The sequence below is a fragment of the Mus musculus genome, chromosome 10, assembly GCF_000001635.26.
Source record: "Mus musculus strain C57BL/6J chromosome 10, GRCm38.p6 C57BL/6J".
NCBI lineage: Eukaryota > Metazoa > Chordata > Mammalia > Rodentia > Muridae > Mus > Mus musculus.
This window is the reverse complement of record NC_000076.6, coordinates 11,146,222-11,275,029: the sequence shown is the minus strand read 5'-3', so window position 1 is coordinate 11,275,029 and position 128,808 is coordinate 11,146,222. Positions and strand designations below refer to the sequence as shown.

Genomic DNA, 128,808 nt, shown 5'->3' with positions numbered 1-128,808 from the left:
TGCAGTGTTCTTACATATAATAAATAAATCTTTTAAAAAAAAGATTTACATTTTTCCATGTTTCCTATAAAAGCCAATGAGTATATGTTTACAGATAAAATACCCTGATTTCCTCTAATGAGTATTCATTAACTCTTCATTAATATTAATTAAATGCTAAACACCTACTGATGAGGCAAAAGGCTAAGAATTTTACTGTAATTCAGAATCACTGGGGAGTGAAAATCCAGTGCAGTCAGGGTCAGCCACTGGAATACAAGCAGTTTGAGAATGTACTGTCACAAGGGTTGACACAGTTTTGTGTTGCCTGGAGAGGCCACACATTGCTCTGACCTCTCCCAACCTGTTTGCCTCTGGCTGTGTGACCCATGTTCTTGGCACAGCTTCCTTTGGCATGGCTACTGCTGGCCTCCTGCACTGGTCTGAGCTGTCCTGTTCCACTTCATTAGTTGTGACCCTCCGTCCAACAGCCCTGTTCTTATTCAGCCTCTGAGCCTTCCTGACTATTGTCACTGAAGAAGAGAGGCATGTTGAAAGACTGCATATGGTGGCTCATGCTTGTAATTCTAAAAATCCAAAGGCAGAAATGCTGTTGGGTCATTAAAGCTAGTCTGCAGTACAGAATGCAGTACAGTATGTTTCTAGCGCACCTCAAACTAATAAGTAAACATATTTGGAGAATTTAGAAAGTCAATTGGAACATAAACTTAAGTTCTCTAATGAAAAGATCTTACATACATATATACTAGTGTCCTCTTTGAATACAATTGTATTTTCAAAATTTTGAACCAAGAGTGCATGAAATAAAATTCATACATTAGAAGCCTCTTTGGGCCTCCATCGGCACCAGGCACATACCCTGTGCAAATACAAAAACTCAGACAAAATACACACAAAACAGTTAATGAAAAATTACTAGATATTATAATATCAAATATAAGGGGAAAGAAATGAAAGAGAAAATATATCAAAGTTTAAACCAACCTACATTTTTAAGGTTGGCATTGGACTTAGTGAACTTCAGTTAATAACAATTAATTTTCTCGGGATCCCATACTACTGGGCTAGAAGCAGCTTAGTGGTCATGTGTCTTGATGAATTCCCAACCAAGCTGCCCACAAATGGACTCAGCTCCTTATGTGCTATGAATATACATATTTGCCTTGTCTGTTTTGGCATAGATATTTTTCTTTGTATTTTTAATTTTTTTATAGAGTAAATGTTGCAGTAAATCTCCAACCCAAATAAGCCCAGGCAAAGAAAATACAGCTCAATCGATGTGAATGCAAGCTGCGTGCCTAGATTGGGCAGATGTACCACTACACTACCTTCTTCCCTATCTAAGAGACCCATTATAACTTGTGGTTTCTGCAGACAATGTGCTTCTGCTCCACTTTCCTTCCACCACCTCTGTCATTCTTCTTCCCTCTCCTTCTCTCCCAAACTTTCAGCTTCGCCTTCCCTTCTCCTGCCCAATCGTTGGCTCTAGCCTTTATTTTACAGATTAAGGTGGAGAGAAGGTCCACAAGAAGTCACCCAGTACTGACTCCTTCCTGTTCAAAATAGCTTCCAGGAGAGTGGAATTAGCATCAAAATACAATCAGCCCCAGGGCTACCTGCAACAGAAGTCCATTTTTAAAACATACAAGTATGTATGTGCTGCGTGGGCTTGCGTGCGTGCCTGCTTGCTTTTATGTTAGGCCAGGTATCAACTCTGCATTCTTCAAGCACTGACCATTGTCCTCTCCCCTCTTTTCTGAGACAAAGTCTCTCATTGGCCTGGAACTTGCCATGTGGTCTAGGCTGGCTGGTCCCTGAGCCACAGGGATCTGCATATCTCTGCCTCCCTAGCACTGTGATTACAAAGCCCTAAACCTGGCTCTTTATTTATTTTTTTAATTAATTTTTAAACCATGGAATCTGGAGATTAAATTCCAGTCTTCATTCTCCACATACATTGTTTAGAAACCAAATCCAGGCATGGTGCTATTTTCTCATGTATATATAAAAGTTGACTTTTGGTTTGTTTCTGTATCACAGTATTTTTTATAATAATGGATCATATAATGCATCAGATCAGTATTTATATATTCCAAATTTTCTATATAATATTCATTTTGAAAAATCAGAAACAAAATTAAACCCCTATGTTGTAAGAAGTTGATTTGTGCCCCATTTTTTTTAAAATGTGGAACTATAATTTTCAGAGCTCACCTACCATTAAACATCTAAGTTTCAAGCAAGACATATGTTCTTGCAATTGCCATCACAATCAAGACAATGTTTCTGTCACCCCTAAAACATTTCTTGCACCCCTTGTTTTTGGTCCTCTCAATCCTCAAGCTCTGGCAAGCACTAAACTCTTGTTACTGCTATAGTTTTGCTTTTTCCTGTCAAGCCAATAGAGCTGTGCCAGAGTTCCTTTGAGTCACAGGGATCTTGCTCTATGCATTAGCGATTCCTCCCTCCCTATTGCTGGGCAGTGCTTCACTGTATGGATGTGCTTTCACTTGCTCATCGAACTCCTGAAACTTTTGATGGCTTTATCGTTGGGAAGTTATGTGTAATTGCTTTTCGGAGGATCCATGTATAAGTTTTTATTAACTTAGGGAAATTAAGCATTTGATATATCTGTATTATATGGTAAGTATATGTTCAACATTAGCAGAAGTAACTAAAGTGTCATTCGACAGTGTAATATTTTGTGTTCTCATGGAAATATGAAAGTATCAGTAGTTTTCCACTGCCAGGATATTTTCATATTGTCAATATCAGCTATTGTCAGATATTTCCTCTTTTAATGGTAAACACTGTAATAGATAGGTAAAGCTATCTCAGTTTTATTTTAAGTTAAATTATTTTAGTAAGCAATGATGAGTTATTTCATTGATTATTTGATCTTCTTCCTTTTTTTTTTTTTTTTTTTTTTTGGTGGAGTCCCTTTGCTTGCCCATGTTTTGTGGGTCAGTTTTGAGAATTCATACATTCTGGATAAAGGTATTCATTATATGTTTTAAAATTTTACTTCTAGTCTATAATGTCTTTCATTCTCTTAATAATGACTTTTGAGAAGCAAGAGTCTTTAGTTTTGATGAAGTTAAATTTACTCTATAGGTTTTTTTTTTAATAATTACTTAAAATGTTTACTTAAGAAACAAAATTGCATAGCACACATTGCAATTGGTTGATGTGTCTCTCAAGTTTCTACAACACCCTAGATTCCACTTCTGTCTTCCTTCAAGAATCTTGTTTATTAGTTCCCTCTCCCTACTGTTGGGCATTTCATCTAAGGTCCCTCCCTTTGAGTCCTGGGAGTCTATCACCTCCCAGATCTCTGGTGCGTTTTGGGGGGTCCCCCCCAACCTCCTATTTTCCTGAAGTTGCCTGTTTCCATTCTTTCTGCTGGCCCTCAGGGCTTCAGTCCTTTTCCCTCACCCAATAGCAGGTCAGGTTCCCCTCTCCTCCCCCCACTTCTCCCCAACCCCATCCACTTTCCCTCCCAGGTCCCTCCTTCCCTCCCCACTTGTGATTGCTTTCTTCTCTCTCCCAAGTGGGACTGAGGCATCCTCACTTGGACACTTCAGCTTGTTGAGCTTTTTGAGTTCTGTGGACTATATCTTGTGTATTCTATATTATTATTTTATTTTATTGGCTAATATCCACTAATTAGTGAGTACATGCCATGCATGTCCTTTTGGGTCTGAGTTACCTCACTCAGGATGATATTTTTTAGTTCCATCCATTTGCCTGCAAAACTCAGGATGTCCTCTTTCTTAATAGCTGAGTAGTATTCCATTGTGTAAACAAACCACATTTTCTGTATCCATTCTTCTGTCATGGGACATCTAGGTTGTTTCCAGCTTCTGGCTATCACAAATAAGGCCCCTATGAACATAGTGGAACACATGCCCCTGTGGCATGGCATCTTTTGGGTATATTACCAAGAGTGGTATAGCTAGGTCTTCAGGTAGATCTATTTCCAATTTTCTGAGGAACCTCCAGATTGATTTCCAAAGTGGTTGTACCAGTTTGCAATCCCACCAGCAATGGAGGAGTGTTCCTCTTTCTCTACATCCTCTCCAACATGTGTTGTCAACTGAGGTTTTGATCTTGGCCATTCTGATTGGTGTAAGGTGGAATCTCAGGGTCGTTTTGATTTGCATTTCTCTGATCACTAAGGACTTTGAACATTTCTTTAGGTGCTTCTCAGCCATTTGAGAATCCTGAGTTGTGAATTCTTGGTTTGGTTCTATACCCCATTTTTTGATTGGGTTGTTTGGTGGTTTTTGGTTGATTAACTTCTTGAGTTCTTTATGATATTAGCCCTCTATCGGATCTGAGGTTAGTGAAGATTTTTTTTTCCCCAATCTGTAGGTTGCTGATTTGTCTTATTGACTATGCCCTTTGCCTTACAGAAGCTTTCTAGTTTCATGAGGTCTAATTTATCAATTGTTGATCTTAGAGCATGAACCATTGGAGTTCTGTTTAGGAAATTTCCCCCTCTGCCAATGAGTTCCAGGCTCTTTCCCACTTTCTCTTCTATTAGATTCAGTGTATCTGGTTTTTGTTGAGGTCTTTGACCCACTTAGCTTTGTACAAGGTGACAAATATGGGTCTATTTTCATTCTTTTACATACAGATATCCAGTTAGACCAGCACCATTAAGACAGGACATCAAATGAGGGATGGGGTTGCTATGCCACAGTCACACCTCTGACCCATGATTGTTCCTGTTTGAAAGAATTACAGGGATGGAAATGGAGAGGAGCCTGAAGAAAAGAAGGTCCAGGGACAGGCCCAAAGTGGGATCCAGCTCAAAGGGAGGTCCCAAGGCCTGACACTAATACTGAGGCTATGGAGTGCTCACAAAAAGGGATCTTGCCTTCCAAAAGACACAACAAACAACTAAAAGAGTCAGATGCAGATATTTGCATCCATCCAATGGACAGAAGCAGCTGACCCCTGTTGTTGAATTAGGGAAGGCTGAACGAAGGTAAGGAGAAGGGTAACCCTGTAGGAGGACCAGCAGTCTTAATTAATCTGGACCCATGAGATCTTTTGAACACTGGACCACCAAATAGCATACACCAGCTGATATGAGGCCTCCAACACACATACAGCAGAGGACTTCTGGGTCTGTGTTCATTCAGATATGATGTACCTAACCCTCAAGAGACTAGAGGCCCCAGGGAGTTTAGAGGTCAGGTGGGCAGGGGTGGGGGGTGGCATCCATCTAGAGATGGGGTGGGATAGGGGAGAGGTGTGGGACATGGAGCAGTTGGAGGGTAGATGGGAAGGGCACAGAATGGAATATGCAGTGTAAAAAATAAATTAAAAATAATATTAAAAGAATCTTCTTTATTAAAATAACTAGACAAGCTGGGGTGGTTGCCCACCGAGTAAAGATCTTGTTATGTAAGCATGAAGTTCCATACCCATCATCCATGTAAAACAATGATTTTGGAGACATACACTTTTAATCCCAGAACTGGGGAGAGAGAGAGAGGGAGATCCTTGGATTCAGTAGCCAGTCAGCTGAGCTTAATCATTGAGCCCCAAGTCTTATTGCTAGCCAAACAAACATCAGTACCTTAGACAAAGCCTAGAACCCATTTAAAGCAGATGCAAGAGTACATGTCTGTGATTCCAGTATTCATATGGAAATGAATGGAGCTGGGAGGTGAGCCAGGAAAATCCCTGGAAGCTCATGGACAGGCTAACTCAAGAAGCAAAGGGGAGAACAGGAGACAAGGTAGAAATAGAAGAATGATCCCCTCCCCCATGCCCAACTAGTATGCACACATATACAGATTACATGGAACCAGGTTGTTTGTATAACAGAGTCTCCAATAATGTAGATTCCTGGTCGACTATCATGCATGTATTTGCTGAAGATTGGGAATTAGTCCTAGAGTCTTAATGAAACTTATTAGCAAAAATATTCATTGATTATGTCAGTGAGAAGCCATGATAATTAGGGAATGATAATTAATTTGGAGAATTAGCCAGGATTAACTTGGGGAATATTTGCAGCCATTGAGGAAAATGGCTATTAAGGTTTAAATTAAGCAACAAATGCTATAATCAAATATTGTTCACTTTTGAAATTTTAATTTTTTTTTCATTTTTTTTCCATTTTTTATTAGGTATTTAGCTCATTTACATTTCCAATGCTATACCAAAAGTCCCCCATACCCACCCACCCCCACTCCCCTACCCATCCACTCCCCCTATTTGGCCCTGGCGTTCCCCTGTACTGGGGCATATAAAGTTTGCGTGTCCAATGGGCCTCTCTTTCCAGTGATGGCCGACTAGTCTTTTGATACATATACAGCTAGAGTCAAGAGCTCCGGGGTACTGGTTACTTCATAATGTTGTTCTACCTATAGGGTTGCAGATCCCTTTAGCTCCTTGGCTACTTTCTCTAGCTCCTCCATTGGGAGCCCTGTGATCCATCCATTAGCTGACTGTGAGCATCCACTTCTGTGTTTGTTAGACCCCGGCATAGTCTCACGAGAGACAGCTACATCTGGGTCCTTTCGATAAAATCTTGCTAGTGTATGCAATGGTGTCAGCGTTTGGATGCTGATTATGGGGTGGATCCCTGGATATGGCAGTCTCTACATGGTCCATCCTTTCATCTCAGCTCCAAACTTTGTCTCTGTAACTCCTTCCATGGGTGTTTTGTTCCCAATTCTAAGGAGGGGCATAGTGTCCACACTTCAGTCTTCATTCTTCTTGAGTTTCTTGTGTTTAGCGAATTGTATCTTATATCTTGGGTATCCTTAATTTATATTTTCAATTACATTCTAAACAACGTATTGGGCAGACTAGTCTTACCTCTATTTTTCTGTTTTTCTCATGAAGTCAGTAAAGTTCTGAGACAGGAGATGTCTTATTTAAAGTCATAAGCAGTCAAGAAGGGAAAGACTTGTATAATGTTTAATCTCTTCTCCTTTACATTAGGAAACGGTGCATCTCTACCAACTCTAGTCATAAATAGAATAATTTGAAAAAGTTATAATTGGTAAAAATGACATTGTTCTTAAATGTACACGTTTACAGCACAGAGCAATGGGCATGAAGGACATAGTAACATAAGCATGTAGGTATCACTACCTGTGATAAATGCTCTCTTTTATATATACTTTATAACATTTTATGAAGTACTCATATGTATTTAGCTTAGTTCTCTATCTTCCCATCACCATATCATGAGACTTAAAATGTCACAAAATTGAGTAAAATTTCCATACTTTGCAATACATTCCCTAGCACATATATAACCATTATTTAACATCGAGAAAAATGCAGAATATTAAATATATTTATTGCTAGAATGAGTCTGTATGTACCCATTCTTTATTTCAAAGAACAGAATTTAACCTTAAAACTTACCTAGTCAGAATATACCAACATCCCAGAAATCAGAGAAGAATGAAAATATATATATGATAAGTAGCTGAAATGTGGAACAGTTCTCAGAGCATATATACATATTTATTTCCACAGAGGGTACAATTCGAAGTACTTAAAACCTACATTCTCTTGCTTTACAAGTAGTACTTTTGAATGTAGCTACTAATATCTTAACCAACCACAGGTGAGCCTATAACATAACTGAAATAAAAGCATACACCAAAGGAATGGAGAAGAAACTGCCTAAGAGCCTGCTGGAAGAGAAACAAGTTGGATATTTCCAACAGAAATTCTGAAAACTACAACTGTTGGGTATCTGTATGATTTTGTCATTCCTCGTAGAAGTGCTATCTTGGATGTTTATAACACTGTATAGAAGAGAAGGTTTATATGACTAGTACAGTCTATTAAGTTATTTAAGAAGCACTCAAACTTAATGAAAATTTCATTCAAAACCAGTTAAATTGTTTAGTGTTTAAAATCATTGTCTTGTAAGCCCAATGACTTGAGTGACCCATCCAGCAGGTCCAGTTATTCGAGGATCTCAAGGGGACCTCCTCCTAATAATCAAATGGGGGGTAGAGAGAGACGAGGGTCTTGTACGAGTAACAACACGGAAACCGTTCTGAAGTTGTATCAAGACCCCAATGTATTGAGAAAGGTCCAAGGCTTAAATGCACAAGAAAAAGGGGAAGTACAGACACTTATCAGTGGGAGGGGTGGGGCAATACAAGCAAAAGGAGAAGTACTTATGGGAGGGGGGGCAATAGAAATTCTTTCTTTTGGCAGCTACACGGGGAAGCAGGAACTTGGTAGTATCAGGGTGTGGTCAGGACATCGGTGATGACCTAGGGCTGGAACATCCCATGGTTGTTCTCGGAATTCATGTGTCGGTGGCCCGCTTTTGACCCCTTTTTCTTCTGGGGGGTGGGGGGAGAGGCCCAATTTAGAGATCAAGAGTTGTCTTAATAGCTCCCAACACTTGAGTTAGACCCTGGAAACCACATAATGGTAGAAGGAGAGAATAAACTTCTAAAAGTTGTCTCTGACCGTGGCATGTATACAAATACATGTCATACATGCATAGTAATAAATAAAATGAAATACAATTTTGGGTGGGAGAGATAATTCAGTAGTTAAGAGCACTTGCTGCTCTTCCAGAGGACCTGAGTTTAATTCTCAGCACTAATGCCAGGCTGATTCTAACTTCATGTCATTCCAGCTTTAGGGAATCTGACACACTTTTCTGGTCTCCTTGGGCACCTAATACAAATGGTGCCTGTGCATCCAGCCCCATACACACATAAAAATAATCTTTTAAAAAATAAGGAGGAATAGAGACAATTCTCCCAATTAAAAGAACAAAACTGTTACATTTGTTAATTGATAGTTTACAATATTTAATTTTCAGAGATTTTTGTATAGCCAAATTTTCATTAGAAACTTACAATTGAATCAACAATAATTCTCAGAGTCCCAATTAATCCATTTCTATTGACATAGATCCCTATGAACTCTCAATTCAAAGTAGTAATTACCTTTACTGATTCATTATTTCTCCAACAAGGGTATAGAATATGGAGTATCTATTTACAGGCAGGGAACCCTTCACTCTCCTACTGAGTAGTCCATTCAGGAGATGTTGATTGAGTGACTACTACAATAATCCAGACAATGGCTTGATCCTTTTATAAGGAATAGGCTAGCATTAAATAAAACTAGCTTACTTCTGGATTATATCTTTATTCTCTCTCATACATCTCAATCACAAATAAGAAGGTAAAAACATTAGGAATATTTACATAACTGCTAATCTCTTCCTATCTTTGATTTAATAAGGATATACGGCCCAAGGCAAATTATCTCAATATAAATAATAGACTTCTCATGTGAATTGAGATAATTTAGTCACAAAACTACCAACAGACATAAAAATGTATTGGGAATAGTAAACTAATTTCCATTCCTAAGTGGAATCAATAAATTATTAGTAAGAAAATATAGTAGTTATACTATTTATATGCATGTTGTCTTGACGTAGCAATCAGTAAGGAAAGTATCTTTCCATAAAATAGCTTAAATTATTGACTTATGAATAAACTAATAGTAATATCCCTAGATTAATATAAATAATCCTCAAATTCAAGTTCATTTTGATGTACAATCAATACTATAGAGCTTTAGATTAATGAATGATTTATTTAAAAATAAAAACATAGGTCCTAGGCATTTCTTTTGGGATTTACTGGCCATTGGCCTACTGGACATAGGCTTCTCAAAAGTAAGCTATAATAAATTAAAATGAGCGCATGTTTATATGTGTCCACTAGGATATTTTCTTTGATAAGTATCTCTTCAAATCATCTGTATAACATGGACTGGATTGTTCTTGAGTTTCTGGTTTTTATGAGTTTTTTTGTCATTGAGTATGAGGCTTTCTATCTCCAGGGTTGTCTCCTTTGGTGATTTCTTTATTGTTTCTATTTCCATTTTTAGATCCTGGATGGTTTTGTTCAGTTCTTTCACCTGTTTAATTGTGTTTTCCTATAATTCTTTAAGGGATTTTTGTGTTTCCTCGTGAAGGGCTTCTACCTGTCTACCTGTGTTCTTCTGTATTTGTGTAAGGGAGCTATTTATGTCCTTCTTAAAGTCCTTTGTCATTGTCATGAGATGTGATTTTTAAATCCAGATCTTGCTTTTGCAGTGTGTTGGGGTATACAGGAGTAGGAGAATTGGGTTCTGATGATGCCAAGTAACCTTGGTTTCTGTTGCTTTTCTTGTGGTTGTCTCTCACCATCTGGCTATCTCTAGTGCTACCTGCCCTTGCTGTCTCTGACTGGAGCCTGTCCTTCCTGTGATCCTGGTTGTGTCAGAACTCCTCAGAGTCCAGCTGTCTCTGTAATCCTGTGATTCTAGGATCCTGTGATTCTAAGATCCTGGGTGTGTCAGGGCTCCTGGGAGTCTAAGCTGCCCCTGAGATCCTGAAATCCTAGTTGACCAAGCGCCTGAGATTCTGTTGTGTCAGAGCTCCTGGGTGCCAATCTTTCTCTGGGTGTTGGAGGAATGGGTCGGTGAGCCAGAGCCCTGGGTTTGCAACAGGCACAGGTAGGTGTAAGTTGTGTAGGGGTTTGTGTTTCCCTGGTTAAGGTGTGCTAATGAGGGCCGGACAGTCAATGACGAGCACCCAGATCTCGGAACCATACCAATCTAAGACAGAGGTACATGTCAAAAGGCTGTGGCTGTTGATAGCACACCACAGAGCCATGTTTTGTGTGAAATATTACAAAAACTAGCTGCATGTAACCTCCAAGATGGAATTGGATGGTTCAGGAAGATCTAAGATTTCCTAAGACAGACGCATCCGCCAGCCACCATAACTCCCAGGCAGGACTATAGAGCATAAATAAATTTTATGCCTCAGCCCAGTTTTTTTTTTTAATATTAATAACAGGGAGGAAATTGTAACCTCCCTCCAGCCTGAAGCAGGCTGAACCAGACCTTGACCTTGCTGCCACTAAGGAGATTACCTAGGGTGGAGCCTTCTTCCCTAGATCACTCTATTGTTTAGCCACCACAGCTGTTCCTCTTCAAGATACTGCTTCCTGCTGGGAGGCCTCTGAGCTATTCTGGAGACTATACCCTAAGTCACTTGCAGCTGGTTCCAGGCTCCAAGGATGAATTGGCGGGAATGGGCCTCCCCCACTTTATAAGCACATTTGCCATTAAACATTTGAACTTTGATCAGTAATCTTGACTTAGCTCCATTTTTCTCTCCACCGCCTAGTTTCCCCTGTCTTTTTAGTCCCAGCTTACCTCCCAGGTGTACCCCGTTTCTTGTGAGCCGCAGGCTGGCCTCCAACACCTGGTTCCTGTGAGGGTCCCAGTCACTCTGGGTATTGGGAAATATGTTGTGGCCTCAACTGTGATCTTGAGTGTGTCAGAGCTCGAGTGATCTTGGGTGTGTCTGATCTCCTGGAAGTGGAGCTTCCTCTGTGATCCTGTGTGTGTCAGAGCACCTAGGAGTCAGGCTCCCTCTGGGTGTTGGAGGAGTGGGTGCAGAGCCCCAGGTCTGATCTGGGTTCAGGTTCAAACTGGAAGAACAAGGCTTTCTTACTGAGACACATTCATCAAAGTCCACTCTGGGAAACCAATACATTGATTGGGCTTACAAACAAAGGACAGGTAAGGGGTTACCTGCAGGCATGAGTCTTCTCCCATGAAAGACCACACAGGAAAATTTTTACATAGCAGGGACCCTGGCTTTCTCATAGTTACATATATGGATACCACCACCCAACATTCCCTGGACTACATACTCTAACCTCTCCCTGAGGCCACATTCAATTAAGGAAGAATTACGTACAACAAGTAGTATGGAATGGCTGGATATTATTGTGAGGGTTCTATGATCCTTCCTGCCTCTCCTCCTATGAGGAAATGTCAGCAGTCAAAAAGTGCTGTTAGGATATTGGGCAAAATTGGACTCTTAAAGAATGCTGTTTGGCCTGGAGGGATGATCATGTGCAAAACCAGGAACAATGGATTTCTGGCAGTAACTTACTTAGATATGCATGAAACAATTTTATCATCATATTGTAGCAAACTAAATTTGTTACATTAATTATTAGTTCCTCTTGAAAGTGGTTAACTATTTCAAAATTCAGTGTATTATGTCACCTTGTTCACTGATACTGATATGTACATGAAAAATAGCTTCTTTTGATGGAGTTTGGGTGTTTGCTACATCTACTCCAGTAGTGGCTCAAGTGAATGGCCTAGAAACCTGGAGGCAGTCCTGAGGCGAAGAAGAGTTTCACAGAAACTTAGCCTCCTGAAACCTTGGCATTCTCATAGCACATATATTCCAAGCCTGTCCCCACGTTAGTCTGGTGTATGGATCTGTGTGCTCTCAGTATTGTTTTATTATAAGTGCCTTTAAGGATTGATTTTGACATATAGCTAAGTTAGATTAAGCCTCCACCAATGTTCCAATGTCCCAGGAAGTCCTTGAGCCGACCCTGAGCTTGGAATGCAGTAAGAATGTTACCTATTCAGTAACATTCAAATTTACCCTAGTAGAGACAGTGAAAATAATCAGGCATTACAAAGAACAGAGCTAGAAAAGCTCAGGGCTAGTCTACATAGTAATTACTTAGAACAATAGCCGAGTCACACCTATACACAATGGCCTAGGAAATAGGTGGGTTGTGGTTTCATGAAAAGGTTAGTAGAACAGAATTCCCCTGGTGCAGGTTTTTCACTAGGCCCACAGGAATAGCATAACCAGGTATTTACTAAAGGACCCCTGGTGGTGGGTTTAACAATAGACTAGCAATGCATCAGAGCATTCACCTGGCTGATCTTAATTAAGGGTTGTTCCTATTCTCAGTTGTAAACATGGCCTGGCTCCTGCTATCTTTTTATGTATGCATTTTCTTTGTTTTGTGTAAAGAACCAGTGTACCTTGGCAGATGTATTCGCCTAGCTTTCTTGTTTTTCTTCTGTATTATAAGACTGATGCTCGCTTTGAGAAAATACATCCAGATACATACTCTTTCTATGTCAGTGTCTGTCACCCATCAGTGCCAACTCCTTGCTTGCCTGTAACCGGAAAACCGGGTTTTCCTGTGGATCGAGGACCTGACTGAGGTCCATCTGCAGCAGGTGTTCCTGTGTATTTTGGGAAATATTTTTCTGTTGATACAGACATTCAGGTACATTGCCTTGTAATTTTTATATCAACTGAAATTATTGATAGTTTTTTAATATGGAAATATTGAGTGTTTTTTGGCCATTATATTTTAAGGATGGAAATTCTTTCACTCATTTCTACAAGGGAGTAGAGTAGTTTCCTGGAAGTGTATCACACTTTGCATTTCACATAGTATCCTATCCCTAGCACTTCTCTACAAGAATCATATAATTATTTCCTTAGTTGGCAAAGTAGCTAGTTGCTAACCAGTGAGTACATTCTTAACTTCTGTGTCATTTAAATATGCCATTAAGCTTGTCTGATGACTAGCTTTCTGCTGTCCTATGCATCATCCTGTGGAATTCACATCCCTGTGATGTGATATGAAATATATTCTATGGAGTATAGCAACTTCTATGAAATATGAAATATGTTACCCTTTTTCTTCTGATGCTAGTTTAAATAGAATTATTTGAGACTGGTTTGTTTTTATTTTTATGGCTACCATAAATTGTGTTAGCCAACAGATTACCCACATTTCAGTGTCACAGAGAAAAATTACAATACAAACTGTGATGTGATCTTGCAGTTTCCATTTAGCTCATTTCTACGTTTAGTTTTTACCATGTGTTTTGTTTCTCTGCTTTTTTACGAGGTAATCTGTAGTTAATGTCCGTTGGTGATTTTCTGGTAGCTTGTTGGTATGTTTTATAAATCCCTTTAATTATCTTAAATGTCTCTTTCAATCAGATGTTAATAAATACATACTTTAATTAGTCAATGTGGTGATTTAAATATGCTTGGCCCAGGGAATGGCACTATTAGGAGGTGTGGCCTTGTTGGAGTAGGTGTGGCTTTGTTGGAGGAAGAATGTCACTGTGGGGATAGGCTTTGAAACCCTCCTCCTACCTGACTAGAGATAGTCATCTCCTGTTTGCCATTGGAAAAAAAGATATAGAACTCTTAGCTTCTCTAGTGCTATGCCTTCCTGGACACTGCCATGCTTCCCACCAAGATGATAATGGACTGAATCTCAGAATCAGTAAGCCAGTTCCAATTGAATGTCCTTTATAAGAGTTGCCTTGGTCATGGTGTCTCTTTACAGCAATGGAAACACTAAGATAGTCAATTAGCAAAATGTTCAATTCACTGTGTATAGACTTTAACTGTTGTCATTTCTGCTTTGAAAAGACACTGAACCAAAACAGTATTATGGAGAATTAGTTACTGGTTGTTCTTTCAACCACTTCTTTCTTTATTCTGAAGAAGGAAATTTCTTTTTATGGAGCCTGTTCCTTTATCAATGTATTGTCTATCTCTGAAAAACATGAAGTACTGCAGGGATGAGGAACCAAATCAAGCTGTTCTGATCACTGCCCTGGAGGGATTGCTTGAGTTGTTCCTTGATGTGACAAGGGCCTAGTACAGGGCAGTCCTCCTATGATGGAACTGAGAACTGCCAGTGATAATATTTCTGCCACATGGAAAGAGCCTGGCCCAGGGAAAGAAAAATATGGCCCAGAGCAGAGACAGCAAAGAAGGAAGAAAAAAAAATGAGAAAGAGACCTGGCATTACACAAGTTCCTGAGGATAACTTTATGCAATACTTTGCCTGCCTGTGTTTTGACTCTGCTCAGTCACATGAAATAAGTTATGAAAATTTCTACTTATAGAATTATGTCACACTGGAAAGTTTCAAGTTTGGAGCATTTTGGTGTTGGAAGTTAGAGACATTCAGACCAAAGAAAGCCACACAGCATCCCTAGTTCTCTCAACCTTTTGCTTGTGGTTCAAAAAGTGAACTTTCACCTTCTGCTCCTGCTTCCATGCCTTCACTCTGTTGTCATGTGTAATGACAATTTTGGAATCTTGATTTCTTTAAAAAAGTATTATGGGCTGGTGAGATGGCTCAGTGGGTAGGAGCACCCGACTGCTCTTCCGAAGGTTCAGAGTTCAAATCCTAGCAACCACATGGTGGCTCACAACCATCCGTAACAAGATCTGACTCCCTCTTCTGGAGTATCTGAAGACAGCTACAGTGTACTTACATATAATAATAAATAAATCTTAAAAAAATAAAAAAGATTTAAAATAAAAAATAAATAAAATAAAAAAGTATTATAAGAATATATTTTCATTTTAAGTCCAGATGTGGGATATAGGACTGCTTCAGATTATCCACAAAAGCTGACTGTGATTTGACCAGTGCTCAGGTGGAGGGTACAATTTTGCCAGCTGCAGATAATTCCTGCAGTTGTATGATATTTGGAATTCTGGGGACTTTTCAAAGGGTATATAAATGTGAGGGCCCTGAGAGGTGGCAGTGGTGAGGTAGGTATTCAAATTTATGAGGCATATGAGGACATCTCATCTCATCACCACAATGTTTGTATCAAATAAACAGAAATCCCCTGAGTGTGTGGAGTGAAAAAAAAAAATAACCATAATTTCAGGCCTAGCAGCTTCAGATCTTCTTGGTATAACTAGACCAAGTTCCTCCATCTCTCCCATTGCTAGCATAGGTATCTTGTAAAATCAGTAGCATCCACTTCACAGTGCTTCTGTAGAAAGTATGTGTAAAGCCCTGAGGCAGGGGTCTGAGAGTCTCTAACTTCCAACGCCAAAATGCTCCACACTTAAAACTTTCCAGTGTGACATGATTCCATGAGTGGAAAATTTCACACCTTCATATGATTAAGCAGAGTCAAAACACAGGCAGGCTAAGAGTATTGCATTAAGTTATCCTCAGGCTGTACTTGATAACACACAATATAGTCCCAGCACTTGGGATACAAAGGCAGGAAAAATGTAAGAAATTAAAGGAACTTGGTTTATGTAGCAATTTCAACCCCCAATCAGGGCTACATAGCAAGATGGTCTCTGAAAAACAAAAAATCAAACAAATAGCCCAGGCCATTTATAGAGGGTATAGATGAAAGTCATCATGTTTAAATTTGGGGTTAATTCTCAAGATATCTTAATGCATATGTGTAAATATTCCAAGATGTGAAAAATAATAATAAATACAAACACTTGTGGGCTTAAATAAGGAGAACCCAACATATCCTAAGTAGGAGCCATTGTTACTATGTGGCTCCCTATAAAAGACCATTACAAAATCAGAAAATTGCTTTTAGCTTTTGTTCAGAATCCATATTTCCCCCCAAAATATACATAACATGAGCTGTATCTGTGTCTTTTGTATAGCCATTGATTATTTCATCACCCTTAAAACAATACCCTTACAATATGTTCTTTGTGATTTGTTCAAGAGGAAGAATAAAAAAGATATTTCTGGATTATTTAATTTTCAGCCTAATGTAATCTCATCTTGTTCCCCTGTGCTTCTCTTCCTCACTCCTATTTCTTTCCCTCTCCTTCCTTTCCTGCTTTCTTTATATTTAAATCTTTGATCATTAGTGGAAATACAATTAAACAACTATGCTAATTATCTACTCAGTGCCTACTTATTCTTTCAGTGTTTGTTATACATGTAGAATTTAGAAATCATTCCCAAATTATTTCTAAATATGCAGTAGGGTCTGAATAATAACCTAGAATTAAATGTCGACACCATTTCATAAATGCCAAATGTAGAATGTTTGATCCAGAAGCACAGGGTGCCATTTTCTTAGTCTGGTAGTTTTAAGACAATCTGCTGCAGTTTTGTGGAAACACCCTCCAGTGATTCTAAGTCAACTGCAAGCAAATGTTTGAGAAAAAAATTTAAAAAGGATGGGCTTATTTTGTCCCACAGTTTAGAGGGATATAGTCCACCATAGTAGCAGGAGTGGCTTTTGCTCTGTTGGTCAATACACCTTCTCTTTTCTGCTGCCCTGTTTTCACTTCTGGTTAGGCTTGTGAGAAGAACCAAGCCTTTCATATCCCACAGTTCATACTATGAATAACAAAGAATCACGATGGCATATTTCTTTAGTTTTATTCAAGGTATCTAATGCAGAACAAATGAGAGGCAGAGGAAGGCCATGTCCGTGGCTGGGTACATGGTACATATTTAGAGAACTTAGATCTCCGTCCTCTCTCTGAAGAAGGCTTGACTTTCCCCTTTGTTTACCCTGTATTTCTTGTTTACCCATCAATCTGAGCTAATATGCAATTCTGTAACAATATCACAGAAGGGGTAAAATTTGGTAAAAAGTGATGACCTCATCATAGTCTAGAGGCTGGAAAACTTGAGATCAAGGCATCAGCAAGATTGATGGCGAGGGCTGGTAAGAACTGCACTCTGCTGAAGGGGCCAGAGAAATGACCCAGGGAGCTGAAGGGGACTGAAGCCCCATGAGCTAACCAGTACCCTCAGAGCTCCCTGGGACTAAACCACCAATCAAAGAAAACACATGGTGGAACTTGTGACTCTAGCTATATATGTAGCAGAGGATGGCCTAGTTGGTCATCAATGGGAGGAGAGACCCTAGGTCCTGTGAAGGCTCTATGCCCCAGTCTAGGGAAATGCCAGCGAGTGGGTGGGTTAGGGAGCAGGGGGAAGGGATAGGGGAGAGGGGACTTTCGGAGGGGAAATTAGGCAAGGGGATAAGATTTGAAATAAAAATAAAGAAAATAGCTTTAAAAAAAGAAATGTAAATGAAAATATCTAGTAAAAAAATTAAAAAACAAACTGCTCTCTACTGCTGAGGCAATGCCTTGTTACAGTGCTGTCTAGAAGACTGTGTGTTTACATGATGGAACCGATTGAACAGGTACAAGAAACAAATTTCCTCAATTAAGTTCATTTATAAGGGAAACTAACTATGCCCATCAAATGAGGGAAGGCAGAGGCCTCATGACTCAGCCATCACCTACAGAACGCTTTAAAAATTAACAGATTAAGTTTCCACATAAGTTTGAGGGTAGAAAAACAGCACTATCTGCTTCGCCAGCTAGGACAGGAAGTCATTGATTTAGAAGCTCTGCCTTCCTCCTCTTAGACTCTGTAGTATATCCTACAAAGTGGTACATTGTAGCGTGAAAAAAACAATGCACTCTATAGCCCGCATGGCACTAGCGTGTTCTCATCTCGTGGAGACTCTGACCCTGAGCTCTGAAATCTCTCCATCCAGCTCACTAAGTTCCGACTGCCGGGTCGCTATCACGCCAGCCCCACACTTCCAAATTTCCACGGCTTTTGGGGTGTACGTCTTGCAAACCCACGCTTTGCCTCTACCTTTCTCCTTGGAACCCAGTTGAGTTGACACATGAAAGAAAACACCATACAAACTTAATTCAGAACCAGCAGGTAACTCGGTTGTTGGGCACAGCAACTAGCATCCCAATTTGTATGCTATACTAAACTCCTCTGGTGGGGAATCCTGGGGATCCGCCATCTAAACTGAGGGCCTCTTGTTAGCTATGTTAGCTACATACTGTCCTCCAAGTGCTCCTCGTCCAAAAGCCCCTCCTCTTCCCCTCTCTGACCTGGAAGTCCTGCCTACTCCTCGCCCAGTGATTGGTTCCTAGATACCTTGATTTATTAGGGGAAGGTTCACAGGAAGTCATCTGAGTATGTAATTCACTCCTCCTCCCGGGAAGCCCCTCTTGGGGAAGCAGAATTAGCATCAAAATACAAACAGCCCCGGAGCTATGCACAACACTTCCCCCTTTCTGTCCAATTAAAAGGCTCCTTTATCTCAGATATAAATTGAGCATAACTTTACCATTCTGTAATTTATAAAGTACAAAATACGCCTAGTCCATCATTTTTGTCAATTGAATAGAACATTCTGTTATCTATCCTAACATAAAAAAGGCTTATAAATTCATCTTATATCCTGGTTTAGCTTGTATACTATCTGAAAACTATCTTCTCAACTATATTTTCTCAATGTTAAATAACATATGTTGGCTAAGAGACTATAACTAGTCTTTCAACCCTGTCAGAAATCCAAGAACAACCAATATTGTCTGAAAATATAGGAAGCCTAACACAGCTTCCAGAACTGAGACAAATTATAGAGACAGCTGCCTACCTATACAGCTCCAGTATGTCAGGAAGTTGGAGCATCAGCCTTCAGTCTTCTCGGGATATTCTGAGAGACCCTGAAAACCAGAAATTATTAAGAACTAGCTTATTCTGTCTCAGCAGAACTAAGCTGTCCTAACCTGTAACTCGTGTCCTCTCACAGAAGATACAGGAGAGATAGGCAATTTCTACCCAATGGCCACCTAACCACAATGCACAGCCTCACCTGGAGGTAGAGATGCTCAGCTGCTTTTTTGAATCCACAAATGGGGAGCTGTTACGAGAAGATATGTCTCAACAACAAGTGAATAAATGCCACATACTGTGGATTTCTGACTGTTGTCCATTAACCACTTTCAGCTATTTCTAATTAAATTATCTTGAAAACGCCCTAACAACTGAAAGCCATTAATTTGTTATCTGGCCGTTAACTCACAAGCTTAATAATCCCAGATCAGTTTGTAATGGCATTTAGAGAAGGACTGGGTCCATTTGAAAGCATGGGGCTTGTGTGGCAGTGACCCTCTATGAGAACCACAAGATGGGCAGTCATTTGCATGGGGCTAGCCATGGAGGCTGCGAGACTGCCAGGGCTAGAGAGTAGCCGATGTTAGCGTGGGATGGTGCCCATTTAATATTTCATGCTACAGTACATAGTTTTCAGTATACTGAAGGAATAAAAAAAATAACTGGTCCTTAATTAGAGAACATTTTTCAGGATAGCAAGATGAAGCAAGTCATTAAGTAATTGTACCATGCCTTTTACTGATGTAAAGGTTAAGAAACAAAATGAGTAGACGTAATTATTTCCCCCAGGAATGAAGTATAAGTAGAAATAATTCATCACAATAGTATTTTGTTCTTAGTTCTAGAAACCAGAGTTATTTCTTTTGCAAAGAATGTTCAGTCTCAGTGCAAAGTATTGTAATTAAAAAGGTACATAATGTATATTTTTTTAGCATTGTAAATGTTCTGACACCTCAAAATGCCTTTGGAAGAGAAATCTGGGAAGGTATTCTGGGGCAGTATGTTTTAATTTGCCAAACAAAATATTGTGTTGAAAGACCCACAACGTGAGGACTCCCCCATGTTCTGACTCAGGAGAGGTGACACCCCAAAATCACCAACGAGAAACGGTCTTGCTGCAAACTGCAAGAGGATTTTTATTCAAGAGCGCTCTCCGGCCCACGGTCATACACCACGCAGGGGTAGAGGACGGGGCACCCCAAGTAGCTGAGTAAGGGGGTATTTAAAGGAAGAAACCACAACTCAAGGAGGTGGGGAGGGTGTTTGTGGGGAGCCGCACTCACATTTGCCATTACAAGATGGCGCTGACAGCTGTGTTCTAAGTAGTAAATAATCTGCACATGTGCAGGGGCAGTTTTCCCGCCATGTGCTCTGCCTTTCTCGTAATGACAACTGGGCCGATGGGCTGCAGCCAATCAGGGAGTGACACGTCCTAGGCGGAGGATAATTCTCCTTAAAAGGGACCGGGTTCTGGCACTCTCTCTCTTCGTCTCTGTCTCTTTCTCTTCGTCTTTTCCTCTGCTCTCTTCCTCTGCTCTCTGCCTCTCTCCCTCTCTGCCCCTCTCTCTGCCTCTCTCTCTGCGTCTCTCTCTCTTCCTCTCTGCCCCTCTCTCTGCCTCTCTCTCTGCGTCTCTCTCTCTTCCTCTCTGCCTCTCTCTCTGCGTCTCTCTCTCTCTTCCTCTCTGCCTCTCTCTGCCGCGCTCTTCCTCTCTTGCTCCTGAGTAAGCAATAAAGCTTTGCCGCAGAAGATTCTGGCTCGTTGCGTCTTTCCTGGCCGGTCGCGAACGTGCGTAAGAGGTGTTGTTGGAAAATACCAAAAATACCAGTTAAGAGTCACAAGGAAGTGTAAAGTCACAAATGTCACAAGGAATACTTGGTAATTGTGAGGGTTATTTCTCAAGACCGTTTCTAAGAGCCCCTAACGATAGCACATTTGCATTGCAGGTTCCAGCAATGGTCAGGGTGGGTCAGGGTGACTTTCTTTGAATGAACACTCTTTGAACCCAGGAAGCGGGTGGGTGGAGGAAGGAATGTCGCTATCTGTTTTATGACCAGCACCTGGAGCACTAAGCCACAAAGACCACACTCCTAAGCCTAGGCCTAAAAGCCTCGAATTTTGTTTTTACTTTGCTATACTTCTTCAGTGTTACCTTGTCAGACTGTGCTAGAACAAGAGTTCTTGTTGGGGTTAAGATGTGCCAGCTTCTAGAGAATCTCTTCATATGGTTGCTATCTGGTATCTCTCACACACTCACGCTACTGAGTGGTATACAGGAATGTTACTGGTCATTGGGCACCTTGTACAAAAATAGAAAGGTGATTATAGAGGTGACACATATTTATGAAAGTAGGATTTTTACAGAAGTTACATCTCAAATTGCAAAGACTACTTTCTGAAACAAACCACCTATTTTCTTAAGTTATAATCAGCAAGTTTGAGTTAGTTTGTGGAATCTTTGCCTACATTATATGTTTCCACATCACCATTTTATGTCTTACTAGAAAGGAAGGAGTGGGCATGAAGTGCTGTCCTTAACAGCATAGGTCAGGGAACATGAGGGAAATTAATTTACAGTAATTAATTACTTCCTGTAATTTTAGGATAGAGCCTTTCAGAGTTCAGGTAACACTTCTAAGGTGTTTTGTTTTGATTTACATCACAATTATATTTTTCTAACTTCAAGTATTTCCGGGTCTCTCAGTATTTTAATTGAGTTTCAAAGGTAGAAACGAAACAAGAATAAAGTAACATGCCGGGCGTGGTGGCACACGCCTTTAATTCCAGCTCTCGGGAGGCAGAGGCAGGCGGATTTCTGAGTTCAAGGCCAGCCTGGTCTACAGAGTGAGTTTCAGGACAGCCAGGGCTACATAGAGAAACCCTGTCTCAAAAAAACAAACAAACAAAAAAGAATAAAGTAACAAAGTAACATTATACTGTTAACATTGACTGTGATGATTAATTTTATGCTAAGCCATACCAACTTGGTAAAATGTCACTCTAGATGTTTCTGTGGAAGTATTGTTTTAGATGAGAGTAACAGTGAAATAGATCAACTTTGAGTAAAGTAGATTACCTTCCACAAGGGAGGTAAGTCTCATTCAGTCCACTGAAGGTCCCTAGTCTTCCACAGAGGGAAATGTGCTAGCAGATGCCCTTAAAACTCAGACTGCAATATGATGCTTCTTTGAGTCTGTAGCTGCCAGACTACTCAGTAGTTTTTAGACATCCCCATATCTCCAATCATATAATGTAGTTCCTTACTAAAAATCTGTGTCTATCTCTCCCAATACATATATCAAGCATATAGTTGGTTATATTCCTGTGTCGGAACATGGTAAATGGAGTCATGTGAGAATTCTGAATGCTTGCGAGAAAACTCAAAGAAAACAACACAATGTGAATTCATGTGACTTCAGTTTCTTCAAAACAAGAAACTGTTCTTGGGATACGTTTTCATGCTTTCTCCAGGTGTAGCAGTTAGGAGTGTGTTTACTTTGTATTACTCATTATTGCTTGTTGATGTTATTCAATTAAATGTTTATACTTTATATGCCTCTATGGAAAAACATGTTTTTGCCACTTGAAGCTTGTCCTTGTGATTGTATACAGCTTGAACTCATGAGAACTTTACTCATGTGACCGTTGTTTAACCTTAGAGTGTAAATAAATTGTCTGATGCTCTGAATAAAGTTGGCTATTGCATGATGCTTTAGTCTGCCTTATTTATTGATTCCATTCTCCCAGTTCCCATTGGCTGCTAAAGCAGTGACACTCTTAGACTCCTCCTGATTAATGCAATGGTTACTGGAATCTGAATAACATTAGGAGATGATATGCCAGGGAGATTTCAATTTTATTGATCTGCTTTAATGGTGTATACAATACACTAAATATCAAAAATGGAAAAGCTTGCATAAAGCCAGTATCTTAGGAAATTTTATACTAGAGTAGAATATCACTTACTAGATACACTATAATGAATAGATATTTATTTCTCACAGGTCTAGAGGCAAAGGTGTCTATGACTAAAATGCTGCAGATTTGTTGTATAGGTAGAGGTACTCAGTACTTCAAGATGCCACCCCTTGATATGTGCTCAACATGGAGGAATGGAAAGAAAAGGAGACAGACACTGTCATTACATGATATAAGCACTAAAAAAAGAAGAAAAGAAAAAAAGAAAACATTAAAGTGCTCCTTTCAGCCCCTTTTAGAGCAAGAGTCAGTTTCTAAGGATAGAGACCTTTTGGACTAATCAACTTCCCAGGGCTCAAACTCAACACTATCACATTGAGAGTTAAGTTTCAGCATGAATTTTAGAAGTAAAACATATTCCCAAACCATTGCATCTAGGAAATATTTTCATCTATTTCTAAAATAAATTTACCTACACCCCTGCACTGTAGTTACTGGTGTGCTCCAAGAAGAGCAGAAGTAGATGGAAAACTGGACCTGCATCATTGAAGTGATGTCAGGAAGCTACACATCTTAGATACCATGAAGTCATACAATCACTAAACTTCCCCTCCCACTAGGAAGAGATGTGATGAAACAGGCAGTAGAGTCAGCAAAGAGAGCTTCTGATTTTCTTTTACCTCTTCGTCAGCCGTGCCCGTTCATCACTATTTACATATACAAAATCCTGAGTTCCTTCCTAGATCCAGATCCTCTGGTTGGTAGAAACCATTGCTAAAAAGACAATGGATCATAAATTAATCAATTATTTAATAGTTTTCAGGCATTTGATGAGTTGCCATTCTGTTGATCCATTCTTTTGTGTATATGCAATAGTACCTGCAAAAATACAGGTTATTTGTAGAATGAGCAGATATTTTATCATCAGTATTATCAGTACAGTAAGTGAAAAGAGACACACAATAATTACACATATTGACCCTATATACAGATAGCTAGTCATTAGGCATGTCTTCCTCCTTGATGGGCCTAGTTTCCCATAAGTATGAGTAACAGGGCCCTGTGCTGTTTTTTGTTCTGTCTTTTGTTCAGAATAAAAACAATAATGTAATAATACCATGCCTACATATGCAGCATGCTCTAAGGAGGAAGTGGGATGTACAGGCCAGTCTGTAGTTCTCATCCAGGAGGCAGTCTTCAGTTAATTAAATTCAAGTAGAGGAAAGTAATACTTCAACAAAATTATGTCTATATCGGGGAGGGATCATGGGGAAACCCACCATGCAGGAGTTGGCTTCTCTCCAAGCATCTGTCCAACATCCAGCCCCAGGAAATTACTTTCTGTGAGGAGATAGCCTAGTGCAGAAATGAAGTCAAAGGGGGCACTATGGGATGTTTAAAAAAGAAAAAGAATTCCTTTAATTTCCTCAGAGAGCAATAGTATATTATCCTTCCAAAACTAAGGGGGCCAGTAGAGGAGAGGATTCTGGGAGATGCTGGGAGTCTTTGTCCTCAGTGGAGGAACAGGGGACTGGGGGTGGGGGTAGGATTGTTTAACTTGCAAGCTGCCTTTTAAACAATCTGCTTGGAAGGCATTTTGTTTATAACCTGTAACTGTGCCAGCTTCCATGAATTCTTTTTCTTTCTTTCTTTTTTAAAGGCCTGACGTGAAACACTGGCTGTTCCTCATCTCAATAGCCTCTGTTCACTCCTTCAACTTCTGTTTCTTCCTAGCTTAGACTCTCACAGTCAATTACAAGACAAACAGATCAAACATCTGTTTGTATAATGCTAATGAGATAAAATTTTTATCCTCTGTATTGGGTATAAGGACAAGTTTTTTTCAGCACTTTGTTAAAAATATCTGTTATGAAGAAAGTTCTGAAAGATTCGGGGAATTTTCAGCAATGAAACCCAGAGTTTGGGGCAGTACAATAATGATTTTTTAATTAAAAATTAGGAATCTACTTAATTTAATTAGTTCTTAATGTTAGTCTTTCTCTTGCTGATTATTATTGTCTCTGTGAGCAGTGTCAGTCAGCTAAGCTGGGCAGACGTTTTTGTTCCTTCAGCTAATATGTTAATCCATAGTCCTTGCTGTTTACAGCAAATACACTAAAAATGTATTTTAATACTTATAGTTTCAGGAAAAATCTTTTGTGAATTTAAAACAATGTTTTTTCTGTAGAAACAAGACAAATATGCCATTTCTTTCTAATAGCATCATAAAACATCCCACAAATGTGTGAAAATTTTTTAGTATTAATATTTTTTGAGAATTATTATGTAATTTTCCTGTATTTATGTCATTTCTATTCTTTCCAATTATCCCTATTGATGACCCCTTTTGCATAATTATTATTACCTATACACATACATTCATATGTATTCACACACACACACACACACACACACACACACACACACACAAAACCTACTGAGTTCACTTAGTGTTTGTATATACATGCTTTTAGAGCTAAATACTTTGGTTTGAAAAATTGATCTCTCTCCTTCTCCGTGTGTGTCTGTGAGCACGCACAGCAATGCTTGCTTGCTTGCTTGCTTTTATGCTCATGCTCACATCCGGGAATGCGCATGTAGCATGTGTCACATCCGGGAATGCGCACGTAGCATGTGTCACAGGTTAAGGATGGATGCTTTCCTTTATTGCTCTCTACCTTATTTTATCATCTTGTGTTTTAAATTTAAATTTACTTTTTGGTGCTTTAGTTGAAGTAGAATTACATTATTTCTTTCTTCCTTTGCCTTCCATCAAATCCCTCAATGTCTCAAGTTGACAGCCTCTTAAAAAATATTTAGACTATCAAAAAGGACTTTCTTTAGACAAACATGGTATGTACTCACTTATCTATCAGCCATAAAGTATAGGATAACCAGATCCAAAGAAACTAAGTAACAAGGAAGGCCCTAAGGAGGATTCGAGAATCCACTGAAAAAGGGAAATAAAAAATAGATATGGGGCAAAGGGAGGGAGGGAACTGGGTGGGAGAGTGAAGTAGAAACTTAAGGGTTCTTTGAAAAGTCGGTTGTGTTGGATGATGTTTTGCTGGGACAAACATGGGAAAGAACGTTCTAATGTATCCGACACAGGTAAAAGGCTAAGGCAGACTTGTGAAGGAATGTTTCATTTCACTGAAGTGGACATAGGTGAAAGAATGTTCTGCTAAAGCAAGCATGTGAAAGAACACATGGTGGAGGATTCTTCACTATGGATACACATGTATTGGTCTGCCTTATATTGTGTAGTTGAGCTCCATTCATCGGGACTTCGTAGAGAGAAACGTACCAAAAACCTTCTGGTGGTGTGTTGGGGCTTCTTGTCGCTTCCATAGACTCAGGCTGATTGACAGAGTGATATTAGCTGAGACAGACGTACATGCTGAGACAAGACCTATAATGAGACTAGACCAGTGGAGAAATATAAAAAGGACTCAATGAACAGTGATGGGAGCTTACTTGGCTTGCTTGTATAGCTAAACTCTTCTTGGTCTCAAGTCTTTGCTAATCTTTATTTTTCGGATAGAGGTACAGCTGAGAACTCTAGTGTTCTTGTTGGCTCTGGTCCCTCCTGTTGACTCATGCCAATTCAGCTGAGGCAGTTGTTGCTGCTAGGTCTGTTCCTGCCACTGTGGCTGCTACTTCAACACTACTGAACTGGGCTTTGGGTAGATACCTGTTTACAAATAGACCCAGCTGCCACTGATGACCTGCTGATTTCCGACAATGCAGATGTGAGTTGCTTCAAAGAACCATTTCTAAGCAGGTCCACTTCCCCCATATCTTTTCGTTTCCACTACCTCTAGTGGGTGATGGGCTAGAAGGGAAGTTTAAAAATTTAAGAACCATCATTAAAAATGGGTTAAGTTTTTTTTTTTAATTTAAGTTACAGGAGAGAGGAGGGGACGGAAGCAGGAGGGATAAAATGTGGGGAGGATTAAGGGAGGGAGGGAGGGAGGGCTGGAATTGGTGGTGGTGGTCATCTCTGGGAAAAGCTAGAAATTTAGGACAATGGAAACTCCCAGGAATCTATGAGGGTGATCCTAAGACTCCTAGCAATAAGGCCTATGGAACCTGAAATGGCCACCTCCTGTAACCAGCCAAGGCTTCTAATGGAGAGATAGGGACATAACCACAAAACTTTCAACCCACAATTTTTCCTGCCTACAAGATTTGCAGGGATAAAAAGGGAGCAGAAGTTGAAGGAATGGCCAATCAATGACTGGCCTAACTTGAGATCCATTCCATGAGAGAGAGCCCACTCCTGACACTATTAATGACAGTCTGTTATGTTTGAAGACAGGATCCTAGCATAACTGTCATCTGAGAGGCTTCACCCAGGACAGCTGATAGAAACAAATACAGAGACCCACAGCCAAACATTAGGTGGATCTTGGAGAATCTTGTGGAAAGAGGGAGAAAGAACTGAAGGAGCCAGAGAGGTCAAGCACAGCACAAGAAAACCTACAGAATCAACTAACCTGGGCCCTAATAGGGGCTCACTGAGACTGAACCACCAACCAGAGCACATGTATGAGCTGGACCAAGGTCCCCTACACATATGTAACAGATGTGTAGCTTGGTCTTTGTGTGAGAGCCCTAACAGCAGGAGCAGGGGCTGTCTCTGACTCTGTTGCCTGCCTTTGGATCCCTTTCCCCTAACTGGGCTGCTTAGTTTGGCCTCAATAGAAGATGCACCTAGTCCTACTGCAACTTGATATGCCAAGGCATATCCATGGGAGGCCTCTCCTTCTCTGAGGAGAAAGGGAGTGGTATGGAGGAAAGTGAGGGGAGAGGGGGGCACTGGGAAGATACCATGGAGGGGAAGCTAAGATCAGGATGCAAAGTAAATAAATACGGTCATGAAAAAGACTTTCCTTAATGTTTTATTTTCCTGAGATGTTATCTTTAATTGATTAGTTATTAATTCATTAAAACTCATGATTACTTGATTAGTTTTTTCTTCTGGAGGATCACATCACTTCCTTTTCACAGGTCAACCAAGTTCTGGATGGTGATGTTAGCCTCTGCTTTATGTTAACTTGACACAGTTTTACATCAACTTGACACAGACTAGAGTCATTTGAAAGGAGGGAGCCTAAAATACCTCCATAATATAGGGCTTTCAGCAAGCCTATAGCACATTTTCTTAATTAGTAATTAATGGGGGAGGGCCTAGCCTAGAGTGGATGGATCCATCCCTGGGCTGGTGGTCTTGGGTTCTATAAGAAAGCAGGCTGAGCAAGTGATGGAGAGCAAGGCAGTAAGCAGCATTGCTTCATGGCCTCTGTAGCAGCTTTTGACTCTAGGTTCCTGATCTGCTTAAGTTCTTTCCCTCACAGCTTTCAATAATGAACTGTTATATGCAAGTGCTTTTTGCCATGGTGTTTCTCCCTAAGGGAGAAAGTTACCTTTGAGGGAAATATTTTATACTAAATACTGCAGGGTGCCCTTTCCTTTTTCTAGCTAAAAGTTTGTGACGAAAGCATTTCTGTATACTCTGCCTTCTGCCTCAAACTTTCTACCCTGTACTCTCATCATCTTGAACTCAACATACCCAAATCTGTCATCTTTTAAAAACTATGACCTTGAGTTGAGAATGCTCAGAAATGTATTACATGACTGAGCACACTCAGGAATGTCTCCACCCGTGAAGTAGTTTCCTATATATGTGTAGGCTGGCAGAATCAGAACCCATGCTTTCTTTGCTTAATGAGAGCATTGTTTGGAAACATCTTCTGTGCTCTTCTAACCTGTCTGTGCTTGTTTAGGCTTTGCCGGCACCAAGATGCAAGCCTATTGTGTTTGGTTACCGTGGGTGTATATTTAAGTCAGGTGAATCAAGAGATGTCTTATTTTTCTACCAGAGTGATCAAAGATGGGCAGTAGTTTAAGCCAAGTTGTTGAATACCATTCATATCTTCTTGCTTTTACAGAAATCTGCAACTAGAAGACACTGGAGCCTAGACAAATATATCATGAAGAACAGGCAAAGGCCTGAACACAGAGACAAGAGCTTAATGACAGTGCATGTTGCCCTCCATCCGTTCCTAGCTGGCCCTCAACACACTAGGTGTTTAAGATGACATACTCTCTCATTTACATTGGCTTGCTCGAGGACATTTAAGATTTTGAGCTGCAAAACTTTGAGAAAGTTCTAAAATGCTTTTTCTTCTTATACTGAAATGCACTGCCACACAGTCTTATATTTTCCTAAAGTAGAACCTGATTCTATTTCCTTTTGCACAATACATTTGAACCACACTGTAGAGTTTTAGTCACTATAGAAAGTCAACATGGCTGAGTTCCAGGTTTGTTTTGTAGATTTTTTTCCTCCCTCGCTTTTTCAGTAGCACTTTCCCAACACAAAGGCAGTATCTTAGGGTTTCATTGCGATGAAGAGACACAATGGCCAAGGCAACTCTAGTAAAGGCAAACATTTCATTGGTGCTGGTTTACAGTTTCAGAGGTTTGGTCCATTATCATGGCAGGAAGCATGGCAGCAGACATGGTAGTGGAGAAACCAAAAGTTCAACATTTTGATCTGAAGGCAGCCAGGAGGAGACTGTGTTCAGCAGGCAGCAGGGAAAAGACTCTAATTCCACACTATGTCAAGCTTGAGCTAAATGACACACTTCCTCCAATAAGGCCAGACCTTCTCCAATAAGGCCACACTTCCTAATAGTGTCCTCACTATGGCCAAGCCTTGAAACACTTGAATCTATGAGGGCCAAACCTATTCAAACCACTACAGGCAACAAGAAACAAATTTAAAGACCTAAAATCATTGACTGTATCTGATAAAAAATCACATAGACTCCCACTGTCTTCGCACTGTCTTTCAGTGTCCAAGGAGCAGTTCCATCTATCTGTAACAAGGCTCCCTTGACAAAGGATCAAATTACAATGTGGATTTGTGTTTCCTAAAAGCTTCTTTAATTTGGAGTTAGCTTAGCACATGCCATATTGCATGGCCATTCTCTTCCATGTAGAGGATGGCTAAGTCGCCAACCCTACTCAACTGTTATGCACACTTTGCCCCTAACCTGGGCAAGCTTTGTGCAATTTATACTCCAGGGAAACTGTGGTTGGGCATTCTTCCTGTGGTAACTTACTCAGGAGTTTGTCATTATAACTTAAATACTCTGGATCTAATATCATTAAAAATAGAAGCAAAAATCCTAGGATCCTAATTCTGTCAAATGAGTCACTTCTTATTTTTGCCAACGACCCCTGGGGAACAAGGCTAAGGCTTATATCCTATAAGAGCCATGGATGAATTTCCTAATGGGTTATAGAGAAGGGTGTGGAAATCTGTGGCTTAGGAGCAGCTTGTGAGTTTTCTTGCTGTGGCTATTCCTTGCCAACCACCAAGGCATTTTAGTCCTAACAGGACAGACATAAGAGCACAGGCACAACACAGTTAAGAAATACTAGCAAATCCCTTTATCTTAAGCCTCTGTCTGCTTTTCACAAAAATGACACACTTCTACACATGTGTTTTATAACTTACTAAATCTGTTCTTTGATGGTGCCATACATTGTCTTAGATAGGGTTTCATTTCTGTGAAGGGACAACATGGCCAAGGCAACACTTATTTAATTGGGGCTGGCTTACAGATGTCGAGGTTCAATCCATTATCTTCATTTCAGAAAGCATGGCAACATACAGGCAGACATGATGGCTGGAGGAGCCAATAGTTCTACTTCTTGATTCACAGGCAGCAGAGGGGACTGTCTTCCCCAGGCAGCCAGAAAGAGGCTATCTTTACCACTGGGTGGAGCCTGAGCATAGGAGACCTCAAAGCCTACCTACACATTGACACCTCTCCTCCAATAAAGCCATATCTCTTAATTGTGCCACTCCTCATAGGCCAAACATACAAACACACGAATGAGTGTATAGAGGCCAAACCTATTCAAGCCAACACATATATGTATGTAATCCATTGTGATTACTCTCACCTCCCCAACATCTTTCATCTCCCTTACACCTCCATCACTTTCTCCTCCTACCTAACAAATCCATTTCCTATACATATCTTCTTTGTTTGGTTCTTGTCACCCACTGTTGGGAACTAAAAAGGGGGCCCTGGGGAAGAGGGGGAAGGCCCATGGTCCCGCCAGAGTTCCACCTATGCTCTGGTCAGGCAGGCGTGGGAGGGCTGCCATACACTTTCCATGTAGCCCCCCCGAGGGGGGTATCCAAGCCTCTGACCCACTCTTTGGGGTGGGGGTGGGGGTTGGTGGCCAGGGGCAGCCCAACCTGGAGCCCCTGGGCTACTTTCCTAAAGCCCTGGGGTTATGGGAGAGAGGGATGAGGGATGAGAGGTTCCCACACCAGCGAGAGTGAGCACAGTGGATCTGGACTGGAGCACAGGAAGGCCTTCCATCAGGAGACTAGAAATGGCTCATTAGGAGAAAGTCTATCCCATCCTCCAAGCGCAGTGGGCCTTGATGAGCAGAGACATTCTATGGTTTTAGAGCTTTAGTATAGAAAGGCAGGGAGAAAGAGAGACGGTAGGAGAGAGAGAGACAGACAGACAGAGAGAGAGAGACAGAGACAGAGAGACAGAGAGAAGGCTAGAGAGAAAGAGGGAGAGAGGGAGGGGAGGGGGAGAGGGAAAGGAAGAGGGAGAGGGAGAACAAAGGAATGAGAGATGTGAGAGAGCGAGAGGCCAAACAGCCCCTTTTAAAGTATGCTGTCTTATCTTACTGTTGCTAGGTAACTGGGGAGGAGTTTAGCCTGAAGGTCAGAAGCTTGGGCCATTGCCCATGTGACTTCTAGCCATGCTTCTCTGGTGGGAGCTGTGGGGGGCGGTAACTTAGGCAGGAGTCAGAGTTCCAGGACCATGAGGGAATACCTACCATGTCATGTAGGTGAATTATCACCATTCCAGGGTTCAGACCTCAGCTCGACTAGAGATCAGCCTGTCTGTGCATAGCCCAATGCCCTACAACCCACTAAGTTTAACTAGAACCATCTAGTAACTACCCATTGGAGCCTGGTAAGCTCATACAACTGAAAACAACTGCCCTACCCCCAGAATCTACCAGTAACCATTAGTTCAGGTGAGCGTTAGGTACCCTTCATTTATGGTTGACTGCTTTCAGAGCATCTTGTGCAGGCCCAATGCAGACAACCACAGCTGCTGTGAGACCATGACTGTGTCATACCCAGAAAATGCTATTTTATAGCTCCCTTGTCTATCTTTCCACCCCTCCCCCTCAGTGTTATGTGAACCTTAGAAGTTATTGATATGAATGTTCTGTTTAGGACGGAGTACTTAGCTGTATTTGTTGTCATCACCTTAAGCAGCTGCAAATGTCTACCTTTACCACAGTTCATTGTAAGGAAGGAGCTTCCCTAGTTAAGGCTGAGATTATCAGCTCTCTATGGGCATGTATATCTGTCTTGGGTTGAGTTACTATACCATGACCAAGAGCAAGCTGGGGAGGGACGGATTTACTTGGCTTTGGCTTCCATATCACTGTTCATCATCGAAGGAAGTCAGGACAGGAACTTAAAACAGGACAGAAACTGGAGGCAGAAGCTGATGCAGAGGCCATGGAGGGGTGTTGCTTACTGCCTTGCTCATCATGACTTGCTCAGCCTTCATTCTTATAGAACCCAGAACCACAGCCCAGGGATGGCACCACCCAGAGTGGTCTGGGCCCTTCTCCATCAATCATTACTTTTAAAAATGCTCACAGGTTTGCCTACAGTCTGATCTTATGGAGGTGGTTTCTCAGTTGAGTCTCCTTTCTGAAGACAAAAGCTTGTGTCAAATTGACATAAAAACGAGCCAGTTTAGTATCTGTAAAGGTAAAATGGAGATTAATGTGCAACTAAATGTGGTACTTCCGGCCTTACAGCCATTCTCATATGCTATGTTTCCTTACTGTTCTTATTGCTTCCTCTCACTAGTGTGGCTTCACAGAGCCCATTTGATCTGCCATTATAAAAAAGATGATGTAACACTTGTTAGATTGGGTAATTTTAGGCAGCAAATTGGAGTACAATGGAAAACTTACATTGGTTGTCTCAGAAGTTAACATTCTATGTTATCAAAATTTTATATCTTCACATCTTTCATGTGTTATGACTTGAACACAGATTTATCTTCAGAATTAGGAAAATACACGAACAGATGCCATCAATCATAAAAATAACATGTTTTCCAAATTAAATAGAGAGCACTAGATTATATGATCCCAGAATTTAAGACTTTCTATCTTATGTGTTTAAAGTAATGGTTCCAAAAATAAAAGTTCTGATAAGTCAAATATCTTAAACGTATTTGGACAATATGTATAAAAGCATAATATATAAAATTAAGAATATTCTTACTAAAACCTGTTGTAACCCTCAAGCCTTCAGTGACTCTTCAGTGGAATCTCTGCAGCTGGGATGTTAAGGGTGAAGTTAAAGATTAAGAAGGCACATCACCCTGCTTTTGTTCAGCTCCTTTCTTCCATGGACCATAACACACGTCCACAATACAAGTTCTGTGCCTTGTTCTTGCGGTTTCTCTTTATGTGGCCACTCTACACCTCTGAAGGATCCACCACTATCCCCAACTCTAGGTACACAAGGGAAGTAGCTCTGTCAGTTCAGGAGAGATCTGTACACACCCTAAAGCCTTTCCTCTCACAATAAGGTAGACAAAGTGAAGTCCAGAGGGGCAAAGAACTCCTCTGAGGTAGCACAAGTGCATTTAGCACACAAGTCCTGGTGCCTTTCTTCAGCCTGTCATTTTTGCCTTTGGTCTCTTGTCACTTGATCTGGGTCACTTGTAATGCCTTGTGCTTTCCTCCTCAGTCTCCGAGTTACTTTTGCCTAGCTCCTCATCAACAAGGCTTACAACTGGAAAGTACGTTCCTATAACTTTTCAGTGAAGAGAAAGATAACCATGATTGATAATTGTTCTTAGAACAAAAAGTTTACTTTTGAGGCAGAGGCAGGCAAATTTCTGAGTTCGAGGCCCGCCTGGACTACAGAGTGAGTTCCAGGACAGCTAGGGCTACACAGAGAAACCCTGTCTCGAAAAACAAAACAAAACAAAACAAAACAAAACAAAAAACAAAAGTTTACTTTTTAAAATTATTGAATATTTTTATTAATGATTAACATTTTAATTCATTGATAACTTTTTAAAGTTATTCTTTAATTTTTTTATTTACAGTCCAGTCTTTATCGCCCTCCCAGTCTGCCCTTTGACTGCTCCTCATCCTATACTTCCTCCCCTGCTGGGTCTCCAAGAGCATGTCCCCGCCCCACCAGGCCTCCCCACTCCCTGAGGCCTCCCGTCTCTTGAGGGTTAGGTGCATCTTCTCTGACTGAGGGCAGGCCAGGCAGTCCTCTGCTTGTATGCATGTCAGCTGGTGCATGCTGCCTGGCTGGTGGCTCAGTGTCTGAGAGACCCTAGGGATCCAGGTTAGGTGAGACTGCTGGTCTTCCTAGAGGGTCACCCTCCTCCTCAGCCTCTTCCAGCTTTTCCCTAATTCAAACGCAGGGGTCCCAGGCTTCTGCCCATTGGTTGGGTGTAAGTATCTGCATCTGACTCTTTCAGCGACTTGTTGGGCCTTTCCAAGGGCAGTCATGCTAGGCTCCTGTTTGTAAGTACACGATAGTATCAGTAATAGTCTCAGGCCTTGGGACCTCCCCTTGAGCTGGATCCAATTTGGGCCTGTCACTGGACCTTCTTTTCCTCAGGCATTTATTCCCCTGCAGTTCTATCAGACAGGAACAATTCTGGGTCAGAGTTTTGACTGAAGGGATGGCAGCCCCATCTGTCCCTTACTTGATACCCTGTCTTTCTACTGGAGGTGGACTCTACAAGTCCCCTCTCCCCACTGTAGGGCATTTCATCTAAGGTCTCTCCCTTTGAGTTCTGAGAGTCTCTCACCTCCCAGGTCTCTGGTACATTCAAGATGCCCCCCCCCCCGTCCCCCACCTCCCAACCTCCTGAGGTTGCCAGTTTCCAAGCATGGTAGCACACAGAAAGTTTAATTTTAAAAATGGAATAATTTGGAGTTAACTTGTGCACAGTTTGGGTAGTATTTTTTCAATAAATGATAAGGAATAACTTGAAAATAATAAAATCAGTATTGATAGTGGCTTAATAATACTCCCTAAATAGACAAAAGAGTTCTAACAAGGTAGACAAATTTCCTATTTTTTGTAACTTTGACCACTTAACAAAACCCCAATACTAGACATGAGAAACCATCTTTCGAGTTGTTGGTGAAGGCTGTGCAAGGGACTCCCCAAACATACAGCTTATTGTTGTTGCCCTTGGCTGCTTGCGCCTGCCCCCCACCCTGGAGGTAGAAGGTAAATCCCTATTGCTGAAGACACCATGCACTTCATGCTGAAGACACCCAAGGGCCCCTAAGCTGTAGCTAAATGCCTACTCCCTGAGGAGCAGTTTTCATGGTACTAGAAGGCACCATCCAAGCTTCCAAAGGAGGGAGCCAATGAGCAGGCCTACCTAGCTATGCTGTCTATGAATCACATCAATGACCAGCAAGGCATATTAGCCCTGGGCGAGCAGTAATGGCATGCTTACTTTGGTCCAAACCAACAACTCTCTAAGTGGGCTTAAGACCTATTCAACAAGAGGGTAACAATGGTTGGCACTGGAAGCTTACTTAACTACCCATTGCTAGTGAAGTCTTATTTATGTTAACACATGAAAAGAATCTCGTTTAGCTTTATACATTTTATAATGCCTTCAGGGTGTTATGGTTTAACACCAATACCAAATAAAATCCAAGCTTCCATGGGTTGATTAGATCTAACTGAAGTAAAAATGTAAGTAGCAGAATACTTGCATTGTTCCTACAACTAGCAAAAGAATTTTAGAGAAAATTGCATTGGAAGATGAATTTAGATTTATTCTTATGTTGAACCTAAGCATAATTCATGTAACTTTCTTCCAAAAGATCAATTCTAGAATAGTTTTAAAATTCAAATCTGCATTGGGTTAAATGAAAGCATATGTTATGAGACAGAGTCACAAGTATTTCCCAGATTTATGTGGATTTTTTTTATTTTTTATTTTTTTCCTATCGTCGTAACTCAAAAGCCCTGGTTGTCCTCATCAACACAGAACTATTCAGTCCTACTTTGCTGGTTGTCATAATGGAGCATGGCCTAGCACGTATCTTATTTTTTGGTGCTAGTGGGGTCAAGGAGAATAATTGGCAGTAACTAAATTTACCTCTGTTTCCAGAAAAGAGTTCCATGTAAAACAAATGCTTTTTAATACAAATAAATGGAAATGAGTAGACAAAATACATTTATATTTAGTAGACTATTTCAGTCTAATGGTGAGTGGAGACTGTGTGGAGATAAGGCCTATGCTTACATGGGCCAGAGTCCTATTTCTAAGTTTGTATATAATTTCACCAGTTCAGGTATTCCAAGGAAAAGGCGCCACAGTGTAGTAAGAAGCACACTGGGACTAATGTCAGTGATGGAAAAGAAAACCCGAAGCAAATCAACAAATGTAATAAAAATGTATGAGAATCAGGAGAAAGGCCCCTGTGAAAGGGTTAGGTGGAAACAACCTCAGAGGAATCGAAGTATAAATATATTGGCTTAGCCAGAAGGAGGATGTGGCACAAAGACCCACCAAAGAGCAGGCCTGCATTAGGAAGGGGTGACCGTTAGGAGGCCATGCGTAGGATTCAGATGGGCATGGTCTGGGCTTCTGAAGACCCTGCAGCTTGAGGCTGTCAGCTAAGCTACCGCATGATAAGTAGCTGTTAAGTAGCTTTTTGTGTAATAACCATCCTTTTAAAATTAAATTCTATGTGACTACAGCTACCTTTTGTGCTGAAACTGGAATTTGTGATTAGCACACTAATAGTGTACTTCTCAACACTAGTATTAGACTCAACTTAAAAAGGTAAAAACAAAAGACAAGGATGTCCACTTGTACCACTTCTATTACACATGGTATGAGAAGTACCACCTATGGTGATTAGAAAAGAAACATGACTAAATGGCATCCAGATTGGAAAAGATTAAGTAAACCATCTTTCTTTACATGATTGTAATATCTAAAAGTTAGGTGCACTTCTATACACAAACAATGATCTATATCACAAAGGGAAAGTAAGAAACTTTCACTTATTTTTTTGTTTTGTTTTGAAATAGGGGCTTTCTGTGTAGCCCTCACTGTTTCCAAACTCACAGGTCCCCTACACCTTCCTCCTAAGCACTGGGACCATATGTGGCTTGAAAATTCCACTTAGCATAAGAAAGACTGAAGTACTTAAGAATAAAGTACTGATAACACTTTTTAAAAGAGGAAAGTAAATAAAAGGATACCCCATGTTCATTTATTAGAAAACCTAATAGTATTCAAATATTCATAATTCCAAAGTGACTTACAGACTCGGCGCAACACCTATCAAAATCCCAATGACATTTTACAAGTATAGGGAAAAAATCTAAAATTTACTGGTAACTACAGAAGAATCTAAATACCAGTGTGATTCTGAGCAGAGAGAGAAATGCTTGAGAAAGCACACTTCATGATGTCAAGACAGTAATCCAAATACACTCCGACCATGACACAAGCACAGACCAGTGGTACAGGAGAGGAAGCCTGGAAGAAAAGCTCTATATGCACAGGCAGTTCATCTTCAGCAAGAGTGCCCAGAACACAGTATGAGAGAAAAAAATACATCTATTCAATAAATAATACTAGGAAAATGGAATATCCACATACAAAAGAGTGAAATCGGGTCACTATTTTATACTATATACAAAAATCAGTTCAAAATCTAGTAAAGACTTAAGCATGAGCAACTGTAAAATGGCTAGGAGCAAGTATGGAGAAGGGCTTCATACATTGGTATGGGCAATTATTTCTTAGCCATGACACCAGAAGTGTGGGCAACCACTCCCCCACTGCAAAATGAAACAAAAATTATATCAAACTGATTAAGAATTGACACATGATACGAACAGGTACTTCCTTACAGTCTTAAAGCTAGCTAACACATTACTGGTTAGTAGGAAAATACAAATCAAATTAAACTGAGTTATTCGTTTCAATTAGGATGAGTACTGTAAAAATGGCAATGAACATTGAGTTTTAGCAAGGATACACTCTGCTGGTGAGAATATGAATTCGTGAAGTCACTTGGGCGAGCAATGTGAAGTTTCTTCAAAACTTCTCAACAGTCCTATTTCTAGATATATAGCCAGAGGAACTTAAGAGCATTGAAGAGAGATTTGTAGTCCTTGGTTCAGTGTAGATATGAAAATAATCTAAGTATCTCTTCTCTTGGATGAATGGATAAAAGAGAATATTTATATAATGGGAGATTACACAACTATATGAATGCAGTAAATCTGACCATTTGTAATAATATGGAAGAATCTGGAGACTTCTGTGTCAACTATTTATCACACTTCCTCTTTCCAAGGTTTAGGGATCACTGAGGAAGAGGGAGCAGACAGACCCTAAGAGCCAGCGATGTTGGGTGACTCTGAGCAAAGTGTGTTATGAACACAGCAGGGTAGTTGCACATATAAACTCAGAACAGTTGTGCCAGCATGCACATATGCAAACTTAGGCTAGAAAAAAAAAATTCATCATGGTGAGGGGGTGGGGAGGATGAAGTCCCACCCCTAGCTGAGGAGCAATAGGCCAACGAGAGCTGCTGGGAAGGTGAGACTTAACTTTCCATTAATAGTATAGCCCCTGGTAGATTGAGCCAGTACCAGTCAGTGGATGGCCTCACCCCCAAGAATACATGGGAAGCAAAACTTGGATCTGATGAGCTTTAAAAAAGAAATAAAGAGGGCAGAGTGTTTGGGGAGTAGGGAATGGCATGGCAAGACTGGGTGAGGAGACATGCATATGATCACATCACTGTTGTCCTTGAACAAAGAGGACACCAATAGATGCGCTAATGCAGAATGATGCAAACTCCCAAGGCCTCACCTATAGATAATTACCAGCAACTGGAGTGCTGAGAACAGCAGAAATACTTTTCACCAGGGAAGAGGACACCAAGGGGTTATCAATATCAGATGGTCAGCCCTGAAAACAACATATATATAAACATTATTACAGAATGAGCAGGCTGTATTTATATAGTTAGGAACTATATGTTCAATTAAAGAAATAAAGGCCGTGATTTTGAATAAGAATGGGGGAGGGGGTCCATGGGAGGGTTTGAAGGGAAAAAAAGGGGGAATGATATAATTATAATTTCAAAAAATATATTTAAAAATCACATTGTATGACATTCTCCAAGACTAAGAAGAATGAGATAAATAAACAAACAACAAAAAGACGGTAACTTTGGAAAAATGAATTGGATAATTTTATCAGGGGATGATGTGATAATGGTTACTGGGTATATAACACACACACACACACACACACACACACACACACACACACACACTTCATGGCAGCTACTTTGCCACTTACATAGTACTGGTGATCAATCATAGTCGTGTTATGAACTTGAGGTGCTTCCATCTCTAAAACAGTGTTGTCCTGTGAAGTGAGGTTATCTGCATAAGACTATTGATACTATTTTCTTATTAAATCGTAAAGTCTTATGAAACACTTCAGGTAACATCAAGTTATAAGAAGGGTTCTTTTTCCTGGATCTCATTGGTAGGCAGACCCTGCAGTTTTAGTGTCTGTTGTCCTGAAGTCTGGCCTACAGTAGGGGCCTACATAATGTTTGATGAAAGAATATCAGCAGGCTCTTTTATAATGCAGACTCATTGAATTGCAGTTTGGATATTGAACAACAACAATCTATGATGCTTTATGTTAGTCTTGAGCTATTAAGATGAAAATCTTTATTTATCCTGAAAGAAGTAGACCTTTAGGGGCTGGTGAGATGGCTCAGTGGGTAAGAGCACCCGACTGCTCTTCCGAAGGTCCAGAGTTCAAATCCCAGCAACCACATGGTGGCTCACAACCATCTGTAATGAGATCTGACGCCCTCTTCTGGCGTGTCTGAAGACAGCTACAGTGTACTTACATATAATAAATAAATAAATCTTTAAAAAAAAAAGAAGTAGACCTTTATAGGTGCTGGAATCAATAGATAAATAATGATTATGAAAAGAAAAAAAAACAGGTAGAGAGAGACAGGTGTTGAGACTTAAAAAATGTCCTTTCTGTATTTTTCTCTATGCGCACAAATCATTTTTTTTGTTGTTGTTGTTACTAAGCTAGATCACCTCTCTAATGGTTTGTGTTACCTGTCAACTTTACATGATCTATAACCACCAGGGAGATGGGATGATGGGCATGCCTGTGGGGAATTACCTTGTAACTTGATGTGGGAAGATCGGTCCTAATTGTGAGTGGGTCATTTCCCTGGGCCAGTAATGTTGAACTGTATAATGGAGAAAGGGGAACGGTAGTATGCTTGGATCTGTTCTTTGCTTTTGGACTGAATGCAGGAGGACCAGCTTCTTCAAGCTCCTGTTGCTCCCATCACTTTGCCATGGTAGGGTGTACCTTAAACTGTGAGCTAAAACATATCCTTTCTCTCTCTAAGGTTGCCTTGGTCAGAAACAATTTTAGAGTCCAAGACAATCTCTTCTCCTTCTCTGGTTGCTAAAACTCTAGGTAAGTTCTGTAAGATTACTATCTGTAGTCCTATTTCATTTCCTTCCTTTATTTAATTTAGGCCTAAATTTGGAGATCTTCACATTTATTCCTTAGGGACACTTGCTATCTAATAAGTTCCACTTATATTTGGGCCAAGCACACTGAAAAAGATTCTGAATAAAAAGGTATTTTACTTCTTGGTGACTAGCGCAAAGAGGAGAGTGTTTTTGTAAGTCACTCAGTTTAAGAATAAGATACAGCTTATGACATGATTTGAAAATATTTTAAGAATTATGACACGATTTAACACACACACACACACACACACACACACACACACACACACAGTATTCATCCCAAGAAAAAGCCCAGGGGGACCAAGGCTGGATGATGCCCTAGATTTTTCGGACAGCCTACACTGAAACAATTATTTCTTTTGAGCTGCCACATTTGTAGGTCATTAGTAGTAAACAAATTTGTTAATGTTACAAAGTATCAATGTCCTTATCAAATAACACTTAAAATATGGTTAATGTTGAGTCCAGTATCTTTCCTTCTAACGCAGAATAGTCAGGGCCATGAATTGTTGCAAGATTATAAACTGCAATAGTTTACAACATCACTGTTCTGGGTGATTATTTTCTTTCCAAGCACTGGTCATGTTTGGCTTCTGGTGTAATTCCTTGTCTGAGTTCATATATTTGGGGTGCTGTGGAATGACTGATGTCCCTTTACAATTCACACATTGAAGCCTTCCACTCACAGTGAGATGGGCTATTGAACACAGGATCCTTGGGAAACAAACAGGTTTTGAACAGGTGGTGAAGGTAGAGCTTTTGTGGTAGGCTCAGTGCCTCAGAAGAGATGTGAAGAGTTTTCATTTCCTCCTCCCCATGAGGGGCCACGTGAGAAGGTAGAAGAGATTTTGGACTTGCAGCCTCTAGAGCTATGACAAATAAATTCCTATAAATAAAGCCTTCCTGTCTGAGATAACATGCTGTGACAGCATTAGCTAAGTGCCATTTCGATGAGCTAAGTGTTGATGTGATTCCTGTAAAATCAGATATCCTGATCCAAATGGCCATTCCAAGAGCAGGGAGGACCTAGTCGCATTGGAACAAGGTCTGAGGCTAGGTAATTTCAGGAGCTGGGTCTCAACATAAACATGGGTATGTGGAGTGGCTTCAGAGCTGGGCTCAGCTCAACCATTTTCCATCAGCCTCAGTGTGCATTTCAAGGCAAGACAAAAAGCAGATCTTTCTGTGAATAGCTGAACACTTCTGTTTTCTGTTTTACTTTTTTTGGTAGCACTATTTGATATAATAAAATCTATATCTTTGATAACTCATTGATATAATCAAGGAGATAAAAGAGTACTTAGAAGTTGGACAAACTCCAAATTTGGTGCCAGACTGTGTTGCTTACACATCTTCAGTTTATCTGATTGCTTGGCACCTGGATTACAGCTTTAAACTGCACTGACGAGTTCAAGATTAGCACTCTCTCAATCCCATGGGGAGCTACTTCCACTTGCTATTAACTTTAACATTCCTTTACACCATGTACATTTGAGCATCTTCACTCCTCCCTTGACATCTGTTTTCCTTGAAATAAAATCATGTGTTCAATTTTAAATGTCATGTTTTTGCAATTTTTATGAATGTGACCTTTTAACACTTAAATTCCTCAGTCAGACATGGGGATAACAATAATTCCCTCATCTTATTCTCTCCTTATATTTTTAAGATTACATGAGTCACAGTCAACAGGGCTGCTCCTTAAGGACTGTGTGTCTTACTCTTACTTTTGTGTTCTTAATGCACTGAAAAAACTGTCTTCAAGGTCGTTGTATTATAAACTACTAGACTACTTACAGTTATTCCTATTACTACCAAACATTACTAATAATACAAGAACCACAACCTGTGACATCATTTCAAAATGGCCAAACAGTTCACGTTAGGTAGCATTTGAAAGAGCCAAAGGTGCAGAAGTCACATGCTGTGCAAATGAGGACATGAGCACTGTGCCTTGGTTTCTGGTTCCAGGGAGGAGGCCTCCTGTGGAACAGAAAGGCTAAAAGAGACTCCAGAAGTTGCCTCTTTCTTTCTAGGCCCCGTGCCACCAGGGATTTAGAGGTCAAAAGTGCTTTCTTCACACAAACATTAGCTTGTCTAAAACACAATCAACTTGCTTCTTGTCCTGGCCTTTGTGCTGTCTAAGGTAAGACGCACAGAGGCAGGGAGAGAATAGCATTTCTAGGATATAAAATCTTACAGAGAATATAAAGGTTTGTTAAAACACTTCGATTCCCAACTCTGATTGGCTAAATATGTACTCTACTTTTTATGGTCAAAACACTCCAGTTCCCAAATACAAAACCCAACTTTAAAAACAGGAAGCTAAAATTTCCAATTGAGGTCACTGTTCATCTTTCCCTGCTGCTAAAATAAGCTATAATGAAACATTACTAATAAGGTATATCAGCAGCCAAATCCGAATTCTTTCACCTCTCTTAATGTGGTGGTCATAACCCCAAAGACATCAGTTCAGTGTTATAACTTGCATATGAAATGTATTCCCTCAGGCTCAAATATTTGAATGCTTGGTCTCCAGGTTGGTGGTGGGAGCACAGGTTTGGGTGATCAGAGAACCTTTGAAATTAAAGGTATTGCTTGCCTTGAGGTATGTCCCTGAGAACGAGCATTAGAGGGTTTTAATCTGACTCTACTTTGGGACAGATCTTGTTTGTCTTGTTTATACCAAAGATGATGCTATGAGCTCTTGCTGTCCTGGGCCCACCCATTCCAGTAGCTATGCCTTCTCTGCCATGGTGGAATGCTGACTCTGAACGGATAGCCTCATTATACTTGCCTTCTCTAGAATTGTTTCTTTCAGTTTTCTTTTTTTCAGTGATAAAAAAGAATACAAACACATTTCCATGATTATAACAAATGTTAGAGATATAACCTATAAAAGGGGGAAAGGTTTATTTCCATTCACAACTTTGGAGCCTTCGGCCCATGGTTGGCCTGTTACTTGTGGCTATGGTAAAGAATCGTATGGTGGGATCATGGTACAGCAAAATGCTCTCAGGAAATTACAGAAAGAGGAGGAAATATATTCTACTCGCACCTTCACATGCAAGATCCTACTGACCCATGACCCCCAACTAGATCAAAGGTTCTTCTACTGTCCAGTAGAACCAAGCTCAAAATTTAGTCTTTAGTTATGGAACCTCTAATTGTTATATATAGAAAGGGTCATATAAAAGAGATTAAGGGAAAGATTTGAGATGAGAGTGTATCTTTGATGAATTTGACAGGCCCTGACCTGAATATACTCACAAATGCCATTATATAGGGCAACAGAGAGAGAGAGAGAGAGAGAGAGAGAGAGAGAGAGAGAGAGAGAGAGAGAGGAGGGGAGAGGGAGAGGGAGAAGGAGGGGGGAGGGGGAGGGGAAGGGGGAAAAAGAGGGGGAGGGGGGAGGGAGAGGGAGATCTGATACAAAAAGAAAAAAGATACCGTGAAAACAGACACTGGTTGGTATGATATGGCCCAAAACTAAGTGTTTCAGTAATATCTGAAGATGGGGGAGACAGAGGAAGCCACTTTCCCACAGAGCATACTGGAGAATTAGAGATGTGCTAGAACCTTGATCTGACCCAAGTGAAACATTCCATAATTCTAGCTTTGAAAACATGATACAGTTCTTGAGGCCAACTCCTTTCATGGCTGTTACAGCAGACAACAATCAAATATAGGTCCTTCCATAGAAATCTGCATCTGTTTTCTAAAAACAAGAGGATAAGTTTGCTAACTGCATATGATCACTTGTCATTATGGGGTGTTGTAAACTGCATGGGTAAACTACAGAACTGACTTACATACTGGAGGCTGGTAGCTGCACATCAAGGCCAGCCACATTGGTTATTTTAGTTTGTCGATGGCCATCCTTTCCCCGAGCCTTCCCTGCACCTGTCTGTGTCCTGACTTCTTTCCCTAAGCACAGCCATGCTGTTGGTTCAGGTCCATGTGAGGTTATACCTAAATTGCTTCTTTTAACTATCTTTAAAACACTGGGTGGTGAGACAATTTGAATTAAGCTCTGCACATAGACTAACCCATACTTCTCAGGGAACCTTTTCCTTGACTTCCAAGTGTATTTGCCTGTGTCACTGATCTCCTTTACCCTGCCCTGTTAGAAACTGAGTTCCTGGACACTTTGAAGTTACATTTATTTTGATCGCAATGAAAGATGAATGTATTAATCCTTTAAAGTGGTTGGCAAACAAATGGAACTTTTGTGTTTATCCACCATCATATTAACTGAGTACTAGAACGTGGGCATATCACATTTCTGGCCTACCTCAGGCATTTACAACTAAGAGTAAACAAACCATTATAGAACGTTTTATTTTTAGAACAGGAATTCAGTTTGTCCCTCTGGGGGCTGGAATGTTTCAGTTAGTAAAAATGCTTCTCGCCACACATACATGAAGAGCTAAGGTCAGGTCTTCAGCACTCAAGAAAAAAAAAAAGCTACACATCAGAGATCCAGTTCTGGGGAGACAGAGATAGGAGGATGAGTCAGCTAGACATCGAACTCTTGGAAGTCTGATGCAAATGAGATCTCAAGAAAAAGGCAGCGGTACAGACATTTACATTTTCTTTCATCTTGGTTAACTTCTGGCCTTTTCAGAGTCAGAATCTGACTGATGAGTTCTTTCAGAGGAAAAGTGGTTTAAATAGACAGGGGGAAATGAGACTATCTTTGTAGGAGCAGCAGTTTTAGAAAAAGTTCCTGGAGTCAGGAAATAATGTACCAATGGGAAAGGTTAAGTGAGACCATATACCTGCTTTTCAGAGAAGTGTTAGTTTAATCAGATGTGGAGGGTCCCTTCAGGTTTTACAGCAGGGAGAGAAATGATCCACAAAAAGACAAGAATAAAACTCAGTTACATTTTTAGGTACAGGTGTTAGGCCAGGACTTTTAAAGTCTGACATCAGCTCATATTATATTTTTGCCATATTTAAGTATTTCACAATTTTAGAAAAACGTTTTTTGGTAACAACTCAGCCTCATTAAAGCTCAAGACATGTTTCCACTAAAGCTGTTTATAAAGTAAATATGGTGTCTGTATTTTTGTTGTTGACTTACAGACAATACTTGAGATAAGGGTCTAGGGAAAATGACTGAGGTAAATACAATCCCTGTGGGAGTGAGGATTTGTCCTGGTCCTAAGATAACCTAACACTGACTGTTGCAAAGTACAAATGACATCTCTCACAAGGATTAGTTTAGTGGCAACAAGTAATGTTCAATAAAAGTTTTAGAATTAAAGGGTATGGACAAGCAAAGCATAAACTCTGGAAGACAAGGGCAGAGTCTGGCTCATCAGAGCAAAGGATCACTAGCAAAGCTAAACTCTATCTGTTCCCAGCATTCCAGGAGAGCAGGCTAAACATCTCTCTCCTTTGATGGTATCTGTGAGTTTAACTTTCTTGGCTTCTCCAGTGCTTATCTGTGTGTACAAACATCTTTTACCTTCTATATAATGACATGCTATTAGTTACATAATCAGATGCCCAAGACTTAAACAAGCCACAATTAGTAAATATTTAAGACCTATAATAAATATTTGTTGAACTGTACGGAATTATTTGCTATGCCAAAACTTACTGCTTCCTCTTGGGATAGTAAAAATAATGGTTGTGGAAAAGCTGTATATGCAGTTTTAATTAATATACAGTTCCATAAAATGTCAAAAGTAAGAAACAAATCCCCCAATACATGGAAAAGCAAATGGAATAGTTACCAATTATACCCACGGTTCAGGGAGGAAGGACTTAGAATGCTCTTCTCACCTCCCTTTTATTCAAGATTCTGGCTTTTTATAAATCTCATTACTTCTCATTCCTTAAATTCTATTAATTGCATGTATATCTCTTGAAAAATTATTTAAATTCAAATCTTCCTTCTTTCTTATTTTAGCTTCCTCAATTATTCTGAAGGTCTGCTCTGAGTATGGAAAAGGCTTTAGTTAAGCACAGTTCTTGTCTAATTTGAACTCTTTTCCACAAATGATGAAGTATGCTAATAGTTTTTGGAGTTGCTCATATAGCCCAATGTTTATTTTACATGAGGAGGTCCAGAGACAAACTGACCTATTCAACAAGACCCAGATTGTTAATAAAGTCAGAACTCAGGTGCTCTTCCTTCCTTCCTTCCTTCCTTCCTTCCTTCCTTCCTTCCTTCCTTAGTTGTGCTAGATATATTCAAAAGAGTAAAAAATTAAGGCCTAAGTTTGGGACAGGAGAGAAGAGGCATAGAGATGACAATGAGATGTATTATAGATCAAGCAGAAGCTGAAGTCTTGCTTACATAAAGTCTTAATTAGAAACAACTTGCATAAATAATTGGGCTTAACAGGTACATAAAATGTATCTCCTACCCTGGTTTATAGAAAAATGAGATATATCACATTGTAACATGAAGGATATTTGAGTAGTCTATTAAAAGTCTTTGGAACACTAGCAATCCTCCCTCCAAGTATAACAGTGCCCAACATTACCTCTTGAGCCTCTACTGTGCGCTATTTAATACATTACAGCTGAGAACAAAATTCTAGCTTTCAGTGGTTAATTTCTGCAGGAAGCTGGGAAAGATTTATAAAGTGAATATATCCGACCTCAGTAGAATAAAACCAAACCACAAAGAGGCTTAAGGGTGACAGGCAGGTAGAGGATGAAAGGTTCAGTTTTGTGCAATGACTGAAATGGCCTCACTTATAAGCTGTTGTGGGGCAGAGACTAGAAAGAAAGTGGGCAGAAGGCACAGCATGTCTGGGGAGAGTGACAGGCAAAAGGGACAATTAAAAGACCTTGTGGAAGTGTGCTTGGTCGTGTCTGAGGCACAGTAACATACATTCTGAGGATGGAGCAGACGAGTGGATATGTGGAAGAAGACGAGTAGAATTGCACAATGGAAGGCTGCATCATGTAGGGCCTTCTAGCCCTTATAAGGATTTAGGGTTCTCTTTAGTGAGTGGGAGGATTTTATACTGATGTATGACATGACCTGATTATCTGCCATGCGTCTTAAAACTGATGACTCTTCTGGAAAAAGACTGTAGGAGGCTGTCACAATCCTGTGAACAATTAGGATGTCTGGGACAAAGTAGTAGCTGGCAAGAAGATGAAAGGTAGTTGGGGTACAACTGGATATTGAGGGCTGATAGATGGGTGTTCAGGGATGAGAGAACTTAACAGACAGTTCCACAGTTGAGTATCGGAACCTCTGAGCTTGAGTAGCAGAAGAATGTGGTGACATTTAATAAAATACAGAATATAGCCAGGGGCTTTATTCTAATACTAGTAATTAACAAAACTCTAATAAAGATTTTTTTTTTTTTTTTTTTTTTTGGTTTTGGTTTTTTGAGACAGGGTTTCTCTGTATAGCCCTGGCTGTCCTGGAGCTCACTCTGTAGACCAGGCTGGCCTCGAACTCAGAAATCCACCTGCTTCTGCCTCTGCCTCCCAAGTGCTGGGATCAAAGGAGTGCGCCACCACCGCCTGGCGACTATTTTATTTTTTAAAAGTTCAGAGAGAAAGCCTGAGTGCTTATGACATTATATTCCTTTATAATGGCATCTGTAGTGAGTAATGTGAGCATGAACACTGGGGAGGAGTCTTGGGAAAGCTCTTTGTTTCTCATTCTAGAATGCTCCTTCCAGCATGCTTTGATGAGTAAGTGTCTGGGAGATGCCAGCTTCACTGTCTCAATGCTTGTTAAAGGATAAAGGAGGGCAAGAGAGGGAGGAGAATAAAAAAATCTGACCCAGAATTGTTCCTGTTTAAATGAACTGCAGGGATAAAAATGGAGAAGAGACTGAGGGAAAGGAGGTGCAGTGACAGGCCCAAATTGGGACCTAGCTCAAGGGGAGGCTCCAAGGCCTGACACTATTACTGATGCTATGGTGTTCTTACAGACAGGAGCCTAGCATGGCTGCTCTCTGAAAGACCCAACAAGCAGCTGACTGAGTCAGACGCAGATACTTACACCCAACTAATGGACTGAAGTTGGGGACCACTGTGGTTGAATTAGGGAAAAACTGAAAGAACCTGAGGAGGGTGACCCCACAGGAAGACCAGCAGTCTCAACTAACCTGGACCCCTCAGATCTCTTAGATGCTGACCCACCAACCAGGCAGCATACAGTAGCTGATAGGAGGTCCCTGACACATATACAGCAGAGGACTGCCTGGTCTAGCCTCAGTGGGAGAAGAAGCACCTAACTCTTGAGAGACTTGAGGCTCCAGGGAATGGGGGTGGACTGGTGGGGTGTGTGTGGGAGGAGACATTATCTTGGAAATGGGGGTTGGGGGAGGGTGGGGGAGGGGAATAACGACTGGACTGTAAAAAAAGATCGAAGATAATTTAAAAAATTAGGCAGTACAAACTTAAAAAAAAAAAAAAAGGAAATGTGAAAGAAAAAAGAAACCATTACACTTGTTTAACCCTAGCCTTAGAAGGCAGTGATATGAATGAGGTCTACTTTGGTCCTCTTGATAAAGGTGGAGCCCTTTCAGAGTCACAATATTAACTCTGTAAAGGCATATTTTAGTGTTACCACAATTGTGCTTGTAAAGGTCATCTTCCCCAGTTTCAGAATACATTAAATTCACATGCAGAGCCCATGAAGTACACAAGGACAGAACTTTTGAGTTTCATTTTTGGGGACTTGGCTGATAGGCCACAGAACAGGATATTGTCATGCTTAGTGGTGCCCTTAATCAGACCACCACTGAAAACAAGAAAACGTTTAGTGTACAGTACCAGAAATCTGGATTCTTGGTACTTGGGCAACTAACTGCTGAGTTACAAAGAATGAGCACAGGAGTTTGTGATTAGTCTGGGCAATAGTGCGACAGAGCCCCCCTACCAACATGTCAATGGAGAGCAAACCTTACACATACTACACCTCCTACCACACACACAGCACACACACCCAACAACTGATATCTAAAACCTGTGGATTTTAGATATTCAGGGTAATAGTTTGATACACGTATTTATTATGCAATAATTCCACAATCAAGCCAATCAACACATACTCAGTTCATAGCTTTTTATGTTGGCAAAACTGATTCTCAATTCATGCTTTTATCCTTTTGAAAGTTTCCCATTTCCAAATGGGAATTTAAAATATAATATCAACAACTCACTATGTCTATAGTTTCAACTGCAATTTCAGTTATTGCGTTCAAACTTTAGAGCCAAATATAAAACTTCCCAAATGGTCATTGTATCTGTTACTTTTCTTTTTGCTGTGACCAGATGAGGGAATCCAAGGGACAAAGGCTCAGAGTGCACAGTCCACCATGACCAGAATTAGATTATCACCTTCAAAAGCCGGCCCTCAGTGATCCATTTGTGATACTTGGGACTCTACAATGGCCCCCAAACATTGTTACCATCTGTTTAAACCCACTGTCTAAACACATGAGCAGTGAGTTGGGGGCAGTTTATATTCGTCATAAGCCACTTAAACTAGCTATGACCAACTGTAGTGGCTATTCCTGGTTGTCAACTTGACAATATTTGGAATGAACTACAATCCGGAATTGGAAGGCTCACCAGTGACCCTTATCTGGAGGCTTGGAGATCCTTATCTGGATCTTGGTTTGAAGATCTTGAGCCATAGTGGCTATGGATTCCAGAAGATTGAATCTCCGAGTTAAGGAACACACCTTTAATCTGGGCTATGCCTTTCATCTGGGATTAAAGGTGTGGTGGAACACACCTTTAATCTGGGCTACACCTTTTGCTGGAGACAATATAAGGACATTGGAAGAAGGGAGTCTAGCTCTTGCTCTTGCTCCTTCGCCTGCTTGCCGTGTGAGACTGAGTAACTGCTAGATCCTTGGATTTCCATTCACAGCTGCGACTGAACAATTGTAAGGAATTGGGCTGCCGACTGTAAGTTATCAATAAATTCCTTTACTAACTAGAGACTATCCGTAAGTTCTGTGACTCTAGAGAACCCTGACTAATACAGAAGTTGGTACCAGGAGTGGTTCTAGAGTAACAGAAGTACAAGGATGAATCTTTTAAAATTCTGGAATTGGCTTGTTGATCCACCAGCACTTTCAACTATTGAAACCTCTCCAGATTCTCTCCCTCCTGGGAGCTCAGAGAATTTTGAAGACCCATGGTTGAAACTATATTCCGAACTTAAAGAAGCTAATGCCCTTGATTTTCTTAATGAATTAGGTGATTCAGTGCACAAAGCTTTCTACAAGATGGGGAAAAAATCGAAAAATGATTTTACTGGCTGGCTGCTCTTAGTATCTGTAGAAAAAATGATGAATGAAAGGAAGGAGTTGTGTGATAAAATCGAAAGGCTCCAGACACAAGTAAACGATCTAAAAGTTGCTAAGTGTGTCCTTGAGGAGAATCTTCTCTCTTGTAGCAATAGAGCTCAAGTTGCAGAAAATCAAACAGAAACTCTCATTGTAAGGTTGGCTGAACTACAGCGAAAATTCAAGTCTCAGCCTCAGAGTGTGTCGACAGTTAAAGTAAGGGCTCTAATTGGCAAAGAATGGGATCCTACAACATGGGATGGGGATGTGTGGGAAGACCATGTTGAAGCTGAGAATTTTGAATCCTCAGATTCTCAAGGGTTTGCCCCACCTGAGGAAGTAGTACCCTCAGCCCCACCTCTTGAAATAATGCCTTCCCCACATGAGGAAATTAATTTTGCAGAGTCTGCTCACGGCCCACCAATAGTTTCTTCTAGACCTGTAACCAGACTCAAAGCAAAACAGGCTCCTAGAGGGGAGGTAGAAAGTGTAGTCCATGAGGAAATTCGCTACACTACTAAGGAGCTTAATGAGTTTGCTAATTCATTCAAGCAGAAACCTGGTGAATATGTGTGGGAATGGATTTTAAGGGTGTGGGATAAGGGTGGAAGGAACATAAAACTAGAGCAGGCTGAGTTTATTGACATGGGTCCTCTGAGTAGAGATTCTAGGTTTAATACGGAAGCTCGCATAGTTAAAAAAGGTGTCAAAAGTTTGTTTGAATGGTTGGCTGAGGTGTTTATCAAAAGATGGCCTACTGGAAATGACTTGGAGATGCCTGATATTCCATGGCTTAGTGTTGATGAAGGGATTTTAAGACTTAGGGAAATTGCAATGCTAGAGTGGATATATTGTGTAAAGCATAATTGTCCACAATGGGAAGGTCCAGAAGATATGCCTTTCACCAGCTCTATAAGACGCAAATTGGTGAGAGGGGCACCAGCACATTTGAAGGGTTTTGTTCTTTCCCTTTTCCTTGTGCCAGATCTTAGCATTGGAGATGCTTCTGCTCAATTAGATGAATTAAATTCACTGGGTTTAGTTGGATTCCGAGGTAACAAGGGCCAGGTGGCAGCATTGAATCGCCCGAGACAAGGTGATTCTAGTTATTATAATGGACAGCGTAGACAAAAGAATGTTTATAATAACATACCCAGTAATGGTCAGCACAGGAGAGGTGAAATTTATAATGGCATGACTCGCTTGGACCTTTGGTACTGGCTAATCAATCATGGTGTTTCCAGGAATGAAATACATAGGAAGCCTACTGCATATTTGTTTGATCTGTATAAGCAGAAAAATTCTCAAACAAATGAAAGAAAGGCTACATTAGATCGTGGTAAACAGCAATCTCGGCCAGTGAATCAATTTCCAGACTTGAGACAGTTTGCAGATCCGGAACCCCTTGAATGAAGGGGTGGCCAGGTTCCTCTGAGGAAGGATCTTGATAAGACACTCAAAGGTTTTGCTGTTACCCTTTCTCCAGTTCTTCCCCAGAGGGACCTACGGCCTTTTACAAGGGTAACTGTACACTGGGGAAAAGGAAATAATCAGACTTTTCGGGGTCTGCTGGATACTGGTTCTGAGTTGACACTGATCCCAGGGGATCCCAAGAAACATTGTGGCCCTCCAGTTAAAGTAGGGGCTTATGGAGGGCAGGTGATTAATGGAGTTTTGACTGATGTCCGACTCACAGTAGGTCCAGTAGGTCCCCGGACACATCCTGTGGTGATTTCCCCAGTTCCAGAATGTATAATTGGGATAGATATACTCAGAAATTGGCAGAATTCTCATATTGGTTCCCTGAACTGTAGAGTGAGGGCTATTATGGTTGGAAAGGCCAAATGGAAGCCTTTAGAGTTGCCTCTGCCAAAGAAAATAGTGAATCAAAAACAGTATCGTATTCCTGGAGGAATTGCAGAAATTACTGCCACTATCAAGGACTTGAAAGATGCAGGGGTGGTGGTTCCCACCACATCTCCATTTAACTCTCCTATCTGGCCAGTGCAGAAAACAGATGGATCATGGAGAATGACAGTTGATTACCGAAAACTAAATCAGGTAGTAACTCCAATTGCAGCTGCTGTACCAGATGTAGTTTCCTTACTTGAGCAAATTAACACATCTCCTGGCACCTGGTATGCGGCTATTGATCTGGCAAATGCCTTCTTCTCAGTACCTGTCCATAAGGACCACCAGAAGCAATTTGCTTTCAGTTGGCAAGGCCAACAGTATACCTTCACAGTTTTGCCTCAAGGATATATTAACTCTCCTGCCCTGTGTCATAATTTAGTTAGAAGGGATCTTGATCGTTTGGATCTTCCACAAAATATCACATTGGTGCACTATATTGATGACATTATGCTGATTGGACCAAGTGAGCAGGAAGTAGCAACCACTTTGGACTCATTGGTAACACATATGCGTATCAGAGGATGGGAAATAAATCCAACCAAAATTCAAGGACCATCTACCTCAGTGAAATTCTTAGGAGTCCAGTGGTGTGGGGCATGCAGAGATATTCCTTCTAAGGTGAAAGATAAGTTATTGCACCTGGCCCCTCCTACAACCAAGAAAGAAGCACAACGTTTAGTGGGTCTATTTGGATTCTGGAGACAACACATCCCTCACTTGGGTGTGTTACTTAGGCCTATTTACCAAGTGACTCGGAAAGCTGCTAGCTTTGTGTGGGGCCTGGAACAGGAGAAGGCCCTTCAACAGGTCCAGGCTGCTGTGCAGGCTGCTCTACCACTTGGACCATATGACCCAGCAGACCCGATGGTACTTGAGGTGTCTGTGGCTGATAGAGATGCTGTTTGGAGCCTCTGGCAGGCCCCTGTAGGTGAATCACAGAAAAGACCTTTGGGATTTTGGAGCAAAGCTCTACCATCATCTGCAGACAACTATTCTCCCTTTGAAAAGCAGCTCTTGGCCTGCTATTGGGCCTTAGTGGAAACTGAACGTTTGACAATAGGACACCAAGTTACTATGCGACCTGAACTACCCATCATGAGCTGGGTACTATCAGACCCTGCAAGTCATAAAGTGGGACGCGCACAGCAGCAGTCTATTATCAAATGGAAGTGGTATATACGTGATCGGGCCAGAGCAGGTCCTGAAGGCACAAGCAAGTTACATGAAGAAGTTGCTCAAATGCCTATGGTTTCTACTCCTGTTACAATGCCATCTGCTGCCAAACATGTGCCTATAGCCTCATGGGGTGTTCCCTATGATCGACTGACCGAAGAGGAGAAGACTAGAGCCTGGTTTACTGATGGCTCTGCACGTTATGCAGGCACCACCCAGAAGTGGACAGCTGCAGCATTACAACCCCTTTCTGGGACAACCTTGAAAGACACAGGTGAAGGGAAATCTTCACAGTGGGCAGAACTTCGGGCAGTACACATGGTATTACAGTTTGTTTGCAAGAAGAAATGGCCAGATGTACGATTATACACTGACTCATGGGCTGTAGCCAATGGATTGGCTGGATGGTCAGGGACTTGGAAAGATCACAATTGGAAAATTGGTGAGAAAGACATCTGGGGAAGAAGTATGTGGATAGATCTCTCCAAATGGGCAAAGGATGTGAAGATATTTGTGTCCCATGTAAATGCTCACCAAAAGGTGACTTCAGCTGAGGAGGAGTTCAATAATCAAGTGGATAAGATGACCCGTTCTGTGGACAATCAGCCTCTCTCCCCAGCTATCCCTGTCATTGCTCAATGGGCACATGAACAAAGTGGCCATGGTGGTCGAGATGGAGGTTATGCTTGGGCTCAGCAACATGGGCTTCCACTCACCAAGGCTGACCTGGCTACAGCTGCTGCTGATTGCCAGATCTGCCAACAGCAGAAACCAACACTGAGCCCCAGATATGGCACCATTCCTCGAGGTGACCAGCCAGCAACCTGGTGGCAGGTTGACTACATTGGACCACTTCCTTCGTGGAAAGGACAGCGTTTTGTTCTTACTGGAGTAGATACTTATTCTGGTTATGGATTTGCCTTTCCTGCACGTAATGCCTCTGCTAAAACCACCATTCACGGACTGACAGAATGCCTCATCTATCGTCATGGTATTCCACACAGTATTGCTTCTGACCAAGGAACTCATTTCACAGCCAGAGAAGTACGACAGTGGGCTCACGATCATGGAATTCACTGGTCTTACCACGTTCCCCATCATCCTGAAGCAGCTGGTCTGATAGAAAGATGGAATGGCCTTTTGAAGATGCAGTTACAGTGCCAATTAGGTGGTAACAGCTTGGAAGGCTGGGGCAGAGTTCTTCAGAAGGCAGTATATGCTTTGAATCAGCGCTCGATATATGGTACAGTTTCACCCATAGCCAGGATTCATGGGTCCAGGAATCAAGGGGTGGAAAACGGAATAGTTCCACTTACTATCACTCCTAGTGACCCTCTAGGAAAATTTTTGCTTCCTGTCCCCATAACTCTAGGTTCTGCTGGCTTAGAAGTTTTGGCTCCAGAGAGGGGAGTGCTCCTACCAGGAGCTACAACAAACATTTCATTGAACTGGAAGCTCAGACTTCCCCCTGGTCATTTTGGGCTTCTAATGCCCTTAAACCAACAGGCTAAAAAAGGAATAACAGTGTTAGGAGGGGTGATAGATCCAGATTACCATGGGGAAATTGGATTACCTCTTCACAATGGTGGTAAGCAAGATTATGTCTGGAGTGCAGGAGATCCCTTAGGGCGTCTCTTAGTACTACCATGTCCTGTGATTAAAGTCAATGGGAAACTACAACAGCCTAATCCAAGCAGGATGACAAAGGACGCAGACCCATCAGGAATGAAGGTATGGGTCAATCCTCCAGGAAAAGAGCCAAGACCTGCTGAGGTGCTGGCTGAAGGTGAAGGAAATACAGAATGGGTAGTAGAGGAAGGTAGTTATAAATACCAATTAAGGCCACGTAACCAGTTGCAGAAACGAGGATTATAAAGTAATATGAATGCCCATTGTAAATTTACTAATGCGTTTGCGATTGTACGAGGGATAGTTATATCATGTTAGGCGTATTTACAACCTTGTTATTGTTTCATGTGAACATGAGATATTATTTGTGTCAAGTTGACAAGGGGTGGATTGTAGTGGCTATTCCTGGTTGTCAACTTGACAATATTTGGAATGAACTACAATCCGGAATTGGAAGGCTCACCAGTGACCCTTATCTGGAGGCTTGGAGATCCTTATCTGGATCTTGGTTTGAAGATCTTGAGCCATAGTGGCTATGGATTCCAGAAGATTGAATCTCCGAGTTAAGGAACACACCTTTAATCTGGGCTATGCCTTTCATCTGGGATTAAAGGTGTGGTGGAACACACCTTTAATCTGGGCTACACCTTTTGCTGGAGACAATATAAGGACATTGGAAGAAGGGAGTCTAGCTCTTGCTCTTGCTCCTTCGCCTGCTTGCCGTGTGAGACTGAGTAACTGCTAGATCCTTGGATTTCCATTCACAGCTGCGACTGAACAATTGTAAGGAATTGGGCTGCCGACTGTAAGTTATCAATAAATTCCTTTACTAACTAGAGACTATCCGTAAGTTCTGTGACTCTAGAGAACCCTGACTAATACACCAACTAAATGCTTTTTACACAGTATTTTGAATATTTCATTATCAGTGATGCAAAAACTGACTCAATCCTACCTGCCCCTGTCCTAGAGATATTAGGGAACTTTTTTTTTTTGGTGTAAATTAGGGGGTGGCAGTTATAAGTAAAATCTAGTGGGAAGAGGTCCTGGATACATTTTTTTAATGTACAACTGTACTCAAGAATTATCTAACCCAAAATGTGGTAACACTGAGGTTGAGACTGACTTATCTTATGCCCATTCCACAATACATCCTATGGGAACCTTAGTTACAGTGTGCCAGTCAATTCAGTATCAGAATGCCAAAAAAAGACCAGTGCTACTGGGCTGAATTTCTGGGATAAGACAATGTCCCTCTCGAGATGTATGCATTGATATTGACCACTGTGGGGGTTGGAAGGCTGTTTGTTTCTTTAGAAGCTTGCAAGTGCCAGATATCTAGAGCACTAATGAGAGTGCTTAAAAGTTAATTGTCTGACTTGCTTCATGCCTAAGAATTTCATCTGAACATTGATTGGTCATTTTAACTATATTACAAGCTAGTTCAGTTGAGGTGACTATTAGCAATTTCAGACATAACAGGCTTGCAACTATGGCTGCCAGTTATAAATTGAGAGGCCTCAGGTACAATATTTTCTACAACATGGGCATCATATTTTGATGTTTTATTAAACGTCTTATTTTCATCTACAACTAGCTAGGGAGATTAAGTCAAGAATGATAATCAAACAGCTATTCCTATACCCATTTGTGTAACACACAGAACACTAACAGAAAAAAAAAAGAACACAAAATTGAGTTTCTCAAAATATAATATTTATTGTTGGATCCATTATCTTAAAAGAATCATCCTGGGAAGACTACCATAAACACTATTTGGAAAAAAAATCATCCATAATTAGGAATAAATTAGGTTAAGCACTTCTAGAAATGAACTTATTTAATAATACAGGACAGAAATATGATACTCAGCATGATTTGTCTATATTTTTCCCATACAACTTTGATCTGAGAGAGCAACTGTAAGATTAAAACAGAAAACGAAACCTGAATAATTCCAATCACAATTGACATCCCAACATAAATAGGGGAAATCTCACAGGGCTCCACTCCTCAATGAAGAGCTACAAACAATTGATGAGAAAAATTGGTCTTCCTAAGAGATGAGCCCCCAAATGGTTATCCAATACCAAAGCAGTACTGGATATTGGATAACCAGCCCTAGAAATATTTACACGAAGACAAGCAACACTGGACAGAACTCAGCAGGCATATTTATGTTATTCACTTATATGTATCAACAATGTTTAAAGAGAAGGCTGTGAATTTGGGAGCAGACTTGAACACGGATGGGTAGGACAGAGGTGAGGGAGGGGGAAATAATATAGACTTTAATTAAGTGAAAAGAAATGAAAAAGGTTGAGAAGCATATGGTTCACAGCCGGGACACAGAAAACTCCTTTCCTTGCTAGGTAGCACGCACCGCACCTTCCATGACCCTAACAAGGAAGAGGCTTCTAGGTCAGTGGCAGTTCCATGTTGTATGACTCAGGTATGCAGTGTCTTCAGCAATAGGTTCTTACAGTCAAATTCTATAGCATAAACAGGAGCACTGGCAATAACCTGTAACGTAAGGATGTGTAGGATCTCTATAGCCAAAAACTGCAAAAGAGGCAACTAGTTCCTGTTGCAGGGCTTTCGTAGTCTGTGGTGTCTCATAGAACCTAGGAAAGAACCTGCTACAATGTTTCTACTAAATGGATATTAAACTCATTTTGTTGTTTGTTTTTTGTTTTTCCGAGACAGGGTTTCTCTGTGTAGCCCTGGCTGTCCTGGAACTCACTTTGTAGACCAGGCTGGCCTCGAACTCAGAAATTCACCTGCCTCTGCCTCCCGAGTGCTGGGATTAAAGGCGTGCGCCACCATGGTCTGGCTAAACTGACTCTTATACTCACTAATTAATGCATCTGAATCCTCATCAGAGAAACTTATTCAGTAGATGATTAACACAAAGACTCACCACCGGTTCAGGTGTAGATAATAACAGACTGCAGAACACTCATCATCAAACAGGACACCTGTCACACACCTCCACCCCAAGGTTAAGGGATCCAGGATGAAGACTCTAAGAGCCAGAAGCAATGGACAACTAGGAGGAAACTACCTGGACACAGCAAAGTGACTGCATATGTAAAATGGCATATTATGCTTGGAATTCTGATTAATTAATGCTACAAACACCAAGTATGTCTTAGAGAGTCCTTTTAAGTAGAAGTGTAGTTTCTGCATTTCTAATAAGGTATCTCCAAGTTTAATGAATAGACAATTCAATCATACTGATTTTGGGAAGGGTTAGTAAATGAGAGAAGAGATGGAAAGACATTTTTGCTTTTGTCCCTTGGAAGAGGTTTTCAGCTGATGATTAGTCACAACCTGCTAGATATTTATAAGTAGTTGCTTTTGTTATGTACTGCTTGTTGAGCACTGGTTCTATGTTGAGATTATTAATGTTATTAAAGATGTGAAAGGGATTGAGGGGTCTGAAATCCAGAGATTTATACATACTAAGCATTTAAAAAGACTGAGTTATACTTTCCAAAAGGACCAATTTCTAAAAATGGTCCTTTACCTACCTTAAGATCATATAGAAAGAGAAATATTGATGCAATAGACACAGTAAAGTTACTTGGATTTTAAGCCCAGTTTGTGGGATGTTTACAATTTACATAGATAAATCTTCAGTCCTAGTAAATTCATCTGGAGTTACTTGAAAAACAATTCCCTAAATAGAAATACATTTAAACTGTAAGGACTGGGCATTTCACTCATCCTCAGTGGTTTGCTAGCACAGTGCCATACTGTGATATTTCAGAGAATATAAAATTATTGAGAAAGGAATCTAAAATTTCTTTTGTTTGCAGCCAAGATGTGGGTATTTATTATATATGTGGACTCATTAGTTCTGAAGTAGTAGTATTATCATAATTGTTTAGAAGACATGACAAATGTAAATAAAATATGGAATAGTGTAGAATTGGCAATTTGATACTATCTGTTGAGTCAATAAAAACCAAAGTTCATATGATCTAAACCTTAGAAATAAAACAATCCATAATTTCATTTTCCACTAAAATATTTATTTAATTGAGGTATCTTACTGAAATAAATAAGAATAGTTTTCCTCTAATACTGATCAGTATAGATATCTATGTTATTTTCTAATTGAAGCATATCAAATTGTTTTTCCTAGAACATAGCACATGAAATATTAGGAAACAAAAATAAGTACTTACACAATCCCATTCTAAGTCATACCCACAAGGCTTCTGAACCCCAGCATGGCACACAACTCGGTGGAAGAACAGTAGACATGAAGCCAGGGGGCCTGGACTGCTCTGTCTGTTTGCTACATATCATAGGCGAGTTTCCTCCTGAGCATTAGATCTTTACCTTCAAAATAGGAATATCATTAATCATATCCATTTCACAGGACTGTTGTGAATATTAACCACATGAATACACAGAAAAGCTCTTAGTGAATGTAAAAGAGCTGTAAAAATATTATGTTTAATTTCATATAAAAGAATCAATGTATATCTCCCTTCAACTAAAGAATAAGCACCCAAAAAACGTGTCTTCTTCAGCTGACCTGTCACCTATAAACCTGGATAAGAAAATGCACCTTAGCTTAAGCACCAGAGCTCACGGGATAAAGGAGACCCAGGAACTACTTCTAGTACAGTTTTATGGACAGTTAGGTAGGAGCTAATGAACCTTGAGGGTCCCTTGATTTCAACAGCTAAAGGGAAGGAAACAAGAACATTTATATTCCAACACAAGGCTAGGATACAACAAGCTACTTCTTATTTTGTAATTTCAAAGTCATCCATGAATTCTTCACAGAAGAGAGAGTTTAACCACTTACAGTTTATGCATGTGTGAACACAGCGTTCTCTTGTAGTAGATCAAACACTAGTTAGTTTCTAAGAACAGAGTAACTGAAATGAATAAACTCTATTGTAGGTTTAGATAACTAGTGGCTAAAATGACTAGTTACAGGAACACAAGAAATGAATTCAGTACAATGATGATTTTTAAAAAGCCATATTTACAGATACATCATCTTAAAACACATACACAAAAAAAACTTACTAAAAAGGTTAAAGAGATCATTGTAGGTAAATGTTAATCCACTTAAAAATATTAACAATGATACCACTTAAACATAATAGAAAAATGAATTTTTCAGTATTTTAACATTTAGTAACAAAACACAATATAACCACCTAGTGATTTATTATTAGGAGCTAATGACAGTGTTACAGTTTAAACTCATGCAAATAACTACTTATTATATAGTTTAGCATTTTCTTAAAACATTACTGAGAATATAATGGTGAATCCTATGCTAAAGATGCTGAAGGCCCTTTCAAAAATGTTATTTACACTGGCTGTACACATCAGGTCATACAAAACTAGACTAAGTAACCTTCTTATATATTCTCTCCTGTTATAACAAACATCTATCTACTAATGGAAAAATTATTTAATACCCCTTTTCTTAATTCCCCTGCCTTATTAGTAATAGATATACAAGTGGAACAAAAAAATTAATGTTCTATTAGGAGTGTAAAGTTAAAATTCATTGTAAATGGTGTGAAATCGGTATAGTGAAAAGGAACCAATTGCCAATTATTACTAGGCTAGAGTATAACAAAATAAATTCATTCAACTTAAAATAGTATTTACTAATATTTACTGATTTTTTGTTTTTAATTTGTAACTCTCTTGACATCTCTGGAAGTGAAGTTCTATCTTAACATTGTGTGGAATGATGTGACGGCTTCATTCAAGCTCCTCGTTCTCCTTGGTAAACAGGTCAGCCAGGCCAGCCACAGTCAACACAGAGGCTTCAGAATGCTTTCCGGATGAGCTTGTGTGGCTGCAAGAGTTTCAGAGGCACAGAGAGAAGGCATGGCCAGGAGTTAGAGACTATATGCATGACAATAAAGTGAGGCACAGATCTGCCATACGTGGTCATCACTGAGCCACAAGTAGACAGTAATTGTTACATCTTGTCAAAATCAGTGAAAATGTCTAAATAATTCTGAAGCTTTGTCAGAAAATGCTTTCTATGAACAATTAATAAGAAATCAAAACAAATAAAAAACAGAAGATAAAACATCTGACAACTGTTGTCAAGCAGGTTCTAAACTCGCCATTTACAAAGAAGTTCAGTATTATTGTAACTGAAACGAAAATCACTATGTCTGCAGCATGTGACAACAAGAACAAACATCTTTCATGTTTAGATGAAAAGCCCTTCGGATGGCGGCATCTTTCTTGTTACATCAGAGTATGGAATTTCTGGTTTGAGAAGGTTTCTGTTACAAAATACCCTGGAGATGCCCTCCCTTTGAAAGAGCTATCATATCATCTCTCTTTGGGTGACTTCCAATCCGCCCATTTCACGGGGAGGAGGAAGGTACTGGTTTATTTCAATATGACTTTGAAGGAAAATTACCGTGCAAATGTTAGAAGAGTAATGACTGCAAGACCAAGTCCTAATTCAGACTGCTCTGATCATTCTACTACTCTGATGTCTATGGATTTGACACAAATCAACAGCCAAGACTTTAAATTCAGACATGCCTATTGCGTGACTGGTAAGCATAAACTATAAAACATTAATGCATGTTTAGTTTGACACATATCAGATAAAAGTTTAGCTAAGAGAGAACAATACATTTCATTTAAAAAGTAATCAAATATATCAAAGATAAGCCAGCTAATTGTGCATATTGTAATCTATTAAATTATCTTAAGCCAAATATAGACTGTCCAAAACATTAATTGGGACATGCTTTGGATAACATGCTTTTCTTTGGTTTTTAGAAAAAGTATTTAGTGTTTACATCATTTGTTGTCATCCAGAAGATCTCAAACTCTCAAGTGATGGGAAATCCCACTTGTAAGTTGTTACCTACCTCCTCTCAGCAGTTTTTAGCATTGCCTGCATCCGTTCTTCTATTGTTGCTTTAATTAAGAATCTATGTACAATAGTAGGTCTAGAAGGCAAATAATAATTTTAAGTTTAAAGACCATCTTAAGACAAATGAGTAGAAAATGACCTTATATACACATGCTACATCCATTAGTCCACTGGTGCCCACTTGTGGCAGGTCTTTATGAGTGAGCTCAGGGACAAGTCAACAGCACATACCGCCAATGTGATCTTCATGAACTAACCCTCTCACGAGGGAGACAGTTGCATGCACAGACTACGTATGGCAAGTTCAGTTAGAGAAGGGCATTAGGCACTAAGCACAGGAGGGACAGGAATGCATGCAGACAGAAACCAATGTTCATATATATTACTGGATGAGTACATGCTTGGGAAAAGCTAAAAATACTTCCGGGGCCAACAGCAGACGAGCATGGCACAAGTGTGTTATAAACGCAACAGGTCAACATGAGGTTACGGGCGGGCAGGGTTCAGATCATAAACGGTAGTCCTGCAGGATCTAACCAGGAACTGGATTTTGTAGTTATAAAGAAATGTGCTCTAGTAGTTATACATATTTTGATTTACACTAGACTGTACTTTGGAAATGCTTTGGCTGCTATGGAGGAAGAGAAGAGATATAATTTGAGGTCATCCTGGCAAGAGGAGATGGATTGTGCTTTTGTGTCAGCGGGATAAGAATTAGTCAAAAAATGAGGAATATCTTTGAAATACAAGAATCAAGACTAAAATAATTTGAATATAAGATACAGAAAAGTCCTAGATTCCTGTCTGAGCAAGTATAGATGACAAAAGACACATTAAAATATGAGGAAAGCTTGGGCTGGCTTAGAGTAGCACAGATGTAGTTTTGCTCTACCTGTGTCAAACTTAAGCTATCTAGTCGATATCCTAGGGGAAATAGGGGAAATATAAAGTTCCTAGATACATGTACAGATAATAGCTAGATATATAAAGCTGGTATTATCGAGGCGCAAGGATACTCCCATGAAGGTCGTCCACCCACTCATACTACTTAATGTCATGGCACTGGGTAAACTAGCAACTAGGGAGAGTAGATAAAAGGAACCACTAGACCACAGCAAGAAGTAGGCACCAGTTAAACTCTAAGCCTCATTTCAGTGGTACACTCAGGGGCAGCCACCAAAATAGAAAGGCTGACAGAAGAGGACATCAAGCGGGTGGAGGTAGACTATAAAGGAGTGTCACTTTAAAAATGATTAACACTCAGACATATTTATGTGATATTTTTCAAGATGAAGCCTCTTGAGAATATGAAAAGAGGTGGGATTTAGGACAAGTGGGATTAAAAAAAGACACTCTTCCACTGTAATAAAGGGACAAACACTATGCTATGCTCTCTTTTTTTTTTTAAAGATTTATTTATTTATTATATGTAAGTACACTGTAGCTGTCTTCAGACACTCCAGAAGAGAGAATCAGATCTCGTTACGGATGGTTGTGAGCCACCATGTGGTTGCTGGGATTTGAACTCCTGACCTTCGGAAGAGCAGTCGGGTGCTCTTACCCACTGAGCCATCTCACCAGCCCCTATGCTATGCTCTCTTAACCATTACCAGAGCCACACTCTTCTCGCTTGAAAACAATCAGTGTTAGGTCCCGTATCCTCTTGCCCAGGCATGGAAAATGTTCAGCACACTTCTTCCATATTTTCCTAGTTTTTCTATTTCTAAAAGAATCATTCTCTAATTAATATTTTAATTTAAAAAAGAAAATAATTCTTAAATTTATTCTCTTCTTCTTTTACTCTGCAATAAAAATCTCTCAAAATCCTATTCCTATGGGCTGCACAGTAAGAGTAGGGAGCCATGGTTAAAGCAGGGACAGGCAGGTAGCAGGGGTGCACCTGCCACTGTTTACCTAGCCGTGTCACTACACAAGCTATGTAATCCTATTTGTGTTTGTTGAACTAGAGTTGAACAAAAAATCCTTATAAGTAGTTGCCTATACTGCTCCATTTAAACTGCTTTTGATAAAATAAAATTAATGGTCAAAACTCTAATAGGAAGATTTCTATTTTGACATTTTAACATATTTTGACATATTTAGCAGCAGGTAACAGCTAAGCATGTAGGTGTCTTTTCTTTTCCCAGGGCTTTGTAGCTTACTTGTGCCAGAATTTATTTAGTTCATGGCCCATCACTATTTTTTCTCTCCTTTATAATTCCATTCATGCTCATAACTCAAAAATACCATCACATGCTCCTGATGTCTAAGTGTGTGCCTCTAGCCCTGGCTTCTCTCCCTGTCTCTGAACATACATATCTTGGATAGCTAATAAAATCTCAAACATATCTAAAGCAGACCTTTGTTCTTGCCACTGAACCTGTTCTATCTCATAGTCTTCCTCCACTCAGCCAAAGGCTTTCTATCCTCTCAGCTGTCTAGGCCAAAGCCCACAGTGTTGCTCACCCACTAACCACTATGCCTACAAACACTGTCAGTTCTACTCCAGAATAAACCGAGAGCCTCAAAACTTCTCACTGGGTGCACTGCCATTACCATACAAGCTGCCTCCTACTGTCATCAGGACTACATGGCCTCCCTGCTCCCCTTACTCCCTAGCCTGCACACAGTACTCAGAATGATTGTTTCAAGGCTGAAGTGAGATGTGTCCTTCCTCTGCTCACAGCTTCCCAATTAAGGCCCAGTATGATTCCCAAGCCCCACTGAGTTTCTTTCCTACCGATTTCAGTGTAGCATCTGTGGATCCTCTTTTTCTTTCTTTTTAGCATGTTAACAAGTATAGCTCTTTATTATTAAATCGTGTAATTAAGATTTACATGGGTATACAATTTTAAAAATAATTTTAATGGTAAAGAGTGATTTAAGTTGATGGAAATTTGTTTTTACATGAATTCCAGTATATTATACACAGTTTTGTTTCTTAAATACAAAAATTCCAAAGAAGTATGCTTAGTCTATAAATCAGATCTCCAAATCTACTCTACATACACATCAAAAGAAGTCTCTGGTGTTGTTTCTTTGATTGTTTGTTTGTTTGTTTTTACTTTCACTCACACCTGAAGTATCTGCACTTACTAGATGATGTGATTTTGCTGAGACATCCACCATGTTAGGATTTAAGGATGAGTCTAAATACGATATAACAGCATAAAGATTACCAAACTGTCCTAAAGGATCCTTTTTAAAAAAACATAATAAAACAAAAACCCAGGAACACTCTTGACTTACAGATGTCACACTGATTGTTATTGTGTGCTTAGTCATTCTTTCTTAAGATATTAGTATGATTATAGTTCCAGTCTCTTTCATGCTTTGCTTAGATGTTACCTTCTCAGTGTGGCTGGCTTCCAAGTCATCTGTGTTCTTTACTATCCCACCAGCTTGAGGTTTGGTCCTAACACAATATACTCTTTACTTCCTCAATCTATTGCATACTAACTTTTGATACATTATCCTGCATACAACTAGATTAGAAGTTGCATAAGGTTATCTCAAATGCTTAAAACTACACATGGCACACAGAAAGTACCCAGCAAAAGACCACTGAAGGAAGCATGTGGAGACTGATAAACACCAACTACGTAAGTGATAATGGAATGATAAGGCACTCTGAAGGAGGAGGCTAGACTGTCACTGGAGAACAATACAAACACTAAGATAGTCTCTTGAAGAAGAAAAGAAAGGCTATATACTGGGAAGCAACAGCCTTAATGGCCTTAGCCTTCTAAGTCTAAGACAAGTCCACCTATGTTTTAAGAAAAAGCTGGTATAACAAGAGGTCAGTGTTGGGGGTGGGCAAGATGGCTCAACTAGTAAAAGTAAACGTCAACCAACAACCTGAGTTTGATCCTTAGCACTCACATGTTTACTTGTTTGTTTACTTAAGTTGTGTATGAGTGCTCTGCTGCATGCACACCTGTATGCCAGAAGAGGGCATCAGATCCCTTTATAGATTGCTGTAAACCACCATGTGGCACTGGGAATTGAACTCAGGAGGAACTCTGGAAGAGCAACCAAGTGCTCTTAACCACTAAGCTCAGTCTCTAGCCTATCACACACATTTAAAAAACCAAAGTCAGATGCAGTGTATCAGAGGCCAGTTAATCACTGAAGTTTATCAATAATCCATATTTCCGACTCTGGCATGTAAGACTTCATTTACTGCTTCTCATGTTTTACCTCAGCAGTTCCAAACTGTTCACAACCCTAGGAAATGTCAGCTTATCTGCCCTTTAATTCTACATATGCAACTCTTCCACACTTGTTTTCTAGCCTAACTTTAAAATAATCAATCCTTCAGCCTAATGTGTTTCTTCAGGACACACATTAGCATATTGTGTTTGTTCATAAAACTTTAAATTATCTTGTACTTGTACTACACAATGGCCTTTTATGTATGCTTCTAGATGGGATTGTCGTATGATTGGAATCTCCAGTACGTAGCATAATGTCTGACACAGTTTAGATGCTCAGTAAGACTAAGTAAGTACTTAGTGTGTGGTCATGTGTGCTTGTGTATCTGTATGTCTTCAAACATTCAAGGCCTCTAATACTCCTAAAAAAATAAGTAAGAAACTGAGTTACAGATACAATCTGGTATTTGAATAAAGAAAGTACCTATCACATAAAAATGACTATTGGTTCAGATACTGCACTAAATCAAACTATTTTTAACTACACAGACTTCTTGGGTCATTCACTGTGTGGGTGCACGTGCCACAGAACATGCAGACATGTAACAACGTGGAAATGTGATGGGCTATAGTTAAAATACATACTAAATATAATATATAAAATTATTTTCAGACTATGTATGAGGTAAAAGAATCATAAATCAATCTTATATTTAAATATAGACCCTTTCCTCAAACAGTCCAGGATGTAAAAACACCAGCCAACCAAACAAACAAATCCCCCAAAGAACAAAAAGCAAAACCAAAAAACCCTAAACAATTTCTGGTTCCAAACATTTTAGGTGAGGGAGACAGAATGTGTACTTAAAAATCAGACAGGGTATGGTAAACATAAATAAAGAATTTAAATGTTGAATTAGTTTCTCATAACCTGAAGGAAGGTGACAAATGCCAATTTCCATCCTTACTTGGTCTGTCCAATTCGGTGCACTCTCCCAATGGCCTGCAGCTCATGGGCAGGGTTCAGTATGGGCTCCACCAGGAGGACATGGGTGGCTTCAATGATAGTTAATCCATTAGAGCCTGTGTGCAGGGGCAGCAGCAGAATATTGATGTGGGGATCGTATTTAAACGCTGAGAGGTTCTCCTGAAAGAAGAAAGGTACATTTGAACTTTAGCTGGATGGATTAGAATCAGAGCACTTACGTTACAGCTCAAGATGAACATGGTAGTGAAGATTAAATGCTAATCCACCAATTTTAGGAACTGGAATGTTGTTGTTTTTCCTGATTTTGAAGAGAATCATACGAACACTTTTGCTTTTATAGCATGTAGTGGAAACTACATCATAGATATATGTGATACATGACAACTGAACTGTATGAGAGTAGAGAAAGATGAGGGAAAGGAAAACTATGCAAAGCTCATGTGAGGTAAGATAGTAAGCTACTGCATTTTCACTTATTCTTGCAGGCAGTGCATCTCAGATTATAGGTCAGACTGTACTGAATTTGATATAAGCAAAATTTTAACCACATATACTTTTTTTATGAGTGTGTGTGGGGGTGTACACAGAAAACAATTCCAGGGTACAAGGACCCCTTCAAAAGAAATACTACAAGGCCATTTCTTCCTACATTAAAGAAAAAGATCTAAAGACAAAAATGTTTTATAAAAGACTGTCTTTTAGACAATCTTTAGTTTGTCTATATCAAAAATATCTACAGTTTTTTTTTTTATTTTGTTTTAAGATGTTAATTTCCTAGATAATCAAGAACTTAAAACCTTCTTATAGGGTTCAGGACAGAAGATAAACAAAGTCAGCCAGAAAACAGCAGTTTCAGTTTGCAACTGATCTGTTAAAAACATGAGCAAAATTTTGACACACCTGGAATGTCTTAATGCGACTGATTTGTGTAAATTCCATGTTGTTGTCCGTGAGAGCTTTTGAAATAATATCTAATACATCTTGCCACTAGAATATAAAAGTGAGAAAAAAGTGTTTACACACAGCATTTAGCCAAAGAGATTTGAGAAGAGAATAAATCATAACTAAACCACAGTAACTTTTGTACTTCAGTTAAATGAGCAAAACCAAACAAAACCCTCAGATGGAGAATCAACAACACTAGCTCTGTTGGTGTGATGGTTTGTTTATTCTTGGACCAGGGAGTGGCACCATGTGGAGGTGTGGCCTTGTTGGAATAGGTGTGACCTGGTTGGAGTAGGCGTGTCACTGTGGGTGTGGGCATAAGATCCTCACCCTAGTTGCCTGGAAGTCAGTCTTCCACTAGCAGCCTTTGGATGAAGATGTAGAACTCTCACCTCTGCCTGCGCCATTCCTGAATGGATACTGCCATGCTCCCACCTTGATGATAATGGACTTAACCTCTGAACCTGTAAGCCAGCCCCAATTAAATGTTGTTTTTATAAGACTTGCCTTGGCCATGGTGTCTGTTTACAGCAGTAAAACCCTAACTAAGACAGTTGGGAAACGACATTTTCTTTTCTCATCAAATACTAGTTGAATGATAATATAAAAAACCACAAGCATCACTGAAAATAATTAAAATATAAATAAAAAACAATGGTGTATTTAATAGTTATAGTTCAACTTTCTAAATGTAAAACTAGTATTTTACTATATTTATAAATAATACTTTTTATAGTACATTAACTACTTTTTCTTAAATAGGCCATTTCATTTATGAACGAATCTTTGAAGGTTATAGATTCTATTTGTTCAAATCTCAAAAATATCTCTAAATGATATTAACATAAAGTATAATACATGATAGGAACTGCCTTTATAAAGTATTATCACATTTCTCTCTATATAAACATAAGGACACAGAAAAACTATGACAGTAATTCCGAGTCTTAGCTCTACTTCAGTATTTCTAAGTAGTTCTTAGACACTAAGTAGAGGTGGAAAACCAGCTAGACTGAAGCAGAAAGTCTTGATTATACCGTTGAGAAAACGAGCGCTTTGGCCCCTGGATCTCTAAGTTGTATTTTCATCAGAGTTCTGACCACAGCTTCCACTTTTGTAGAATGGCTACCCTTTGAACACAAAGAGGAAAATACATTAGAACCAAACAAAACCTAGTTAAGGAAGGAAAGAAATTTGGTATAAAACACTTCATTCAAGCTATATATGTCAGAGCATACAAACATACAAACATACATACATACATATATACATAACTAAGCAAATATACATGTGCTTAATTAGTCTTTTTATTTTGTGTTTACTGGGAATTTTCTTTAGTGTCTAATTGCAGAAATGAATGAGTTTATCACCAAGGTATTTAATAGACAGCTCAATGGGTAAGCAGCATCCTTGGATGAGTCTGATGACCCTGAATTTCATTTCCAAGCCTACAGCATGGAGGCTGTCATTATCTACATGGTGTCCCCTGACTCTGCACACGTGCCATGTCACGCACTTTCTCCCCTGTCCCCCAAATCTAAGAATAAGGATTTCCTAAAAGAATTTACATCCAGTTAATTGGACATAAATGCACTCTAGAAAGTCACACAGTATTGATACCAAACACTTTGTTTTATATCTACTAAATTCTATTATAATAAGGAAGCAGAATGTATATTTAAAAACATTCCTCACTACTCCATTCATTTAAGATATTTTAATATTAGAAGTGTAAGGATACAAAGAATAAAAGCTCAAGGCACCTTGAAAACTGAAGGATTTAACAATAAATAAAATTTCTTTTGCGGTGGCATGATCATGGACAACGACAGATATACAAGATGTGGACTAACACACAGGCATAGAGTCACTTTACAAGAATTCTTTTCTTTTTTTTTTTTTTTTTTCATCTTTCAAAACGGTTCCATCACAGGAAACAGAAAATGTGAGGAATAAACAAATGATGAACCAACCATCAGTGTGTTTGACCCAACCTGTAGTAAATAATCAAGTAACAGCTTTCAGACCTTAAACATGAACACTGCCATGACCTAAATGGAGGTGTGGGGAGGATACCAACCAAATGTAAATGGGTTCCCACAGCAGCACTTGCCCTTTCCTCAAAGCTTTCAATACACTTATTACAGGAAAAAATACAAGACAGCCAGGGCTATACAGAGAAACCCTGTCTCAAAAAACCAAAACAAAGTGAAACAAAAATAAAAACAAAAAACAAAAACAAACGAAAACCACCAAAACATCTAAACAAGGAAGAAAATTATTCTAATTTAATGGGAGGACAAGATTTAAAAAAAAGGCTAAAAATCTGCATGCTAAAATAAGGATCTTACATTTATTTCTTTAGACATACAGCCTCTCAATTATATATACAAGGTTTAAAAAAATGTAAAGGGGACCATACTATCTCATACTACTGATTTAAAATAATAATAAAGAGAAAACAGGAAGAATACAAGTGATAATTCAGACCTTCAGATAGAACCACTCATATACCCTGTAACAGTACACCTTTTGTTTTTCCACTCAAAAGATGATATCAGCAGGCAAAATAGTAAAATAGTTAATAATAAAGAAATGACCTCAAACCTTTCTATTAAGTATAATAGAGAATAAGCTAGAGTTTTGGATAGAAAGTAAACATATAAAAAAATTAACAAAAATATATCAGCACTAAAGTCCAAGTCTGTTACCTGCTGGGGCTGGAACATGGCCTCCATTATTCTATTACTAGCTTTCTGTTTCCCAGCTCCTCACTGCCAAAGCTTGGCTATCCTGGAACTTGCTCTGTAGATTGACCTTGAACTCAGAGATCTGCAAGGCTCTGTCTCCTGGGATTAAAGGTGTATAGCACCAGGCCTTGACTTAAACTTAGGTAGGTGAGATCTTGCCCCAGGGTCACCACTTTCTTAATTCAATTTAATATCCTTGAACACAGGATTCAGCTATGTTCACTTCCTGGTGTCCTTTTAATACTCAAACAATACATTTTATATTTTTCCTTCCCACGTTTGCTATGCTTATGCAAAATGCTCTTCATGAGATTTAAGCAGAGAATACAGTCTATGATGGTGTTTCTGAGACTTCCTTTGTCAATGCAATTAATCTGAGTTTCTTCACCTTAGCCTCAAGCAGACTCTTCAGACAAGGGCAAAAGGCAGCCACATTCTTCATCCACAAAAACAGCTTCTAGGTCACATAAATTCTTCTCCACTGAAACTTCTCAGGCCAGGTCTGCACAGTCAAATCACTCACAGCAACAAAGTCTTCCATATTCCTACTAGGATGGCTCATTAAGTCTCTCCTAAAACATTCCATGGCTTTCCAAATCAAAAAGTCCCCAAATCCACATTCTTTCAAACAAAAGCATGGTCAGGCCTATCACAGCAATAATCCAGTCTCTGATACCAACTTCTGTCTTAGGGCTTTTCTTAGGGCTGTCTTTACTGCTGTGAACAGATACCATGACCAAGGCAACTCTTATAAAAACAACATTTAATTGGGGCTGGCTTATATGTTCAGAGGTTCAGTCCAGTTTCATCAAGGTGGGAACATGGCAGCATCCAGGGAGGCATGTTGCAGCAGGAGCTGGGAGTTCTACATCTTCATCCAAAGGCAAACAGGGACAGGCAGCTAGGAAGAGGGTCTTAAAGACCACACCCACAGTGACACACCTACTCCAACAGGGCTACACCTCCAAATAGTGCCACTCCCTGGACCAAACATATTTAAACACTACATGCATGAAATGGAAAGACACATCATAGTTGACTTAACTCTGGTCCCTTTATATCTGCTCCTGGCTGCTAAAGTCCCTTATTAAAAGAGAGGCAAGGAAGTAGAAGATATTCAAGAACTCCTTACTGCAGTATCAATACTACTTGATTTGTCTACTTGATTTGAATAAATAAAATTACTCAAATAGAAAAATATTATTGCTTTGTATTTTAATAACTTCTAATAAAAGTAAATAATGTGGGGGACACACAGTTGGAAGTAGGGCATGCCAGTTCATGATGCTAAACAGTTAGCTCATTGAGCAGCATAGCCTATCGTATCCAGCCTTTCTGTTTACAACACCAGGGCGGAAGGGGGGGGGGGGGAGAAAGAGAAAGAGAAAATGAATGAATATGAGAATGTGTGTAAGTTCATGGTCTATTCATTTCCTCCCCTGGGGATTCCAATGTCTCTGCTAACTCCACAGAAAGCCAACATGATCTATTCACAAACAGAACAAATGACATTTGTGTTTAGACTTCTTACATAAATAAGGAAGCCATATTTTTAGAGATTTTATACCTACTATATATTAATAGATATTTTATGCATGTAAAATAAATGTACAGTGCAGTGTGTCATAAACACATCTAGTCAAGTTCTATTGTAGAGGAAATATCACTTTAAAGGCAAAATGAATTCATGATAAAAAGCTGAGAATTCTAAAACTAATCATTCATATTTCCTGGCAAATTTCTTGAAGCCATCTAATAGAGAATGAAGAATGTTAATGATGATTTCATGGATAAATAAATACTGAGTAAAGTTGCCTTAGAAAACAGCAAGATAATTAGAAAGAAAATTAGATTTGGGTGCTTAGAAAATTCTGTGAAGGGGATGAGTAGGAATGGGAGGAGGACAAGAGAGAATTGGGGTTGAATATAATCAAATATATTATACACTCCTATAAAAATGTTAGAAGAATCTCACTACACACTTAATATACTGGAAACCTATTTGAAGGCAAAGCTCAGTGGTAGAAGACTAGGGAGATATTCTTTGATGTGTAACTTCAATCTTTCTACTTGATTCTATGATGAAAAATTTACATTATAGTACTGCACATACTACTGTTCCTTTTTCTGGATATAGATATATCTACAATTATATAATAAAACATGGCTCTCATGCATGCTATATGAAGAGCACTGACTGTTCTTCCAGAGATCCTGAGTTCAATTTCCAGAAACCACATGGTGGCTCACAACCATCTGTAATGGGCTCTGATGCTCTTTTCTGTTGTGTCTGAAGACAGCTACAGTGTACTTACATAAATAAAATAAATAAATCTTTTAAAAAAAATATATATGTACATATATATTTAAAAATTAAGCATATTAAAGAGGAATGAGGGAGAAGAATATTTATACTAATTTCTTCATATTTTAAAAAGAAAAGCCAGTAGATTCTGACCACTGCTAGTAATCAAGAAAAAAAAAAATGTATGTATTGAAGGTCATACAGGCTCTCCCTGGAACTAAAATCAAAAACTGTTCACAGTAATAGAGCAAAATAAGAATGGAGGTAAAGATCAGTTTTTTACTTTATGACATTTTCAAGATACTTATTTTTCCATTATTTTATTAATTATTTCTACTAAACATTTAAGAACCATTTTCCTGTATTTTTTATCAACTATAAATTGGGTTTTTAGGGGAGGAAGTGGGAGGTGTGTAATTCTAGGACTTTTAATGCATTACTCAGTGATAAAATCAGGTGCCCATTTACCAGAGTGAGCTGCCTCAGAACCAACACACTGTCTCCCCATAGGCTACTGTGCGTACAGTACTTTATACCGCCCATGGACGCCCAGTCAGTACCTAGCACAGAAGAGAAGGTTGCCGTGACCAGATGTGGGGCACTCACGTTTTACTCGTGTAGTGCTTACTAAGAGTAACTGTTGAAAACTTACGTACATACATACATAATGCATACTACTAGAATTAAGGCCCGACGCTACTGGTTTTGAAAATTTCCTCTGAGAAATATAATTTCAATGATGACATATTCACACAGCTTAGTTCCTCTACTTTCCAATAAGGAAAAGGATGTTCTTTAGTCAGTAATTTGAACAACTGCGATAGTAATAGATTTTTCTATAGCTTTCCTCAGAAGTTTGTAACTTGCACAGGATGTGCAAAAGCTCCTGTGATTGTTCAGGACAAAGTCCGTTCCTATTTTGGTATTTTCTGACTTTCATCCTGTACTTCCCCATTTAGAATAAGGCTAGCTCTTTCCAGAGCCAAGTTGTCATGTCTTTTCCGTTCACACCCATTCACCAAGGTAAAGCCCATGCTGCTTCAAACACCACAGCATAGTGGAGGTTTGAAGTGGTCTGACAGCCCTCACACAGCAGGGGTGCTTCTCAAGCACCCAGGAACAATGGCTGCCTTTTTCACCCACGTATGCGTTACCTTACAAAGCACAATAGAAACCCTCTCCAGGCTGTGCACAATCTTATTTATATAATTAGGCCTCAAAATTATTATCCAGCTTTTAAAACAATTTGCAGAATTATTTCAGAAATAAGTTATTATCTGTAAAAAATCTAAAAATCATATTTGGATCAAACATATTTCATAACCTTTTTTACTAAGTGCCCATCGCACGCCAGGTGCTTAGGCTCCAGAAGAGAATCTCAAGAACAATGTCTCTTTACAGTCTACTAGTGTTAGTGGTCCAGAAAGGACTGTCGTACTTGAATATGCTTGGCCTATGAAAAGTGGTGCTATTAGGAGGTGCGGCCTTGCTGGGAGAAGTGTGTCACTGTGGAGGTGGGCTTCGAGGGATCCTAGTGCTAAATCTTGGCCCAGTAAGGAAGAGTAAGTCTCCTGCTGGCTGCCTTCCTATCAAGATGCAGAACTCTCAGCTCCTTCTCCAGCACCACTTCTGCCTGCATGCTGCCATGCTTTCTGCCATGAAGATAACAGACTGAACCTCTGAAAATGCACGCCAGCTCCAATTAAATGTTGTCCTTTATAAGAGTAGCTTTGGTCATGGTGTCTCTTCACAGCAATAAAACCCTAACTAAGACAGAAGTAGGACTATGTTTTTCAAAAAGATAATTAAATAAAAGTAATTTACACTTTACATCTTCAGTCTCAACTGTGTGTTCAATTTGTTGTATAGCATGGCCAACTTTCAGCATGACTAAGAGAACTACACACTCATCATTCAGAACTATAATTGTTAACTGTGTCGATGAATAGAAACTTTCTTTTCTGACAATCAGAATTGTATCTACATAAACTCATTTAAACAACAAAATCAGTACTATTTTCAATTTATCAGTTAACACTGATATATAACATATATGGTAGCTCATATAGGGATATTTAGATGTACACATTTAAATACAATTAAGTATAGATTTGATTTCTGAAGTTATTGTACAATTACTTTAAGCAAACTCACAATTTTATAATTAGTTTTTTTCTACCCAGATATTTAATGACATGTTAGAAAGTACGAACACGCCAACTTTTGATAACTTGAGGAGAGGGGGAAGGAAAGAAAATGCACTGTGATGCTATCCCCAGAATTCTACACGTCTTATTGCTGCACTGATTGTCTTGGAATTAGAATAGAAATACAATGCTTTCTCTATAAGTTGCATAAGACTTCTCTAAAATTAGTAGATATGCTTTGTGAAAACCAAAGACACTGAACCATATCCTATCTGCGATGAGCCCAATCTCATTGAGACAGAGTCTGAAAAGCCTATTTCTCAAAGCACACTGGCTGATTATGAGGTACTCACTGTAAGATGAGAAAGTAAGAGTGCATATGTGCTGGGTGGCTGGCGAGGGAGCGGTTTTGCTATGTCTATCTATGCATAAAATTTTGTATTGAATAGAAACTTATGAACTAAGAATCCTGTTCAGTATTGGGGCTGGGTTTATACCAGCAAAAGTGCTTTGTCTGAAACCTTGCCAAACACAGGACACATGGAACAAGCCACATGGCACTATTTTCTGCCAGGAGGTCTGATTCACCACATCCAAATGCCTTGCAGTTGTTGGAACTTGCAAGGGGAATTTTGTTTACTTTGTAACATGCCCAGTAGGTTCCAAGGTCACTTAGGAATACTGTCACTGTTGCTGTGGATGATACAACTTTTATTTAAGTGCATACACCAAAGGGATACTAGTGATATCAGTATCTTATTTCTATGTTTAATCCACAGGATGCCTTAATCTGTGAAATCTCAAGTTCCAAAAATATCTTTAGAAACAAAATACCAAAGACTATTTATTACTATTTTTGCATTCTCTGAATACCTTTTATATGATCTCAAGTTATATGATTAAGCACTATGTATGCCAGCATACTGTCTGCTATGTACAGAAGTCTTGTCATGAATACTTAAGAGTGAAATTAAAAACCCCTTAAGGTTATAGAAACTTACATATTCATATTTTTACTAAGTAGCAAAATTTGACAATAAAAAAACTTCAGGTTTAGGAGCTGTAGGGACCAAGTCAGAAGAGTAGAGTAGCCTCTGAACACATATTAAGCAGATGTTTGAAAGAGCGAGTGACAGACAGTAGAGTATAAATGTGACAGTGTCAAAGAGGTGACAGGTAACAACAGGTAGAAGTGGCAGACAGGAATGGTGACAAAAAACGTAGACAGAAACAAACACAAATGTGGTGGGAATTACAGTGAGGAAGTGGAAGAGGATGAGATTGGCTTATATAATATGTAAAATATTTAATCATGTTTGCTAAAGAAGAAATGTAAACATGTCTGAGTCAATGGTAGGAAAAGCTATCTTTACTAAAGTCTCTAATCTTTTAGTTTTCTGAATAAGACAGTATAATACATGTGTTCAGACATCTGTGAAAGATACATAACAGCAAGAGTATTTAGTAATATTTCAATACTGACATCTCCTTCCCAGCAGGGCTGCAAACCTAACTGTACTGGGTATAGGAAAGCTGCCATACAGGAACAGGTGTGTGGGTCTGATGGCTCAGTGACTCAGAGCCACAGCCGCACAGTTTACTGGCAACTAGACCAGCCTCCTTCTAACCCTCCAGCACAGGGCATGGAGGCAGCTCTGCCTCATCCTGGCTCCTGGTGTTTCCACTGTGTAAGGCTGAGCTGCCCCATCTTATTCATCAATACCACTTGTGGCTGTTGGCATACCTGCAACTCCAGCAGAAAGAAGAGAAAAGAAGAGTAAACAGACAGCGTCTTAACAAGAGGGAGAGAAACATGAAAGTGTGGAGAACGTGGGAGAGACTGCGAAGGACAATTCTAGGAACAGAACACTGACCACAAAGTCTCAAGGCTGGCCGGCCTCTGGGCTGCTCCAATCACACACTTTACTTTGCAACTTCTTAACACATGTTTTTACAACACATTCACCCAAGGAATTCAGAGACAGACTGCATTATCCTCAGATCATGATCCTCTCCTCGCTTCTTCCCAACTGTCCTATAGTTCACACTGTGTATTCATCTCCCATGTACCTCCTTACAGTCTTGAATGTTTTATGGCAGAGTAAGTGCTGTAAGATCATCATCACTGGGGGCTGCAGCAGTTAAGAGCACTGGCTGCTCTTCCAGAGGTCCTGAGTTCAATTCCCAGCAACCGTATGGTGGCTCACAACCATCTGTAATAGTATCTAATGCCATCTTTGGTGTGTGTGTGAAGATAGCAACAATGTTCTCGTCGACATAACTAAATATTTGTTTTTTGAAAAAAATCATCATCATCATCATCATCAATCATTTTCCTTTGGGCTCTGCATTAGAGTATCAACATTACTTTCTTTGGTCTCGAACACAAATAAATTTGCATTCTCTCCTCACGAGACTCAATTCCCCTTTAACTCTTTTCTTGGTATCATATAGTAACACTATTTTTCATTTGTTCAGCACGTGGGTACCTAATTTAAAATCATTATATACCTCAAATTGAGACATTCATCATCTGCTACATATGCATTCCAGTCTCATCTAGCATTATTTTCTTTTACCTCACTTAAACTATCCCATTCCAGATAAAGATACACACACACTTACAGTTTGTTTGCTCAACAGCTCAACCTATAACTATTTGAATTCAATGAGATCTCTACTTTTTATAAGCTAATACTCTATTTTTTTCCAAGGGTCTAATACTACAGTTTAGTTTTCTTTCCTGTATCTTCAGGTTACCCTTTTATTTTTGTGTGTGCATGTGTGCACACACACACACACCACAGTGTGCATATGGTCAGAGGACAACTTTGGGTGTCCTCTCCTTCCACCATATAGGTCTCAGAAAAGAACTCAGGTTGTTGGGCTAGGCAGCACGTTCCTCTGCCTGCTGAGTCCTCTCACTGACTCCTGTCTAGTCTTTTATTGGAGCTTAAGCATGCTTTAGAATCTTTTATCTTGAATACAATGAAACAACAGAGAACTTACTTTCTACACTTGCCTCTAGTTACAAGTCTTGGTTTATCTGATTTTTCACATCAGAATTCAGGGTATTTCCCTGCTATACCTGCTAATGCTCAGTTACATTAGTGGCCCTTGAACATACCTACCTCTTTCCAACTCCACTGTCTCCACCCTAAATACATCTTAGCCAACTGTGTGGCCCCCTAAACACACCTACATTTTTTCCACTTTTGTTCTTGTTTCTTTTTCTTTTGCTAACTGATTTTCTTCATTGTAGCAAGGAAGATCTTGGCAAGGTTTAGAGCCTGAGTGCCTGCCTTGCCTGCCTTTCCATTTTATTTTCAGTTTTGCTACTGCTCTGCAGCCACTCACTTCTGTGTTAGGCTTGTCTGTCTTGGTCTGATCACATATTGTGAGTTCTTTTTCAGTCTGGGAACATCCTCTTGGCAAGATCAGTTCTACCTTCTTTCCATGTTGGACAATCCACTCATTTTTTACATTGTGTTTCTTAACAATCATTTCCTCAGAAAAGCTCAGATTGGCTTTAATTTTATAATATTTATAATTTAAAAAAATCATTGTTTAATGTCTTTACTTTTTGCTGTAACTCAAACTCCTCTCCATTCCTACCACCAAACTGTAACCTCAGAGAGATCAGCAGCCACATCTTGACTGTGTATTACATCTGCAAGGCCGCTCACTGCCTGGGCATAGGAAGCATCTAATAAGTATGCATGGAAGGAATGAATGGAAATTCATTCCAACTCTGGGGACAGCAATGTGACTGACACTTTAAATTTACTCAAAAAGCAGCTACCAATCTTCTAACTTACCTGTTGGTTTCTTAGGAGGGAGAACACTCTAACAAATACCTACCTCTGTCAGTAATTTCAACTTGTTCTCAAATCTACTCAGAAAACACATTCTTAAAATATAAGAATGTCAAGGAATCTGAGGATGAGTCCTCTTCCTGCTTAAGCATTAGTACCACCGCTGCCTACTCTATACAGCTAGCCCCTAGTGCCTATTAAATGACATATTAATTTACCTTTTGACCAAGTCTGATTAGAAAAGAAATTTAAAAGCACATGTAAGAAAAATAAAAAATAAAAACACCTAGTGTTTTTTTTATAAATGAACACATTTGGGGTAGAAAGTCCAGTGGATCCTATTTGTATGCTGAATTAGTAAATTTTTATTTTGAATAAAACATGAAAAAGTCAATACAAATTCAAGTTTCTCTGTATTCTGAAATGTCAGTACACAGTTTTAAAGAACACTGTGTTGTCTTTGGGATAATCAGCTAATGCTAGGAACCCATTTTTTCCTGGCTTAGACTAAGTAAGTAGAAAGCTTAAAAAAAAACAAAGCAAAACAAACAAACAAAATAACTTTAACAACTACATATTTGGATTAAAAAAACCAAAAACCTTTTTCAATGTTAAATAGTAGACACCGCATCTTGGGCAAGCTAGCCAAGTATTCTAGCACTGAGGTCTCTTCCTAGTCTGAAACTGACTGTAGTGACGAGAAGCAGCATACAGGGCAGGGAAATGCAGTTCTTCAGCTCTTAGTGATATGACTGCGGCTGACTGTATTAGTTAGCTCTCTCCACAAGGAGCAGGTGATAAAGCTGAGTCTCCAGCTACTGTGGATATACTCAACAGTGGTTTCTACGCTCACTGTGCCAACTGTCTTTAATGCTTCACTTGGCATGCACTGCTTTAATTGTGTATGTTCTTGACTTACCATACCTTCACAGGGATATCATCCTCTTGGTTTGCCTTCTCTGAGGTGAAGACATAGGAGACTTCTTTGTGTGATGTGGTCTGGCGGCAGATAGCACACTTGATGGAACTTCGATGAGACCCCACACTGTACTGTTCAATTATAATCGAAGTGCATTCATTACAGAAGCAGTGTCCGCAGGTCAGCACTGCCCACTGAAAAAAAACCATGCATGGCAAGTCATGGTGAGAACGGGTCAATGAGACCTTCCTGTCCATGAACACATACACAGGCAAAGAGGACTTACAACTCCAATTCCTAAGTACCTCATGGTAAGATATTTTTAGTCTAAGAGAATTACATTTTCATCTTCATTTTCCTTAATAGTCAACTATCATTATTTTGTAAGAAGCTAGTGTTCTCATTTCAGATTTAAAGAAAACATCAGTACTGATTACACCTTCAGTACTTAACAGCAGATAATGCAGAACTGAGAACATTAATGTGAAGGTAATATACTCATTGCTACTTAACTTATTAACATACTTACAGTTTCACTTGCTAACACACTTATTCAGAAAATAAGACGATATTTCAGATTTGTTTGGAAAGACACAAGAAATTTTTTGTGGACCCTTTTGTGAGATCATTTGTCTTAAGTTTGCTGCTTTGTGGCAATGGGTTTTAGGCTCTCAGCTTATTTTTTCCTGGATTTGGACACATCTGTATTTGCACTGAAAGGGACAGACAGAACTCTGCAATGTGTCCAGGAATCTCCTTAAAAAGATTTCAGATTAGGGGCAGGAGAAATTGGGGTAACAGTGTGGCTTTGAAATAGTTTATGAGGAAAGTTCATTTTGTTCCAGTTGGGGACACCTTTCTTGCAGCTCCCTAGTTTCACCCATGTAAGCAAAGGCTGAAACCGGGATCTTCAGACCCTTTAGTCCCATTCAAGTTTGCTTCGCAGAGCAACACTACTGAGTACCCTGTGCACCTCAAATGACACTGGAAATGTAGGATAGGACTTTCTCTTTTCACAGGAATTCAGTTCATAAGGTACAGAGCAAGACTGGTCCACCTTTTCTCACAACAGGAAGAAATGACTGAACAGCAGCAATAACGAGGCATTCAGTAAACAGACTCTGAGAACAAGTGGCAGCATCTCTAACAGTAGCAGCAGAAATGTAGGACACAGAGGCCCTACAGCATGGAACTTTATAAAAGCCCTGACCCAGGGCTAACTACATGATAGGCACACACAAAATCACTAAAGAACTCTAAGGCCCAATCCCTTCCTTAATAGTGTTGTTTTTACTTAAATCAGACATTATACACTATTATATACTTTTATTCTGCTGCTCAATAATTAATATAGCAGCTTTCCTATTAAGATTTACAGTCTCTTTTGAGAATATCTTTCTCTGTAATTCTGGTTGGAGGCGGTATCTGTACTTTAAAGATAAGATCTGAGACTTTACTGTTGTTAGGAACTACATCACTGTCTCTGTACTAGTAAATTTGTAGTATGTTATACTTTGTTCAATTACCAAATGTTAATGTGGCAAAATTAATGTCTTGTTTAGAAATGTTTACAACTATGCATCTTTAATGAAAAAGGTATGGTTGGTTGTTCTAGGGTTAAGTTTTTAGTTAGGAAAAAGTTTATATATTTGTAACCTTAAGCATGTTAACTAAGCCTTGACCCTACCTCTAACAGTTATGAGAAAGTGTATATATTTGTATACATGCACAAGACAAAGAAAGCCTGGCTAGATGTAGAAACAGTATACATTGTAAGGTGTTTTATGGATTCCTGTGATGTTTTATTATAACCTTACCTGTTTTCCCAGCTGTCGAGCACAGATTGGACAAGGCTCTGGATTAATACCTCCTGATGTTTTATCTTGAGACTATAGGAAAAAAAGATCAAAAAACATGTTAGCTATGTTTTATATTTAGGATTTGATGCATGCTGTGAAATTCATTTGTAGGGTATATGCTTGTAATTTCAACCTGAATTATCTAACTAGTGAGATCACCTAATATTGTACATGTTACCTAATACTACTATTACTATTTCTGGAATTTATTCAGCACACAATTAAAGAAAGGAAAACCAATTTTTTTTTTAAACCACAGCTTATAGTGTTATGCTACTATACTTGTAATTACAATAGAAAGTAAATTTAAAATCAAAATATGAACTAATTTTTGAAAGTTTATTCTCAAGACTATGCTTTATTGTAAATACATACAAATTACTAACTGTTATGGTGACACAGAACTGTAATCCTAGCACTTGGAAGATAGAAGCAAATAAATCAGGGGTAATCTTGAAGGTAGTCTTGAGGGAGCTCTGACTACATGAGACCCTTTCTCTTTTTGTTGCTGGAAAAAAGAAGACCTTAAAAAACACTTTAAATTTAGAGCTTAGAAACAAACAGCTTCTTAGCTATTATAGTACAAGTGTACCCTCATGCATATGTAGCCCAAGATCAGGCATGGGAAAGGCTGTGATTTGGCACAATTCTGTTTTAATAGTGTTGCCACTCAGCATCCCTGGTTTAATCTAACTAAACAAATAACTGGGAAGCAGATATACGATTGATTTGAAACGTCTGTGTATAGAACTGTATCAAATTATAATAGATTTTTCAAACACCTCCTTAAAATTCTCATAAAATTTTAAAGAGTTTCAGATAGTCAGCAAGGTAGACAACCTTTAAAACTGGAGAAAACTAGAGATTTTCTTTCTAATTTCACTAACTAAATATTCTAACACTAAAAGAACCAAAAACCAAAACCAAAAAACCCTTTAACTTCTAAGTAGTGATAAAAAACCAGAACTTAAATTCAGTACCTATAAAGATCCAGAAATTTGCTTATACAGTCATTTAAAAGAGTTTAATAAATTAGTTCATCTTAGTATTGATCTGTTTCAGATCACATAAAACAAACCACCTACAACATAGTGCTTAAAAATAATTAATCATATATTTTTCATAATTTGCAGGTCATCCAGGTACTTTCCTGGCTGGGCTGGGCTGAGGGATAGATGGCTGTGGAGACAGAACGAGTCGTGGTCATGGCGGTTGGTAGCGTATCTACCTAGGCAGGGAGGGCAGAGGCTGAACTGAGGGTTTAGCAGACGGTCTGCATAACTATTGCAGGCAGTAGTAGTCTTGATTCATCCAACACTAACACACAGCCTGTACTATTCATTGCAGGGCTGGAATTGTAAGTGGAAATTACCACTAAAGTGTTTCTTGAAATACAGTATAGGGAAAACATAATTTTAAAAGCTATACCTTCTCCAAATTCGTTAGGTAAAGAAGCTGTCCAAGTTTCTTCTGAAGCTGTGATGTAGCAACAGCTTTATCATTCACCAGTTTTATACGATTCTGTTCAACCTAGAAACAAACCAACCCTTTATTCCCTCTCAAAAAGATGGGTCAACTATGTTAAACATGTATGATTTTTCTGAATAATCAAATTCACGCCCCGTCCTATGAAATACCATTTATACATTAAAACTTAATTTTACAAGATTAATACTGAAAATATAGTTTGAAAGGACTTTTTTTTTAAAGCTGAAGTCAGACTTCCATAAAGTTCTTTTAAAAAGAAGCCTCATGATATATAGGAAATCGGATAAAAATCCCTCTGAATTCTATTTCTGTGCCACTTTTCACTAATACAAGCGTGGGATGAAGACAATGACACAACACACTGCTTGGTGTGAGTGGTTTATCATATGGAGACACTACCCCTGACTGTTCTTCCTCTTCTGCAATACATCAGACAGAAAGAGAAATAAATAGAAGGGATTTCCTTTTTATTACTTCTTATGTTCCTAGTGCTGTAAACTTAGTCCAAAACATACGTTTCAAGAAAAACATCGCCAGGCAGTGGTGGCACACGCCTTTAATCCCAGCACTTGGGAGGCAGAGGCAGGCAGATTTCTGATTTTGAGGCCAGCCTGGTCTACAGAGTGAGTTACAGGACAGCCAGGGCTACACAGAGAAACCCTGTCTCCAAACAAACAAACACAACAGAAAAAGAAAAACATCTCTACCAATTTATAGTTAAGATAGTATATAACATAAAAATTATCTTAAACCATAGTCTAAATGCTTTACAAAAAGAAATCGGTTTAAGTATTAAATATCCATAAAGGTTAAAAATAAATTACACAGGCAATATTTTTGTTACAGGAAAGACTGGTAGAATTCTGACTGAATCCTGACACGAATGGAGATTATTAGAGTACACATTCTAAATACCTATTAGCAAGACGGAAAAACGTGCAAAAATCAAAGTTATTAGTTACTTCTAAGAAACATGTTTTTTCAAATTCTGGTAAAACTGAGGCTATAAAATCCTTCTAAAAGTGACCAAGGATATCTATTTGATTTGATGTATATAAAGTATTCAAAAATAGAAGAATATGCAAACAAAATGTACCCAAATAGTGGACACACTAAGCATGTATCACATATGAATGAAATTGCCCATTTTTATGACAGTAACTATTACTAGAAGACATCGCTGCTTTGGCTTTATGTCTGTTATATATTTTGGATTTTTGTTGGGGCCTTTCTTGTGATCGATTCTCAACTACCTCGTGTGGTTCAATGATGTGATGGACGGGTGGGTTTGGCTTTGGCTCTTTGGGATGGCGCACTCTTAGTCGCTCTGTAGCCATTGCAAGTTCATCAACAGCAGATACACGATTTCTCAGAGTCATCCAGTATTCATGAAGTAACTGATGGGGAAACATAAAGACAGTAGCAAGAAATAAGATTAAAATTGTCCAAAATCACTAAGATGTACTTTGAGCAAAAGGCTTCAAAGAGGCCTACATGTTTTCATTAATCTTCAAGGAAAAGCAATTCTTCAGGCTAATTTAGAATGAGGATGTATGAGAAAACTACCTTGTATGCTGCTGCAGTTCTCAGGAACAGAACACCTAAGTATTTCATGGGAGACAAAAATCTACATAAACCAATACTAGATTTATGTGATTACCACTTTGTTTTTGGCTTAAAACATTTTTATATTATATTCACATATTCAAAATAATTTACAAATTTGAGATTTCTGAAATAACTGAATAAACTACCTAATTCAAGAGATATTCAAAATAATTTGCAAATAGATTTTTGAAATAATTGACCATAGACTATCCAATTCAAGAGACTTAATAAGACAAATTCCTTAGAAAGCTGTAATATTATCATTCTTTCCTTATTCTTTCTCCTTCAAAGTCAAGCAGGCAATTACTTTTAATCCCACTTTTCACTGGAAAAATGCTAAGTTACATAAGAGTTTTGAAACTTATAAAAATGCTACCAATCACTATATATATTTTGATAAGCTGTCTTCACTATCACATTTTAAAGCAGATACTAGTTGATACATCTAGTAGTAGCTCATTGGTTTTCCATTTCTTGTGCAAAGGTATAAAGGAAAGATGCACAAAGATGGAGAGAGGCATGATAAGCACTCACCTAAGCCCAGAGCACATGGTGAGCACAGGATAGAGAAAACTACAGGGAAGGCAGGGCACTGTACAGAACACTGTGCATGTGCATTGCCTTTATAACAAATACGATGGACTAATGAGTTCACCTTTATAAAAGCATCATTCCTCAAAAATGTCTGAACTGGCATTTTAGACAAGGTATCTTCTCAACACAAAACTTTTTATTTTGTTTTTAAAAAATTACAAAAATATCAATATACAAATTTGATATTACACTGTAAAGGTATTCTATCTCCCATACCCATCTCATACGCAAAGATCAAAATACAACAAATATGAAACTGATTTAATAAAAAAAGATGTACATCTCACACATTAGAATGCAATGGAACCACTTAAGAAGAAAACTAAAGGCCAAGTTATGCTATATCCATTGCGATGCTTTCCAGATTTCCAACTTGAGATATTTACAATGCTTCCCATGTAAATACTGACATTTGGTTGCTATTTCCCATTGCAAAATCAAAATAAATTCAAATGCTAGTTTCAAAAAGCAGCTGTTAAGAATAAGCAGCTTACAATAAAACATACAATTAAATATTTTTACATTTTAACTGCAAGTGTCAGCTTAATAACTTTTTTACTAATTTAATAAAGAGAAAGACACAAGACACACAGTCTCCAAAGCAGATTTTCAAGTTAATGCAAAAAGGTTTTTAATTTCAGAAGTTTAAAAATAGTGTACCTTATATTCCTTCTTCCATGCCTCAAAGAGATCCATTGAAACACTTCCTTCATCTACATATTCAACATCAAACCTATGTGATCTTGCAAATGATAATATTGCTTTCATAGATCGCTCCGTCTCACTTACGGCCCACAGACCTCTGGTAGTGGTAGGTACTCTATCATCTACAAGTCCTTCTTCATCTTCTATCATTTCTTCAAAGATTGCAGTCTGGCCTTTGACTCTGAAAAAATATCAGAAACAAGTAATTCTAACTGCTGCCTGCTAACTAGCACTGCAAATGAGCGAGGCGAGCAGGAAACACAGAAAAGCCAGTTCAGTACTCTACAGCAATTTTCATGTTAGTTAGAGCATTTGTAGGTCCCTGAAAAAAATAGTAATCCTGAAAACTGTCTTGTACTTCCATTTTTGTTTTGTTTTATATTTTTGAGGCAGAGTCTCATGTAGTTCAGACTAGCCTCCTAGTCACTATGTAGCAGAGACTGGCCTTCAACGCCTTACTGTCCTTCCTCCAACTTTCAAAGGTAAAGATCAAAAAAAAAAAAAAAAAAAAAAAAAAGATTACATGTGCCTGTTTTTGTACTCCATGAGCTCAATCCCTGATAACAACAACAAAAACAAAACCCTTTAAATCTCATTCTACAAATTACATTCTAAGAATCCTGAGCAACCACAATTACCAGGCATTAAAAACCAAAGAAAAGACACAGTGGCAACAGAGCAAAGGCCACAATCAGGACACAGACATGCCAAGTACAACAATCCCAACACAGCATAAGTTTTCTGATGAAGAAATTAACAAGAACTTCAATTTTTTATTGGTTATTTAGTATGTACTAGCATTCTCCTAAACGTATATATATACATACACATATATGTGTATATATGTATTTTTTTTCTTATTTAATACTTAATTGTAGATTAAGTTATTACCTTCACTTCATGGTTAAAGAGGTAATTTGCTCTTGACAGTGTTCAGGGATTTGAGTTCAAATTCATCAAAGTATTGAGTTTAGGATCTTACTACTACTCTCAATTGCTTCTCAATTACAATAATTACAGACTGTCTCTTATAAACATTTAGGTGTAGCTTCTATGGAGAAAAAAATGGGCATGTTAAATCCCAAAGGATTATTAAATTGATTTAATAAAGGAAAAATATACCAAAGGTCATAATAGAAAATTCAGTCACATACTCAAGACTTTAATCCTTTGAAATGTTTCCTTTTCCTCATGAGTAATAATCAGTGAACTTACGTGTTAAAAAATAGCTTTGATTCATACTCTGTGAACAATTCATCAGCTTTACAAAAGACGCAGCTGAAAGAGATTATCAGAGAAATATTTACAAATATGACCCACAATAACATATTTCTAAAAAAAAAAATTCCCAAAACACAAAAATCCCCAGCATTTTGTATTTTATTTTTCTAACAAATAGAGCATTTAAGAAAACAATGAAATGGTTTTCAAGCACATGATCCTTGGTTTGTTTTAGTTTAAAAAATAAATGTTTACATCTGTCTGAATTAAGGTAAAATGGTTCAACTTATGAACAACCATTTCTGAGATCATGCGGGCCCCTGTCTAACTTCCACAGACACCTACCAGTTGAGAGGGAGTCTAGCTGGCCGCAGGTGGCAAACTGTTGCAGACTCAATCACCTCCCGGGATGGAGGCTTCTCCAGCTTCTTCACAGCCTCCCTCACCAGCTTCTGGAACTTATGGAGCTCTTCCATTTGTGTTGTAAGTAAGAACTGAAGACCTCTGCAGTCACGGAACCTTATTCCCATCAGCAGCACAGCACAAAGAAAGTCAGTCAGTTTCTTCAGAAAACGTGTGTCAATCATGCTGTTAAAGAAACTGTCAAATTCACACACTCTGCTGAGACTTCCCTTTAGAGTGTACCCACTGGTACCTACCAGTACTCAAGGTTTAATAAAATGCAATGCCTGTTACAAAAAGATGACAACGTGTGTTTGGTAATTCTATTCTTGGGACCTAACAGAGAGGATACAGTATCTTTCAAGATCAGGACTAATATAGTCTAGCTTTCTAAGGTTAGATGACTACAGTTTTCTGACATTCTTTTTCTATTTAAAGAGAGTAGACTATACAGTCTGAAACAAAATTGAGGAGAAAAATGGATAAGAGTCATATTTCTTGTTATAAAAATGTAATTAAGTTAAATGTCGTTGTACATGCCTTTAATCCCAGCACAGAGAGGCAGAGGCAGAGAGAGGCAGAGAGAGAGAGAGAGAGAGGGAGAGAGAGAGAGAGAGAGAGGCAGAGAGAGAGAGAGAGAGAGAGAGAGAGAGAGAGAGAGAGAGAGAGAGAGAGAGAGGTGGAGAGGCAGGCAGAGAGGCAGAGAGGCAGAGGCATGTGCCAGATGGATCTGTGAGTTGAAGAACACCATGGTCTACATAAAGAGTTCAGGATAGGGCTACTTAGAGACTGGATTTCAAACCAACAAGAATACATATAAAACAACAACAGCAACAAAGAAGAGACCTCAAGGCTCTAAAAGGAGAACATTTCAAATGGCTAACAGAAGAAAAAAAGATCTCTGTTTTAGACTTAATATCTGTAAACCCCAGATGTCCCTAAGTCCATGGCGGGACACTGAAGTGCATGCAGCTCCTGATACTAAATGACCTGCACGCTTGTACACAGTGACTCAGTTCTGCATTATTGCCTTACTTCTCTGACATAGACAGCTTGTCAGTTTGTTGCTTGTAGTTACTGCTTATTTCATTTCGCACCCGCTGAACAAGTTCCTCATCAACAGAAAATTCCATTGCTCTATGGATTACATTCAGCCACCAAGGAGAATTAGAATGAATCTGGAAAAAAAGGCCAAAACTGACCAGTTACTGCATATATTAGCATTCAATGGGAAAAGAGATACAAAAAATGAAAAAATACTGATAAATTCTGTTCTCAAAGGATTATAACTGATAAATGTGTGCATACTGTATATATCTATATCACACAGAAAAACACACAAACTGTGTGTATTGGGCAAATACCTCTTTGTATTCATAACAACAATACTCTAGACGAACGATATTTTATGTAAAATTTGTGTTTCAAAGCTGTTTTAAAAAGATTTTTACCAAAATAAAAGCTAAGTGTAAAGGGTAACACACTAAAGAAAGGTTAGATCTAATCAATGAACTAGATTCCACCCAATACATAACAAAAGTACAACTGTTACCAAGTAATTAATGAATTAGGAAGCACAACATGGGGAACAACTGATAAAACATTTGAAGTAAAAGCCTACGTACTTGTGTTGTTTACTGTTAGATTTTGCTCTGGTGTCAACAAAAAAAGAAACTCAGAAAGGACAGGTATCTAGTCTGCAAGAATAATACCTGTGATCCTAAATGTGGGAACATATATTGCTAAGATCAAAAAGAGATTACCAAAGTCTTTCTCTAAAGGATAAACTGTTATTTATCCAACATAAAAAAAAAAAAACCCAGATTTTCAATATAGCAGACTCATCAACATACTAGTCCATCCACTCCAGGAATAGACACCATTAACTGTAAATATACTTATTGTGGCAGTGTCAGTGAGAATGGCCTGCACAAGCTATTATGCTCACATTCTAGGTTCCAAGTTGGTAGAAGTGTGTGGCAAAGATTAGGAGATATGGCTTGAAGGAGGTATGTCACGCAGGTGGGCTTCAAGAGACTCTCTGCTTTCCCAGGATACTTTCTATGTCTGCCTCACACAAATGGATCAAGACATGAGCTCTCGAACTCTGACAGTAAAGGCAACAGCACTGAGGAGCCACAAGATGCCCACGTTGGTGAGAAATGAACGGTCTTTCCTGCACCTCGGGCCCCAGCAGCCCCACAGCATCAGCCCTGGATCTGCTCCCTTTCCTTCTCGGGCCAGGCCACAGGCAGCGTCGCTTTTCTACTATAAATGTGAATGCTCCATGGTTATCTTCTGTCTGATGAATTAGTTACTTTTCTGTTGCTGTAATAAAAATATTGTATCCAAGGGGGGTGGGGGGGACGACACATGAGCTCTCAGCTGTTTCAGTCTCTGTGCCTTTGCTCTGCCATCTGACCTTTGAAACCAAGTCCAATTAAATAATTCAATTGTTTGCATAAGTTGTCTTGGTAAAGGTGTTTGGTGAAAGCAACAGAAAAGTCAACTAAGATATCTGTGTCACTCAAGTAACTGCTAAGAATTTGAAGGGAAACAAAAAGTTCAAACAAAACACAAATAAATAGATCCAAAATGCTACTGGGTGACACGTACCTTCCTTTGGAGCTCCCTAATGGACTGCTGCACAGGCTGCAAAGCTTGCTGGGCTTCGGCAACTTCTGTGTTACACTTACTCATATAGTGCTCTCGCAGCTGCTTGGCCTGTGTGGAGATAGCAAGTCAATAACACTTTCACTCAAGATCTTGATCATAATTTAGTATTGTGTTTCAGGAACAATGTGGTTGCTCCATATAGTTAAAGTTCCTTGATACAAACATAGAATTTTGTATTATAAAAAATATTCTAGAAATTCCTAAAATAAACAATCAAAAGAAAAAATGGTATGCTGAAGCCACAAAATTTAAAAAGCCTAAAGATTTCTTCCTTATAGGATAAAAAGACATTAACATGTCACCAGTGAGCCGAGATCTTACAGAATTCCTTGTCTGCTTTAGTTGTTGCAGTACTTTAAGAACTGCCATTGTTTAAAAATAACTCTTGAGTTACACAGTAATAAAGGTGTTAGAAGTGAACCCATTCCTACAAAATTTGTATGTACCAGTCCTAAGCTCAATGTGACGGCCCCTGGAGAGAGGCCTGCAAGCTAACTGAGGTGAATGGAGGCCTTAGGAGGAAAGAAGCCCTGGGATGTGCAAGTGCAAACGGAAGGCAGTAAGCAACAGTGGCATCTAAATCCCAGCCAGGGGCTGAAGAGAAACTAAACCCAGAGGATGTAGATGCTGACTCTGGACTTCATCTTCTACAACTGTAAGAAATATTTATTCTTTAAGCCTCACAGCCTAGTATTCTGTTATGATATTCCTAGTGGACTAAAACTAACAGGAATAAAAAGTTATTGCCACTCTTTCACCTTCTTAAATGAACAGTGAACAAAAAAACATTCATAAAAAATATGGTGTACAGAGGTAGGGAGATAGCTCAGTGCTTACAACGCATGCCCAACAAGTTAGAAGACCAGAGCTCAGATCTCCAGAACTCACATGCATGCCAGTGGACATGAAAGCTTGCCTTTAAATCTAGCCTTGGAAGGTGGAGGAAGGATTCCCTGAACAAGATGACTGGCACGACTATCTTTATCAATGAGCTCTGTTTTTGACTGAGAGAAATTGCCTCAAAGAATGAGACAGAAGAGCGAGCCTTCCAGGATGACTCCTGACATCAGTCTTGGGCCTCCATATTCATGCACACACATCTACCAACAAATGAGAGCCTGCATGCACATATGCATGACACACACATACAGAGTTGGAAAAAAAGTGATAAAACACACACACACACACACACACACACACACACACACACACACACACCCGACACATCCTTCAGCTTTCAAAAAGGAAAAATTTCTGTTATTTCTGACACTATATATAAACACAGGGGACAATATACTAATTAACATAATTGAAGCATTGAAAAATAAATGCTGCATGACCTCAGACAGATGTGGGACTTAAAGTAAAACTCATGCGAATAGAGAATGGTGGTTGCTAGGGACTGCAGAGATAGGGATCCTGCAATACATCAAAGGGTTATACCACAATGACTAGTTACAGTATGCTGCTCAGAGTAGATGTGAAATATTTTTACTATAAAAACCAAGCTCATGAGATAATGGGGATATATAATTTATGCTGTTAGCCACCCCATTCCACAGTATCTGTATGCATCTATAAATGTATGCAATTTTGTCAATAAAAATTACTCATTTTAACAAATACAAAGGGTTAAATATATTTATCAAATCCATTTTTTTAATCTTGCTGATTCCAATAAAAATCCTACTTTGAAGTTTAATATACTTCAACCATATCTACTCTCTCAATGGTCACTTTCTTTTTCTTTGATCTTAAAAAAGGCAAATATTCTGGGGAGACTTAGTATAACAAGCTATGAGGAATTTCTATTAAAATAAGGTATAGTATTATTCTGTTCAGTGAGAGAAACTTGAACTGAGAATTTGAGACATTTACTCTCTTAAAGAAAACACAGCAAGGAAGAGAACATCTGTAATGTTTCTGTTTCCTGAACTATACTCTTTATAGTCCTACCATGAAATCAAAATGTTTTCATCTGTTAAATCAATAATGTTGTATCTACAAGCCATCTAACCTATCTGCAAACAGATCACCAGGCAAACAAAGTAATATAGAGTCCAACTTTCTCTGCCATTCCAAACCACCACAGCAATGTTTGGAACATTAAATCACAGGAAAACATGGCTGGCTACATTTATTTAAATGTTATGCATTAGAAGCATCAACTAGATACTTCTATAAGTAAACTTTTATAAATAAAAGAATAACAATTACCTCTTCTTCAAGTCTGCCATCTCTCAAGGTGGGAGGTATTCCTGGGTGTTTGGCTCCCAACAGCTCCATTAAGTTATGTGTGGCATGCAGTCTCTGTTACAAACACACAAAAGGTAAAAGGTAAGGCTATGATGCAATGCAGCAGACACCGCAGAATCTACACAGAATGAAGTCAAAATTTATATTGTCAAATAGTTTTCCTTTGAAAATATTCGAGTAATATTGCCCCACCACCACCAAGGAAAATGGACATCAAATGTCTTCAATGATAATGACATGGATTATTTTCAAATAAAAAAATACATGTTTTTCTGTAGCATGGCTACGTGTTAGGGATTGGTTTGGAGCTGCTATGTATCCAAACGCTAGAAACTGGCTCCAAGATCTGGCTGCACTCCCAATGAGCAGACTCTCACATACACCAAATGATGTTGTATAAACTTTGCTCGCCAATCTCCTATGATTGCCAATTAAAACTGGCTACAGCCAATACCTGGGGAGACAGAGGTAGGCGGGGTTTTGGTTACTAGGCTGGAAGTCTCAGGTAGGGAGCACAGGAGAGAGAGAAGAACAAAGAAGATAAGAGAACAAAGAGGTTTCCATTAGATGGGATGGACCAGGAGCACAGGGCCATAGAAATATACCCCAAGGACAGACTGAAGGAGTAGAAATAACCAGGGCAAGACTCGAACCAGCAAGTCACTTGGAAAGCACAGCTGGGAAATAGCCAGCCTAGTGTAAAGAAACAGTTTAGGGATAATGGCCTAGTAATTGTACTAAAGCTGATTAAATAAATCAAGTAGGACTATGTATTATTGGGCGGGTGTGTGTGTGTGTGTGTGTGTGTGTGTGTGTGTGTGTGTGTGTGTGCAGGTCATATTAAGAACCAGCAGAGTTAATTAATCGCATTAATTGGTGCCCAATACGGGGCCAAAAGAAGTGTCCCTGAAGACAGACTGATGAAACAAAAGCAGCCCGGGTGAGACTCAAATAGCAAGTAACTTGGGAGTGAGTGCAGCTGGGAAATAGTCAAATTTAGCATAGGAAAATAAGACTAGGGATTATCAACCAGTAGCTGTGCTAAGATGGTTAAATAAATCAATAGGATTACTGAGGGGCTGGCTGGGGCATATTAATAACGGAGCTAATTGATACCATTTACAACAACAGCTCTGTACTCAGGAGCAGAGTATATAGGTATACTTGAATACACCAAGCTTAAAGTATGAAAAGAGGGAAAGTTGGAGTTGAAGAGATCAGAGGAAGAGAAAAACCTCTTTATTTCTGTGTGAATGCATCTACCTACTTCCCGCCCTGATGCTGAGTCAGCAACTTGCTAAAGGTTAGAAGCAATGAATAGACCTGAAATGAAATCACAGTTTCACTCTTAAATTTATATTTTACCCGAGAAGATAGCTAGGGCCTCAAGATTATTAGGAGAGAATTCTGGCCAAATATGATTTGGTGCCAAAATATGATTTGAGACTTTCGGGATTCATTCTATCCGGGCATAAATTACTAGCTATAGTGTTAAGTCTCTATGGAGTCTACATTACTTCAAATGTCTTGACAATTTTCAACATGGCTTCTCAAATCACACAGTGCATAGTAATAATAGATTTAATAGTAAAAATGTACAAATGATGCTAGAGATATGTGTTTCAGCTTCTCTGTGTATACTTGTGGAAGATGAGTTTTCAGTTTTTTCACATGTTGTTAGAGGGGAAGAGAAGTGCTGAGCTGACTGGACCGAGTAAGCATTCAGTGAGCACCACCCTGCTTGTCCGCAGAGATGAACTAATGAAAAGCAAGAACCAAACTGATCATTCCTCTTTGGATATTGAATTCAAAATTTTGGTACTCAAATCTATCTCCTTGCCCCTCTTGCATCTTTATTTCCTTTTTTTCAAGAGCAGAACAACTTTCCTGTTAGGTACTCACATGTGTTTAAGGTCACTGTTTAAGGCCTTGCTGCTCAGCTAAGCTTTGCTACAATCCTGTCCTTCTTTACTCCTTTCTGCTTTTTTTTTTTTTTTTTTTGTCCGAGACAGGGTTTCTCTGTGTTGCCCTGGCTGTCCTGGAACTCACTCTGTAGACCAAGCTGGCCTCGAACTCAGAAATCCGCCTGCCTCTGCCTCCCGAGTGCTGGGATCAAAGGCTTATGCCACCATGCCCGGCTCTTTACTCCTTTCTAAATGGCCACTGTATCACATGGCGATGTTAAGATCTAAAGCCTGAAAAGTCAACTTCCCTAGGTAGCAACCCAGGCCTACCAAGTTTAATGCCTATGTCTTCACTTCTTACTTTGCTGGAGTCTTACCTATAATCTGCTGGAAACACAGTTACTGTTATAATTCAAACATACATCTCTTTCTAAAAGGCCTCTGAGAGTCTAGCACAGAAGATCAAAAAGGTCAGGTTTATTTAGTGTGTTTATTTAGTCAGTTTACTTAGTTTAGCTAACTTTTTTTCATTTTGATGAAAGCTATTTAACAAACATGTTGAAGTCAAATGAAAAATTATAAAATTAGCCTACTCTCTGAATTACAGATAATGAAAACTATCTCCCAGTGTAGGCTATAGGCCTCCATAGAGAATAATGTTGATTTTCAAACTCTATTACTCAAATCATTCAAGACAATAGTAAAAAGGAATGCCTGCTTTTACCTCTCTAGTATTCTGACTCAGTTCATTGTAACCCTTTATTTTAACATTAACATGTTGAAAAGTGTTGTTTAGAACAATTTGAATATGTACTTGAACTTTTTCAGGCTACACTCACTTGAAGGGAATCAGTTTTGAGTTTTCCTTTGTGCTCCTCAGATGAACGTAATACTTCTCTGTAGAGCTCCGCTGCCAAGGCATATTCACCTGCAGAGAAAGGACACACGTCGCAGTACTCCCAGTGTTAGCCAGTTACCTTTAATCTAAAAAGTCTTACTACAAAAATAACAACTTTACCTCTTACTATGGTTATTATTATTGATTCTTCAGTGCCGGGATGAATTCGGGGCTTTACACATGCTGCACAGCAGCCTCACCACCACGGTAATACTCTCAGATACGTATCTTACTAAAGAATCTGACCTCATACACGATTACTCCTGTCTTTTTTTTTTTTAAAGGTGATTATGGTTCCTTTATTTCACAGGATATTTTAGTGTTTCAAATTATAGAGATAAATTTGGAATAAAGTATACTTAGAATGACTTAAACTCATACTGAAAAAATAAGCTTAGAAAATAACCTTACTGTTATTAGACATAAAGGTTGCCAATTAGCATTCATTATGACTTAAGGTTAAGACAAATTTTGGTCATCGACAGTAATAAAGAAGTATTCATGACACTCTGGTCAATCTACATCTAATTTTCAGAAAAATAATAAACTTTTATTGACATACATATTTGTTCCTGGTATAAGGCATAAATAATTTTCAATTAGAAACATATAAGCTAAACAAGAACAACAGTAATAGGCCAAATGGGTGGGAGGGAAGACTAGGAGACTTCATTCCCACACAAAGAACTAGAGCAGCAGCACTGGAGGTGGAGAACTGGTCTCCCCCAGGGAAGAGTCCATCACTGGGTAGGATATAGGCAGCCCTGAGAACCAATATACAAGCAACAATACACATACTGAGAACGCTATAGTTAAGTATATATTGTGTAAGCATATACACATATGCATGCAACAACAATTAATGAAAAAAAGAAGCAATGAATTTTGAGCATGAGCAAGGAGAAGTAGATAGGAGGGTTTAGAAGGAGGAGGGAAATGGCGTAACTGTTATCATCTCAAAAATGACGAAATAATTTTTAAAAACAACACTTCAAAAACCAAGAGCTGTCTGTAATGTTAGCACTATGAGGGACGACGCTGGGTCTTTGAGGCCAGCCTGCACTACACAGCAAGCTGCAGGCCAACTGGACTAGAGTCAATCCCCATCTCAAGAACAAAACAAGGGAACCATACAGAAAGCAGGCACAACCTTAGCAGTACTTGCACTTCTGATCACACCACCACCAGCAGCTCACGCTTACGCAGTTTCCCGTTTGTACTTAAGAGGACTCACACTTCGAACAGTATCTCGGGAAGCACAGACTGCCAGGCATTCGCCTGCGCGTCAAATCTGACCTTCTGGATCTTTATATAATTTCTCAGTTTAGAATGGCTTTATATTTTTATTATTTGAGTGCTGGAGATTAAAATTAGGCTCTATGTAAGCCAGACAGGTAAGCAAACTGTCACTGAGCTACATAGCAAGCCTAGTTTTACATGTTTTAAGAGTGCATATGTTTTACAACATGAGAAATTCAACAACCATAAATAAAGGTGTACTGGAGCCCAGCTCCGCTCACTCCTGTGCTGTCTGCAGCTGCTTCTGCATTGCACAAGCAGGGCCCAGTGGATGCTGGGGACCCCTGTGGCTCACAGAGCTGCAAGGTCTTGTCTGCTTACTATAAAGAAGGGTGGTGACACCGGCAGGAAGGAGAGGAGTCATGGTTCATAGCTAGAATAAAGCATCTACTCTTGCTCTCTGGAGAAAATCTCAAAACTAGTACATTATAAGTGAAATTTAAAATGGTATGTCAGAAAAGCTATGAAATACAAAGAAGGTGCAGAGATGTTGCTGTCTCTCTGCCAAGAGGTATGTTATTCTTTAAAGTAATCCTTACTTAGGGTTATATTTATAACTAAAATCAGTTTTCTATATAGATATGTACACTTCTGTAAATTTGCCTCTCTTCTTTCACCTAAATTCAAATATATGTACATGTATATATGTAAATACATATATTCCCATATACATACACATAATAGAAAGCATTCTAAAATACATACTTTCACAATACTGAGGACTCAACTAATTTTTATTCAGTTCTATATTGGAGAAAATGATTTTCAGAAAAATAAGTCACCTAATATAATGAGGAGTAATATTCAATTATCTTTATGCAGTGAATTGTTTTTTTGAAACAGGATCTACCTATTTAACCTCAATTAACCTTGAATTCCCATTTTTATGCTCCAACTTTTGTGGTGCTTAGACTGAAATGGCATTCAGACATATGGACACAATTAGTATCTATTTATAAAAAACAATCATTTAATAAATTTCCATTTAAAGGAAGCATTGTGGCTTAGACCATAATTTAAGCAGCTGATCAGGAATGATTCATTATAGCATCTGATTCATGTTTCTAGAAATACACTGTCTGTGGAAAACTCAAAATATGTATACACAACAAGTTTTACAAATACAAGCCAAAGCCAAATTTGGAAATACACATTTTCAGCCACTTGATGGCACTAACACTTCCAAGTTACTTCAATAGACTTGAGAATTCCAAACTCATTTACTTCTAAAGATTATCTGTAGATAGCATGGTGCTTAAACCCGGAATACCATGTGTTTAAAATACCAGTCACTGAGGATCTGAAAGTATTCGTTATCTATCACACATTTCCATACTATAAGAAAGTGTTTCCAGAATTTGAAAATGTAGATTTCTTTTCGAAGTTGAGTCCTTACTGACTGATCCATACATAAACAGTCTAAGCAGCACTCAGCCCTGTAATCCCACCTACAGACAGGAGACCAGAGGGGGAGTGCAGTGGAACCACACACACAGAGCACAGATCAGCAGTGCAGCTTGTCCGGCAGGAACCGACACATTCGTCCTGCCAGAGCCTGACCGCCTGAAAAGGAGCAAACAAGATTCTACCCCAACCCTAACATCGGAGCAGGGAAAAGAAGCAATCAATCCAAGAGGGAGACAAGATAAAAGCCCAGGGACAGAGATCCACTTCTTGTCAGAGCATGTTACAACAACATAAAATGAAGAGGGAGGTAGGTGGGATGGTACATGTCTGTAACCCAGCACTAGAACACACAAATTCTGTGGCAGATATTCTGAATCCCAAGTGCTGGGATAGCAGGCATGTGTACACCATGTGAGGCATTAGCAGTGTTGGGAAAGCAACTAAGCCATGTGAATGTTTCATTAAGCAAAATGGAGTAATATTCTAATCACTAAGCAGTCATGCAAATAAAATAGTGCAGTCATAAAACTCCTACACATAATATAAAATAGATATAGAAAAAGATCACCCTGACTTCCCGGCTAGTGTCTGGAGCCCTGGGAACTCCAGTGTAATCTCTAGGGTGCCCACCATCAAGCCCCCCTCCAAAGTGGTTTACATGCAAAAATAAAAGCCGCAGAAGTCCCCCCCCCCCAAAAAAAAAGAAAAAAAGGAAAAGAAAAAGAAAAAAAAAGAAAAAGATCACTTCTAGCTGTAATGCAAATGTGACTTGGGGTGAAGAAAGAACACATGTTTGAGTTCAGCCAAGGTCACACAGCCAAGTTCAAGGCCTGCCTGGATTATAGAGACCTACTTTAGGGGTTGAAGGATACCATTTCTTAGACAGGATGATAGACTTTAATGACCACAAAGTATTTTCATTACATTCATTATTCACACATTTTCAAAGGAAAGCATATTTTTTTTTTTCCTTTTGGTTTTTCCAGACAGGGTTTCTCTGTGTAGCCCTGGCTGTCCTGGAACTCACTGTAGACCAGGACAACTGTAGACCAGGTTGGTCTCGAACTCAGAAATCCGCCTGCCTCTGCCTCCCGAGTGCTGGGTTTAAAGGTGTGTGCCATCACGTCCGGCCATATTTTTTATTTGTAGTAGTCAAGTAATCTATAAACTCTAATCACAGTTACTCTAGTCAATTAAGTTGAGACTGTAAAAGGCTGGTATTAGATGTGATACACATTTTCCCAATTTTTGCTTAATTTTGTCCAAGTTGGTATGAAATAAAGTTCAACTGTAAAATTCTTTACCAGAGTTGCTTACCTATTCAGTCTTTTAACAGACTATAAGGCCCAGGTAATTTTAATCCCTGGACAACTACTACTACAGAGAACACTTACCAAAATGGTTAAAAACATAGGCAATGTAAATTCGTAAGTACTATTACTTAAAAGAGCCTGTCCCAAAAGGAAACTTCTGTTAAAGTTGTAGGTGCCATATTTGAAAAACTTATCAGACCCACTCTAAACCCATATTTTTGTTCTGTTAATCATTGCTAATAAAACTTACACTGTGAGCAAGGTTAACTCAGAGTATCTGAGGTCACTCCATATTACAGTCCATAACATGAGGAAGATCTGGTTTCCAAGTTTCCAGTGTTTCCCTGTTTCATACTAAGAATGACACTTACTTTCTGGGGGAGGCAAAGCAAGGGCTACTCTATGCTGTGCTCTGAAGGACAGACATAGACGTGCTGGATGTCAGAGGCCAGCCATCTTTCTGCCCTACCAGAGCTGCTTCTACCCAGTTTGAATGGCTTGCTCTAGTGCTCCTCAAGCATCCTGCAAAGGAAGACACACTACCCAGGGCGGTTCTGCCATGCCAAGGAACAGATAGCAAAGGCTACTTGGAGGCTTAGAAGGCTTATTTTGTACTCTACAGAAACTACATATGTCTCTGAACAAGCAGTCTTCTGTTGTTGTACATGAGCGTGCAAGTTCATGAGTCTGTGTGATGGACGTGCATGTGTATACAGATGTGTATGGAGCCCGAATGACAATGTCAGGTGGCTGCTGTGGCTCAGGTACTGTTATTTTTAGAGACAGCATCTTTTCACTGGCCTGATGTTCCCCAGGAGCTAGGCTAGATGGCCTGTCTCCTCAATGCTGGATTACAAGGGTGCACCAACACCAGCAGACGGGTTCTTTTAAGCATGTTTAGGGGAATTAAACTCAGATCTCCATGCTTTCAAGGCCAGGAGCTTTACCACTCCAGGCCTTTAAATGATGTTTTAAGTTGTTATGTAAATGAGAGCAGCTATAAAATGACCCATGACTGCACATCAAAGTAGACTAATAGTAACTCTCATGGTGCTGGATGGTGCAGAGGAGGGTTACATGTGGACGACTGATGGAAATGCTATTTATCACAAGGTGGCTCCCTCCCTCCAACACACCTTGAAGCAAATTTAGACTCATTAGCAAGGGCTATAAACAAAGACACCACCAGCAAGCATAAATGCATGATAGTGTACAGTGCAAGCCCAATGCATAGTTTCTTATGCACATAATCCTATGATAAAGCTAAATTTATAAATTAACGGAACAGATGTAATAGAACTATAAACATATTTAAAATATTTATTTATTTATTTATGTTTGTTTTGTTTTTCGAGACAGGGTTTCTCTGTGTAGCCCTGGCTGTCCTGGACTCATTCTGCCTGTAGACCAGGCTGGCCTTGAACTGAGAAATCCGCCTGCCTCTGCCTCCCAAGTGCTGGGATTAAAGGCGTGCACCACCACACCTGGCTAAAAATATTTTCTGCTTCAAATTTCCCTTAATTTGCCAGGCAGTGGTGGCACACACCTTTAATCCCAGCACTCGGAGGCAGTATTTCTGAGTTCGGAGCCAGCCTGTTCTACAAAGTGAGTTCCAGGACATCCAGGACTACACAGAGAAACACTGTCTCGAAAACAACAACAACAAAAAAAACCCCAAAAAACAAAAAAAACCTCTTATTTATTGATATGTAGGACCTCACATATCTTGATATTTTGTTCTCATTCACTTCTAAATACTTCCTAGCTTCTCTTTTGAATTACCCTTTATACTATTACTCCCTCCCTCAAATATGTGAAAGCATTTCTAGTTACTTTTTATTGGTATCTATTTTTTAATTACATTTATTTACTTATGAAGCAGGAGGGGGTGCATGGCACAGTGCACACTGAGGTTAACTTGTGGGTTCTCTCCATCCAGAAGCTGGGTGCCAGGGACTGAGCTCATATCATCAAGCTTGGCAGGAGTTCCCTCAGCAACCTGATAGCTGGGGTAATTCCACTGTGGTAATAAAACAAGCACTGGAAGACTTAAACCTTAGACTTACTGACTTGTTCATACTTTAGATGTGTACTTGAAGAGAGCACACATTCCTCTGGGGCTGGGCAGTGTTCAGTGAGTGCTGACTACACCACTTTCACCCAAGACACAACAATAGCTGCTTGTTCTGCAGTTGGTAAGGGATAGCAACACCTGCTACTACAATTATAGATTTGCCTATCCTCATAATAAGTCTATCAATTATTGTGATTATTTAGAAACTGTGGTTTTAGTTGTATATGAAAGATTTGAGATTTTATTTTGCATGTTCTTTCTGGACCATTCTTGGCACACACTCTGATATAAAAACTGAATGTACAATATCAATTTTAAAATCAATTAAAAATACGTATGTCCAAGTATGTATTACAATTTAATCATTTTTCTATTTCTAAGTTTTCTGCCTGTTTTTAATTTTTCACTATAAAAGACTAAGATAAATATCTTGTGGGAGAATATTTGTTCATGTCTTAATTTCCTAAAATTTTCCAATTTACTAATCTTCTCAAGGTAAAAATGTTTGCTTAAGGTACATGTACACTGATTGTTCTAGACATGTTCTGCATAAGTCCTTGCTATGTAATGGAACCCATTAAACTCATAGCAGTAGTGTGTGAGAGCATCATTCTGTAATTAACCTTCCTCAGCAAGTACTGGAAGAATCAAATATAATAAAGCAATCACCTTCTACCTTTAATGATGTGAATGCCTGCTAAGCCGTTAAGGGCACAAACTAGTTGTCGGTGGGCCTCTTCACATTCCGTTCCACATTTCTTCTGCAGAGATGTCAGCAACTCTTCCATTGTCATGGTGCTAAAAGAAGAAACAGCTTTCAAAACCAGAATTGAAACCTCCTAGCATTACCTCAGCAGGAAAGTCAGCATGCTGGAATGTCAGGGTGCAGTGCTCTATAGCATTTATATCACACCTTCAGCAGCTTTCATCTCCACTCTTAAAAATGTATTTATGAGTATGTGAGCATCTGAGTACGATGTGCATGTATTTGTGTGTGTGTGTGAGAGAGAGAGAGAGAGAGAGAGAGAGAGGGAGAGAGAGAGAGAGAGAGAGAGGATGAGTATGCACGTGCACACAGACCAGAGTTTTAGGGTGTTGTAAAAAACCTGATATTGTACTGGGACTGCACTCAGTCCTTGGTAGAACAGCAAGGGCTCTGACCTGCTGAACCACTCCCTTCCCTTTCAGTTTTAGTTATGGCTTATACTTAATTGTTACTAATCCAGCAAGTATTCTCCTACTTGATCTGCTTTCTTTTACATTTATTGAAAATGAACAATATGATCTACTTGAAATAGTACAAAGATTACAATGTAGGACTGGGTTTATTTAGAACCACATCTCTACAAATTAATTAGACTTATACTTTACTGTAAATTCAAATTTTAGTTTATAAAATAAAAAATGAGATGTTCTAGTAGTCAAGTCGGATGTTATTTCCACTAGAGAGATGTCTTAAACTACTTAAATAGAAACTATTTCCACAGCAATCTATAATCTGTAAAGCTTTTATCACATTCAGCTTATATTGTATGAATTTATCACCTTTGCTATTTCTGTCTTTAATATACTCAAAAGTTAAGCCCCCATCTTTACAGCCCTTTGACAGACAAGAGAGCTTCTTATAATACCAGGTACTAAACACGGGCCCCCTTTTAAGGTTTAGTCCAATCCACAAAAAGAATTATGGAACAAGACACATCAAAGATTACAGCTAGCACATCCCTCATGTGGAAAACTAGACGTATTATTAAGAGCAAAATTTTTCACCAGGTGTGGGGGTGCCTGCCTTTAACCCAGTACTTGGGAGGCAGAGACCAGCCTGGTCTACACAGAGTACTAGGGCAGCCAGGGCCACAGAGAAAAACCCTGTCTTGAAAGCATAAAAATACATGTGAAGAATCCTCTCTAAGCCAAAAATACAACCACAAAACCTGTTATAAAAGTTTAAATTTTAAAAGAAATGAAAACAATTTTTATGACTCTTTTACAAATGAGGCTCCACAGACACAAAACCATGAAACAACAACAACAACTACTACTACTACTACTAATTTAACTGCTACCTAGCCAGAAATCCCTGAATCAAACTGGGAGTCAAAAGTGCCTAAATACTGCCCACTACTGCACCAAAAATCCCACAAGAGAAGTGAGTTGGTGGTAACACCTCTTCTGGAGTGGCAAGAATTCCCCACGAACAGCCTGTGGATGGCAGCAGGCCTGCCGGAGCCTCAGCAGTGGGTAGAGGATGGAGGAGACAGTTCTCCTGTCCAAGCTGCTGAGCTTCAGGGCCCAGTCAGAGATCTTCCTGAGCTTCACTATGGCATCCTGGCAGCACACCTCGTGCTGGCGGTGATAGAAATGCCTCTCCACCGGGGAAAAATGGAGCCAGTGCATTTCTTCAGTCTGAGGTGGAATCTGGATCTGTATTGGGAAGTTGCAAACAATTTAGCCTGGAATTTTAACTTCATTGCAGCTTTGTTTCCGTAAAACATTTGTTATAGTCAATGAAAGTTTGGCATACTGACTTGGTCAATGACATCTTTCTTTGCAGACCTCCACATTATCTTGGCAATAAAACTGTACAGGTGCTGAGGATTTTTCTTGCAGTATGGATGATAGAGAAGCCGAATCCACCAGTGTTTGACACAATAAGGTTCAATTCCAAGAAAGACCACCAGCCCAAAAAGATCTGTAAAGGAAAAGTCACAGGACACAGGGCTAAATGTTTCTGGATTTATTTTGTCTCTGCATAAGCTCACTCACAAACCACAAAGAGACAGGACTCACCATGAAGTAGGGTGCATCTTGTAGCTTCTTGAATGTGCACATTTTATCCCAGATCAATTTACATTTTTGAGAATCTACTGTGCTCTAGGTTCTGCTTTAATTTCTGGGATACCTAAGATGTAAGAACTACCGCAAAACCTTGCACTTTACTCAAAAACCATCAGTGAACGTCAGTGATTTGCTGTGTTAAGACACGTGCATTAAAGCAAGACTTGTTAAAGGAGAAGAACATGAAAAAACAAAAGTAGCAGCTAATTTCGTATGATTCAGAGAATATGCTCTGACCTAACATCTCTGATGATCTTTCACTACTAACTTCATTTCTAGGGAACTAGTGTAAGACAATAATGAAGTACACACAAAACTTAGTGAATCACCACTCTTAACCACTGTGCCATTTCTCCATGTCTGAGTGAAATTTTCTTTATGCTTTTATGTATCATTAGTTGAAAAAAAAAACACAATATATGCTCTCTTCAAAAGGAATAAAAATTATTTTTTAAAATTTCATGATTTCCAGCCAGAGAAAATCCCATCATGGAGAGGGGAGTTGGAAACACAATCCCTGGAGCCATTGGGTATCATTACCTCCTGGGAAAGGGAGAGCAGACCTCGTGAAGTCAACAACTCTCTAGTGCAAGACCACATACCCCCAAATATTTGGGAGCACAAACTTGTCTTGAAGGATTAAAACCTAGGTGGGTGAGTGAACTGAGAAGAAATAGGGGAGGCAGGTGAATATGATCAGAATACATTGCATGACTCTAAAGGAACTAATAAAACTGTGAAACAAATAAACTACCTATTCCACCATTTGAGGACGGCCAGCAAACATTTTAGGTTTTAATTACTGTTTAGACAGGGCCTTGCTATGTAGCTGAATCAAGTGACTCTGGTAGCAGCACATAGGAATTATGCACTTTTATCTGCAGAAATCAGAGATTTATAGTTCAGATCACGTCAGTCCAATTGTTTAAGTTCTGCTTCACCGAGGTCCTCTAATTATATCTGCTGGAAACAAATTAACAACCTAAAGATGCTTTTCTTCTAGCATAATTCACAGATGTGTATGACTTAGAAATTTATCAGCACACTGCAACTTGTTAATTTTCCTCGTCCACTTTCTCTGTTTCTCTAGGACAACTCTAGTCTAGACCCACAGAGCTAGCATTGCCTGCCTCCATTAATTGCTGCAGCCAAACAGCTGATATCCTACTATAGACTCTGCTCTCTGACAAATCATTCTCTGTTACAATGACAGTCATCTTTTGAAAAATAAATTCATTTACAAGATTAATCTATTACATTGTATCTAAATCCTTCTAATAGTTTCCAAGTTTTCAAAAACTTCCCAAATTTTCAAAATTCAAAATCTGTTTTTCCAAAAGAATAAGAAAAGTACTTTCCTATGGTGTCTAATAGGTCTATTTTGGTTTTCTCTCTGTCTATCCACTCAAGAATGATTGCCCTGGCTCTTGTTCTCTAGCCACACTGACACTTGTTTAAGGTCTCCTGCAGTATTATTACCTTCAAGTGTCAGGCTCCTCTACTTCAGAGAACCCTTGCCTCTCCCATCACTTAGCAGCGCTGCAGAGCTCAACTCAGCTGTCATTTTCTTCAGCGTCCCTTAGATGAAATTTTTCTCTCCCTCATGCTTTCCTTTCTTCTCAGGTTTAAACCTTTGGAACTCAGGTTGAGTTGAGACCTATAGCTATTCTGTGGAATGGGTCCAACAACACTTGGCCAATTTAAAGCAATGGGAGTCCTCACTATGTATCTGACCTCAAGAAAACAAACTGAAGCATCACCCACGTTCCATTTACAAGTTAATTGTTTTAAACTATAAAGAGCAAACTCTAAGTGAAAATACACTTACTAAAGATTCTGACAAAGATCAAGCACAGCAGTACTTTTCCCCGTACGTAAGCTCCTCAAGGATGGTGGCCGTGGAAAGCCTGTATTACCTACCTTCCAATCCTCTCTGAACTGGAGTGCCACTGATGCACCACCGATTAATCCCGCTCAAACGCTGGGCCATTTCCGCGGCCTAATGAAAGAAAATTATGAGCAAAAACAAAACACAGAACTCAGGTGTGTGTTTCCTCATGAAAATGGCCCACTAGCCGGGCATGGTGGCGTACACCTTTAATCCCAGCACTCGGGAGGCAAAGGCAGGTAGATTTCTGAGTTCGAGGCCAGCCTGGTCTACAAAGTGAGTTCCAGGACAGCCAGGGCTACACAGAGAAACCCGGTCTCGAAAAATCAGGAAAAAAAAAAAAGGCCCACTATAGCCCATTTCAGGTAAGATACATCTGCTTTAATCATGAGTCTTCACACTCACTGCTGAATGTCAGACTCAATAAGCCATTACCCAACGCAGTGGTCTCATGAGCCAGAGATGCAGGGCTGGCTCAAGCACATAGAGAAGGAGAAATACCCTGGATGAATACACCCCCTTCACCGCTTGGTACTAGAGAGGTGGGCGTTTGTGCTAGGAGATATGACTCATCAATGCAGTTCAGGTTACAGATTGGTCACTGGAGATATTATAAAGATAAATAACGGGGCTTGGGAGACTGCTCAGTCAGTAAAGTAATTGCTACACAATACTAGGACCTGAAGTTGGATCCTTAGCACCAAAGTACAAAGAAACGTGCACAACAGCAGTTAAATCCTAGCACTGGGAAATGATGGCAGGGTGATCACTGCGTCTGGCAAGCCAGCTAGTCTAGCTGGCTAACTCAGTAAGTTCCAGATCTAATGAGAGACCATCTTAAACAACAGGGTGAAGAGTAACAGAGGAATGCCTGAGGTATACATATACACAGAGATAGCTATAATAAAAATCAATATGTAAGGGCCATTTCCTTTAGCCATTTGCTACAGGCTACTGGAGAACACTTGATTAACCTTCCAATTAGGTGAGAAGATTTAAAGTTCCCTAAGCATAGTTTGCTTTGAACTGTGTCATACACACAGATATCCAAGTAGTCCATACAAAACTATCATCCAGACAATTAGAATAACACAAGAGTATTTAGCAACAAATGTGCCAACACCATCAGTACTGTGGCTTAACTGAATCCCAACTACTGATCCATTCACGTCCTTCCTCTGCACTCGTAAGATGTACAGACTCTTACTTTTACTGTAGGACACTCGACCATCTGAGCTTCATCAAGGCAGATCCTCCACCATTCCACCGCTACCAAGGGGCTGGGAATGGCCATATAGCGCTTCTGGTTCCTCAGGCGACGCCCATCTTCACTATTGCTATGTGGGATATTGACATAGTTTAGTTCTGAACGAAGAACATCATAGGTAATGATAACTATATCTTGTTCTGCCAAAAAATGAGGCTGTAAGAAGCCGTGTTTCTTCACTCCTTGATATACCTGGGAAATAAGCAGCACCAAGAGTTATTACAGAAAACCCTGGCACACGCCAAAGAAATACTCATTTATTTACATTCCTACTGAATTGAGGCCTTTCTAAATTTGCTTTTGGCCATACATACTATAGACAGATTGCACAACTGTCTGGAGAAAGGTTATGCTTTAGTGTGGGAGCCAAGTGACATAAACAACACGAATAGAAATATCACAGAGCAATTGTGACAGCACTGGTGGGACGACCAATCATGCAACTGACAGTTAACTCAGAGGAGCTAATGATTTGGTAAAGTGTCTCGAAAAAAACAAAAAACAAAAAAAGTTTTGAAACAAATACTTTCTTTCAACTGGAAAAAAGGGAAAGAATGTGAGCAGGTCGGTAGATGGAGCGACTCAGCAGGGGTGTGAGAAGCCAGTGGTGTGGGGAGCAGAGCAATCCCAGCTATCATTCATGAGGTATCCTTCCTGCCTCAGACTGTATGAAACACTGTCTCCAAATTTCAACAGCCATACTATTAAGTGCTATTTTTTCCTCACACAGAGGACACAGTGACCTGCTCAAACCTAGGAGCTAAGACTAAAAAGAACTGCCCAATGGCAAAAACTGTGCTTTATTTATTGTTACTGTCTTCATGTCCAACTATGGAAAAACTACACTTCTTGCATGGGAGGAAGGAAGGCAGCCAACAATAACAAGCAATGCCCCTCGGCAAGTTCTTGACCACCTAATTGAACCTACACAGCAAGCCTATGAGAGGCTGCTTTTAGACCTGAGCTCAGCTCCTGGAAAATGCCAAGGACCAAATAAATATCTGAATTATTCTAATGAGGTAATTGAGGCTCCAAAAGACAATAAGATGACAGGTTAAATGGCATCTGCAATTATACTATACCACCCTGGGACTGTATCTTTCTCTGAAATTACAAATGCCTCTACCAACACATTTTCAACTTGATGATTGAGAATTTTAAAAAGCCTTAATAATAATATACTCTCAACTTCTGAAATCTGGAAGTCAAAAAAGAATATAGTTTGTTCTTCTACTTCTTCTTTTCAATATTCTCTTCAAGCTCTGGTATAACCAGTACTAGTATCATAACAAATAATTTTAGTAATATACAAACAGAGGATGATGGCAATATGGCTCAGTGCTAGAATGTTTACCTGACATGCACAAGTCCTTGAGCTCAATTTATTGAAAAAAATGAAGCATGAAAACATTTATTAATGAAGTATGAAAGCTCTTTATTAAGAGCTTTGGGGGGAAAAAGCATAAAAAAAGTAAAATCATACTCATCCAAATGAGCTGGGCAGAGTCCACATGCCATAATGCAGCACTTGGGAAACAGAGACAGGGATACCAGGATTCCAACGTCATCCTTGGAGCTAACTTATCCTGGGTTACACGAGATCTTGCTCAGCCACAATGAGAACTATCACAGATAAGCACCACTGTACAGGTTCTAACCCCTCGCTAGCTGCAGTGCCTTACCAGAACTCGGAGAGATGATGACCTCACGTGCCGATTGATTTCATCCACCCACTGGTGGCAAATGGAGCTCGGAGAGATGATCAGAGTTGCTCTTGTTGATACTGGCTCCATCGCAACAAGACAGTGGGGGCAGTAAAAAGGCTTAACCTTCAGGTTTTTCTCCTCATAATTCACACACTTTGCATGCTGCCACAGGTGACACTTCAGACATTGAACTCTTGGCTTGTGGCCAATTTGATCAAATTCACCACATATACACTCAAAGCGGTAATCAGAGGTTTCACAAGGACTTGAAGTGTTAGACTGTGCCAACTCCTCGGCAGCAGGGTTTGGCGACTCAGCACAGTCTTTTGCTTCTTGGGTTTGCTTGTCTTCAGAGACACATGTATTTTCTGACACATGAACATCAGTACTTGCACAGACTCCAGCAGCTGGAGCATCACCTTGGGAATCCAGATGAACAGACTGACCCTTTCCCTTTTTAGTTAGTAAAGCAGGCTTCTTCAACTTACTCCGGCTTTTTCCCGCCTTACAGTAATAATAGTAAGGCTCATCGTCATCAGAAGTGTTTGATGGCAGGTACTCAGAATCTGCATCCTTGTTCACTGATTTCCTCAATTCCTTCTCAATTTTCCTTGGACTCCCTACTGCCTATGAAAAGTATTCTTTAATTAACATGTACCAATAAAGTTATAATTGTGAAATTAAACTCTAAACTTTATATACATATATCCTTTACAAACAAAGTCAATAGTGTCTTTACCACCCTTTACCCAAGGACACTTGTTCATGATAAACATATTCTAATTTACCCTCTGAAAGACCTCTCTCTGTAACCTTCAGAGAAGCAAAGGTTCTACTTGATCCCTGTACAGTGCTGATGAGAAAGAAGGTAAGCTATCCCTTTGTTATTAACATTTTCTGATTTAAAGTCTGCTTAAATCAAGCAAAACCAGAAATTTAGAGTACATACAACTCCAAATCATCAAGTACAAATAAAGCGAAGGGTGATTACTATTTGTTGCCATCGGTACACAGACTTTTATCTTTGCCTTTCTATGGGTGTCTCTTGTCATTATGGTTTGAACATCAGTTCCAGGCCAGGCATTGTCTCTGAACAGGAAGTAAAAGCACACTATAGAAGGGCTTACAAAGAGCATGTCAGAGAGTCGGAGTGTGACAGCCAGGTAGGTGATAGGAAGAGCTCCCCCAAAATGGGGTCAGAATTGAGGGCACACAGAAGAACCAGGATATTAATACAGAACAATGGCCCTGGTTAGAGGTCCCAGCTCCTGGTGCTGTGCGTGCTTGGGCACAAGCTGGACACTCTCTGCTCTGAGAGATGAACTGTGCCTATTTTCTCTACTATCTCTTACAGTAGCCAAGCAAAAGGCTTTCATACTCTGATTTGTCGTCATTTTTTCCTTAATGGTGTTTACATGTACTGTGTCTATTTTTCTAAAAGCAAATTGAAATTACTAGCCAAATGAAAACAGTTTTATAGAAAAATATTAAAGTTTTACAGGATGACGTCATTGGGAACATGATAACTTTATATAAAAGACTTGAGGCATTTATACATAGGTATACACAATTTGAGGCATTAACATTTCTAAAGCTGGGAGCAAGGTTTGTAAATACAGACAGCATCTTAACAATAGACAAGTTACCTTAAACTTTAAGGTAAACCAACTAATTTTAGAGTTGATTCCATTGAGTACTTCTCAGGGTTGAATGGTAACTAAAATAGTTGTTACTCTTGTGACACATTCAGAAAGTAGGACTGTTAAGTCCGTCATTGCCACAGTACCTTTTCTCACTCATTTCTGACTTTTGTCACTAAGCTCTGAAAGCTTCAGTGGCAAGGCAGGACCTAATCATTTATTCTGTAAGGCGTTGTATATGAGTACATGCACTTAATAAATGATGTTACCTGCTTTTTTGTTTTATCAAATACATCTTCTTTGTAATTCTTCCCCAGTGTAAAAGTCCCAGAGAAACCATGGCCTTTGATCTGTTTCACAAGACCTTCAAAGATTAAACATTTCAACATCCGCTTCAGAAGACCCCGGTTCCGCTGAACATCATATCTGAATATGGAGCTGACATACTTATAGATAGAAAGAATAGAAACTCCTTTCTTCCCATTCATTTCTTTCACAGCTGTCAGGATCATCACACGTGTAGCTAAATGTACAGTAGATAGACAAAAGGATATGATAATTATTCAAAATAATTGATATGAAATTCAATCTTAATCTTTATTAAGGACTGGGTACAAATAAAAGACTTAATACAACCTAGTATTCTGAAGAATATGTAATAAAAATTTACCTTGAATTAAGAAAAATTACTGTAGTAGAAATAATTTAACAAAGCATTATTTAGGCTAATTGTTAATTTGATGACACAACAATCATTCAAATTATAAAATAACAATCTCTTGAATATCCTAGTACATGTTATGCTACGATTCCTAAGAAAATCCATCTGCTAAAAAGAATTATAAAAACTACACTTGAAATTAAACAAAACTGAAGAAACTGAAGCATATATAATAGGCTAACCAGGTAGTACTGGGACCAATTCTTTATATTTGATGTAACTTGTAACGATGCTCTGTGTTAAATACAAACAAATGGAAAAAAAAAAAACCAAAAGCCCCCCAAAATTGAAACCTAGTGCTTACTATTAATATCTTTATAAGAATAACATTTTAAACTACAGTAAAATCACTGTAAGAAGTCACGTGAAGAGACCACACTTACGAGGGCAGTGAACTTTCTCTTTTGGTTCATATTCTGTATCCTGGATTTCTCTATTTTTCACTTTTTCTCTAGGACAGTGAGTTGGGATGAAATAATTTACCACTTTTCCCTGAAATACATAATTTTGGTAGTTGAAATATTTGTTATAATCATCCCTTCTATTAGAAAAATAGAATAAGTCGGGCGTGGTGGCGCATGCCTTTAATCCCAGCACTCGGGAGGCAGAGGCAGGCGGATTTCTGAGTTCGAGGCCAGCCTGGTCTACAGAGTGAGTTCCAGGACAGCCAGGGCTACACAGAGAAACCCTGTCTCAGAAAAAAAAAACAAAAAAAACAAAAAAAAAAAAAGCATATACTCATATGCAACTGGGAGATAACTAAATGTCATTCATTATATATCAATGTTTCCACTTTGGAGCTTATAACGAACCATCATGTTTTAATTTGTATACTCTAAATTTCCTAAATGTAGGGAATTACTGAAAGTAACTTTTAAAGACACAGTTAAAAATAGAATTGAAACATTAAATTTAAAATAACGAAAGTTCAGAAATAAAATATGTAATGAGTTTAATTAAAAATCTCTCAACGATGCTAATACTTTAACTCATATATAGTGTCTTTTTAAAAATAAGATTTATTTGTGTTTTCTGTGGAAGGGAATTTTGTATACATGTACATCTGTATATCATATGCATACAGTGCCCACAGAGGCCTGAAGAGGGAGAGGCATCAACTGGATCTAGAGCTACAGATGGTTAGTTGCCCCATGGGTGGGTGCTGGAAATCCAGCCTGGGTCCTCTAGGACAGCAGCCAGAGCTCAGGGCTCCTAACTGTTGAATCTTTTCTTCAACCTCCCCTATCATAGCTATATATTTATATAAGTTTATAAAAATGTATTTATATGTATATATAAACATATATACAAAGATATATAAAGATTTTTCTTTACTATTTACTATTGAAATCACAAAGGTTCATTATGCATACATGAATTTATTAACATATTATATAAATATTAAAATTGTGGGCCCAGTGGTTCCTAGAGATTCTTAACTAGTTTAACCTTTGATTGGTAGGCTAAATTCAGCACGATTTAACGTGCTGGCTTCCGATTTTACTACTGGGAGGTATAGGAAATTATATTTTGTGAACTCTAAAATTCAGATATTTATACAAAAACTACTCCATCTAACAATCTATTAATACTAAGCTATCAGTCAATCACTAAGTTCTACTTAACAGAATCTGAGATCTGTAATTAAACAGACAGTTCTTCATTCAGTGACAATATTGACCTTCTAGTGTTGACAAGATATGTGACGCACTAACAGGACTTACTGTAAAAGTCCTGCTAATTAGTTGGAAGACTGATAAACTTACTACTGTATATTCCCTTACTAGTTGGTCTTCATCACTTAAGAAAACCTCCCAGGAAACCAAAGTCCCATTCTCTGCAGTTACTTGCAGGTAACCAACCCTGAATACAAGCCATTTTCACACCACCACAGTAGGGGTTGACGCAAGAACCGAGCAAATGCTCAGTGCTCACTGCACGGCCTCCTGACATCCTTTGCTCCTATTCTCTGGAGCACGGCATTTCTCTGTACCTCAGGAAGGGTGAGAGCGTCCTGCTTGACGTCTTGTCGGGTATGTGTCAGAATCAGAGCCAGAACCTCCACTGTCTTTCCAAGACCCATCTCATCTGCTAAGATTCCACCAAGCAACTGTGGACCCGCATGTGGGAAATCTCGAATGATGCTAAGAGAAAATACAACCCAAGAAACATTTAAATAAAATCCTGTCTTTTATTAGTTCCCAAAGAGAACTGAAGAAATGAATGCAACTTTAAGTTTACTGAAACTTCATTTAGGAGGAAACAAGTCAAAGTTCCAAATCCTACCTAACAGGAATAAAATAATAACAATAATTGAGCAGACAACTAAGTACATAGAAATAAGAATGGTGCTAGTACTTAATCAACATTTATCTCATCTATAATTAAAGAGAAATGTTATGCGGTCTAGCAAGATGGCTAAATAGGCAAAAGTGACTGCCACCAGTCCTTATGATAAGCATGATAAAACACAGTCATCTTCTACCTTCAATGGTATGCCATGCTACCCCTCCATCCTTGGCCACAGAATAAATATATGCAATTTTATAACATTTTTAGAAGGCAGGATTTTCCCTCTATGGTCTTTATGAATCTGTGATTAAAAATATAAAAGATAATAAATACTGATTCACTAATTATGCTCAAAGATCATCACATTTCTTAAATCTATAAATTGATAATTAAAAGTATAAAAGTTGGCCTTTATAAAAAAAAACGACATTACTTGAGACATAAATCTAATCTCTCCTTTACTCTCTAGCTCTCAAGGACTGGGATTAAAGGCATGCCTCACCATGCCCAGTCATCTCTGTCAATCTTGATAGCTCAGCAGCTACAGTCTATTATAACTGTATTCACTGAGAAAATGGCAAGTGCTTTTTAATTTAAGTCTATCCTAACTGTAGAAATATATAAGACTTTTAGTACTCCTCAATACTGAACACTGTGTTAAATTCTCATAGTTTTTTCTGTATATATTTTATAAAAATCAGACATAAAAGATTTTGCCTTACCAGCCTGTATATGGATTATAGTAGAGTTTCAAGCCATCAGGTGTAACAATTTCTCGCCATAAGAAGTGCAGGGAGTTATCTAAAGAGAAGTATAAGTTATAAGAGCTTTTGTTTTGATTTTTTTTCTCCTGTCAATAGTGATACTAAGATAAACAAAATGGCATGGGACACTGATTCAGAAGACTCACATCCTTGGGAAGGCTCATTTGGGAAATGCCACAGAGTTGCCTCTCACAGTATTCCTCTAATACTATTTGTCAGTTCCCTTTGCTTTTGCACAGACTCATAAGCCAGTAATAACACAGAAGAGCAAAGCACAACACACAGCTAAGGGGGAAAACTAATATATAGCACCAATTCCAACCTGGTAAGGGTTTTCTGCATTTGCTAAGTGCAGACGTGTGTCTCTGTGTCTCTGTGTTTACTATACTTTAATTTGAGGGCTTTCTGAAAATTAGTAGAAACTGGAAATGATAGCCAAGTAAAGGGAGTTGGTCCTTACTGAAACTGGCCTTGGGGACTGTTTCTAGTCCTGGTCCCCTCTCCCTGTTTTAGAATACGAGAGGAGGAGCTCCTCAGCTGCATGTCACTGCTGCAGTGTACACACTGTGAACACACACAATATGCTCAACGACTAAGACTACACTGAATAATCAACGAATTACCTTCAGTACAAAACCAATGTGCAATTATGTACTTACTTTACACCATTACAACTCAATAATTACACAATCAAGTACTGATATCTAAGTTGGATGTAATCCTTCCCAAACACTTGCGGCTAAAGTCTGCTCTACCATAGCTGGCTAAGATGTATTTGATAGCATTCCTCTACTTCTGAAACAAGGTATTTCGTCCCTCTAGACACCTAATGTCTACTCAGGTCCAAAGCCATCAGGCTAGTCATCCTTGCACTGAACCATCCCACTCAGTGATTCTCTGGAGATGATTTTCTCAGATATGCTCTGTCACTCTGGTGGAAGCCTGACAAGAACTGGTTGTTGACTCCAAGTTTACAGATTTGTCAAAATACATCAAATATTACCTTTAAGATCAAACTGTTTTGTTGTATGTAAGTTATTCCTTGTGGAAATTATGTATCCGAAAATTATTTTATTTTAGAGAAAAAATAATATGGTCTATGTGGGACTTTATAGGACTAACAATTTCCCAAACAAATAATAATGAGGAAAAGACTGAATGAGAGCTAGGCAGCAAAACATACAGATTATGAAACTTTACCAAGAGCATCCAACTCCACAGTTAGATGTTGATTTCAGGATAGGGGAAGAGAATGAAGAAGAATATGAATGAATGAGAATGTAGAAGATAGGGAAATAGAGATGAGGAAGGTAATTTGGAGAAGACAAATGTATTGGTATTAACAGGATAAAGAGCAAGAAGAAATAATACTGCCTATCAATTGATAATTCCTAAAAGGAAAACTTAAAAAAAAGTTAGGTTGCTAGAATATTTGGAAGAAATTATCTGTAGTTAGCTAAAAGTAAATCTATACAAGAAGAATCAGAACTAGTTAATAACTCATTGTACAGAGTCAGGTAAAAATCTCAGAATTTGTCTACTCATTTAAAAACAGTGCCAGCCTAGTGCTGCATACTTTTAAGTCCAGTGCTTAGGAGGCAGGGAAATGAATTCTAATTAGAGCTTGAGGTCAACTTGATCTACACAGTTATTGAGTTCCAGAATAGTCAAGAGTTACCCCAAGATTGTGCCTCAAAACCAAACAAAAGTTATGACTAAAGTACACCCCTGCAATGAATCTCTTGGCTTTATTGATTTTGTGGGGAAAGCAAAAAATATAAACTAGGAAAATTAGTCACATTTGCAAATCTGCTGTCTGTTGATAATATTTACTGTCAAGTTAGGAAGTTTCTTACATATAATTAACAAAGTTCTAAAAGCACTTCTTTGTAAGCAAGTCATGATTCTTCCTCTCCCTTCCCCCACCCCCACCCTCTTCCTCTCCTTCTCTCCTTTGAGACACCAAGGCACGTAGCCCAAACAGGCGACCTGGAATCCACACCACAGCCTGGGGTGACTTGAGTCCCCATCTTCCTGCTACTACCTTCCAAATGAAATTACAAGCAGGGACCATGACTTCAATTTATTTCTTTTATACTTTTCATACATTCCCATTAAGGCTGAAGGAAGAAGTAGTTTAAACTTTTACAAATAAGAAAAGTCACATATTAATTTATCTAGGCATCTATTCTGAAAGACAGAAAATTATTCTCCTTTCAGTATGATTACTTGCCGTCACCCCAATACATGCCCCACTATTAACTATCTGTAACACGTCCCTCCTGATAAGCCCTTCTTTAAGCATCTTATACTTGCCAGCAGGAGGAGCGCTTCTGAACTGCTCTTGCTGCAGCATCCAGTTGACTGCCTCTCTCTGGTAAGGTCTCAGGACCGGAATCAACGCAGGGTGCTGGACGTCCACTTGGACTGACCGTGTTTCTTGCTGGTGTGTTTGCTTCACAAAGTGATAGAGCTCATCAATATCCTGACCCTCGGGCTCGCTCTCTGAACCCTCCTCCTCTTCTTCCAGCACATCTGTATATCCAACAAAGGTATATAACAGAGTCTGCATTGTAAGCCACAAGCAATTGTTTCTTTTTAAACCCTTCCCACGTGTGTTTTTAGACACTTTTCAATAATCTCTGGATTGGTCTCACCCCTAAGAGCCTCACGGCTCAGTTTTCTTCAAGGAGCTGGGAATGGAGATGCATGTGCTATACAAGGCTTGCTAACCACTAGTCCTTATTCCAGGAAACCCCACGCAGCCAGCCAGCTCCACAGTCCTGTTCTGTGTATTCCATGACTGGAAATCCCTCTTCAAAAAATATTCACCTATGCATTCTTTAAAAGCATTCAAATGCTGCATGTCATCTATTTTCTGCTCAGTGCTCATGTGTTATTTTATACTTTGACTGTAATATATCTGCTCTTTCAATCACCTGTGTACTTGTCACAGAACCTCAGAGACACTGACATGTTCTGCTCTTATAAGTATTTAATAAATATGGGTAACTGAGTATGAATTTCACCTGTTATTTATAAACTACTTTATCACTTTTATATCTTAACATTAAAAAAATCCTTATATTTCATAGAAAATCCTAGTGCACACCTTTAATCCCAGCACTCGGGAGGCAGAGGCTGGCAGATTTCTGAGTTCGAGGCCAGCCTGGTCTACAAAGTGAGGACAGCTAGGGCTACACTGCGAAACCCTGTCTCAAAAAAACCAAAAAAAAAAAAAAAAGGTTTATTAATTTTTCAGGTCGAGAAGGAAGGGCAGGCCTTTGGTAGCAGCAGGAATTAGTGAAGAGACATGCTGAAAGATTAATTAATGTAAGCATGTCAGGCTATCCCATTTTACTACAAATACAAATGCCCTGTAGAAGATTCACACTGTAACTTAAACAAAATGAAAATCCCACACACACTTGAGTTAGTCTTTCAATTTGTGCTCAAAGAGCACAAATGCATCTAATATGCTCAATGACTAAGAGTGTTCTGAATAATGTACAAATTATTTTCAATACAAAGTATCACATAGGATTATCACAACCACACAGAGAAATTATACACTTATCTCTTACTATTGCAACAACAAAATAATTAATGTGATCAAGCATTGACAGCTAAGCTTGAAGTTGTCCTTCCCGGACACTGGCAGTGTAGGCGTGTACTCCAACATAGCTGGCTAAAATTCTTATAACTGAAAAAAATACTCTAGATGGATTTGATAGCATTTCTAATTATGAAACAAGATATTTTCTTTCCTGTAAATCTCTAACTTGCAAAGTCACTATTACTAGTATTGTGAAGTTTTGAAAGAATGAGCTATGGCAACCATGTACCCACTATGTTCAAAAAAAGATTTTCAAAACACTCTAACATGACAATGTATAGGGCTGAGGCTATAGCTCAGAAGTGTAGCCCTTGCATGTGTGCAGTTCTGGGTTTGACATCTAGCACAAAAGGAAAAAGAAGAAAAAATGTTTTAAAAAAAAAAACCCAAAAAAACCAAAACTAAAACCAACACCAAAAAAAGCAAGACAAAAGAAAGGAATGAGAGAAGAAAAATTATACCTGAAAACACAAGCACCTTAAATTCTCCATTGTAATTTGGAGAACCAAGCTGTTTCTCCAGCAGCAGAGCTAGGTGCCCCCTCAGTCACTCCCCATGTCTATCTGTGGCAGAGAGTATTGAACCAACAGCGCTTTTTGTTTGTTTTATCTCTCCCACTGAGCTACATTTACTAGTATTCACAGGCCTTAGGTGCATGCTAACCACGAATTGCATGTCCTGCCAACAACCCACCAAGCCACCTGTTCCTTATAGGACTGTACCTCTTGAGCTTCTTTATCAGACTGCAGGGAAACAGACTAAAGGCCAGCATAATCTCTGACTACTGAAAATTGTTGCAGAATAGCCAAGAAAATCCATCAACCAGCTTCATAAAAATTTTGTAGGAAGCTAAGAAATAAATACATAAATAAATAGAAATTCAGCTAGTTTAGATGTGTTCTGAGTGGCTTTTAGCTTTTTTGTCTACTGCTTTTACAAACATTTCTGAATGCTGGGCACGACACTAAGCAATTACAGTAAAAAAGCAAATTGTTATCAGTAAGGCATTTCAGAGTTTGTCACACAGCAGTGCATCAAGAGCACTCAAGTTTCTTCATTTTACTACTTGTTTTTCAGGCTGCTATGTGTACAAGTTGAGGAGAAACTGGCAATGCTAAAATGCAACTGTAATTCTTACTTTGGTAATTACCTGGAATAATGAAATTATGTAACTTTTCCATCACTCTCTTCATGAGCTGATTGAACTTTTTCATTCTGGAACCTGCATCACTCATGAAGTCTAGTCTTGTTAGGCCAGCTTCCAAAATGTAAATTCCAACCTACAAACAATTAACACACAGAACGTTTTACTGGGAGTATACAATTCTTTATAAGGACACAGAAAGGCTTTTTCAGACTCTTTCTTTCTTTCTTTCTTTCTTTCTTTCTTTCTTTCTTTCTTTTTCTTTTGTAACGTATATGGTGTTTGTATCTGCATCTATATCTGTGTACCACATGTGTGCAGTGACCATCGAGGCTATACAAGGACAGTGGTGACCCAGGGACAAGAGTTACAGATGACTGTTAGATGACATGTGAGTGCTGGGAATTAAACTCTGCAAGTACAGCCAGTGCTCTTAACCACTGAGCCAGTTTTCCAGTCTCCAGATTCACAATTTTAAAGGTTTTAACAATGTCTGCTCCACAAGCAGAAGATATACTTTTATTTTCATTAATTTCGTTCTATAAATATCTGATGCATTATTTATTAGAAAAATGAAAACAAAAAGACTCCCTTAAAGGGGACCAAAACACAGTGTGATGAGAACCTCAACTCTACCCACCAGGACACTGGTTTCTGAACCTAATGGGCATCTGAACAATCAGTGAAGCATGGTACAAGGAGGCTTTCCTAGCTCAGCCTTTTGAGGTTATGTTTGGGATTCCTTATAATGGATCAACCCAGTCATAGGAAGTAAAAGTGGAAAAAAACAGACTTTGACTATGGTAAGTATCTTAACTTACAAAACAATGGAGCTGTTGAATCCTAAGAGTGGAAATATTCAAATTTAAGTAGAGACAATGATATTTAGGAGTAAAAGAAATTTAGGAAACATAACTTTTATTTAGCCTCATATGTTTTTATTTTTAAAATGGAAAGTCTATGAAGTAGTCTAAATAGTTTAATTTTTAAGATTTCTAATGGCAAACAATGCATTTTCTTCATTTCTCCAGCAATCCTGGGCTAATTCCCTAATGACTGAAATCCTTCATTTTTTCTGCTGAAATTTTAAGAATCCAGCAACATTACACTGGAACAAGTGGCAAAGATTCCATTTCAGAACCGTTCATATTTGCATTCTGTTCACCTGGAGATGGCTTAAATATTTACATACTTAGCCCAATCAAGGTCAGGGAAAATGGAAGACATTACGACATGGTTTTAAGGGTAGAATACAGACACATAGGCTATGATTTCTTACTTTCCTGCTCTCAGCAAAATTCTGGTCCTCAAAATCAGTAGGCAGGGAATTGCAAGGTTGAGATCCACTGTCCAGGAAAAAGTTAATTGCTGTATAATGCTTTTAAATGTTCTCTTATTCTTTAGGTTAGTCAGAAATAAATCTATGGCCATTCCACCCTAAACACACCAGATCTCCTCAGAAATAATAATTAGCCTACAGATATAATTTCTTTTGAGAAATAAGAAAAACATTTCAGTGACACAAAGATGAAACAATTTCTTAGGGTTTTTCTTTCCGCCTTTAGTGTGTTTCAAGCAGTGTCTTAGGGTTTTACTGCTGTAAACAGACACCATGACCAAGGCAACTCTTATAAGAACAACATTCAATTGGGGCTGGCTTACAGGTTCAGAGGTTCAGTCCATTATCATCAAGGGAGGAGTATGGCAGCATCCAGGCAGGCATGATGGGGGAGGAGCTGAGAGTTCTACATCTAGTTCCAAAGGCAAACATGAGAAGACTTGCTTCCAGGTAGCTAGGACTAGGGTTTTAAAGCCCACACCCACAGTGACACACCTACTCCAACAAGGTCACACCTCCTAATAATGCCACTCCCTGGACCAAGCATATACAAACCATCACAAGTAGCCAAAAGAAAAAAGAAAATAGATACACTGGGCAAGGATATGTAGTACCATGCCTGGGACTTAAAAACCTTCTCTATGCATCCATGCATTCTTTCTGAATGGACTATCAGAGATGGGGAAGAGGAAACCAAAAAAAGCACAGACAGAAGGACAGAATATGTTTGGGAGACAAATTTTGGAATTTCAGGAACCAAATAAAAAAATAGTGACAAAGGGTAAAATTCATGACATATGATAGCAAGTTGTTAAGTCAGAATAGCAAGGTTACACTTAAGTTTTACAATCAGGAAATTAAGTCACATTTCAAATACACCATTTCTGAAACAAAATAGATGAAAGATTTGAAAATAGAAGGTATTATAATGCAAGATGGTGAGAACCAAAGCAGTTAACAGAGCACAGAGGCAGGAAGAGAAAACCAGGAGAGTCTCCTTAGGGAAGCACAGCCTGGCTAGTTGGGACTGGCAGGAAGACACAGTTTTACAGTTACTTAAAGCCCCATACAAAGTTATTCTTTGAAACTTAATAACGGGGGCTTACTGCTGGGTTTTGAGACTTTCAAAGTTAACATCAATGAATTACCAGTGTAGAACCTTACACAACACCACAGACCCTGAGTACCTTGATTGTGTGAGTGCCGTCTGGTCTCTGGTAGAGTTTTATTCCTCTTCTCTTCTGTAGCCAGGCCAAATCCTGTAACATGTCACTACTGAAGGAGGATTCCACTCGGATTCCCTTGCTACAAACACCGGCTGATCCTTCAAGAACATTTTCTTGTTTCTCTACATTTTTACATTCTGAATGAACATAGATCAGGAACTGACTGCTTGACTCTGAAGGACTCAATGTAAAAGTCCTTTCAGAAAAATGTTCAACTAAACTCTCTTTGGGGAGAAGCTGAAGAGCAAAATCTCCCAGAAATGCTTTCCAAGAATTATCCACACGATAGGGAGAAACTGTAACATTCAAAGTCACAGACAAACGGGTCTCTTCCTCGGTGGCCTCTAAGACGCTCACAGTCTCTGAACGCCTCTTCTTATCTCTGTGAAGTGCACTCTCAGGAGGGCCTTCATCGATGATGATGCAATCAGAAGAAGAGTCTGCATCTGAACAGGCCTGTTCCCCGACCGTCATGGTGAGCGGCTCACTCCTCAGGTCCTCATGCATGTTCCAGTGAAGCTGCTGTTGCCTTTCTTCATCGACCTTCATCGGGGGAGCACGTTTCCTTCGGCTGCTCATTTTCACGCTTCCACTTTCTTGATAAGTAAATGTGAATTCTAAATGACAAATGGAATAGTTGGTGTGAGGCAGGATAAAGACAGGAAAACTAAGAGAATAGAGTCCATACAGTCAAGTCTGGTTAAAGCCTCTGGCTAACTGCAAATCTAGACTCCAGGAAAATTAACAATGTACATCTGCTGTGAAGGTTACCAACACTGAGGTGATATATCTTTTATGAGGAAATAGTTCCAAACAAAAACATAAACATTGCAATATTCAGGCTTACAGCCCTAATGTGCACAAACCTAGGCTGGGCCTCACTCCTCTACTGGATATTTTCTAGGACTCTCACACACAAGACTCTGACTTTCATTCACAGTGAAAATATCCTCATTTCATGAAGCACATCCTAACCCAGTTCCTTATCTTAACAATAACCCTGTGATACTAGGCACATTCCTCAGTAGCCCTTACACAAAACTTAAGTCTGTTATATAATGTGAACTCTTCAAAATAGGTAAATTGATAAGAAGACTTAAGTCAAGTAATAGCTGCTGTGCTTTGGCTATAAAAGCTCCTCACAGATTACATGTCAGAACTGAGATGGGGCCTAGGAGTAGGGAGTCCGATGCTGGTTGCTGAGCCTGGGGGACCAGTCTTGTTTCCTATCCTGTCTGTTTTCTTATCTACCCAGGTGTGAGCAACAAGGTGTGACCAAGCTGCTGCAACAAGAACACCCCACTGTGTCTTCCCATCAGAAGGGATTGGTAATTGGTCACCTCAAGGACAAAACTAACAGGTAAGAAACACTTTAACCATGATCTCATGTATCAAATGCTGTGACAGTTTCACTCATGTTTGGTAGAAATTTTCAGTTAAGAAACAATCCCATTAAAGAAGACAAATTATAATACTATACTTGATGGCCAACAACTAGGAAGACAAACCTCTCACTACATCAGAAATAAATGCCTGTCTCACATGTTAGTTGTATTTAACCCCACACCACTGCTCTTTTAATTCCAATGAGCTTGACAATCCCAAAGCGTTAACAAAACTTCGATCGATCCTTATACAGAGGAGGGAAGAACACACACACACACACACACACACACACACACACACTAGTTTTATGGATTAACAGTGTGATTGGCAGGGAGTATCACTATTCAAAGGTTTGGACCAATTGGAATAGGTGTGGCCTTGTTGCAGTAAGTGTGTGACTGCAAGAGCTGCCTGGAAGCCAGTATTCTGCTAGCAGGCTTCAGATGAAGATGTGGAGTTCTAAGCATCTTCTGCACCATGCCTGCCTGGATGCTGCCATGCTCCCACCTTGATGACAATGGACTGAACCTCAGAACCTGTAAGCCAGTGCCAATTAAATGTCATCCTTTATAAGACTTGCCTTGGTCATGGTGTCTATTCACGGGAGTAAAACCCTAACTGAGACAAAGAGTAAAAGCTTAGACAAAGAATAAAGTGGTGTTAGCGATCATGGGACCTAGGCAAATACAGGAGCAAAGGCAAACACGTAGGAGAAAAACATAGACTTGCCATGATAAATTCAAGCCAAGTGGATTAAAAGGCACCACGGTGAAAAGGCAAGACTGTAAACAATACCGTTCCTCCCACAGGGTACCTTAACCAGAAACCAACATCTTCGTTCACCAACCTAGCGCTACCTGCAGCGTCAAAGTGCACACAATGCACAGGAGCCAGGGCGCTTCTGCAGGCGACTGTAATGCTTGAGAGTTTGCCAGCCTAACTTGGCGGCCTCTGCATCCCTCCCAGCTACCTGTCGTCCCACGCACCGCCAGCCTGCAAGGCAAGTTATCCTCGAAGAAGGAGCCGGAGGGACAGCTCGTGACAGGGCCTCAGCACGCAAGCGTGGGCAGCAAGCACCCGTCCCACGCGAGAAGGGCTCGGCCCACGTCCGGGCTGGGGCCGAGCCGCGGGGCCTCGCAGGGCCGATCACTCCGGATCCCGGAGCTGCGCAGGAGCCCTCGGAGTTTCCCTGACGCGCAGAGCCAGCCTCCCTCCGCCGCGACTCTAACCCCAGAGCCCGCACGCACCCTCACCTACCTCAGCCGCTCTGCAGGCACCTGTCGCCGGGCCCGGCCCTCCTCGCAGGCTGCAGATCCCGGGCCCACAGTCGCCACACTCACCTGCGGGAGTTGCGCATGCGCGCTGCACGCTGGGTGAAGCCTGGCACCCAGGCCGGAAGCCGCCAGCGCCAGCTGAGGAGGCCAGCAGGAGCGCTCGCTCCAGGCGAACGCGCAGGACCAGTCGGGACGCTCCGCCCCTCTTTCCGGTGTTGGCTTCAAAAAGCACCTCTGCGCATGTCCCGTCCCTGAGGTCCCGGTAGAAGACGGTTTAAGTCTCGCGGTGGTTGTGCCTCTCTCTTTTCCCCGCCTCCCGTGGCTTTAGCAAATGCAGGATGGGCGGGGCCCGAAAGAAGGGGCGGGACCTCTTGCCAGAGAGGGCGGGGCTCTTTGCCAGAGCGGTAGGCTTGATGTGAGTTGTGGTTTTCATAAAAAGGCAGAAAGTTACATAAAACGGAATTCACGATGCTGAGCAATTATAATACCCAAACAAATATACAATTAATCCACTAAACCAAAAGAATTCGATCTGCTAAGGAAAAAAAAAAAAAAAAAAAAAAAAGGCAGAGACGATGTCTTCAAAAGGAACTGAGAAAAATGAAGCCAGAGAGAAATTTATTCTTGCCAAGAAAATTACTAAGGCTTTAAATGTTTAAACGTTTTAAGAGAAAAAAAATTATACAGCTATGCTGAAGCAGGCCTCCCAGTATCTTTTCCAAAGGGAGAATTCTATCTTCAGTAGACATAAAAGTCTCTCCTCTGAGGATTTCAATAGTGTGTTTACCAAGTGCTTTGTATGTCCTTCGAATTTTTTTCTGTGGAGTAATTTTTTTTTTTGTTTGTTTGTTTGGTTGTTTTGTAATCACCAGAGCTAATTCCAGGGGAGGAAAAGGTTCGCTTGTTATTTGGCTTTCTGGAAATTCCCTGTTGTGAGACATCTGTTCATGAAAATACTGTGTCTTACCACCTAGTAGATGGTAAATAATCTAATGATAGTACAGACAGGAGAACCGACTTATTGGACACACTCAGATCTTACACGTGAATCCCCACTTTTCATATAACTCAGCTGCCTTGTTTGGAAACAATACAGGTGTGTTGTATCATGTCTAAGCTAGGCTTGGATCCAGTCCATAGTGATAAATATTGCAATTAAGAAAATTTTAATTTTTTTTTCTGGTTTCTGTGTTGTGGTCCAGTAAGTATACATCATGTCTAAACAGAGTATAAATATCAAAATGTTTAAATATTTTGACTGAATTCTCAGCACAGTACCTTTCTCTTGATAGAGGATTTGCTTTGAAGCTGATGGCTGCTCAGTCAAGCTCCTGGCTGGCAGAAGAGGAGGCACCTATAGAAACGTGTTAAAAATAAACACAAGTTCTGGTTTGCAAAGAAAGAGATCACTACTCTATCCGACAAGGCTGAGCCACACAATATGGGTGCTCAGAGCTGAACTCAGATCTTGTGCAAGAGAAGAGTGATCTCATAACCTCTGAGCTCACTCTCCGCTATCTCCCTAGAATGTATTTCTTAAACAAAAAGATGTAACAACCAAAGTGACTCCTTGCTCCATGGCCATGAAAAGAATATCAATCTCACTAGACACCTGCACTGAAGCTTTGGGGTAACTAGGTACATTAACCTAGAAGCAATAATTTGAAAATAATGTATATATTTTTAATTTTCTGAGCAGTGTATCTCAACAATGAGCTCAAAATATTCGGTGAAAACACTTATTAAGCAGATAATCTGCCATCAAGGGGGACGTGCAATACACTTTTTAAGAGCCACAGAACCTTTACAGCTTTAGTATTTACCTCCAACCTAAAGTCAACAGTTGAATTATTTCCCCAGAAGAAAGTCATCCTGTAATTAAAGTTTAAAGCCACTCACCGATTTCTCCTTAGCTGTGGAAGTCCTATAGGCCATGTTCTTCCATAAGAGGTTTGCTTACTCTGTACTGCTCTGCCTTCCCACCCCATAACCAATCTTAGCTCTCTTTCTCCTGATAAAGCTTTACAGTTTCTTCTCCATCATTTACTGTTTCAGTTTATACTTTTAGGTTACAAGGATGCTTTTCCCCCCATAAGCCACATGAGCAAACCATCTGCTAGCGCTCAAGCTCTGCCTCCTGCAAGACACAGTCTCTGGTGGCTGCCTTCTAATTAAGATGTAGAGCTCTCAGCTCCTTCTCCAGCACCATGCCTGTCTGAACACTATCAGGCTTCCTACTATGATGATAATGTACTGAACCGCTGAACCTGTAAGCCAGCCCCAATTAAATGTTTACCTTGTAAATGTTGTCTTGGTCATAGTATCTCTTCACAGGAACGGAAACCCTAAGCCGCCTCCTAAGGCATGTTTTCCCAACTACCTCAGAACTTTAAGCAATGGGAGTATTGCAGATGAATTTTTGATACCTGTGAAAGAATATTTGTGATGCTAATTTGATAGCTACAAGTAAAATATTCTTAATCTTTTCTAAAGGCCTCAAGCATGACATTTATAATTACAAAAATAATGGCATAACACTTTGAGAGTGAATATGATACCCCAAAGGCTTTGAAACAGTATGTTGGTGGAAACTGCTGCTTGGCAGGGAATGGAAGAGCCTTTACAAAGCCACCATCCTGCAGAATAACAGTGCATGCTGACTCTACCACCAGTGTGTTAAGTCAGTTCCCGGGAGACATAGCAAAATTAAATATTAGCTCTATTTCTTTTAGGCCCTGCCAAGTTTCTGGGCTCCTCAGTAGGTTCTTAAATGAGATTAAATGTCTACCAGCCTGAAATACTGAACAACAGTAGTATTTGATTATACCAATCATATCTGCATACCATAACACCTCATCTTAGATTTAAACTCCTTGGAGTTAACTTTAAGCAAGTTTTCTACTGGGAGAAAACACAGTACACTAAAACCTTACACTAAATTGGCAAGGTTGTAATTTTCCTAAGCAAGACCTCCCCCCAAAACATGGGGAAATAAAACCACAAATAGACCAGCAGGAGGACATTAAATTAAAAGGCTTCTGTACAACATAATGCAACAATCAATAGGTCGGGAAATACATGATACTATACTGATTATAGGAAAAAAAGAATTGTCAAGTACAACTCTGACAAGAAGTTAATGCTCACAATATATAAAGAAAAACAACTCAATACCAAAACAACAACAACAAAAAACCCCACAAACAACAAACAAAGCATCCTTAATAATCTTATAGGAAAACTAGATACATGCTTCCAGAAGAATCATATTAGATCCAAACTATCTCCAAATAAAACAAAGAGCTTGATAGGAAACACTGAAACCGCTAGTCAAAAACAAAGACAGTA

General features: G+C 39.3%; 1 protein-coding gene across 6 annotated transcripts; it reads right to left on the bottom strand.

The window, feature by feature from the left end:
* Window positions 1-57,434: 57,434 nt before the first annotated feature.
* Shprh (SNF2 histone linker PHD RING helicase) lies at window positions 57,435-125,758 on the bottom strand. Of its 6 annotated transcripts, none has more exons than XR_871438.3 (30): window positions 125,444-125,758; window positions 122,762-123,417; window positions 120,242-120,371; window positions 117,792-118,010; window positions 115,434-115,512; window positions 114,413-114,563; window positions 112,803-112,911; window positions 111,968-112,221; window positions 110,035-110,685; window positions 108,293-108,544; window positions 107,118-107,196; window positions 104,888-105,051; window positions 104,527-104,783; window positions 103,036-103,157; window positions 96,208-96,296; window positions 93,426-93,518; window positions 91,149-91,256; window positions 89,568-89,710; window positions 88,476-88,649; window positions 88,125-88,187; window positions 86,865-87,090; window positions 85,256-85,399; window positions 83,943-84,044; window positions 82,473-82,544; window positions 80,656-80,849; window positions 69,757-69,849; window positions 68,675-68,761; window positions 67,755-67,933; window positions 62,628-62,708; window positions 57,435-61,582 (listed from the first exon to the last, which is right to left on the bottom strand). XR_871438.3 is itself a non-coding variant. In XM_006512740.4 (30 exons), the coding sequence occupies exons 2-30, from the start codon at window positions 123,377-123,379 to the stop codon at window positions 61,486-61,488; spliced, it is 5,025 nt and encodes a 1,674-aa protein (XP_006512803.1). In that variant the 5' UTR covers window positions 123,380-123,417; window positions 125,527-125,697; the 3' UTR covers window positions 57,435-61,485. The 6 variants fall into 6 exon arrangements, 4 of the variants coding, with proteins under 4 accessions (XP_006512803.1, NP_001071175.1, NP_766525.3 ...); XM_006512740.4 differs by having other exon boundaries at window positions 80,661-80,849; window positions 125,527-125,697; NM_001077707.1 differs by having other exon boundaries at window positions 59,756-61,582; window positions 80,661-80,849; window positions 125,444-125,600.
* Window positions 125,759-128,808: the final 3,050 nt, after the last annotated feature.

Coding starts and splice junctions, on each gene's coding strand:
- Shprh (XM_006512740.4), bottom strand. CDS start 123,379: ATGAGCAGCCGAAGGAAACGTGCTCCCCCGATGAAGGTCGATGAAGAA. Junction 108,545..110,034: donor CATCATCTCTCCGAGTTCTG/GTAAGGCACTGC, acceptor CTTATTTCCCAG/GTATATCAAGGAGTGAAGAA. Junction 68,762..69,756: donor AAGCGCTCGTTTTCTCAACG/GTATAATCAAGA, acceptor TTTATATTCTAG/TGGCAAGATGTATTAGATAT.